General features: G+C 35.3%; 1 protein-coding gene across 3 annotated transcripts; it reads left to right on the top strand.

Moving 5' to 3' along the window:
* The first annotated feature begins 41763 nt into the window (after positions 1-41763).
* LOC121431040 (transient receptor potential cation channel subfamily A member 1-like) lies at positions 41764-89245 on the top strand. 3 transcript variants are annotated; one of them, XM_041628503.1, is made up of 26 exons: positions 41764-41887; positions 44917-45092; positions 45779-45889; positions 46342-46450; positions 47183-47328; positions 48131-48267; positions 49378-49426; positions 53268-53468; positions 55451-55623; positions 58925-59089; positions 59768-59882; positions 60423-60589; positions 62305-62389; positions 63440-63499; positions 65845-65940; positions 66458-66528; positions 67015-67192; positions 68169-68273; positions 69906-70075; positions 70905-71034; positions 72062-72262; positions 72623-72802; positions 73672-73731; positions 77207-77334; positions 81811-81939; positions 86218-89245. In XM_041628503.1, the coding sequence occupies exons 1-26, from the start codon at positions 41860-41862 to the stop codon at positions 86435-86437; spliced, it is 3390 nt and encodes a 1129-aa protein (XP_041484437.1). In that variant the 5' UTR covers positions 41764-41859; the 3' UTR covers positions 86438-89245. The 3 variants fall into 3 exon arrangements, with proteins under 3 accessions (XP_041484437.1, XP_041484438.1, XP_041484440.1); XM_041628504.1 differs by having other exon boundaries at positions 81790-81978; positions 86218-86306; XM_041628506.1 differs by lacking the exons at positions 81811-81939; positions 86218-89245 and adding an exon at positions 80323-80594.
* The last annotated feature ends 24867 nt before the right edge of the window (positions 89246-114112 follow it).

Raw genomic sequence — 114112 nt, 5'->3', positions numbered from 1 at the left:
CTCGAAAGTAGTGACTACCCATATACGTCATATACAAAAGAACATCTTGTTGTCTTGGCAAGGATGACATAAGAAAGCATAGAATGAAATTATCAATTGATCCATTTAAAATTCTCCTTATCCAAGAAATCTTTAATGATTGACAGTGTGAATATATGTCTATCATTTTAACCCCGCCGCTTATGTATGTTTGGGACATTTGAATCCTACAAACTTTGTCCGGTTTTTCCTCCCATATGAATTGGTAAAATAATGAATTTAAATCTTTTAAAACTTCGTCACTTGGATTCGGAAGAGACATAATGAGGTAATTAAGCTTAGAAACCAACAAGGATTTGACCACAGTTACTCTTCCTAAAACAGTTAGATATCTTTTTAACCATGAAGTCATTTGACTCTTTATTTCTATAATTTTTTCGTTGTAATTATACTGTACCATCTTCTGCAAATCCGTACAAAAATCAACACCTAGATATTTAAAGAATTCATCAAATACCCATGTTAAATTACGATCAATAAGTATCTTATCTCTTGTGTTTTTGTTTAGCCCTATCCAAATTGCTCGTGTCTTATGAATATTTATTTTTAATCCAGATATCGCAGCGTATTCATCTAAAATATTTAATGCGATATTCAATTCCGAAGCAGTACCGTTTAACGTGAGTAAAGTATCATCCGCATACTGAATCAATTTCAAATTTTGTCCAGATATCCTTATTCCATTAATACACCTTGTATTTCTAAATAAAATTCCAAGAATCTCTGCACACAAGAGGAAAATATAGGGAGATAATGGGTCCCCCTGGCGACAACCTCTTTCGATTCTAAATCTCTGAGTGAGGTGACCATTTACCACAATACAAGACTGAATATTTTCATAGAAGACATTAAACCAATGTATAATCGATGGGCCAAAATTAAAGTATTTTAAAACTTTTATAATGAAGCTGTGAGAAATGGAATCGAAAGCCTTTTCGAAATCGATTAAAAGCAATAAACCTGGGATATCGTTCACATCTGTATATAAAAGCAAATCATAAAGCAGTCGAATATTTTCACCAATAAAACGGCCTTCCATGAAACCTTTTTGGTTCTCATGTATTAAAAGAGGAAGCACCTTTTTGAGTCTATTTGCGATACATGCCGAAGCTATTTTGTATGTAACATTCAATAAAGATATTGGTCTCCAATTTCGAAGATAAAGTCTTTCTTTTTTATTTTTGGGAATAAGAGATATCACACCAAGTTTCTGACTTTGTGACATGCTTCCTGACTTAAAGGCAAAATTTAAGTATCTAAGCAAGAAAAAATTTATATCTATCCAGAAATGTTTAAAAAACTCGACTGTATACCCATCTAGTCCGGGAGATTTACAATTCTTCATATTTGACAATGATTGATATATCTCCTCTATAGTAAGCTCGCCTTCCAAAGATTGAGATAAACAGTCTGTTAACTTGGGTATATCAGCATAATCTAAAGAGGTGTTCAAATCAATATCAATGACCTCGTTCTTTCGATACAATTCTGAATAAAAACGTAAAATCTCGGATTGAAGATTTTCCTGAAGACAAATAGTTTTATTTTCGTTATCAATCAGTCTATTTATTTGTTTGTTCACTGCATTCTTTTTTTCTAAATTTAAGAAGTATTTTGAAGGTTTTTCACCGAATTCCATCCATTTAACTTTTGATCTCATCTTTAGACCCTCTATCTTTTCTTTTCTTATCAAATATAACTGAACTTTCTTGTTTTCCAACATCTCAATATATTTATTTGTATCATGTCCATTCAATATACCAATTTCTAAGGCTACAATTTCCTTTTCTAAATCATTTTCTAAATTATGCATTCTTTTCTTTTTATTCACAGAATATGAAATCGTCTCACCCCTTATTAAAGTCAATAAGGTGTCAAAAAATAATTGGTCATTAATCATAAATTTACAATTCTCGTAATTATCATGCGGGAAGTTTATATCACCGTCAGGTTTTACAATATAAGTTTCAACTGTTTCTGCAATTAGCTGTCTTATTCTATATGTATAATCATCGTCTTTCAATAAGGAGTTATTAAATTTCCAATAACCGGGACCGATTTTGTCACGATTCAAACATAATGATAGGTTTACCCATGAATGATCTGATCTGTAACCAGGTACTACCTCGGTATTGTCAACTACTGACATTAATTCTTTTGATACTAAAAAGAAATCTAATCTGGCAGCCTTGTAAGGTGTAGGCTGACGCCATGTAAATACTCTATCACTGCCATGCAATTCCCTCCATGGGTCAATCAATTCTAAGTTAATCAACATTACAAGTTGCATCTTTTCACAATTTCTTAATTTCGTGATGAATAAACAAAGGCATACATGAATAATGGGAAAATACTTATTCAAAGGGACAGTTAATTAGTAAGGAACAGTTAACACATGAAATACATTTAAAGTGTAATTGTCTCATTCGTAGTACAGATATCTATGTGTAACACAAACAAACCATAACGATGACGATGCCGCTAACGTGCACAGCGTGAGGTGATGAAGGTTTGATTGTGAGATACTAAAGTGCACTTCTAATTAAAATATGGTATTAATTTATCAAATGTAACTTTCAACTACAATGTCGACCATCTTCTGTTTTCGTGTGTACACTGCCACTGTTTACCTAGAGCAATAATAACCAATAGTTTTGGGGAATTTAAGATCGATGACGGCATATCGTGATAAAGAACAATTATAACCCAGCAGTCCTACTTAGCATGGGTCTTTAAGAAGATGACATCTTAAACAATCGCCCAATCAATTAAACATACCGTGAAGGATGCACGGTGACACAACGTTCTCTGAATAACTCCCATACTTCCTGCTCAGCTCTGTGGAGTATGAACAAGATGTAATATTTCTGTGTAGATGAGAATATCTATCTCTAAACTTAAATGTTTAATCAATTCCCTTCTTACCAACCCAGTTGGAATAATCAAACAGAGTTTTATCTTGCCATTGTTTGTATATACGATAATTTCTTTTGAATGATAATGTGTTTATGATGTTGAAATGATCGTTATATTAGCAATGGATTGAAAGCATGACACTAAACTTTATGAAATAAATATATCTAGTTTTGTAGTGCACTTTGGAATAGTTAAGTGAGTAATGTAAAATATATTTCAATATGCATTAATTGGATACACCATTATTTTATTATGCCATTTAACTGGCATGACTGGCGTATATTATGACTAACTTTTAAATAAAAGATGTAAAAGCAAGAATGGGGTATTTAATATTCTCCACCTAAAATATCAAAGTACAAAATAGGAAAATCTGCCCACCAGAGCTATTCACTCTGTTAATCACGAGCAACAATGACGTTCAATCCTTGATATATATTTTATGAATATGTTACATCCCAGGGGTAAAACTAATTTAAGGAAATAGAAGTGGTTATTTTACTAGATTATTATTGGCTATTCGACAACTTTTGAAGACCGGTTCGTTTACAATGCACGTGACACTATGATAAAAATATAAAAACTATACAAGGTAATAATACAGTGTCCATTGTCCGATTATCCTTCTAGTTTACATTTTACCTAGAAGGCTTCCGATCGCACGACTGTAGTGGAGCTGGCAATGGACATCGTTAGATCTACATGGTAGATAACCGACCAGCAGGGATTGACGTAACAGCAGCAAACTAAAAGGGTGCTGATACGCATTTCGAGGAGAAATAGAAGTTCGGTTCGCTACATTTTACATCCTCAGTGGTGCAAAGTACACATCAATGAAGGTGAAAATTCGCAACATCTTCAACGTAAAAATGTTCTACATCCTCAAAGGTGCAAAGTGACACCTTAAATTGTGAAAAATATCGTTTCCTAGCGTAATCAGGAAATAGGGAGAATTTTGAATAAGGGTATTATAGCTGCTGCTGCAGCTACTTAGAGATTCCACGTTCATCTGTGCTTTCAAATATAGTGTGAAGAATCTAGAAACTGGTCATTTCATGAATATTTAGAATTGTAAAAAAAAACAAAAACCATTGCTCCATTTGATTTCGGGGGAGTGTGCATTATGAGGCCTAAATGACTCGCCTATGATAGACCCTTACAAGCAGGGTAGATCCAGGATTTTCTAAATGCCAAGGCCTATAGGTGATCAAGATAAAATGTTCCATTTAAGAATTTTGGCTGGGCGCGAGCTGGGGGAAACGACAGGCGGAAAATGATGCCATAGTCGTTAATATCCCAAATTCTAACAAGCAAAGTAAATTAATAGGACAGAAAAAAGACATCGCTGACCCTAGAGGTGGATGGGGACTGGGAGGGAGGGGCTTATTCCGTTTTCCTGTATATATCAAATGCATTTTGTAAATCATGATTATTTTAGACTCTCTGGAATCTGTCGTTGGTCAGCAGCATCTCATGAAACCACTTGACTGAACATCAAATCGCAGTGTCAAACCAACTCTCTCTCAAATAGTTGACCTGAGCGAAGCAAACCATAAAATTGGGGTGAATTATTGACCAAATAATTCACGGTAAATCAACTAAAGAAACACAAAATTTGTGTCAAGGTAAAGCACAGAGGTGTATACTTCAGACACAGATTGCAGGCGAAAGAAATGCATTATTGAATAAGTACGCTCAAGTCTATAAAATGAACGTGATAATTATATTGGAATACAGATGGCCGAGAGTTGCATTTTAAAAATAAAAGCTCATTGTTTGTAAAATCTCCTTGTTAATCAAATGTATGGATATTGGAACATATCTTAAATTTCGATTCTGATCTTTTTTCATTAAAACTTCAAAAACCTGAATCATCATAGTCCTAACAATGGGTTACAACGGCCTACTGGGGCCCGTTGTAGAAAGAGTTGCAATCGATAGCAACTCTAAAAATCATGCACAACTTGATTTTCAACCAATCAACAGCGCGCATTTGGGACTTGCGTTTGATTTTTTGAGTTGCGTTTAAACGCAACTCTTTCTGCAACAGGCCCCTGGCCAGTTATCTACCAAAGATGTTATGCCATCTTCAGTTTCATTTCAAATCCTGTCAAATTAATGTCATTAAATGAGACTCGTAAGTCCTAAAATAATGTTTGTCAACTGGGTAGAAACATTATGCTTACATTATATCTTTAAAAGACGGTTTTCCTTTTCTAATTTTAAATGCATTCTTGCTTTTGACGAATAAAATCAATCAATCAAAAATGGGAAAACAAAGTCTGTTAACGACGCAGACGCATTAATATGTCGTATTGGTATATCATTATAAGGAAGTTGGTTGATGGATATAGGCATACTTACAAGGCTTACATACACCCACACACACACGCACACACCCTCACCCACCCAAACACACACACACGTGTACCCTTTCACCCATACACACAAACCCACATGCCCAAACGCAAACGCCGTCCCACATCCCACTAACGCGCTCACTGTTTATTTATTGAAAAAAAAAACGCCCAAGAGTAAGGGTGGGTGTGAGTGCCTTCGTGCGTGAGTGCGGGTACTTTTACGTCTGGAAAACAGGAAGAGATTCAGAAAGAGAGATAGAGAGAGGGAAAAGGGGAAAAAAGAAAACAAAAAAGGGGAGAGTGAGAGAGGGAGTTATGTATTTAATATCTAAGACAGTGTAAGAGCGGTATGCGAGATAAATGGGATAAGAAAGTACTTTAAATGGGACTGTAGATTAATCTAGAATTAATTCACACCCCACTGACAACACGGCCGCCCTCCTTATCAAATTGCTGCGTCATTCATGCTGTCGATCCGATGTTCATCCCGTGAACGAGATGGACGATGAATTCAGGCATGGCGTGAATCTGATGAATACAGAACGGCCACGAAGTCGATGGCGAGGGGAAAGGTTAAGTCAACGAGGTCAGTTAATAATGATCTGGAATAATTATGTAGGCCTGAACTATTTCCCTCTTTCTCGCCCTTAATTCTTCGGCAGATTTTATTTTGGACAGACTGAGAAAAAATACTTGAAATTCCTCGGAATAGGATTATAATTATTACTGCAAAAAGATTATTTAAAAAAACCGAATTTGTTTAACTCAATGAATATGATAAAGCCAAATCCTGCATTTTGAATGAAATCAGTGGCGTGAAATAATTTTTTTCGTATTTTTAAATGATGAAAATTAATATTAAATTGTTCTTTCATTTTTTCTCTCTAAAATATTAACTTGAATTTACCTCATGAGTAGGCAAATGAGGCACCTGGTAAGAAAAAGGATCAAGTGTTCTTCTGTATTCCAAAGTTGGTATATGGTTATAGAAATATTCATTCTTTTAAATCTCGATGAATGATGAAGGATGCAGGATGATCGTTCTTTAAATGAAACTCCAGATAATACGACAACTCTGTAATATTTTAAGAGGCGTTATTGGGTAGGCATTTGTTACATTTATTGCAAAAATGCTGTTCTTATAATGATACCATGACATAGGGAAACATTTTGGAAACAACCATTGGTAACATAAGTATGTTTTAAGTGTTCATAATCATCACATGAAATACCAACAAAAATGACAAGATATTGGAATTATTACATTATTGTTTAAGGTTTGTATCGCTTTAGTGCTGCCGATCAATAATTTATGCCGTATGGTTGGGTTTGGGCGTAGCCTTGTGGCGATTGGTTGGTTTATTTGTGACGTCACTATTCATCAGCGGGCCGATGTACCCATTTGGGTACGGGTGTCTATTATTCTGGCATACGATAATATCTCCCTCGCATATTCAGCTCTCCCTTACTTTCGCCACGCACAAATCTAGGAGAGAAAGTAAAAAGAGGGGAAAGGAAAAAGAACTCGACCGCGTCATGAAAAAAACTAGGATGACTTCATTTTATCTTTCGTACCAAATCTGTAATTACTTACCCGTTTTTGCTTGACTGAAATTGAAATTGATCTGCCATGATTATTTGACGAATAATTCATTATCTCGTGTTATCAGCGGGACTGATTTTTATTCTGGATTAAAGTGTCAAGTGTAATGAGTGAGCGATACAAGTAATATTTGCTGAACGGTAAACTGCTCGGAAAACCGCCTCGTCAATTATCCATCCTTCGGGAAGGAGGAGGAGAGGAGGACTCATCCACCGCATCATCTACTCATTGATTTATCATCGATCCGATAAAACACAACCACTAGTGAAAAAGTACTTGAGATTAACTGGATATTACCCCTCGTATTCTGCATTATAACATTTCAAGGATCAACCAATTTCTAGATGTAAAAGACAGTTTTATCAGCATATTAATTAGACCATCGAGAATGACACTAGATGAGGTTAGTTTTGAAGAATTTTGAGAATTGTAAATTATTTCGAACATTAGATTTCGCTATCGTTTCAGATGTCACAAGTATAAGTCGACGTGGTATAAACCGTCGTATTGTGTCATTGTATTTAAACCGATCAAAATCACGGTAGTACTAGTCGATAAGGAAACCTGTCAACCAAGGTTTATTCTTTGTCTTGGAGCATTATATATTCTATGAATTTTTATCATTTATAATTGGAGGAACCATATCTCAAAAATAGTATTGATATTCTTATCAGAGGTAGATATGAACATATTATGTTATACGATGGTATGACTGAAAGGATGAATATAGCCAATGCTATTGCCCTCTGATTTTATACCTTAACGTAGTCGTATATACGAGATTGATTTCACTGTCTGGTTTTTGGAGCCTCGTTTATTGCAAAGGATTTCAAACGGACTTACTGAGTGGGAGAGCATTTGAAGCCCTTTTAGCACGGTGCAACTAGGAACCCATTTGAGCCAATAAAGTGATGAACGCATTTTTAAAGTCCGCAGTTGGTGGTCGATTTGGTTTGACTTAGAGGAGGGAGTGAGGGGTTGAAACAGTCGACATACGTCGAGGATATATCGTGGGATAGCAGGTTACTAAGGATCGCAATTTGGAAGAAAAGTGAATCAGCCTCCATGATGAAAATGGAGGAAATAGCGGAGGAAAAACTGACCAAGCCCACAGGGAGCATGTCTCCCGTCAAGGCGGCGGGTCTCTGGAAATGGCGGCACAAAACCAAGAAAGGGTTGAAGGGAAACAATGATCTCGACGGCGAAGTCGTGTGCGATGGCGAGGAGGCGCTGTTAAAGAAGAAACCTCCCGAATATGACGGGGAGGTCTGCAGCATCTTCGAGAGCCCTTTCAGGATTTTCAAGGTAAGCTCCAAGTGTGCTTTTGGGTTTCTCTCCTTGATCAATGGTTATTGTATATGCTTCAAATAAAAAATAAAGGAGAATGAAGTGTTTGAGTGTTTAAAGATTACCCTTTTCAGTATATGTTACTTTTGCAAACTCAGCCTTCGGACAGGAAAGAGGAAAACATGGAGGGGAAGAGAGATAAAGGATTGGGACAGAGGAAGAAAAAGAGGGGAGAGCGATAAAGAAGGAGGTAGTTGCATGTACAGAAAGAAAGTGAGAGGAGAGAGAGGGAGAGCAAAAGAAAGAAAGAGAAGAAGGGGAGGGAAAAGGCAATAAGGGGGGGGGTAAGAGACTGAAGGAACTCCAAGTGCGCAGAAGACAAGAGGAAGATGACAGTAAATGAGGAATAGTAACACTCGCCAAACAATATTATTTTGAGAAGAGTTGATCTAATATTTGATGAGCAGTCATTGCGATTCAGAGAGATGAGACATTTCTACTCCCTCCTGCATAGTTTTGCAGGCTAACGTCTATAATTTCCTTCCTATATAAACGGCAGATTTTTTTTAAACCAAAACATAGATAAGAAATTATGTTAAATCGTTATTTATCCGGCGGTTAGGGATTCCTGTGTATTATTGATTAGGTAAACATCAGCTAGGTACTTTCTCCTTTTCAGGTTTCTTAACAATTAAAATAGGCTATTCTGGAATTACGCGATGGCACAAGGATGGTTAATATTGGTCAGTAAGAGTATTGTAACTCATACACGGTTGTGGTTATAAAGCTATGCTTAACGTAAAATTCTTGAGATTTTTTTTTTTGCTTGAGATAATTGCCAATTTTGTCATTTACCGCAGACTCGGTTTCCTTATTCAGTCAACCAATCAGTCGTCCAATCTACCAAATAAATCAAACAAAATCAATAAATAACGAACTGGGTATTCAAGTAATGAATACAAAAAACAAGCAATAATCATCAATCAGCAAGTAAGTCATAATCAACTATGCAATTAATTAATAAAGCAATTGATAATGAATAAATAAAAGATAGATAAGTAGATGGAAAAATAATAAATGAATAAACAAATTAAGAAATCAACAAAAAAACTAACCAGCCAATAAATAAATAAATAAATAAATAAATAAATAAATAAATAAATAAATAAATGAATAAATAAATAAATAAATAAATAAATAAATAAATAAATAAATAAATGAATAAATAAATAAATCAATCAATCAATCAATCAATCAAGCTGTCAAATCAATTATTGATCAATCAGTTAACATCTAATCAATAATGTACTTTCAAACGTATCTTGCTTCATTGCAATGATAACATAATCTGGATACATGTCTGCAATCTCACCGGAAACTGTAAATGTATTTTTTTATCTTTGTGTAGTTGTAATTTTTAAGCCCGATGAGAAACGAATTTCCTTATCACGCAATAAATATATAGGTTCAATTAAAATTAATCGATCGATCATTAACCGGAGATCAACCTCCAAATGTAAAGGAAATTAGAGATAAATTAATTGAAAATAGAAAAGAAGAGAAACGGCTTGCAACGGAAAGGGGAACCTTGGCATTTCATTTAAGAAAATGGGAGCACTTTGACGAATCAGCCTCACAGTCTTCCACCACTTAGTAAGTTTTTTTTTTTATTTTTTTTATTTTTTTTTTTATTTTTTTTATTTCATTACCATTATTATTATTCTTTATTTGTAGTTTATGGGGGTAGGGGGGTTAAGTGTAGCTAAGGGTCTGACTTTAAGTTGTGTGTATGTTTTTTATTAATATAACTTCCTCATTAATCAGTTTGATTGAAGAGTATGGAGAATTTTGAGTTTTATATACAGATTATAAGTTTATTTCCGTAATTTAGATTTTTGCTGTTGTACCCGGATTCTGTTCTGTATTTATCCCTTCGTGATTATAAGTTGTTAAAGAAATGTGAGCAGATTAATTTTAAGTTTACATTTGAAATTCATATATATTCCTTTTCTCACCATGTTAAAATGTTAATGTGTTAACTTGAAACAATTAAGTTTTAATGATGTCATGTTATATATATATATATTTTTTTTTTTACATGTGATATGAGGAAGAAATAAATATGATTTAAAACAAAAAAAACCCCATTCTGGCCTTGGTGCCGTGGCCGAGTAGTCTAAGGCGCCTGGCTATACATAAGAAAGTCCGGGGTTCGATCGCCGGCCGCGGCAGCTATGCGAGTGAGCAAGATATTTAATCTGACAATGCTCTATTACCTTGCTTTCAAATAAATAGAAATGCTATATGCATTATTTGTAACTAGGTTTGAACTTGTTTAAAAAACAAAACAAAAAATATCCACTCGTCGTTTCCTATTATTTCGATAATCCTCAAGGTGCTCATATAGTAGGTTTAGCATCGTTTTGATGTGTGTAGGCAATATACCCATACCAAGAAAGCGATCTTCGTTCCATCCTTGTTGGTTATTGACCCGGTACAAATGGGGCATGACAATGGATGGAGATGAGGCACAGTGGAATTCTTGGAGGAGGTTAAGATGGAGAAAGAAAACGTCCATTGGAGGACGGGATAATAATGGGAAAAGGAATTCTTAACTGTTGAACGGGTAATTTATTTCAATTCATATTCAATTCAAATTGCTCCCGGAAAATAGACACCTTATCGAGAGGGGTAATGAGAGTGAAACGAAGGGAAACGACAGGGAGATAGTAAAGACGGTAAATACTTCTGACATTAACAGCCGGCCTTGGCAGGTCAATTGGAAAGCAGGATTATTGTTAATTCTCCGAGATAGCTCGAAATACAACATATAACTGACGCGATTAAACATTATTGTATTCAATTCAAGCTCACTTTTTAGAAGGTCAAAATTAAATTTATCGCGGAAAAATGAAAAAAAAAACACTTAAAGGTAAAATGAATGAATACCTTATTAAGAACCGTGATAGAGGAGAGGATTTGGAAAGGAGACATAGACACATTTAAAAAACACTGCAGACAAAATGTGAGAAAGAGAGAGAGATAAAAAGGAGAGAGGGGATGAAAGGGGAGGGGGAGACGAGGTCGAGTGAGAGAATGGGAGAGAGATAGACATCGAAAATGAGTGAACAGGTCCTGGACATTCTTAGTGTTACCAGACTCAAGTTGAATCTTCGAGGTGGTTCTAGATAATGTGTTTAAATGGTGGAATAAAATCAGAGTAATACATCCAGGAAATTCACTACATCAAACTCGGAAAAGAAATAAGATGTTTAAACAGGATAAGATTAACATAAATATGCCACTAGAACTGATAGTAAATGCGATTATGGACATATCCTGCGATATAATATGCTCATGTCGTGTATATAGGAACGAATATCTCATCCTATTAATGCCCAGTCAGTCTACTGGTTGCGGATAATTCTGACGTCATTCGTCAGCTGATTAGTCTTAACCAATCGCATTTATGCACCAAACCAGTATCCAAGTTATAGTTTCCAAAGATGCTTGAGCAGATTGAGCTCGGTAAATGCAAAAGTAATACAGAAGTCACCTATCACATACCGGTCAGTGAAAATCTGCTTCAAGGTAATAAGTGTGTGAATAGGGAATTTTCGCGACAACAACCGATTCGGGAACATCGGAAATGTATTGTAAAGAACCCTCCATGACAATGTGGTCTTTGTCGAAATTTAGTGAATCGAAAAAGTAGTTTTGCCCTAGTTTCTGGACAAACGACGTATCCGCAATTTTTTGTCAATTCTGAAACTGAGTGCATGCGAAAATGCTGTTTTGGTTCCAAATGTTCGACAAAGTCCTCCAAGGTATTCACTGTCATTTTGAGGCGTAATTTCAATACATTTACTCTGTTCCTGAATCCTCCGTACTTCGCTGAGCAAAAAAAAAAATAACTCACTGTAACACCGGTGCCGATTCAACACCATCCCGGTATCTATATCGGTCCGAACCAGAAAACGCCAGTTAAGAATCAAACCAATATTGGTTTAACATTGATTGGTGTTGCTGAAACACCAACTTGGTGTATTTGTCTAGAACCAAACCAGTAAAAATAAAAAACTACATTCGGTACAGAAAAAATAAAGAAAAGTATTACACTATATTTGTTTTCAAATTTCTGGAAATTCGCTTACCTCCTTTAATAATTTGTTTTGGAAAGCGGCGTGAGCGTCCCCCTGACTATTTAATTTGAAACATAGGATTCGTCACTTAAGAATTGATACTCAATAAAATTCCATCTTATAATTTCAATCTGTGTCCAATAACTCTTGATGCTCATAATATTTTCTAAAGATAATTGTCGACCATTCCTGGTATCAGTGACCTCCATTTCCCCCATCAGACATTAGGGAAAGATATTATCGACCCAGGCTACCTCCATAGTCGACATTTTTTTCGACAAAATTTGAAATTTTAACAAAAACTATACTTGTGTAGGCTTGCAGTGTATACGCCCAGTTGGCTAGAACATTGGTCAGGTTGTCTGTTGCTTTTATAACGATGGATAAATTATTTTCCACGTAACGCAGGCCATGTAGGTTATCGATCGGTATCGTTCGCTAATTCGGTTATAAGATGAAGAACTGAGTTACCGGTACAGTCACATTATACCGATACCGATTGCAAACCGATCAATTCAATGTTATTGGTAATAGCGTATTACCTTCTGTCGGTCTTTGATCGGATTCACTGTTGTGACTGTAGTCTAACTTAGAAGAGGAGATATAGGTTATGTAGTTATAGTCTCAAGGATAGTCGATAGATACTTGGAAAATGGTTACCAGGGTAACAGGGGGTGGATCCAAAATGTTGTTTCAAAAATAATAATATAAGTCCAAAGTCTTTTTCGAGACCCGGTTGTTTAAAAAATTATAATATAAATCCAAAGTCTTTATTCCATACCCGGTTGTTTAAAAAATAATGATATAAGTCCAAAGTCTTTTTTCCAGACCCGGTTGTTTCAAAAATTATAATATAAATCCAAAGTCTATCAGGTTGTTTCAAAAATAATAATATAAGTCCGAAGTCTTTTCTCGAGACCCGGTTGTTTAAAAAATTATAATACCAGTCCAAAGTCTTTTTCCAGACCCGGTTGTTTAAAAAAATATAATATATGTCCAAAGTCTTTTTTCCAGACTCGGTTGTTTCAAAAATTATAATATAAATCCAAAGTCTTTATTCCAGACTCGGTTGTTTAAAAAATGATAATATGAGCCCAAAGTCTTTATTCCAGTCCCGGTTGTTTCAAAAATAATATAAGTCCAAAGTCTTTTTTCCAGACCCGGTTGTTTCAAAAATTATAATATAACTCCAAAGTCTTTATTCCAGACCCGATTGTTTAAAATATTATATAAGTCCAAAGTCTTTTTTCCAGACCCGGTTGTTCAAAAAATTATAATACAAATCCAAAGTCTTTATTCCAGACCCGGTTGTTTCAAAAATGATAATATGAGTCCAAAGTTTTTTTCCAGACCCCGTTATTTCAAATAATATGATATAAGTCCAAACTAAGATACGATAATGATGTTCCAGTGGAATAAAAAAAAAAACATAAGACCCTACCATATTCTTTTGGAAAAACACGAGTTTTAAAACGTACTCTTTCCTCCAGACCAGGTTATCTTTAAAATGAATTAAAAAAGAAAATAAAATCTAAAACCAATTTTCAAAGGTTACATCCAAGTAAAAAAGATGTCTTTACCCCACACCCATATTTTTTTATATAATAATACTAAGACCCTACAAAACATTGTAATTATGCATGGATAAAGCAAACGTCCTTTCTCCAGACTTGGTTATTATTTAAAAAAAATAGTTTTTACCCATATTCTAAAACGGATACCCAATAACCTAACTACTGTGGAATAACGTGGAGATCGATTGTAGACTTTCCTCCAGACACAATTATTTCAAGAATAAAAAAACAATAAAACCCAACCCCAAACAACGAATCTAAGAACCAACAATCTTCCAAATTAAGACCTAGTAGAAAAGCACATGTTTAGAGCGTTGTCTCTATTCCAGACCCAGTCATTTAGAAATTAATTTAAACATTCTTAAAAACAAAAGACCTTGTCATATTCTTATTCCTGTTGAATAACATGGGTATTATGCTTAGACCTTCGTCTAGACCCAGTTATTTATAAGATAAACAAATATTGAAAAAAAAACAAAGCTAAGACCAATCTTTAAAATTAAACCCAGTTAAAATGCTTGGGTTTTGAGAGTTGTCTTCACCCTACACCCAGTTCTCTTAAAATACAAATTAAGCAAAAGATTAATCTTAAAACTTAGACACCAACATCTCCCAAACTATAAAAACCCTGTGATAACGCATACCACAAAAACGACAAATTAATAAAAGGCGTACATATTCAGATCTGAATGGTACGCGCCTTAAGGCCCAAAATGACAACAACGTTATTCTACATTAATGATATTGTGGCGTCTTTGTTAATATTGTTTGTCTGTTTTTATCGTTTCTAATAATTTCCTATTTTGAAATAACTGGGTCTAGAGCAAAGACTGCACCGTATTTAAAGACGCAAATATTCACTACTGAATTATTACTTTATTACATTTGTGGGCGATTATTACATTTGTGGGTGTAACAAAGGGGGGCGATGGTAAGCCAAAAATATTCTGCCAAGCAGAAATAATTCCCGACCATGTGAGGGAAAGAGAGAACGACAGGTAAACTACTACTAGTACTAGCACTATATACTACTACTACTACTACTACTACTACTACTACTACTACTACTACTACTACTACTACTACTACTACTACTACTACTACCACTACTACTACCACTACTACTAGTATACTATATACTACTACTACTACTACTACTACTACTACTACTGCTTCTACTACTACTGCTACTTCTACTACTACGCCAACTACTACTTTATCAACTGCCACCATCGCCCTACTTTTAATGGAAATAATAAATAAGTTTAAAGCAGCTAGCGTTCGTATACTGTAGTGACAGTCGTAGCTGTAATCAGCAAACATCATACCTCTACACCAAAGTGTTTTTATTTTTATTTGAAATTGACAAACGACGTAATTAATCATACTTGCTCAATTATTCAGTGTCTGAGATTACTTTATCCATATGGCCTTGGTATCTAGTCATCACATGACAACCAAAATAAAGGCAAATGATATCGTGAAACGTTGAAAATGCGCAAGTATGTAGCATTTTGATTTTTCATGACGTCAATGAAATCCACTGAAAACCAGTGTTGTGGTGCCTCGATGCTTGGCTTTAATACCTACCTTTTCAAAGCTTTGGCCTTGAACATTCAGGCTTTGGCCTTGAGAGGGCCTCAGCCATAACCTTGAGGATTTGAGTCTTAAAATTTCAAGGCAATTTTAAGGCATTTTTTAAAATTATTTCTACTTATAATATTCAATTCTGTAATAATTTATAACTTTTAAGTGTTGTGTATGTTAAAATGACAACGAGGGCCAATATTACCTTAATACTAGTACCGATATAGTGCCACCTGCTTTGTTATTATTATCGCTATTGTCACCATTATGAATGATAATTATGCTTATAATAATGGAAGGTCAATTGATAACACTAAATAATGATCATAATAACAATGATAATATTAATAAGATCAATAATAATAATGATTTTAAACATGAAAATGAAAGTTATAATGATAACTTATCATTATTTTGACAACCTACCGATGATAATTATGTCTCTAAATAACGACTTTATTCGGGCTGGAGTCGGTATGGTTGGCGAGAGTGAAGGCATTTAGCGAATTCAAGCGCTATATGCCTTTAAAACCTTTCCCTTTCTGTCTACAAGTAATATTTTTCGTGCAGTTAGTGCCCGACAACCTCAAAAACCTAAATCTGTAGGTAGTAGCATAATGCAATACATGTAGATGCTTATTCAAAGAGCCAGGCTTTTGGAGCTGAGAGCTTGCTGAAAAAGAAAAGTATAACAAATATAAAAAAAAAACGAACAAAGAGAAGACAATGAGGGAAACGGATAAAGATGAAAAGAAACTAAAGATGAGAAACTGTACCAAATCTAAAAATCTTTAGAGTAAGATAAAATATAGCTTCAACGCAAATGCTTTGAAAGAATGTAAGTATGTTGGTTTTCACAGTTTTTCATCCTACCAGGCGTAATAATAATATTCCGTCATGACAGGCATGATACCTCTTCACGCCCTTCAACTGTATAACGGATTACGTTATTACGCCCGTGGACGTTCCAATATTATTTGAAGCAGGAAGATGAATAAACGTGACTCAAAAGGTCGACTTTACAAAGAAGAAAGTAATGATACAATCTCTTTTTTTTTAGATAAACATGAAAGATACCAAAATGATAAAGTTCGATCACAGCAACGTTTCAATATCTATGAGTTTCCTACACTTTTAAAATCCCGCGTTGTTTCGAGGTTCGGTTTTCAAATAGTGGGAACCGAGAAGAAATCTGAGTATTGTGTGATTGCATGTGTGTGTGGGGGAGGGGTGGAGATGGTTGAGTAGAGGGGGTGTTCGTGTAAATGTCTGAAGAATAGAATCATGAAATGAAATAAATGACAATTTTTCAAGGTGCCAACTGATTATGACTGAAGAGATTGCAAAACATGAAACATAAATGTTAAGTGATGCTAATGCTGGCGCAGATCGGATCTGGCGCAATTATGTGAGATGAATAATTATACAAAAACAAAACAAACATTTAATCTTAAGGTACGGATCAATAACAGTAAGCGTAACACAATAACATTATTTTTACACTGTATTTGAGACAGAATTACTAAAAACGAAAGTTCAATTTGCAGTTGGGCACGTTGTTTAGTGGACGACCCTGTTGGTTTTCATCATGATGATCATGATAATTCGATAGTATTCGAAGAAGAGGGGTATACTCTTTTTATAATATAAACCAAGCACCAAAAGGCAAAAGTTTGGATGAATGTGATCAAATTGCAAATAAAAATCCAAAGTTGCTCGGTTCCAATTTGAGTATGTAAAAAGCTGATTTGAGAGTAAAAGATATAATCCTCGTAGATCGCGCGTGAAGGTACATACGGCGAGATCGTGAATATTACTGGTATAGCAACATTTCAATCAACCAATGATGAAACTCAATATGGCAAAAAAGCTGCATAAAATAAAATATCACTCTTGTCCGCGTAATGTGCACTTTCGATGTTTGACTTATGCTTTCGCAAATACATTACACCCTCGTTCTCATGTTTACCAAGATTTAATGGGGAATGGATACATGAAAAGATGTGACTAACAGATACTGAAAGAGAAAGAGGAAGCAGATTTTGTAAAAATGAAAGAAAGTGAATGAGAAATGAAGTAACGAATATCAGTATATTTACATGCATCTATTATTTGAAAAAAAGTACATTTACTTTTATGAAAATATATTCGTATGAATGATTTTCTGAAATAAATTAAATACAAAATTAACAAAGGAATTTAAAACTAAAATTCTTAGGATAAACGAATTCAAGCAAAGCATTGACGAAATAAAAAAGGTTAAAGGCTATGAAATATGAAGCCCATGTGTTTTTTTCATAATGTAATTTTTCATTGTGTGGTCTTTCTTTTCTTGAATATATTCATATCATGTTACGTCAACTTCGTGCTAGCTCAAGTTAAACAATTCAGTATGTTGTCATTAAATAATGATTCTAGGGTATTTTAAAGTGATTGGTTACATTGGTTTGACTTTTAAAAAATCTGAGCTAGAAGGTCACACTTGTCACCTGTGTCTGTGATATGTTACAAAAATGAAGCCCTGAAAATATTGCGTTCGAAAATGATTATTCAGAGCTTCAAAAATCGAAACATAAAGTGACCGGAAACACCTCCTTAATTTCATCCCACACACTTATGTGTACTATTTAGGCGTCTATAAGACGCCTATTTACAAAATCGGGGTTTGCCTTGTAGTTTTAGCTTTATTTCTCAATAATGGTTGTTTTCAGGGTTTATTAGTTCTAATACATGCACTTGTACACATGTTTCATCTAGGTTTGAGAATTTTTTAAATCGGCTGCTCAAAAAGTTAAACAATACCTTTAATGGGCGATCTACGGCATTGTTACATTATACGCTTATCTCATATCAATCCTTAATTAAAGACTTCCTCTCTCCCTTCCCCTATCCCTTCCTACTCTTGTGCATTATCATACTCTCGACCCTCAACCTCCTTTATTCCTTTCTTTAATTCAAACTTGACATTTTGATTAAATTAATATAAACCGGCATCCATGTCAGGCAACCCCCGGTGAACAATAGCGCTGTCAGGGCACGTTAGGGCACCCAAACAAAAAAAGAAATAAAACTAATATCCCTTCTCTCTATATATACTTCCCCCTACACACAAGGGCACCCCTGGGCTATTCACTGCCCTGTCAGGTTTTTTCGTAAACCTTAATTGAAAAAAATCTCTTGCCGCTCCGCTTGCTTTTAATTGAAACTCTTCTATTGTGAAGCCTTTCTCGATTTTGCAGTACTAACCTTTCGGTGCATTGTTGGGGCATCTCGTTTGATAACATGAGAAAAGCTTACATGCGATATAGGTGCTTATTAATTTTTTTAATCTGAAATACTTGGCACTTCTTAAGCACGCTGAATGGCCTTATCATATGTATAACCTGCTTCTAAGAAATTTGATCAAACAAGGTACTGGTTGAAGAAATCCTAAACGTTGAGTGTGTTGCATTGAATATTGGTAAGATGAATAAGAAAGTACCAATGAATGATAAATTGAATGAAATTCGTCATGTTCGTCGAGAGATGTTCTAGATTATTTTCTTTAGTCATCTAATATTTCTGCTGGGGACAAGAATTGTAACGACGTTGTATAGGGAATACAATTTTGACGATGTGTGTGGTCTTTTGTATATTTTCAAGTTCATGAAGCACTGATTTAAAAATAGTTTTGAATGAAATTACTTTTCGGGACTTATTTTCTACAATATCATATCAACAAATGGACTTATCAACAAAACGCACAAACAAATATTTACATTGAAACTTGTTCTACCGTTTGCTTCTCATATAGAAATAATGTACATGTGTAATAATTTCTAGATACCAAGTACATAATAATAAGTGAATCGACCTGATTGAAAGACTAATGGCGCTCCTGCAGTCTCTACTTCTATGTTTTTATTGTATTCTTTGCATAATTAATATTTCCGTTAAGCTATGACTCTGGAATCAAATCGCAAATGAAAAAAAAATTAAAACAAAGTGTACATCACTTATTGTGCTGCATCCGCGTAAGATATCATGTTAATTAATATAATCTATTTTGATGGGTACTTGTATAAATTTGATGAGCAAAAATGAGCAGTTCTACCAATCAAATGGATGATGACGAAACTGAGATTTTGCATGCACAATTACATTTTAATTAACTTATTACTCGATTAAAGGGTTTATAACCCATTCGTTGGTCAACAGTGACAAACTTTGTCAAAATTTAGTAGATTCATATAGAATCTGTCAGAACTTTGATTGATATTGATTCGTCTTGATTGAAATACTAATGATTTAATTAATTAATGAATATGGTAATTTTATTCATTAAACATGGTCATTTTATTCATTTAAGAATATGGTCAGACGCAAATTAATTTTTCAAAATACTTTGAACAGTCCTTTTTTTTCAAAATAGGGTATCAATCAATAAAGAGTGGACCAAGTTTTGATAATCAAAAAATTGAAAATGTGCGCAAAATTTGATATTGCGGTAAGATGTAAATGTATCGTAGCACTTTTAAAAATCTTTGACACAACGAACGTCATCGCTAAAACGACCAATTGTCGTATTCCAAATCCTTCAGCTATTCCCGGTCCATTATTGCTGAGAGCTTTGCACTTTTCACCAGCCTATTGGCCTACAATGCGCACTACTTTTCGTATATTTAAACATAAATGAATAAAATCACAATTACCTTTTTGTTGGTCATTCTAATTAGGCCAGATAAACGGGAATCGAGTTAAAAGCCGATAAGGTCAAATGTACTGCAGTGGTGACAAAATTAATGATAGATGCTCTGGGGACTTGAAACTAATTGCCCCTCTTAATCCGATCACGGTCAACTCTGCCACTGAGCAAACAATGTGCATTTGTCATTTTTATATATTTTTTTTCCAAAGGCTGTAATTGGTAGGAAGAGTGACGTCATGAAGACTGCGACGGTTTGGGTGTGGTTAAAATGGTTTCCGATAATATGCCAGATGCATGAGGGAGGACGGAACTTTGATAAAAATTTGATAACAAACATTTATAAAATTGATTGATTTCTTCGAATTTCCATTTAGCAGATTATTTATAAGTGTAATTGATAAAGAATCTCTCAATGCGAGGTCTCGATGAATAAACGGGGCGGCAATGGAATATCAGTCCGTATTATTGTAATATTTAAATGTAAAAAGGTCATAAGTACAGTTACGATAATGAGTCATATTAATATCTGCAAATCTATTTTTATACATTTTTTTTTTACTAAGGTGCATTATCACTCCCCGAAACAATTTTGTATAAATTAAGGGTGCAAAATCTTGAGAGCGTTTCATGAAAGGACTTGTCGGACGTTTTATCCCACAAGACCTACTTTATTTGACAATTACCATAGTAACAACGGTTCTTAGCCAATGAAAACCAAGATAAATTGTCAGATCTGAAAACTTGTCGGACAAAAATATTTACGGAATGCTTTACTGGACATTTCTTTTTTTTTTAAAGAAGATGAAGAGATGACAGTCACTCTCGGCCCTCCCAGAGGAAGCAATTACGCGTTAAAAGATACAATCCGGTGAAGCGTGTCAAAATGTAGTCGTTTATAGCATAGACAGGCAATCTGGATTCCCTGCGATTACACACGCTACTATGCGGTCATCACATAACTGACATACCGCAATGTTGACTAGATCTGTCTATGATCTTGCCCTCTGTTTATTTCGAAATCAAAAATGATTTTAATACGTCATGGGGATCAGTCTTGTATTAGCGTCAGGAAAGTCAAAATTATTTTTATTTTTGTTTCCGCAAATTGAATTATCTTCGAAGTTGATCTCTTGTTGTCACATGCCGAATCTCTTTAATACAGGCTTCAGTTACAGTGGAAGTTCTTTGATATAGAGACGCATTAAAGAACAACTCACCGAATACATCCTCTCTCTTAGAAAATCGCAAATAACCCTCATTTTGTAGGATGTATGGCTCGAAAATCATATGTGAAAAGAATCAATAAACTCCCAAAATAAATAACTGACAAAGTAAGTAGGTGAGTAAGTACGTAGGTAAGCAGAGTAGATACGCAAGCAAGAACAAGAAAGTGAATAAAATATAGAAGTAAGAAAATAAGAAAACAAATAAGTAAGTGAGTAAGAAAGCAACTGAAGTAAGTAAATAAATAAAATAACTATGTAATAAGTAAATAACTAATAAGTATTTAAGTAAGTAACTAACTAAGTAAGCAAACAATGAATTAACTGTAGTAAGTAAGTAAGTAAGTAAGTAATAAAATAAAATAAGTAAAGAAGGAATGGAGGAACGAGAAGGGAAGGAAGGATTTAAGGAAAGAATGATGAATGGAAGGAAGGAAGGAATAAAGGAAGGGAGAGGGGAGGAGAGGAAATACGTAAAAAAGTAAGTAGCTAATTACATATATGCCAATAGGTAACTCATCATGGAAATGATGAGCAGTCAATAAGTAAATGAATATAGAGTAACAAAATAATGCATTACTCTATCTTATAAACTGATCTGAGAAAAAAATAGGTTGTCAAGGAACATTTAAATTAAACTTCGAACAAGCCAAAGAGTGGGCGAACATTTATACTGACAATTGAAAACAATTGGTAGGTTACTCAAAAGTATTTTGTACTTTTAAGTAGGCAGTATCCTACCTTCCGCAGCTACCTTTCCAACTGGCAGCGGAGGCAACACATGGCTACTGGGATTATTTATAGTTACTTGAATGTAATAAGAACATGCAGATAATGAACGTCCGTGAATGAAGTTACTGTGTAATAATATGCTGCGTTGAGCATAGGGGTGCAAGGCAAGGTTGACATGGTTGAGGGAGGGGGGGGGGGAGGGGCAATCTTTTACACCCATACTTCTCAATTTTACTCCTCCTTGTGAAATTTTGTCAATACTTATTAACTTGATTAAAAGAGAGAGAAAAAAAATAATATCCCCTTATTACATTATAAAGATATGGTGATGACATATTTTACTTCTTCTTGTTTTGAAATTGATTAAACTAATTTATAAGAAAATGTATCTCCCATTTTCCCTTAACGTTATGACATGTTATGTCAACATTCCAACCTACAGCCCCAACAAAGAGACCAATTCCAAACCGAACAATGGTATGTTATATGTGATGACGTAATAGCTTTGTGTCATGAGTCGGTTACATCGATGTGATTGTCTCATCAGAGTATTTAGATTCCATGTTCAAAATTAACTATCGTTAGAAATATTCAAATCACTTTTGAACGCTTACCTATTTAATGAATAGTGTGACGGAGTAGCATATCTTCAATATTTCGCCTTTAATTTGCAGTCATTTTCTGATTAAATGTGAACAGATTTGCTGTTGCTAGTAATCGGTTAGTCAAGACTTGCGCAATGTGAAACATCATTATAAACCACAAGCGTTTATTTTTATTGCTTTTATTTTTTTTTCAATTTTATATTCTACTATGTACATGTTGTATGAGCCTATATTTACATTTTTTTATATTTTCGTTTGGATAACTGCAAACGCCAATGCCCAACTCCCAATATCCTGTAAGACAATTAAAAAACAATCCAAAAATGATACACGATTAGGTTAAAAAAGGGGGGGGGGGGTGCGCCCTCATGCAACGGCTACTTTATTTATTTATTATTTATTTATTTCGTTTTGTTTACCCAGGGTAACCCCATCAGTGGACTAAGCACTGTTTTTCTTGGGGGCCCTGCATACAAGTATCAAATACATACATATATTAACAAGTACAAGTAGCCGTTACAAATGCACTTATCAAATAATTGTTTGTACAATATACTATTCTCTAAAGAGTTATGGAAAACATGCATGTCTTTAAAAAATAGTGTTTGTCATGTGTGGATACTGTTTAGACAATATAAGCTCCATGACAACCAAATACAGAACCGCCAATGCCAACATTATTAGCCATGTCTGGAAGGAGAAGACGTCTATTAAGCTCGTCCCAAATAAGTTATCTATGTTCAATTGGTTTTTTAGTCACTGACGTAGATTCATGTGCTGTTTCTGCCCGTGAAATGAGAGGCATCGCTCATGTTCTTCCCGCCAAAATTGAATTATGATTGTTGTCAGCGTAGCACACCGGGGACTCGTTAGTGACCCAACATCACTACCATTGCACGGTAAGCGATGACCCTACCAATGCACGGTAAGCGATGTGTTGATATCTACTCAGGATATGGCATACTTGTAACTAAGTTATGCTTGCAGTCAACTATCAACACAATTTACATCACAATTACAACGAAATAACATCTATTAATAAACCTGTTTTAACATGGTATTATGCCGGAAGCCTTCACATATTTTATTTATTTCCATTTAGCTTGTCGTTGGATAGTAACAGCTACCACACGATTAGCGATGTTTTGATATCCACTACTGATATAACATGCTGCTCGTTCCTGACGATTTCGTAGATCGCGTATACCATTATATGACTATTATTGTAAGCATAAGTAATTGTAATATTTGCCTTACTGACAAAAGTAACGGTTATTCAGTTGTAACTTAATAGTTTCAATACCACGGTCATTGTTTAGACGTTTTAGCTAGCTATATATCTCATTCTCTTTTTAATCCCCTTTCCTTTTTCTTCTTGTGTCCCCAACATAGACGTTTTAATATCGCCATTACCAAAGTGAAGGAAAATAATCGATATTATTATATTCAAATATGTTGATTAATGTTGAATGAGTGCACTTTTGTTTTGACATCTATTCCTATTTTGAAATAAGCTATTGTCTTACTAAGACACGATTCTTTTTTTAAAACGCATTTGTAATTATTTCTAGCCCCTAACGGTAAAAGGGAATCTTCACATAATATGGATTAGAATGAGAAATTGTTAATTTCCCCCCTTTTTTTTTACAAACAATCACGTCGATGTTGTTCTTTTCTTACAATAACTTTGATATTCTACCGTCATTAGGGTCTGTCACTCGCAGTGATCGTTTGTCATAGAAACTTCTTCTCTGATCGAGAAATAATCGTCGAATTTAGTTAGAAAATACCGTTACAGGCAAGAACTACATTTAGCCTTTTCTAAATATCTAATCGGCAGCTAGGAAAACATATCACCTTCATCATGAAGTCCATGCTCTCTCTCTCCCTCCCCCTCTCTCTACCTCTCATTTGGATGTTCTACCATCGTGAGCTGATGTAGACATGGGCCATCCTTCTGTTCTACACCCCTCTAAATTCAATTATAACCCTCCCCTCGTCCTAACGTGCGATCTTCGTCGAACCTTCTTTGCTTTGAACCGCGGGGGATAGGGTAATCCGATTTTTTTTTATTTATCTTCCCTAAGACCAGCGGGAGAGCACGCATCTAGATCACTGGGGTCGTTTAAGGCATGCCTACCAGCAATACCCTCTCAGTGCATTATGCAAGACGCTCTGTAACTGGTGACAGGTCTTGTTCTCCAAATTTATCCGACAATTTAAAGAAACTCGTCAGAGAGCAGTAAATTACCGGGTGAATTTTCAAATTTGAGTTCTAAAGAAATTAAAATAAAGTTCGTGTGTCCTATCCAATGCCCTATAATTCAAATAATGATAATGATGATGATGCTGATGATGGTGATGATGATGATGATTATAGTAATAATAGCAATAAAATAATAATAATGATAATAACAATAATTATAATGATAATGACAATAATGATAATTATAATACTAATGTCGATCAAAATGCTTTTAGACTTCTTTAAACTTATTAGACGATACTGTTTACCATATCTTATTTTTTTACATAATTTTTTTTAACAACTTGTGTAAAATTGATATAGTAAACAGCGTTGTATAACATTAAAAAAAGTTTTTACAATGTTTACACTATGTAATTAGAAATGGAAGAAAATACATTGACTGGAGTCAGAATGTTTACACCATTACATATTTACTGTGGAAAAGTAGATTACTAGTAAAAGCGTATACCATAGCAAAAACTTGAGTCTCGTAGTAATGGTGTGAATGTGATGAGAGTAAGAATAACGAAAAGAAAGGCAAGAAACCCATAGTGGCAGTTTTCTTAATGGTTGGATATACTCTAGATCAAGCAGTAAAGAAATGCAAGATAAAATTATAACTAAACTTCGATTAAATAATCATGTTTTATTATACAGATTGGTAAAAAGGAAAAATAGTAGGCCTAATAACAGTTCAAACACACCCGCGATTTCTTTAATAGATACCCACGTCACTAAAAACGAACTTGACGTCATCTTGAAAATTTCCAATTCATAAGGGGAATTAGAAATAGATTTTCCTTCAAGTTTTGTCGCAATTTCCACAAAACGGACAAATACACCTTCAAAACGTCCATGACATTGGAATAAATCATTGAAAGTGCTTTACATTCAACCTCTAACGTTTCCTAAATGTTCATATTACATGTAATTTACAGGTCCAATGTCATTTATTAGCTTTGCCATTGGCTTCCATAAATGTTTGCCTCGGCATGGAATATTAATGGGATAATTACATCCTCTAAAGCGATTTTCGTTGGAGGATTTTGAATATTGATGGCCAAGGACAGTGTGTCGGATCTCATGGGTGCGGCAGTCATATCAGTGAAACTGACCCGGTATCGACGAAGGGCGTATGGTTGAAAAAATAACATGCTATTGATCTCCCTGGACCCGGTTTCATTTGTGTGACTGTATATATGCGAATTTGTTATCCACCCCCTCCCTTCGAGATTCCATTAATCGTTTAGTGTACTCTTCGTCGTGGTGTTGAAGGTTTGGCGCCCAAGGCACAGTCACATAACCCCACGGGGTAATAAAGAGAATATCAAATGTTACTTTCTGAATTAAAAAGACATAGGAATGTTGATCTATCTTTGAAGGAGGGGGAGGGGGTCGTGGATATCTAAAAAAAATAGATGGGAAACAAGAAGAAAAAGGAAAGGGGACTAAAAAGAGAATGAGATATATAGCTAGATAGATAGAAATAGATAGATAGATAATAGATAGACAGATATAGATGTAGGCAGCCAGAGGGTGGGGTGGAGATAAATAAAGTTTGATTTTTTAAATAGATCAAGTTCTAATAGATAAAAAAAAGGAATGGTGGAGGGGGGGGGGAAGGAAATAGGCACCATGGGGATAGAAAATAAAAACAATTGGACTCTATCTAATTTTACTACTGTACAATTCAACTCATTGTCTCTCATGTTTTTCTTATATGTACATGTTCTCTCGGAAAATACAAAGAAAAATTTAAGAAATCACCGAAAAGGGAACAAAATCGTACTCCAAGCGAGACGATGCCTTTCGCTTGTGCAAATTCAAATGCCAAACGAAGCATTTACATCTGTTCACTGCCTTAAGAAGCACTTACGATGTCATAGTTCTCAAGGGTTTAATCAATACATAACACTTGACATTAACATTCTCATAGTTTATGACCCCCGCAAGCGAATGATTCATGAAGCGAATATGCTTTGAGTCAATACGATTCACATATTTCAGTAATTCAGTAACCAATAAGAAAAAGTCAGTGAAAATCGCTTACTTTTTCTTCTTCCTGAAAATACTCCCATGAACCTTTTTTGGGCCTTATTTGCCATTCTGTATCCTTAGCTTACACACACTGTCAGAATATTTTAACCAACCTACCAGGGGACCGTTTCAAGGATCATCAGTCGTTCTTAAAGTCGCCCTTAACTTACGAACAGCTTTACAGGTCGGTTAACATTTGAAAATTCCAACTGTTGTTCAAGACAAAATATCCATTCGTTTGGTATGTACTTTCTTTAAACAACAATTCGTAGGTTCCCTAAACTTATTTCCTGAGAGTGCATCAGCCAAGCAAATAAAATTAAATCGTTATCATTATCTATTATTATTATTGTTCTTGTTGTTATTATTATTGCATGTTCCCTTTCCTCTCCTTTTACTTCTTTGCCTATGTTTCCCCTCTGATTAATGATTTTTTTTCTACAATACTTTTTTATTTTTACCAAAAAATATGCTCCCTCCCACATTTCGCCTCTTGATGAAATAGAGTATTGTTGCCATATTGACAATCCTTGCTTATAATGACAATCCTTCTCCTGCAAACTGTAAATGTTAAATTATATTTGTTGGTAGTTGATCATATTTGTTTAGAATGAATTTTTTATTTTTTATTTTTTTTCTTTCTGATTAATACCAAAATAAATTACTGATATATTTATGTTTTTTATGTAATGGAAATTGTATTGTATATCACTGTTATGAATGTAGAAGAAAAAAAATATATCAAATTAAATCAAATATTAACCTTGTTCATGTTGTGAAACGGGTATTGGTTAAGACGTGTCAAATTCTATCATATATAAAAAAATTCTTACTATACCGCGTCCCTTGGAGATTCAAGTATTGAGGACTCGTCATTGGATGGGGCTGCTAAAATATTCATTTTCTAATTTCATTGTCCGTGAATGATAAGCCAACGAACAAAACTTGGAAACTATTTCGCTTTAAACCAAAGTTCAATAATTTTATTTTGTTGGTATTTTATGGGTGAGTGCAGGTACTTGGTTTCTAATGTAGGGTGGAGTTGGGGTTGCAGCTGCCCGTTCTCCCGTTACACAATGTTGCTCTTATATTTATAATTTGTAAATGAATTTATTTTTTTATATGAATTTTGTCCTTTTTTGTTTAATATGACTGGACCCCTCGGCGGAACAGTTGTGCTGTAATAGCTCAGATGAGTAGGGCGATCCATCCGATGTTATTTTATTAGTTATCATATTATGTTGTAATTTTAAATGAATTTGTTTTTAATATTGATGAATGAAACAAAACAAATGAAATGCAAGAGCATAACCAACAGAGAGTGATACCGCAGGAAGGCTACAAGAAACAGGCAGAGATAATGGGAATCAAGGATGCGACTGAAAGTATTAATTTACATAATTTTCTCGTTTATTGCCTCTTAAAATTATATCACGCTTATCAATTTAAATCGGCTCCTTTTTGAGTGACTTCCGAGTCGATTCCATTTTCTTCGAATGCTCATGAATTTGTATAGTACAGTCTCACGGGACCACGTTTTTGCCTTCCAATCAGTTTGGGCGTCACCTTTGACTTAATATTTCATCGGAGAGTAATAGCATAGTAAACAGCATTCATGATATTACTTGGACGGATCGAACTTGATCACCGTTGAGGTTTCCTATTGCCGTATTGTGAGTAAGATACATTTGGTAATATTTTTTTTTTAATATTTGGTGCACTTCACCGTCTGGTGTAGCTACCTTTACAAACACAAAATGAAAATCATTTCAAGTTCAATTTAAATTCAATTCAAATTAATTGTATCCAATGCATACCTAATCCTTATACGATATAGAGTAGAAAATTATATCAACAATTAAACAGTTATGATACTGGAAAGAAAACAAAACAAAATACAATGGTAATTGGACGGGAAGATCAGAAATATAGCTGGGGGCTTGGCCACTTGTATAGGATTAACAAAATCTTGAAAGATATTCGCTGGCGAACCGGATGCAGTGCCATTTTTTTAAGACAGAGATGATACTTGGAAATCTAGGTTGAGTATACAAATCAGCCTTGCACACGCGTTTGGACTCACTGAAGACGCCCGATTTGAGACGAGTGGAGTCTATACAGCATACTGTTACAATAATTTAGCTTACTGATAATACATGCATAAACAATTGTTTTCATGCTTTTATCGTCAAAGTATTTTCTTATACGTCTGAGGTTGTATGGACGATTTACTCACATTGCTAATATGTGCTTCCATATTCAATTTGCGAGTAAAAACATTCCAAGATTTCTTATATTAGAATTTGGTTCTATGACTGAAATGCCAACTGATATCCCGTCAAAATCTAATTCATCCAGTTGTTTAGATGTACCGATAACTAGCAAGTATGTTTTACTTTCATTTAGCATAAGTTTGTTATGCAGCATCCATTCACGTATGTAACCAACACAATCTTCTAGAAGAGAGATTCTCTGCTGCTGAGCAAGTAAGTCTGGTGTCAAAGACAGATAGACCTGTGTGTCATCTGCGTAGCAGTGACAAGATACTTTAGGAAATCTACTATGCATAATTTCAATGAGATGACTTGTGTATAAAGTGAACAGTATAGGGGCCGAGACGGGACCCTTGTGGGACCCCGAAAGATACCGAAAAAAAAATCAGAAACAGTTTCATCAATCTGGATTCGTTGACATATGTCAGTTAAATATACAACAACTACACAAAAGTACACATTAAAAAAAAGCAAATCGAAACATTAACTTTACAAGGGCACTGCACAAATTCCACTCGGTCAAAATAAACAACATTTTTTACACAGGCTATCTTCAATAACCTTTACTAAGGATTATCTGTGTGCGGCTGAGTGAGGTACGCGCAGACACACACCGTGTTCAAATTCTACCCGGGACATCACCAAGGGGGGGGGGAGGCTGTGTGTTTGTTCCAGTCATTCAAAATGTTGATGTTAATTTCTTGTAGCTTCTTTATGATTGACCCAATCACTAATACTTGTCTGAAAAGGACATATTAATGTAATAAACTGAGGCAGTTTGTTTAATCTCATATCATTTTCATTGGTCTTTCTTTTGCCATTTTGTGACTTAATATTCTGTACCAAATTGATGTGAGGGGCTATATAACCTCTCTGTGATTGAGCCGATCTCTTAATTATATACATGCGTTTAGTACACTGTTAAAAAAACCCTGATTTTACAGAAAAATAAAAGAAGATTTTGCAGAAAGCAATACCAGAATCATTCTTTAAATTCATGAAACAGGAATTTTTCTGCAATTTAACAGAACAGGTCTGTTAGAAAAAGGGGAAAAGAGTGTTTTATTTAAGGAAATTTGTAAGATTACACACACCAAATGCCAATTTCCTGTAAGATTACGCAATCTGGTAAGATTACAGGTGTTCTCGAGACTCTGCTGCAGGAACTTCTTTTAGTTTAAGGATAAATTTTCTAACAGTGTAACAATTACTAAAGCTAGCCTGTGTAAAAATCATTGTTCAATTTGACCGAGTGGAATTTGGGCAGTGCCCTTGTAAATTTTGATTAGCTTTTTTTAGTAAAGAACAATTCCCGAACAAGATTAATTAAAAATTTGGAATCGACAAATGACAAGGAATTACTAGTTAGACTACGATAGAAAAGATTTCATCTATATCTTTATCTACAAAGCCTTTAAAAGGATGAAATACGATTGACTTGTCCCAATACAAATAAAAGTGCAATGACACCTAAAATCTGGTCTCTGTGGGGTTGTCTCGCTGTGGTGTTAGAAGTTTTTAAAAGCCAAGGATGAAACAGCAAGAGATTTAGGTCACGCATTTCTAACCTAGCACCTCCTTACTTATCTCGGTGAGATTTTGTAACTCTCTATTTTTTTTATATTTTTATATACTTATTACCTTTTGTCTACGTCTATCTCTCGTACACCATTCCTTCTCCTTTTCTGCTTCGCATGCATGTATATACATAGCTCCTACCTCCACAAGAAACCTACAATGGAAACACGTTACAGATGGACAATAACATTGAAGAAAAGACTTACAGACTGAAAATACGCAAAAATGAAATACTCGTATTTCGTTTTTTCTCCATGCATTTGCTAAGGCACTCTATCCGCGACGTTTAAGCATCGCAAAATATACATTTTATAATATCACAGTTTATCGCTGTAACTATGTGATTTTATTGTTGCTATGACGATAAAGGTAAAATATAATTCTCTCTGTGATCTCTTTTCATATATGAAAATAGATTGTTGGTGGTTTTTGTAACTCACGGATGGGAAGCAAAATAATCACTGGCAGTGAACTGAAAGTGATCGATGATACTATACCGTTGTTCCATTCTGTACATCTTTGAGTGATAATGAATCAGTATACGCCCGACTGATTTTTAGCGAGAAATGGTGTTTCATTTCATTGATAAATGTTAGACTGTGAATTGCCTATAGTATCCGCATACAAATTTACGTGTACGCATGTTTGGCGTGACTGAAGAATGATGTATTCATTTTAGAATTAAACCGACAACATTTGTTATAATTTATGAGTTTTGTTGTCGTTTATGCAAAAGACATATTCATTCCTTCTGTCAAGTTATACGTCGAAATGCAAAGTCTGTCTGGTAGACATATTCTAAATACAGAATCCAATTTTAATTGATATCAACGGATATTTGGGCGGTTTTGGGGATGTCAGATATTTTCAGATGTCATATTACCATGTATGACCAAATACGGATTACTCATGGTACATGTCAAGCTTGTAAAATCTCAAGCTATAGTTTCTAGTTGTTCTGTGAAATAGGCCTACATGTATGAGTCACTACTTTAGTGAAATACACAAGCAACACCAACATCAATAAGATGATTTTTAATAATAAATTCTGAGACATTGTACAATATCTCAAAATAGCCTCATGTTGCGTGTACTCTCAAAGTATGCTTTTGAAAAAAATATAGGACAAGGAACATTCTTACATACGGGCCTCGTTCATTGAGTTAATTTTCTAGGCTTCAAACAGTTGAAGAATGGCACGTTTGCCTTTTTCTATCCTTTGCTACCATATCGCATCGGAGAAACCATTTCTTCGCTGAATGCTTGACGAATTCCTCGATACCAAGGTATATTGATTGACGACCCGCTTGCAAAACATATTCGTTAAATAGAACAAGGTTTACACGATGTCTGTAATGCCATACGCAGTCACACCACCGACACTATTACCAAGACCGATTGAGACTTCATCGTTTCTTTCCATGATGTACCGTCGGTCGGTTCAGGGTTGGTTTTCTTTAGTGTGACTGGATCGTTAGGAGTGAAGCTTCGGATTTATTTCTGCAGCAGGGGTTTATCTTATAAAGGAAAGGTCAGAGTTTAGCGTAAAGCAATGGAATATAGACACACGTCAGAGTATAAGGTCACGAATTGGCCACGAAAAGGAAAAATGTGATTTTGTTTACTTCTATGCTTGTATTCGTTTCTGCCATTAAGGTTTTAAGATGAATTTGGCCAACCATGCATTACATTGTGCAAAATTAAATAAAATGTCATGACGAAAACTCAAGAAGAAACAATTCTTGGTACACTTTAACTCATATCTAGGGCGAATAAGCAATTCATATATTAAAAAAGAGATATAATCAGGTTATGGCTATTTCTTATGATCCTACATTCTTGATACGTAAACATGTATACCAATGACGTTATACAATGCATCCGATGCAGCTCAGACCATACCCCCATCACTTGATATACATGGAAATAACAAAAAATAAAGCAACCCGACCCCACTCCCCCCCAAAAAAATAGCATGAATGGGAGACAGTTATATCAATTTCATTGATAGTACACAGAGGTCTAACCATCTTTACTTTCTAAACCTAATATGTTACCGACAGAACCACACTCATCTCGAGATATGAGCCAAGATAATTTTGGCTATCTTGCCCATTTTTCAGGTTTTGCCAGTAAGGCTTATTCTTTCGGGAAATCTTCAGTTGACGAAGTAACATATCTCATATCTCCATCACAGTAGCCTAAAGTGGGCTCCCAGATATTTATTTTCTTTGGGCAGTGCTGTCCAGATTAACATGTCCGATCTACTAGATTGGTACTCAAGGGAGGAATGGACTTGGGGGAAGGCAAAGCACTTTAAGGGGGATTTTTTGTAAAAAGATTTGTTTTGGGTTGAGAATTATACAAAGACAGTCTCCACAGTCTCATTTGTGAAAACCGTCTCCAGACCGATCAAATCAATTATGTAATATTTCAAATGACGTACCGGAAGTCCGCTTGGAGTCGGTTTACACTGTAACACATATTGGGAAAAAAATTAACCAGTACGAGGGTAATTATATGTTTAACTAATTTTGGGCAGTATTTTACCCAGTGCGGGAAGCATATTGTCCAGTAAGTTTGAAAAACATTACGCAACAACTAATTTGTTTGTAAATCGCTCTGGATATCATGGTATAAGGTTCAACGAAGGAATATTTTTAAAGAAAAAATCAAACTAAGTCAACCTGACGTCAGCATGACTTTCCCTTTAAACCGTCTTTCAGGCTTTCATCGTTAATAAAAGAAACAACAAAGAATAAGATATTTTTATCTTCTTCTTATTACAACTTGTAACGGAGATTGATCTGGGTAAAGTCCCTTTTAAGTCCCTTTCAGGGTTTCATCGTTGAAGAAACACCACAACGAATGGAAGAGAAAGTAACTTGAAACGTTAGCTGTTTCTGATTTTAAACAATCGTCTTAAATCCCGAGTAATGATAAATTATATCAGTATAAAATTCATGTCAGTGACGTACTTCTATCAAGATGTACCATTCAGACTGATGTTCTGTGATTTTCTGCTTCATGTAGCATACACCTATTTGCGTATCAGGATCTAAGGCATAACAGTGCATTCACATAAAATTTATTTTGTAGTGAGAATGATTTTGGCATTCGCATTCATACTTGAGATAAACACAATTTACAATTACAATTCAATTTTATTCACCTAACGCTTCCCTCTCTATCTCTGTCGATATTCATATATTCCCTATGATCTCAATCCAATCGCTTTATTCAGCAATGACGATGTCTATCATCACTATCAAAATAATAGATATAATCAATCATTTTCATATTCAAAGAAATCAGCAGAAAATGCATTTGAATTTGTATTAATAGATTGAATTTTATTTTTCCCATCATTATAGAGAGGAGAAAATTATCATTGAAATATTGCTCACTACTACCCTTTTTGCCTATAATATAGCTCATTATCGTTTACTAATGCAAGGAAATAAGCAACGACATTTGTACATGGCCCTGGGAAGGGGAGAGGGGGGGGGGTGCTCCCCCCTTTCGGGATGATGTGTGTATATCATTATCCATAGGCAGCACCCCAAGGTATTCTAAATGTTGTGTAAAAATAGAGAAAAATAAACAAAATGACCATTATTTTGTAGTGAAACGTGCACTTTTTTCTTGTTTTTCAAATTTCTCGGGACCAAATTGATCTCCATTTTGTAGTAAGACCCTTTTTCCTTTTTTTGGCTTTTTCAAATTTACATCACAACCCTCACTAAAAGTCGTTCCCTGGGCCCTGGATTTTAACTAACGAAGACATGAAGGAAAATGGATACCATAGGTCACGTGATTTAAGTACGTCATCAATGCAGTATAAGGGTGAATTAATTAGTTTCATGCACATTTACATCAGCGAAACCGACTCCAAACCGACCGATATATATGGTATGTCATTGGAAAAAACGTCATCGATGATCAGTTTGCAATCGGATTTGCCGGTGTGACCGTCGCATCAGCAAAAAAAATGGAGATTATGATAACCAAAGAATACCAAAGAAAACCGATGAGAAAATGAACACCAAGATTAGAATATAGGTCGCATGATTAAACGACATCATCCATGCATTATAAGGGTGAACGGGTCTATATCCATAGAGTCTCGTAATACTACCACACCCCGAGTGTCCACTGCCCAATAGATTATCGACCGAATTAAGAAGGCAAGACAGTTGTCGGTTCGAGAGACATGCCCTTTTCCCCATCGGTCTGAATCATGCCGCGGACCAATTTAACAGGCATTTGACTTGCTTGCAGGCATCTGACCACACTTAAAGTACTCACTTATGTTAGATGGGAGGTCGGGTTATGACAACGATGATGTATTGGTTTTAATGAATATGGGGGTGATGAAATATAAAGTACATCTAACTCCATCTTTATTGTCATTATCATTATCATTTACTTTATTATTATTTTCACTATTTCTATTATCATTATTATCATTTTTATTATCAGTATTATTATAATTATTATTATTATCATTATCATTATTATTATAATTATTATTATCTGTATCATAATCATCGTTATTATTATCAGTATCATCATCATCGTCATCATCAACATTATCATCATCGTATTCATCATTATCACCTTTATTATCAATATCATTATCAACATTTGTGTAGAGTGTCGCAAATTCATACCATTTGTGCTCGTTTGCTTCATATGATTCCCGTATGATTAGCACTGCACGCAATTCATGCACCTATGCACAGATCCCCACAGACCACACCCCACATTTTATGCGATTTATAATTACTGAAGCATCTAGCCAGAGAATGGAGTTATTTTTCCACAACATTGTGTGTTATACGCATTTACCTTTAAGGACAGCATCGATCTTAAGAAGTGTGTCCGAAGACACGCTTTTTACGCGTATAATCACATAATGATCCCATTCGTAGTTCAAACTGCTGGTCAACCGATGACCTATTTAAAACAGTCTAGGGTGTAGTAAGGTGGTGTGAACATCTTCTTCAAAATATGAAATTAAGTTTGACAGAAATGGGTTTATGGAATGACGTCATACCTGACTTCGTATCATCAGTAGATGGGGTCTTTGTCCTTTCTTATACATGATGGAGATTTTTATTGATATCAATGGCAAGTGAATAGCAGATCATTCTTTCTGAGCCTTCTATTTAACATATACTATGATAATAGGACCTAACTTTGCTTTCAAATGGTAATACCATGTTAACATTGGCCAACCACTCATCAAGCGTCAGGATTGATTAGAAGTCATTATTTCATGGTAATTATATATTAACTGATATGGAACGCAGTCTAACGGACCGCGTTACATACATGTATCAGTTACGAAGAATAACATTGATAAAAAAAACATTCGAAGGTATATGGAGTTACAATAGTGAGATAAATGGAGATGGAAGGGCAAGAGGAACTATACTTCTCAGTGGATATATCATATTTTATTTGTTTATATTGAAATTTGATAGCGTAAACTGAACGATTTGGTTTCAACATGTTTTGTGTTCAGTTTTCAAATGCTATGAAACGCATGGCTTGTGACAAGCTATCCAAATTGTACGATCCTAAGAATGACTGACTTATTTGTTTCCCAAGCAGTGCATAGCCCATCGTTCTTCCGTTTCTACCACAGCTGGGACTGTCCTTTGTTTTATGGATTTGATTTCTTAATCGAGACAGTTTATCCTTGTATGACTATGATGATATGATGCTCAGTCTAATACCTTGGTCACATTTGTTCTACGGCGGCCGTACGGCGAGTCGAAAACAGTCGTTTTATTCATTTTTATTCAAACCACCTCTATGTAGCTGGTACAAAAAAAACGTTAAAACGGCTGTTACCGACTCGCCGTACGACCGCCTTAGAACGAACGTGACCTAGATACAGCCCTCACGATTTGAAAGACGGTGCGAGATGTATATTGGTCAGAAAAATGATGAGGCATCACCATGCTTACTTAATGTCCTAGAACTCTACTTACTCCTGAATAGGCACTGTAAGGGTATGCTTGTGGGACATAATTGGCATCCATTTTGCAGACGCCTTTGGAACAATGCGAATCAGATTCGATTGTAGATTGGTGGAGAGGGACAACACAATGTCATCTTGCGATTCGGACCGGAATTGCAATTATGTCGGTTTTCGAGAGTCTAGGGGAGCGTTTCATCAATATTTTCACCTGACAAGTTGTCAGATCTGACATCTTTCCATGAATTTGATTGGCTGAGAGGCACTGTTCCTATAGCAACTGTCGGATAAAATGGGACTTGTCAGATAAAACGTCCGACAAGTCCTTTCATGAAACGCCCCCAGGACGATAATGGTGTTTTGATTCACCGATTTTGAAAAAAAGGCCGCTTTCTTATAGATGGCTTTTAACAAAAGATTGTCAGCGTTATCGGAAGCTTCTGCTAATTGATTGCTAAATGCCCTACCATTGTACGAAAATGCCTGATTGACGTACTTGTAAGCTCTGCACAGCCCCTGTGTGATGTTCGGTTACATGGAATAAAGCCAGTTGGTATTTATTAAAATATGGTCTAAATAGTATTGGTTCAACCACACTAAACTGTCCAAGATGTCAGTCGAAACGGGTATTGCCTTACTGGTAAATAGATACGTCAAATGGTAACTAGACCACATAGTGTTTAGGCGAAGTGTCTGCAAATGGACTAAACTTTTAGAGTCGGGTTAGGAAATTAGATAAGTTGTGCGTAGACCCAGATGCAAGTATCTATATATCTCTTTAAGAATCTCACAACGTTCTTTGTAGTAGAAGGTCTCCATCATTTACCACCACAAACTCTAAAAGTTAATGATTTTAATGGCCTTCTCTTTATAGACATTATACATGCATTTGTTATAATGTTCTTTTAAAGAATACTTAATTAACCACAAAAAACATTAACCATAAGAAAAATGAGCCCCTCAAAAATATATTAAAAAAAAGATAGATAATGTGGAAATAAAGTAAAGGAAAAAATAAAGAAATTATAAGTATTCTCAAACTACAGTATTTCCCAAAATTCAAACCAACTACAATATATGATAATCATGACAGTATTTATGCGCACACATTTGAGGAATGCTGCAGATGCACTATAGATGAAGTACATGACAGTGGATGTTATTATTCATGATATACCCGGTGATGTTTTCAGTCCAAACACCCAACCTCCTTAATTCAACAGCCTTTCTGGAGCAGGTCTCAGTTTTCAGTAAAAATAGAGTGAATGAATATGTACGGTATAGGAGTTGACTAGACATATGTGTGAGGCTCGCCGAGTAAACTCAACTCATTTAAATGAACTACCGTGGGAATAATGATCTCTTCTAATTGCTACATTTAATGACTCAAACTCGAAAAATATGAATCAGTCACCTCTGTACAACGAAACTTACATTGGCTTCCTGTTCATTCTCGTATTTTCTTCAATTGATTAGTTTTTACATATGAATGATTCCATGAGATAGCTCCATCATATTTAACCGAACTATTAACTTTACATCAGACTCCTCGTACTCTAAGATCAAGCACAAAGCGACTGTTTGCTATTCCTCCCATTGTTGCCAAAACGTATTGGTCAGCGCTTATTTCCACTTGCCTCTTCCGTCTTATGGAATTCACTTTCTCAGTAGGTGAGAAATATACATGATTTAGATAAGTTTAAGACTTCCCTCCCAAAAAAATATCTGTTTAAGTTGTAATGAATTCAGTGCCCAACACTCTTTATTTACTTTCTAATTTCTTTCCTTAATTTCATTAAAATGCATAGGGACATGCGTTGCTATGTGTTATGCGCTGTAAACGAACTGAATATTGTAATTATTATTACACACCATAGTGGTATTTGAGATTATTAGATTATCAACCGAGCATTTTTGCTGGAAAATGCATAGATTAGTAAGGCATATTAAGAAACTGCATTGTGAGAATCCCGCCTAGCATCGACTACCTGACTACAGGGAATAAAATGCTCAACACCACACAATTAAAAAAAAGATAAAATTGTAAATTGTTGTATTAGCATCTTTTTGAATGATTAATACCTTCTCTGCAATCCCCTATCAATGAGTTTGCAGTGGCGAAGCCTTTAAGTGCAACCACATTAATGAATATCCGCGGCGCTTCTCTGACTATGTAACAAGTCGCACCAATAAAGAAGATAATAATCTTGCATAGTGATTTGGCTAGACAGGGAATAAGTAAGTCTTACATGTACATACACCCATTAATATTTTGGTATTGGTATATTAATTTTGTTGGTAGCCATATATCCAAAGCACGTTAGGCCTACGAAATGAAATAACACATACAGCGGATATTCTCATGTATTGTACTCTCCATATTGATAAAACATATCTAAATAAGATATTAAACAATTCATTATAATAGAATATGCACTGAATGACATCCACGGATGTACCTTTGCTGACTACATGTACACCAAATACTAGGACAAGTAAAATTAATGCAATGTTGACTTTTTTTAATTTAAAAAAAAAGTTTTTGAATTTGCAAAAGGAGCCCAGGATTGGTTTTGGTATATGTGACTACGGACTGTAACCCGTATTTACCATGGTAATATAGTCGTGCGTAATAGTGCAGATGAGACAAAAGGTACTTTGGTAATAGTTTTAGTGATTATGAATTGTGGTTGTTTAGTGTTGCTGTTAATTAAAGTGGTTGATACTGTTTTAAGATGTGAGAATTCAGCATTTGCGTTTGAACGAAAGATGATATAAAAGTTAGTCACAATCTTCCAAGCTATTTAACTGTCAGTGAACTGTAAACACACTAAAGTTACATTTTGAATTGAGCCACAAGCTTTATTACAAAGTAATATACACGGTGTATTTCATACATGTATATATATATATTTATACATATATATACATGTATATACACACATATACATGTATACCGACATACATACATACAAACATACTAAAGTGAGCCACAAGTTTTGCTCAAAAGTACAGTTTACATGTTTTTTTTTTCACATATGTATTTTATATATATATATAAATATATATATATATATATAATACATATATGAAATACACAATGTTTATTACTGCATAACACAAAACCAAAGACGTTGAGAAATGTGAAGACAGCGACGAGGATTTTAATAACGAGCGAATGCGTTTAAGACAACAATATGCGTGAATTCATTTTTACAATCATATCATTTCATCTCTATTTTTAACACACTTTCTTATCTGTAGCCCATAGTGTATTAAATCTATCAGTGCTAAGCCCTTCTTTCAAGAAACATCCTTCAGGAGAGAAAGAGAGGGGGGGGGGCATGAACGATAAAAATAGAAAGGAAGAAATTACAAAATATAGATTTAAGAGAGAGAGCGAGAGAGAGAGGGGGTGGTAATGGTGACGAAGAGCAAGAATGATGATAACAACAACATTAATTACAATAAGAGTAATAATAACGCTGTCAATCTGTCATCATAAAAGCAACAGCAAAATGATTTGGATGAAAAGAAGATAAAGAACAATAATAAGAAGAAAACTAAACCATAAAAACTAAGACAGGCAGGGAGAGAGAAGGAAGAAGAAAAAAAAATGGGTATGGAATGCTCCAGAGAACTTCTTCAATAAAAGAGAGCGTTATCGAAGTATAATTCTTCTAATGACAATGAACGATAAAAGCTCTTATAGTAAATAAATATTTGCCCTTTGTATTGGGCGCGAATTTGCCATTTTATAAACCTCAATCGGCTGTTTGCGAAAATCTCCCAATAATGGAGTCCGTTATTGAGGGTAAGTTTGCTGTTAACATAACCATAGAATGAAGCAATATGACTGTATGATGGATAAAAGTAATTATGTGATCTGCATGCGCTGAGCTGGACAGAGCTTAATATTGACCTTTGATCAATTAAGGCGCGTAAAAAGAAAACGTACACTCTTAAAAATTTTGGGTAAAAATGCTCCATGATGGTAATTATGTATCCAACCAACATTGGGCATTTCTTTTGGGCATTATCATTTATCCAGTATGATGAAAATTTTGCTCATTCTTAAGTAATTTCTGCTTATTTTTTAACCTTACTTGACAATATGCTTCCCGCATTGGGTAAAATACCGCCAAAAATTGGTTGGATACATAACTACCCTCGTGCTGGTTAAAATTTTGCCCAATATTTTTTACAGTGTACTGATCTTATGATGAAATGTACTTTTCAAGACTAGAATTTGGTATAAGGTCCCACGTTTAATGATATATTTACCAAGCAATTCATTGTCCTTTCTAATATCCCTTGCTCACAAAAAGAAGATAATTTGGACGTGATCCCCTTCTGATGTTCCGTTACAGCAAGCGACTCTCTTACATGGCTGGTTTGTGTGCCGTCCTTGACAAACTAGACGCATCGACTTTAATTAAGACTTATCAATCTTGAAGCCCTGTGAGTTCTCGCAGCGATATTGTTTTCTACATTTGGGATGAATAAAAAGAGATAGAGAGTGAGGAGAAGGAGTAAGTAAGTGAAGTACGCGGGAGAACATGATGAACATGACAAAGGAAAAGAGGGGGGAATATGAAAGAGGTCTATCGAATGCAAAGAGAAAGTGTAAGTCTACGTTTTAATTGAAAAATTCTTGCAGAATTTCACGTGTATTGTGCACCAAATCTAAACAAGAGTGGCAAGATTAACAGCCTTGCAACCTCTTCTTATAATGTTTTCGATCAGTTTTATTCTCGATATCCTAAACCCTCATAAAAAGAATCCCGTCTGGCAACAGTATTCAATTCTTCTCTCTATCATATATATGTTTTTTAAATTTTCTGTTACAGGTTGCTGTGAGAGGTAGCTTAAAGGATTTTGAGCGGGTTTATAAAAAGGACCCGTCACGGCTACACCTACGCGATTCCAGCAATTCAGTACCCTTCCATCATGCATGTGGCGCAGGAAAGCTTGAAATTATGGAGTTTATACTCGAGAAAGGAGGAGGTAAGTGATTCGAAGGCCTCGTAAATATATGCCTACAAGTTTGCAAGTTTATACTCGAGAAAGGTTATTGAATGATAAACTCCTCAAGAAAAGTTTGGAAATCTGATTTTGATCGATAATCCCTCCTCGGTTTTAGAAAATATTAAATGTGTGATTGATACCAATGAAAAGATCAATCAATTCTTTTTAAAATGATGCCCTACGTGATATGATTATGGTTCAAATTGGGGTGCAGTGCCTTCAAATGTGGGGGCAAGATAAAAGTTCAAAAGTTGGAAAATTTCATATTGAAAGCCTCTGTTCTTTTTTTCCGTGGTGATGAGTGCGTTTCTCAGCGGTTTCTTTTTGTGCACCTTAACATCAACATTAACATGTAGATCTGTGAGATAACGTAGTTTTAAGTCGTGGTTTGAAATACCCATGCATGTTTGTTTGTTTGTTTGTTATTTGTTTGCTTGTGGAGAGATGTGTTTCATTCCATGTTAAAGTTGATATGGTGCATGGAAGCAATTAAAAGAAACGGGTGAAAAGCTCACTAAACACCCGCGGAAAAAAACGAACAGTGACTTCCGATATTGTGTCATTTATGCAACTTTTGAATTTTGACCTTGGCCCACATTTCAAGGCACTGCACCTCCATGAGAACCATAATCATATCATGTAGGGTATCATTTTAAAGGTAATTAGATGATGTTTTGAATGATATCAAATATGCATTGTGTAAAATTTGGAGTTGAGAGAAAACAATGGCCAAACCCAGATTTCCAAACTTTCTTTAGGAGCTTAGTAAATACATGTATTTTAATAAAGACTAAGAGCATTAAAAGAGCGTGTATTTAATTTTCCATTATTTTCAGTAAATGGGCACATTTTTTCACATCTTTCAGTCATCAAACAAAACACAAAAGTTATTGAAAGTATGGTTGTGTGTCTGTGTGGGTGTTTGTATGGTGTTAGAGAGGGAGATAGGGAGGGCGTTGTTGAGTGTTTTTATGAATGTTTGTCGAAAGAGACTATACCTTTCCATTGCTAAATAAATCGGGCTGTCCTAAATTTGTTAAGAAGTAATTGTTCAGGCGTCTGCGACTCACAATCGGAAATTCATGAGTAAACGGGATTCGTCACCGAGTAAAGTTGCATCAACGAATGTATGTTTGAAATGTCACAAAGTGCAGGCCATATGGACAATCACAGGAAAAACACATCAAAACATCGCATTCAATCACTCTAGCTCTGACACAACTACGCATTGCAGGTGCGTTTTGCAGATAGATATTTTGGGAACAGCCTTTCAGAACATATGCAGATGAAATGGGTCTCAATTCGAGATTGGTACTGGCCATCAAAGCTTTGGTGGTGGTATTAGAGAGAGAGAAAAAAAACGAGATAACCCTTGCGATTGAGGTTTCAGAATTACGTGTCATCAAACAGGCACAGACGGAGGATGATTGAAGAGTATGAAGACTTATATTGAAGTTATTTTATACACGTATTGAGATGATCGAAATATCTTTACGTTGCCATCTCATGTAATGTAAGATAATTGTTACGATACTGCAACAAATAACAATGAAAATTTTAGTTCTAACTTTGACATCCATTTCTTTTATTACAGGAAATATATAGATCACTAAACAAAATATAAATAAATATTCATCTTATATTTATTTATTTATTTATTTATTTTATTTTGTTTTATTTATTTTATACTGCAGGGTAGGCCTGTTCAGTTCTTAAAACTGCTTTAGAAAGGCGCCCTGCAGTTTAAAATACATGTCAAGATAAATATAAAATATATCATCAAAAAACATTCAACGTCAAAAATACAAAATACAAACTATTTAACATCAGAAACAATTAACATAAAACAATTTAGAGTGGGAAGTGACAATCTAAACATACAAGTACATAGCATTGTAAATCAATGGAAGTGCTGATTATAATGCAAAGTGAAATCTGATGAATAACAAGAGTCACTGTATTAAACGAGTTGTAATGTCTGTGGATACGATGTTGATGATGATTAACAATCAATTTCAACAATCAATGAGTTGAAAGGCGTTCATTAAAACAACTTGATGATATCGATGAGAACTGAAAATTCCTCTCTCAAAGTAACTGCAAACAGTTCATTGATGGCGTACAAATCATTCCACAGAAGATAAATGTTGTATTCCAGTTGGAAATACACTATGCCCTGACATAGAGTCTGGTGTGAAACTCTGAGTTCTGATCTGATATGATGATGTCCATGAAGAAACTGCCAGCTTATATACAAATTATTCACTATTGAAGCTTTTAGTATTGTCTACAAAAAGAACATTCTGTCAATTTCTAGAGCAGTCTAATTTTAGAAGATTCTTGAATGACCTCAGTGACATTAACAATGTAAACAACAACACTAGTCCTATTGTTCGTTTCACTGCCACTACGTGTCTATTGTAAACCAATCTCTATTCAGAAATAACAGAATTTATCAGCCTTTAAATAGGTGTAGGCGTGCCTTACAAAGCTTTACAGAGACACTCTGGAATATTTATTATCATTCTACGCTATGAATATCCTTAAAGAGAAAATAACCAAATGTAAATGTCAAATGTAATTGCTCTTACAATTCTTATATATAACATAATTCAGATCGAGAATGAAAATTAAAGTACTATCCCTCTTTCAAACAATAATTATGATGATGATAACAACAACAACAAAATGATAGTTATATTAATTATGGTCCTATAGTAATGACATAAATATTACGTTGTCACTTAGTCTCATTCGCAGTAGATATACAGCACACGAATTACGGCGGAGAAAATCATGTACTCTAAACAAATTTTCATGGTAATGGTGCTATTAAAGCCTTGTTGTGCTTCAAAAACACAAGTTGGTCCTTATAATGACATTAATTGGAATTGTAATCGCACTCCAATGATTGAGTTAGTCCTTCATTCTAAACACCGCCTAGTTGAATTTCCAATTTCCTAGGGTGTATGCGTATTCACCCATGACGAATACTATGATCCTTACAGAATTGGAAGCCTTTGATGGTCAAGGAAACACTGCCTTGCACTGGGCAGCAGAGAAGGGCCAGGCAGCAGCTATTGATTTCCTCATACTCAAAGGCATCAGTCCGAACCCCATGAACCATCAGTGTATGACACCTCTGCATACAGCATGTGATCTAGATGTTGCAGACTCAGTCGATGTAAGTTTTGAGCTGAGTTTTTGGTCGAGTTTCATTCGAATATGAGTTGAGTTTGTATTAGGTTTAAGTCAGGTTTATAGATTTCTTAGACTCAGTTGATGTATATTGAGTTTAAGTCAACTTCAGATTGAGTTTCAGTTGAGCTTTGGTTTGCGTTTCAGTCGAAATTGAATTGAGATTAAGTTGGGTTTAAGTCGAGTTTGAGCTGAATTGAAATTGAGTGGATAGTCGTGCTCAACGTGAGTTTGATTTAAGTTTGAACAGACTTCAAGTCGCCTTTTGACTTAAGTTTTGATTGTCAAACGAAAAACAGTAATAATTTATGTATAGTCCTGATTGATTGAACAAAACAAAAGGAAAAGAATAATTGTTTAAACAAAATAGTCTGATATTAGTTGTTGCTGTGAGCGATTTGAATTAGATGAGTTATTTCATATGGTTTCTGTAATCAAAGTTTGCCACAGATGCAAAAATTTTAGCTACTAGATCTAGGTTTTAATTAAAACAGTGAGACTTACAATGAGATGACTTAAGTTAAGGTTGAGTTTTCGTGATGATGTGATTTCGATTGATGTATCTGCACGCATTTCTTTTAGACGAACAAGATCATTCAGAATTTTGTAAATCATATAATTTAGAATGGATATACAGACAAACCAATATTGTACATTTTATGTTATTTGTAGGCATTATGCAAACATCGACCACTGGTAGATATAGACTGTTCGGGAGAGTTGGGTCAGACACCTCTTCATTACTGCGCAGTTAGAGATAGTGTGAACGCCGCAAGAAAACTGGTAAGTAACATGGAAAAATTATAATAGCCACAACATGTGTTCCATAATCCAAATGCAAAATAAATCGTAAGAAAAAGGATACACATCAGTAAGGCTTATGTAGATGAAGTATTTTTTAAATGAACTTGAACTTAATCTCACAAGTACCAGCATCGGTCAGGTTTGTCTTATTTATGACCCTGAAATATCGAACAAACTCTATACTTTTATTCTAAAACCTATCGTGTTGTTTGAGTTATAAATCAGTCAGATTCGAGACAACTTTATGGATTCATTCTTATGAAGTTCAGAATATGTGAGGCATATTCCCCTCAGTAAAAAAAAGAATATGATAGTCTTAAAAAGGAGGCACGAGTGCCATTGCTTTTTTACCATTTTCTACATAATTAGGTTTATACTCAGGCTTACAAAATACATTTCTGATATATGCTTATTCTTGCTTATTTCGTCAGCTTGAATTTACCCCAGCTCTTTCTCGACCCGACCAAAATGGCGTTTACCCGATCCATGCTGCTGCTACCCATGCCTCTGCCAGGGTGATGGAACTTCTCTTCGTGGAATGTAAGGGCAGTTTTCTTTCTTCCAATTCTATAAAAATGGTACTCACGTGCTGATCATGAAAAAAATAGGGAAATATTATTATCATTTTGTAGCCTTTATACAATTCTGTACCAGAAAATTCTTTTCACTAGTGGTGTTCTCTCTAATTTTTGTAAATGCCTTTTTAAAGAGTCTATTTCAAATAAATCTTGGATCAGCTCTTTGAATATACTGCACAGGGGCGTGATGGTCCAAATGTTTTGCGGGGCCGAATATGGCGTATCGGGCAATAATGACAAAAGTCCAATATTATTTTGTGACATATTTTGACTTAGTATTCAGAAAGTAATATTAATATATCACCCTCTTTTTCCTCTTCTTTGATCTTTTTATTGGTCGTAAACATTTTTTGGGGGGGTCAATGCCCCGAGCACCCCTCCTTCGTCTGTAGGCTTACGCCAGTGATACTGAATGATATTCAGTAACACTTTCCAAATTAAATTGACATGAATGAGGCGGGCGCTTTGATGAATTTTGACCGCAGGGTGGGGGAAAGGGAGGGTGACATCAACTTAATTATTCTCATTGCAATATAGCAGTATCTGAGTCCTATATTTATAGGACACAGCGCGCTCTATTACATCTCAAAAGTCAAATATCATGAATACGGCGTACTTAAAAAGTTGCTCCGTAACAATACATTCCATTAGCAAAGTTAAGATGGCTTCTTTTATTCCCCGTTCATCTCTTCAGCGGAGAGGCCAGGCAGTGATCGGTCATCGCTCCTCACGGTGACAGATAAGGAGGGCAACTCGGCCCTCCATTCGGCCGTCAACAGCGGGGACTTCGCTGCAGTTAAACTCTGCCTTAAATACGGAGCGAGAATTGATATACAACAGGTACTTATCAGTGCAGATATAGCCTCTTCAAAAGTCATGTAAGATGTGCTGTTAAGTGTGACCTTGGATGAAGAGTGAGTGTATACGCTGAAAATGTAGAACACTAGGTCCCTTGGTCCTCCAGTGTAAGGGACTCCAGGGGGCGTTTGATGAAAACTTTTGTAAGCTATTTTCACTGACTGATGCAATAAGCTCCTTCAAATGCTAGCATGTGATTTGCTGAAGGCAGAATAGTCTTTGAATAACCTTACAAAACAAGACCTTGATGACACCACTGATATCGAAGCACTAATGATTTTTATTTTTTTTCTCTATTTGATGTTAATGCTGATGTGCCGCTATGCTGGAGTGTGTTTGGGAATATGAAGAACTGAAACCAATGGTCCCGGTGTGTTGACGATGAAGACGACGATGAAAGTGATAATGACGCTAGTATTGTGAGGGCGAAATCAATTATGATGAGAACAGAGTAGATGGAAGGAAGAGAACACGTCAAATTTCTTTGATATGGTGTTTTTGTTGTGGTATTAATGATGTTGTTGATGACGATACTGCAGTGATGATGGTGTTGTTTTTGTTGCTGCTGCTGTTGCTGGTAAATCTTGTTTGATCTTAGTGATTTTAAACATCGCTAGACCCACATCATAGAGTCAGATGGGACAACAGACGACTCCAAGTTAAAAAAAAAAACAATGTCGTCTCGGTCTAGAACTAAGTTTTAAAAGCCTCTCTAAGAAATCAACACAATATTAGCATTGTCATCCTAATGGAATAAAATTATCATTATCCTATTTACTACTAGGCTGATAAGTCAACGCCAGTGCACTTAGCATCATCTCAAGGCGCTCTTGATATGGTCCAGCTCATGTTCAACTCTCAAGATGAAAACAGAAAATCACTTCGACTCAAGGATGTACAAAACCAAACACCTTTACACAAGTAAGTGTTTTGGAACACCTTATGACAAGTTAAAAAAAAGTTAAGATTAAACCTGCATACACTGTTTAAACTCTTATACTAGTAGAAATTAGAAATCGTAAATATCCCCTAGTCCTCTCACAAATTTAATGTTCTATTCAAAATTGTTTGTACTGTTAAGATACTGCAACTTTCTTTTTTATGGGATAATTATCCATGATACAGCAAATAATCATATTCCTCAAGCTCTAAGTTTTTTCAGTGATGCCATTTCTTAGAAATTTGCGCAAAATTAAGTCTGAGACTTAAATTACATTTGAAAATACATAATATTGAGGTTGCCTTCCATAGGGGTTAAATTATGCTTATAGTAATCGAATGATCAAGTTCCAATTGAATTTTATTTGAATCAGTGGAAAGTAGTAGTATAATGGAGGTGGTTCCAATATACCTGGACAAATTAAGTTGACTTGATCAAATTTTCGAAGTGATTATTGGAAGTGTCGACCAAATTTTCAACAGTTTTTATATTACTCCAGCCTTAATTAAATTGGTTTGTAAAAAGCGGATACATTTGCATGGCGAGCAGATTTATTTGATCTGCATTGTAAATATTGACTGAGTTAATGGCGAAGCGGTCACTCTTTTACCCAACATGACCATTAAGCATGTTAAGAATAAAATATTACATGAGAACTTTAATAGACAATTAGACTTTTGTATAATTTGTTTGTCGATAACCGAACTGTCAATTCGTATTAGATTGATTTCATGTTATGAAATAAGAAAACACAAGAAAAGTTTTAGCATGCTCAAAGTTTGAAGTGAAACTTTTTGAAAAAGGAGTATATGAAAATTGAGGAATGGAGATAAGGAAAAAATAGATGTCAAAAAATAGATAAAGAAAAATAGATAGATAGATACTTTAGATACATAGTGTGCGTGCGTGGTGAGGTATGAGCTATAGCTCATCGGCATTTGCGTAAAAATGTGGTAGACATCGATAAAGACATATAACATTTTATAATAGTCTAAAGAATTGACAGAAATGAAGACACAAATAGACCCACTGATTGTTACAGTAGAAATTATTATTTTCAATAAATATAAAATTTTTGTTTTTGTACTTAGGGCCGCCATGTTTGATCATGCAGAAGTGGTGACGTATCTGATAAATGAGGTAAGAACCATTTTCTGTAACACTTCATAACATTTCCTGTCTTATATAGGTACAGGACTAGCTTTAATAATCTGTGGTTATCGTCATGAATATATTCAGATCAATAATTTAGTTTTGTGGAAAAGAATAATATAGGCATGCTTTGAGAGTGGGGGTTCATTGTGCCGCCATTTTCCAAGCCGTTTCCTCCCGAGGATTTCCAGTGACGTAGATTAATGAGAATATCTAGTAATTGATATTCACAATGATGGAAATCCTAGGTACATGTACATTGTCCAAAACTTAAACGTAAGTATGATTTTATTTTCCGTTAGTTCAGTTACTATGATTAAGTTTAATCATTATCCCTGATACACATAGATTATTTTTATGCCATTCTTTACTTCATTTTATTTTCATTAAAGCAAAATATTGATGAATACATTTTTGGGGTAATAAACCTTATTTTTTTCTTTATGGCTTAAACAGCGCATTGTATTCACCACAAACGACGGGTTTCGAAAAAGTTTGATCAAACTAAAATTGTTTATTATCATTATTGCCATTTTTATCATCAGTATCACTAATATAATTTTTTTTAGTTATCATTACTATTTTTTTCATTCATATTGATGTCATTTATAATGTACATACTGCCACCACTACTAATACCACTACTTGATTAAATTTCTGACATAAATTTACCAAATCGATTTAAAACCTATACATTCACGTTGTAACGAATGTGAGAACAAACAAAACTAGTTGTCACAATGCATAATTCCCTCCTTAAAAAGACGATACATAATTATTCTTTTCATCATCGCGTCCAATTTGTGAACCAAGACACGCTTACAAAGCCGAGAAAGTAAATACATGCCAGAGACTTGTCAACGCACTCTTTAGATCAGCATCTCCGCGAGGCAACTTAACTCATGTTGAAAAGAAACATAGTCCCGGGGCAAAGAAATAACCCCCACACAGCATCTCCGCTTACACGTTATAGGATTACAGCTGTCTGCCATATTTTGAACTGATATTTCTTCTAGCCCCCTGTCTACGTACGATTCAATTGGATTTTCACTGTACCTTTGTACATAATCAGGATTACGGACATATTACCCTCAAGGAGACAGTGTTACGAGATGTTGGTCCCCATCAAGGCGTGCGCGCAATCACATTTTCGAAGAATCTGGTAGTCATATTTAGTATTATACATTCCCATTGAATGAATAAATCCTGGGTGTTTCATTAACCTTTCCGTTGAACTGGCATACTTTGTGTGCTATTTTTTCTCATAGATAATATACAGGCTCACCTTCTATTCCCAATTTATTTCTCTTTTTTCTTCCCTCTCTCTCTCGTCGCTCCCTCTTTCACTGTCTTTTTCTATATCTGTATCTGAGTCGTCTTTGCGCAAGTATATAGCTCACCGACACGAACAGAAAGTCCTACGCCCAAAACCACACTGTACACCGACACTCACCATCTAAACACTAACACGCACACCATTGATACACACCCATGTTGTCAAACCCACACATTCACTCCCATATTATCTCACCACGGCCACACCTATTCCCAACGCCATACCAAACAACGCACTGTACACCAATATTCACACTATCACACAAACACACACTGACGCATGTAAACCCACACATTCACTCCCCGGCATATTATCTCAACCAAGCCCACAACCATTCCCAACGCCATACCAAGAAACACACTGTACACCAATATTCATACACAATCACACACACGCACACACACCCACACACGCATGTACACCCACACATTCACTCCCACATTATCTCACCCACAACCATTCCCAAGTCCATACCACGAAACACACTGTACACCAACACTCACACTATCACACACGACACACACTGACGCCTATACACCCACACATTCACTCCCATATTTTCATACCCACACTCAACATCACTCCAAACAAACACCGAGACACATACTGTAGATAATCACACTATTACGACCATACTACAATACCCGACACACACTGTCAAGCCTACACGTCTACATGTACTTCCACACTATCAAACCCACACCTACTCCCAGACTATTACACCCACTGGTTAAACCCACGTACCCACTGTTTCACCGTCACAACCATAATTACCATACCCACTTGAACGTCGATATTTTCTACTGACAGAAACGTTACGTTGGAAAATCGCAAAAATCGTTTCATATCTACCTCAGATAAAAATTTTATTGATCTACTAAAATATGATATCCGGACAAAATTCCTGTTTATATTTCTCGCATACTTTTTCACAAATCTTAACCTTCATCCCGTATCTATTCTCCGTTGTCACACTCTGCATTTAATAACAATGAAACGTTGCAATACTAGTATCTCAATCCAGCACTAAGGGAAGAAATTTTCAGTATTTATTTTAAATAAAGTTTCTATTTTTTTCCAGTCATTGTGATGATCGCAACATGAAGTACCTAAACCACAAATTTGTGATGCATTATGCAGTAAATGATTAAGATTACCACATAATAGAGAATAGTACATTCCTGAAACACAATAGAAAGGACAATTGTAGACCTACAAGAAAGGAAATGGCAAGTGGTTAGCCACGCATTTCACTGTTCCCCTCAAACAAACCATGTGATAATCAATCTTAGAATGTAAGTCTGTAGTTCCAGCTCATTCTACGTGATCCTAGTATTTGGATGAGCAAGGAAAGTTTACACTGCGTGTCTTAGAGGGGAAATAGCTGTCCGTTGATACCTAACCGTATGTATACTCACCTGGACAGAGAGGGGCAAGCTAATACTCTCCGGGTAAGATCTGTAGGATGGGGGGGGGGGGGGTACGTGTGCAGTCTTGCATGTTTACCACTTGTCATTACCTGAAAAGCGGGGTCAAGTTCTTCCGTCGAATACTTAAAGAATATACCAACCAATAGCGCCATCTCGAGTCCTCAACTTCTCATACCTGCCCAGTTTCCTGACCCATAATGCTTGTACAGTCCAGTAGTAATACAGACCCACTTGAATGATAACACGCAGATTAACTACTCAATACATTTATACCGCAGTAATTATGTTGCCAAGTAGCAAAATTATCATTTTTCCTCTCAAAGCATTTTGGTTTCTCTATACAAATACAATTATAGGTCAATTTATTCTCTGTAGTATTAGAAGATATCTGAAAACGTATGTGTATCTATAACACACAGACCATGAGGAACCGCACACAGTTCATTCCCCTTTAAAGCAGGGGAAAAGGAGTAGGATGAAATTTCAAAAGTTGATGGCGAATAAAAGTGTTTTGAAGGGGAGGGGGGCACTGATATTGTATCAGACCAATGCAGCAGAAAGAAAAGAATTATAGAGAAAAGAGCTAAATGGATATCCAGACTACGGGCCAGAAATGAAGGTAAAAATTGAGAAAAATATTGTCAGATAGCGAAGACATAGACAAATAAAATTGAAAGCAAAAAAAAAACCCAGAAACAAAGTGGTTATTGTAGACAGCTGACGTGTAATGTGCATTTGCAAATTTTGCATTACTTTCGATAGATATGTGACTGAAAGGAAAGAAATAATAGGAAATGCAAATATATATCCTTTTTGGTCCCACATGAATAAAATACTTGATTGTCAGTTTACCCAATTGTATCTACATCTACTTTAAATAATTTTGTTTTCTTTATCATTTCGTTTTATTCTCCGATCCAACAAACTACAAAAAGCAGCATGTTGCTTTGTAAACTCGTATTATCAATTCGCTAAATAATGAAATATCGATTAATTTAACGATACTTTATTACAATATACCATTACCGGTATTTCTCGTTTTATGGATCTTCTTACTTTTTAGGGAAGTGATTACAATGCCAAGGATCGACAATGCCGTACACCTCTGCTTCTCGCTACTGCACGAGGTGCCTGGCGCGCAGTCCGTACGCTGCTCCAACGAGGTGCAGACTTTACACAGACAGATTGTGACAAGCGAAATGTACTACATCTGGCGCTTCTCCACGGGGGCAATCTGGATTTCTTCGGTAGGGAGTTTTTCAAGGTGAGTTTTTTTCAGGAGTTCACAAGCATCGCCATTGGGAAAATTGGTAGACATTCACCTGGGTCCCGCAACACAAAGGTTAGGGATTAATCGTATGCTTGATGTTTTTACATGTACGATTAATTGTACACTGCGATCTATGTAATCAATCGTAAAAGGAAAATGTTCTACGAGATTTGTGTTGCTTACAGGTCCCTATTGTCTTAAAATGCAAAAAGGAAGGCAGTTGGTTTCGTAGCCAGGTATTTTACATATTTTTTGAAGAAACTTTCTACTTCTACACATGTTCAGTAATCATTATATTTTTCTCTAACCACTAATTGTATATTGAAGTTGGATTTAATTTATTAAGCGCAGTCTCCTAAAGAAAGCCCTCATAATATTAATTTCCGCCATTGTATAGCGCTTAGATCGTTTAGACGGAGCGCTTTGGATATATTTCTACCCTATCGGACAAGAATGAGGACTTAATATCTGCAATATGACATTTAATACACTGCAAAAAATCCTGTGTTGATTTTACATCAGCCCGGAATATATATATGTCCACACCAGAGAAGTGTTAAACAACACCGGTTTGGTATAAGTCTAACACCAGATTAACACCAGATAGGTGTTTATACAAAACCAATTAGTATCAAAACAGCATCGTTCTGATTCCAAACTGGTGTTGTTTCAATATACCTCTCTGGTGTGGACATATATAGATTCTTGGCTGGTGTTAAATCAACACCGGACTTTTTGCAGTGTAGAGTGCTTATTCTGACTTGCCGTCTGATGAAAACACATCATATTCATATCGAGTGGTAGTGGTAACGGGGGAGAGGATGATAGGTATCGTAAGTGGAAACGTACCCCCCTTACACCCCCCAACTTCACCACTGATCCTAATCTTAACAAGCAGGCCGAATCAAATCTTGCATCTCCAGTGCAATCCTGTCTCCAAAACCCTCTCACACGTCACAAGACGTTTAGAATGTGGAACAAACCTTTTAAGACCTTAATAGGATAATACCCCTCCTCGCTCTCCTTGACCTTGTTGAGACGATGTTGGGAAAGGGAGAAAGGGTTTATGAAACACACGACATAACATTGAAAGCGTCGGATTATTCGAGCCTTTATCTGGTTTATTTTATGCGTGTGTTCTCTGGTTATTTATTAGTTTTTAGCACGAATAAAAAGATGTCAGCTGTGAAGATGACTTTGTCTAGCATTCGAATGTGAATAACTTCATGTTTGAACTGTCCTTTTTCTTTTACCAAGAGTAAACGAAACTCGTACTACCATGACTATCTTGCAGCGCTAGTCACATCGCACTGATGATGTGTATCAGCTCATGAGCCATTACCTCACATTCATGTTCAGATAGTTCCTTGTTTCTAGTTTTCACCTTGGGTATACGTCTACATGTTATACTTTTGTATCCACTATCTTACTTTTTATCATTTCATCTCTCGTGTGGACACTATATAGGCTCAATGCTTTCGCTCGGTCAATTTCGATTATTACGTCATAGGAACATAATATATGAACGGTAGATTACACGTATTAGATCAACCTCAGTGCTAACACGTCTTATAACATGGCTGATTAGATAGTAACTATTCTCCTGGCGTTTTCATGTCGAGATTCTTGAGTTTGTTCATGGGCAGTCGCGTCAACGTAAAGTACAGGTACATGTGTAAGAATTTCAGATCTAAACTGAAGTGAACTGGGATTAGGCCATACTAGCAAGGGGGGGGGGGAGGGGTGCAGACGGAGAGGGACAATAAAGGAGGGAGTGGTCTTCTTGCTTATTAAAATTCTTGTGAAGAGAACAAATTTTAAAGTAGTGGCTCTCCTCGGTTGAGACGTATGCAATGAATTTAATTTTGAAAAAAAAATCATCACGTACCTTCAGTTCCGGCAGGTCCACGTTTTGTAATCGTCTATATATTCCTATGAATTTCCCGATTCCTTCTCGCTTCACATCATTTTCTAAGCAGAAAGAAGGAGCATTGGAACTGCTTAACCAGCGGGACTGTTCGGGCTGTACACCGATGCACTACGCCACCCAACAGGGCAATATCAAGTCTGTCCAAGGCCTTATCGACCTCGGTGCTACCGTCAACCTGAAGAACAAAGAAAAACAATCACCTCTTCATTTCGCAGCCAGGTATTGCATGACGTAAGGCACACCTATCCTTTCCATACTTCCGAAATCTAACAGCCCCCCCCCATCCCCACCCTCCCGCACTGTTCTGGTAGGGAGTTGTTTTATCGTAGGATGGAAAGTGATGATTTGAGTTTAATATATGAACAGGAATGAAAAGAGTCGCCAAAACTTCGTCACTTGAAGCGACGACTAAGCTGAATTAGAATTTCATTACTGACATCAAATTGGCCTCAAAACATTTACCAAACCAAATATATTTCCTAATACATAATATACGAGATTGGTGAAACTGGTGTCTTTATCAAACATACAAAATACCCAATTCGCCTATCAAACGGAATATGCTACTTGCCATCATACGATGAAAATTAATTCTCATCCAGTCATGCCATTCGAGTGCACGAACTTAGTGACACCTTAACGAAGACGTGATAAGAACTGTCAATGTAATAAGTAAAAAACGAAGTTCCCTTTTTTTGATGAATTTGCTTGACACTCTCAAAACAATATAAGTTTTATTTGGAAATTAAAAAAAAAGAAACGATGTCACCTCTCATCTTTTCACATAATGAGATTGATCCGTTTGACTAATCATGTCTCCGTTACGGATTAAGCCCCCCTCCCCTCCTCCTCCCACCTGCCTGCACTCCGCATAGTTAAGAAGTGGTCAACCCGCAATGCAAATAAAAGTGCTCCATCGTAATAACACGTGGTCCATTCATTGGCTGTCACCTGACACGACTGGATGCATGTGACAGGAAGCCCGGCTTGCTATTGGCTGATTATTGTGTTGAGGTCATTCAGGTAGATCAAGGAAAGGTTTGTTTCTTCTTTTATTTCATTACGTAATGACTATAGACCTACTAGAAATATATTACAAAATAGGCAATAAGACAGAAAAAAATAATCGCGTTACTGCTTTCTTCGTACATTACAAAAAAGTAAAATTATCCAAAAATGCTTTACGACTCACGTTACAGATGAATCAATATAAATCCTATTGAATGGGGATTGAAAAGAAGCATTCACGGTGTTTCACAATGCTTAAAGGACAAGTACACCCCAGAAAAAGTTGATATAAAGAGAAAAATTCCAACAAGAATAACACTAAAAATTTCATCAAAATCGGATGTAAAATAAGAAGGTTATGACATTTAAACATTAAGTTTTTCTTAATTTCACAGAATAGCTATATGCACATCCCTGTCAGTATGCAAATGAGGGAATTGATGACACCACTCATTCACTATTCCTTTTGTATTTTATCATATGAAATGTAAAATAATCTAATTTTCTCCTCATTGCCCTGTGAACAAAGTTTGATTTCTCCCTGAACATGTGGAATCACCATTGTTTAACATTTGTATGGTTTAGTCAAGGAGTTACCAGCTGGTAACTCCTTGGTTTAGTCAAGCTGGTCCTTATTTTCATATCTGTAAAGATTGAAATATTGTATAATTCAAACAATAAAAAAAACAAAAGAAATAGTGAGTGAGGGCATCACTGATTCTCACATTTGCATGTGATTAACTTGTGCATATAACTATTTTGTGAAAAATAAGCGAAACTTCAAAATGCCATAACTTTCTTATTTTACATCCGATTTTGATGAAATTTTCAGCATTGTGCTTGTCTGATCTTTCTCTATTAATTCACATTAACCTTTTTAGGTGGACTTGAACTTTAATCACGCAAGTGCAACTTTTGCTAAATTTAAAGGATAGTTGATAATTTGCCTGTCAATAAATCACGATAATAATAATAACCAGTAACCACTATGTCATATGGCATGTTGAATTCTTCCTTTTGTAAAGAGAATATTTTAAACGTGCTATGGCACAGACAGTGTGCGACGCCATGCATTCAATCTATCACTTGCGTGTGTGTCATGTAACACACAATTGTGTATAATATAGGACTCATATGGGTTTTTAAATATGACATGTAACTCGTGTGGCATTTTACTCGATCAAAAGTGTCGCTGGTAATATATAGGATTTCCCATTCTAATCGATCATGGCATTTTATTTCAATTCATATTTTATTTTTTGTTTCGTTAAATAATCTGGTTTTCCTTAGCTCTTTCGCTATCCCAGTATGAAATCAACCTCGGTTTATCATTTCTTGTAGTCCTAATGAATGAACCCCGTAAATTTGAAAAACAATTCCCTATTTTTTTTAAGGGAAGATTAGATGAAGTGTGCAGTGTATTCTTTTTAATACGTAAGTGAAAACTTCATGCATGAAATAAAATTGTTTGCAATACCTCCCAAAAGTTGCATTAAAACCCCATTTTCCATCGCACCTTGCACAAATTACAAAAAGTATATTAAAATGTCAAGTTTTCATATTTGGAGACACAGCATACAAACAATATTATGAGCACGTATTTCACGACTATGGGTAGTTGATGGAAAAGAAAATATCACTTTTGGGTTTCCCTTGAAGGCTGTTCAATAAAGGGTGACATTTTTTTTTGAAATTCAACTCCACCATTATTATATTTAGCATTCATTATCGAAAATTCATCGGTAAACATAGTGCATGGAACAGTGCATGTACAGCCTATTAAGGTAATGTTTATAGCTTAATAGCTGTAATATAGCTTTTTGAATAATCTGTTTACGTTAATTTATAGAGCTAGAGCGCCAGAGAATCGTGGATGAAGTAATCACTGCAAATTGAGAACAATTTCTGACGATATTTCAAATTATCAGCTTAACTTAATTGGATAAACTGATAATATTGTGACCACACATACTAGAAATACACCTCAGTTCTTTCATATGTTTGATTGACTTTCATATTACTACGACTTTGCCGATATTAAAAACAACACTCTTAATTCAAAGGATTTGAAATAAACCCAGATCGGCTGTGAATAGTGATCATCCGAATTTTGAATTTATTTCAAATCTTAAGGATTAACTTTAATATAAATCTCAAAGATTTAAATTCAAATCTTTTGGATTAATATTCAAATCAACAAGGTTTAAATCTAAATCTAATATTCGGCTGGTCACAGCCGATCTGGATTTATCTTAAATCATTGGACTTTAGAGTGAAGTTGCCCTTGAGCAGACCTCGACCCCCTTAAGGGATTTCCCTTTTATTACAAAGTAATAACCTATAATGCTAAACACTGATTTTTTTTTTAAGTCTGTGAAGTTCGTTTGTACAACGTGATTTTTATCACATCTCTGTTCATGACCCATGCTTCACTCTTTAGGTATGGTCGTCTGTATCCGTGTTAACGTGTAAACCTCCCAGTTCATGACCCCTGCATGCTTTAACTTTGTAGGTATGGTCGTCTGAATTCGTGTAAACGACTACTCGATAGTGCGATAGGACCTCATATCTTGAACGAGAGCGACGGTGCGGGTCGGACAGCACTCCACATCGCATCGTGGAGCGGTCATGTTAAACTTGTACAACTCTTACTCAGTAAAGGAGCATTATTGCATAGGTAATATTTCCTTCTTTCATTTGTTCATCACTTCCCCTTTATTATAAATAGTTTTAACTGAGCACAAATACACCGTATTGATTGATCCACTCGAAGAGATGTGATATTGTGTTTGAACTAGTAGACCAGATAATAAAATTTACTCTGTAATTTGGCCGGAATCGAGGTCAGTTTTTCTCTCATCAGGTCTCGCCCTCTGTAATGCCGATTTAAGCATTTGCATTTGTTAAAAAATAACAGACAGGAAAGATAATAATACGTACTTAAGCGATATATCAAGGGCTTATAAGTCTATAATGTAGGTCTACTCTTAAGAAGGGTAGGTCAAAATGACCAATCTGTTGGTTAATATTTTTCCGACCGAGAAAAATTGTAAAAATCAACCAAATTGTTGAATGAAATCTTTCAGGAATTTGGATGATTTTGAGAAATTTTATCCGTCGAACACATATTAACCAAGAGAATTATCATTTAGAGTGTAATTACTGCACATGTTCTGCAAATAATGTTGATTTTAAAAAATGACTATAATCATGAATGATATATAAATATAGTTTTATTCGCTTGCAATTAAATTTGTGTTTCATTACACAATTATCATGAACATGCTTTGTAAAAACTAGAAAATAGTTATAGTAATAGAATATAACATCAAGTTAATGTATTTATTCTTCACAGGGATCATGAAGGAAGGACACCTCTTCACTTGGCTGCCGTAGAGGGCTACATCAATACAATGAAAGGTTTATTAGCTACACATCCTCATCTTATGAATCAAACAGACGATGAAGGGGTAATTAGTTTACTCTGCAATCACCTTTTTTAAATATAAAATCTCGCCTGATTACCTATATAAGAAATCTACTTAACATAATTAATTGAAGTTAACTTTTGATATTAATCATCGTAGTCATCATAATCATCATCACCGTTACTCCATCACCATCACTGATCACTCCACCATTACCATTAATAGGCCTTGTCAGCATGATCATGATGATTATGATCATGATCATCATCACTATCATAACATGTATGCCTTCAATCACTGTTATCATTGTCAATTGCTCTTCTTCACAAAGAAAACCAGAAAATTCCTTGTCAAAGTTGGTGAATCAAATCAGCAGCTTCGTTCTTGACTCTGAACAAACAACATTCTGCCATTTTTCGGCAGCTGCGAACTCATGACAAAACTGCAGTTCCGGGTCACCAATTTCGACTAAGTCTTGCCATTTGTTCTTTGTCACCTGATGGGAATTTTCAATCCATTCATTCGATGTCGAGCGAAAACTACCGAAATAAATACAACATTCAATGCGACTATTCTTTACAGAACACTGCCTTACACTTGGCGGCTCGAGCTGGCCAGGCTGCCGTCGTCACATTCCTACTCGACAGTCAAGCCGCATTGTTACGTAATAATTCGGACCAGAGCTGCATGGAAGTGGCTATCGAGTGCAGAAACAAAGATGTCGCCATGGCCTTTGTCATGAACGAAAGGTAAATCAGTTCTTCGAAAACATTTCGTTTTAGAATTTAATCGAGTTAGAAGCTTCGCCATGTAAACATACTAATCTCGTACTAGTGTGAGTGCGCCATGTACTACTTTGACGTCACCCTGTCGAAATTCAAATAACAGGCATACGATTGGGAAACTGGTATGATAATCAGAATAAAACTCACCAACAAATCTGTCTATATTGGAGACGCGGGCACGGCCAATGGCCAAAGTCACACAAGGAAACCTGGGGCCGATTGCACGAAAGGGTCTTTCCAAGGACCGTCTTTCGTGTCGCCCATCTTTTATGATACGCTATAGGCGGGTTATTTCTGAAATTTATGATAAAGAATAAGATTCGGTGGTTTGCTTTTAAATCAAATTTTATACAATTTCATGATATATCACATCATTTTATAAACAAATATGTTGTTTAATATAACGGACGACTGAAATATTTTTGCAGATGATTTATTTAAAATGCGTTTCACATGGCGCATCATCAAAGATGGGCGACACAAAAGACGGTCCTTGCAAAGACCCTTTCGTGCAATTGGCCCCCGATTTCGAACCGACAAAATTACGTAATAGTTTTGATCTGTCTGAATCGGTTTCATTGTTGTGACCTTAGAATAAAGTGTCACGGAACCATGGAGGAAGTATACTGTAACCTAGGCGGAGGCTGCAGTTATTGCCTTTGCTGTTATGCAGAAGGCAAGAGATACGTCTGATCTGGCGAAGACTACGCATTTGTGGCTGAGAAGCGCGAAGCGCGTACCAGTGGGAGCGTGCGCCAAACTCGCCCCTTTTTTCAATAGATCTGTACCAAGACCCATGATTTGATGATTTGGTACTGATTTTTTAATTCTCATAGGGTCACCCTTTTCACTTACGGCTCAGACCTGTACTTTCAAAGCCATTAATAAAATACTCCTGTCAATAACACCTTGGTCACATTTGCTCTTTGGCGGCCGTACGGCGAGTCGAAAACAGCCGTTTTATCCATTTTTATTCAAACCCCCTATATATTCAGCTGGTACGAAAATGTTAAAACGGCTGTTTTCGACTCGCCGTACGGCCACCGTAGAACAAATGTGACCATGGTATTAGTGCCACGCACTTACATTTCGGCATTTTCATTTGACTTGTGCTCTTGCCTAGGCTCTCAAAACGAGACCTCGTGTTAAAAAAGTGTAAATTTTCCCGTTAAAGGTGCTGCCAACCGCCCAGTAAGGATTGAGATGTTATGACTAATAGTCGTTATGTTTATGCATAATTCACCTATCCTACCCATCTCTTCATATCTCACTCACAAAGGATCCTATAAAATTGGTAGTATACACTCGATGGCGGTTGGGCATTAAGAATAATATGCAGTGTACGGAGTCAGGAAAAAAAATCCATCCTTCCGGTGTTGCTTCTGCGTCTTTATATTTTTGTATTAGCAGGGAAGGCGTTTGGATATTTTGATGAGGGGAGAGGGAGGCGGGCTGGGGTGACCTATTCAGTGACGTCATGCGAAAAGTTGCCCTAATGAGACCTCTTCTTTATTACGCTCTGTCCTTATTCGTTTCCTTAAGTTTTCTCTTCTAGAAAAATCACACAATCACTCACTTCCCCCTCTTCCGTGGCGCTGGTCCTGTAAATGGGTTCATACTTCCATTGATTTATTCTGAATTCATTGGTTTCAATTGTTTTTTCCCCTCTCCACATATAGGTGGCATGAAGCGATGGACGATTGTGGGGAGAGGAAGGCACCTCATATGCTCGGCCTTATCGAACAGTTACCAGAAGTGGCTTATGTGAGTTTGTATTTGATCTATCATGATCCCTCAACATTCAGTCCGAAGAATACAGATTCTAAATAGCCGCACCATAGAAGTTGAACATGTCTAGAACAATTCCATTTTCAGTTTTAACTTTGTCTAATTTCCAAAAAAAAAAAAAAAACGGAAGTACAAAAGGAAATATTGTACCCATTCAGAAAAACACACACTTATTTTCCAATAATAAATTTGAAACTGAGATTAATAATTTCGTATTGTAATTCAAAATCACGGCAGATAGATAAATAATAATAATAATTTAGTTGCCCAGTCGCGATAGCTTAAAATGCCCAAATAGGTACCGTAGACCTTAAGGAGAAAGGAACTATAACCTAAGCATTATGCAGTCCTTCCGTATTCAAATTAGTCCATTAATTGTTAACAATGGATGTTTAGATGCATTTCTTTTAAATTTTAAATTTCCATGGTTGTCACTGAGAAATAATTTTTATTCAGTAAACTTTATTCACTTACGATCCGAAATGCAAAAAAATAAAATCAAATAGGCAACACACTGGTTTATTTGAATTCATTTATTTTCATTTCCAACAATCATTTACAATATGTTTCGCTTTATACATCTTGATAGATAATCAATAAAATAATTAAACATTATATATATAATATTCAAGATAACCATACAAAGAGGCGTGGAATGGAGGAGGCTGCTAGAAGCAAAGCTTGGAGAGTGCAGCCTCCTATTTTAATATTCGTATAAACAGTGTAAACATAAACACATGTACAAAATGGTGAAATTTGAGCGTAGATACAGTTGAAAGAAAGCGAAAATGAAAAAAAAAGGATTCCTGCCCTGGCACGCACAGCAGATCTCGGAAGGAGAACGAAAAGCGCTCAAAAGTGTTCGTAATGCTGTATAAAATAAATTGAAAAAGTTGAATTAACTAACGAGAATCTTGAAGAAACTATTTAAACTGAAATTTCAAATAGTTTAGGCTTGGGGATCTTTGATAGTATTTTAAGACTGTAATAAAGTCTAACCATTTGATTGCTGTTTCATATTACCAGACTGTTTTAGAAAGGTGTCAAACAGAGAAGAAAGCTGACGAAGAAGACCCAAGAAGTCGGGTAAGAATATTTTTTAAATCATTTATTTTTTAAGCGGGCAAAATCCTTCCCAATATATGTTTCCATGTGTATGCTATAATCTCTAAATAATAAATGATTGTCCAATGTGATGTCTGAAATTCATAATGAGTGTTAATCTTTGAAATGATAAAGCTTATCCCTTTTCCGAATTTATTTAAACATACATTTATTCATTTTGGTATAAATTTTATTTCACAATATACGATCTCTAAACAACTCCCTGTTTATGGCTAGATACGATGCTTTGCAATTTGAAGATTTGTCTAAATAACCATAGAACCCATGGTTGTAAAAAAAAACCCACCCTCAATAGTAACAATTTTGACCCATTTTAGTATCAATAAGAGTACGGCACAACTCTTTCTTTTATTCTTTTTTTAAGGAATAAATATTGTTTACAATAACTTATTTTGTCAAACACGACATGTTTCCTAAGCATGTTCAAAGTTGCCCATTAATTCTGGAGGTAATGATTGAGATGGAAATTAATAAATCAATCATTTTATCTAATAGATGTTTACATTTTTATATCATTTCCCGTTTTGCGCTCCGTTGGGATAAATACACACCTCAAAGCCGGTATGCCTACTAGTATTTGAATGATGAATACACATCTTTATATTTATCGTTGTTGCCAATGTATACTTGCATATTATTGTCTGCAGTTGTTTGACCCTCTCTTGGTTTGCTACTACATTAAAGAATAATTCTTATTTTGTGTTTCTATTCCCTTATGAAAATATAAACTCTACTGTAGATCGAACCGAAGAAAGAATTGAGATTTGCTTTATAGTTATTACTTTACATTTTTTGCAGTATCTTATTGACTTTCTGGATTTTCCAGCTTGCATTATTTGCATCATTATTGTCTATTGTAGAATAAATACCAACAGAATTTATATATTCTTTCTTGTCTGCGTTATCTTCCATTAATTACATCTTAAGCGGTACTTGATATTTTCTATTTACATTGAGACTTTTTCGTTTGAAGTGGGACTTTATTTACATTTTTTACGCTTATTTAAAAGACGCATCACTGCTGCCGAGTAGATTTGTAAGTGCTAAGCCTTCACACTCTTCTAGCTGAAATGTCTTCCTTCTTATAATATTCTTTTCTACAACTCAAATAATATTATTATTTTATTATGCCATTTTTATGAAACCTAGCTCTGGGACCCTTGATTTCCAAATAGTTGCTCTCGAATTACATTCGCAATTCGAACAAAATTGTAAACTTATAACCACATCACATAAAATCCTTAATAATAATTGTTTCCTGAAGTTATTTCTTAGCCATGTCACTGCCACACCTGTGAAACCGGCCCTAGATCGACCAATAGCTATTCTAACGACGTTAAATCGGTTGGTTTGGGGATCGATTTCATTGATGTGATTGTAGCATCAGATTTTGATTTTGCGACGCACACCTGTGACCATGATGACGCGATTATCTTGAAAAAAAAACGTTATTCTTTATCATAGTAAAAACGATGTTATATATTTTTTAAATATACATTGCTGTTTACTATATGAACCCTATATGTGATGCATCACACCGAAATGAGAGACAAGTCAGAATTTTTCAAATCCAATTTTATTATTGATTATTGTTCCTCGTTTCATTACCTTTGATATGCTATATAACTCAAACCGTAAGAATGAATGTAAGTGGATATATTAGCCTTTCAGCGCGAGAAGAATTGGGCTTTGGAAATCAAAATCAAAAGAAAAACGCATTCTACTTTATCACCGCTATTCTAACCGAAATGCCCTAGTATAGCAACCGCTGCTTAAACAGTTAAAACCAAACGTTTAACAACATTTAAGTCTAATATGTATTTCTCAATGGATTAAGCATGGTTGATCAAACTGTAAAACAACTACTGTAAGTTTCATATAGTAGACAGCTTTGTATAAATTTTAAACATACAGCGTTTTTGCTGTGATCGCATTCGTGAGGCAAGGAGTAACCGGTATCGTAGGTATGCGCGATGACGAATAATCACGCACACACAAAAAAAGTCACAGAACATGCTGAGCAAATGTAAAGCTGGCCAAGGAGCTTGTCTTTATTCCATGATCATTATGAATACAGGTTGATGTTTTTCAGAGGTTTACCAGCTTTCTTGCTTTCTACTCACTGCCAATTTAATGAATTCAGAAAACGACATTGATAGCTAATCACGTTTTCTTCTCGGCGATAGGCTCTTTCTTGCAGTTATTAATTTGCTGTTTGCATCAATATTTATTTCATTGCTCTTCTGATCGTGCATCGTGAAAAATGTTTACCAAATGTAATTCACTGTTGAACATTCTTTTCTCAGCGGAATTACGACTTTACCTATCTCCGATGTACAAAGGATAAGCAATCTAAGTTTCTCAATAGTGAAGAAGGATTTGTTCCCCTTCTGGTGTTAAATGTAAGTATGAAATGAGAGCGACTAACAGGGAGAAATATAGATAGATATAGAAGAAGGGGAAGAGAAAAAGAAGGAGAGAGTTAGGAGATTATAAGCCACATGAATGTACGTCAGAAAGCGCCCTCCCCTAGAGGATATAGGAATGTGTGTAAACGGCCGCAAGGGTCTTAGCCTCTATGGCACTGAAGTCAATGCATTTTTATAGGCTCTGTAACATAAACAGATGTGGTGGTATCACATTTTGAAACACGATCCAGTGACTTAAAAATGCGTCTAAAAAGTATATAACAGCACATGAATAAATGCAAAAGAACAAGGGTATTCCCAAATCCAAGCTATCAAAAACGTGCTCTGAAATTGTAGATATTAGCTATCAAAGGAATGTAATATTTGCACCCCCCAAAAAAAAACATACGCAGTGTCTTATTTTAGCGTTATTCTTTTAATTTCTCACTTGATATATAAATAATTATGTGATGTGACCTCAATGTTTCTGTTATAAATGTTTATGTTATAGACAATGGTGAAATTCAACAGAATCAACTTGTTATCCCACCCAGTGTGTGTTAATTATCTTGCAATGAAATGGTGAGTACATTTTCTTTTATTAATTTTTTTTTATTGATCTGTTTTCGGAAGGGAATATTCTAATCTGCGGAACGATGCTGATCATAAGACTAAGTTGCACTACTTTATAATGAATTAACCCGACAAAGGCACGTGATATTGATTACACGATACACGCTAGCAGGATGTTGTTTTCTTATTTTTTATTTTGCTTATGAAAAAAATCCAGAGGCTGATTTCCACCCATTCTGCTTTCACGGTCGACTGTCTTGTCAAAGAAAATCTATTTGGGGGCACATTGAACCTCCTTATAAAAGATAGGGATATGTATGATGTAACAACCCTATCTTGTTGTTACTATATTTACTTTATACATGTAGTTAAGCAATATAATTGATAAGAATACTTGTGCATAATTATAATCAAGTTATGTATTCCCTTGTTTTTCAATTAGTTACAATGAAGTAAATAGATTATTAGATTAAATTTTTCATTTCATTTTGTTAGGAATGCCTATGGACGAGCCTGTCACGTGACTAACATCACGATCTACCTAGTCTTTGTTTTCTTCCTAACCTACTTTGTGTGTATTACCGACGTACCTGATAGCTTCCGGGTCGCCAACCGTACATCGTTTGAAGATAGCCAGTCAGTTGAAGAATACCTTCGGTTACCGTACGCAGATGTGAGTATTATCAGGCCCTCTGCTACCATTACTCGGGTAGTAACAAAACTCTGGTAGTATCGCACCGGGTAGTACCAAAACTAAGGTAGTATCGTACATCTGGTAGTATCAAAACTCAGAGACACGTATTCTGAGCTCAGATTTAACATAAACCCTGGTTTTAAGTTATGGTTTAACTATGGAGAGCTAATTGGGACACAAATCCATAATATTACAAATACACTTTATTAAGTAATTGACTCGAAGATTGTTCATGATTGTCTGGATATAATAACTGAAGATTTTTCTTCATTACGAAAGCAAAAGAAAACAAAGTAGTAAACATAGAAAATATACAATTTAAACTGAATTTTTGGCTCCCCATATTTTTAGCACAGAGTTAGACCGTGATCTTAGTTGAACCTGACTTCAGAATACGGGCAAGAGAGTATTGAAGCCCGAATAGGCCTCGGGTAGTGTATCATCAATCGGATATGTTTGACGAAACTTAAAAGATAAATCGGAAATATGACTTCGCTTGATGATATAATTTATGATGAAATGACCTAATTGCGTGCACGTCCTTTAAAACTGAAACCAATATCAAAGTCATGAAAGTGGCCTTATCATTTTGGATGGATTGCTATCAAAAACTACATTAATATTGGAAAGAAAATACACACACACATACAAGTGCACCCTAGCGCTCTCACAAATCTTATTAGCACTTTGAATTTATTAAATTTCTAGAGGGACAATGAGATGATAAAAAGACAATTTTAAAGATATCAATACCATCAGATACCTATAAATACCCGAACAACTATATTGCACTGACTATTTTTTTCATCAGATGTCAATGCAACAATAATATTTTGACAAAGGATCATCTTTAGAAGTTGAGAAGCGAACGTTTATTAGACGAATATCTACCGCTTTAGAAAAATTTAAGATAAGATAAAAACACAGTTTCATTGTTGATTCTTTTTTTTTATAGTTTACCATGTCAACTATTGTTGCTGTATGGGTGATCTGTGGGTTTGCTTCTATGAATATACTGAAGGAAATCGTCCAGCTCTTGCAACAGGCAAGTATAACCGGTGTAAGTTTCATTATATGTAAACTAAATGAAAGTCAGGCTGCCTTTTAGACGGCGCTACTATGGCATGATTAGACTTTAGCCCATTGCACCCCGCACGAGTGGTTAGCTGTACATAGCATGTGGTGCCTTGTGCCCGTGAGCGTTTGAAGGTTAATTTCTAGTGCATGGTAAGTATAGTAGTTCCAATCGTAAGATTGTTATAGGACTTCCTTGCAAAAAAATAATAATTAACAAACCCTGTTAATTACCTTAAAATGCTGTTTTGTGAGTCTTGAGTGTTCTCTTCTAAAATCAGGTCAGTATTAGTATCATAAGCTTACATGCTCTTTGTACAAACTTGCGAATTCAAAGTTTACCCTTGGATCTATATATATTCGTCATGTTACATTATTCTAATTAACCAAGCATAACCAAACATAATATATAGGCCTTTCATAATTTGTTCAACCCCCAAAATTATTCCTCTGTAATACTCTAAAAGGAAACATACAATTTATATTTCGTAATCATAATTTTGACCCAGGAATGACCCATTTTCTTGCCGTTATTATTATCATTATCCTTTTTTTTGGGGGGGGGGGTGCGATGACCAAACTCATGTGCGTGAGTTGTTTTCTTCTTCCTAACTATGAAATTATATTCGACTCTTACGGAATGCCTTCATATCCAGGTTTGTCATTATGGTCATAACTAAGTATGTATTTATTATGGGTAGAGTCACAACAGTTTTGTCAGTGGTAGTTGTAGCTATTTCTAGCATAAAATTGATATAGGAGGGGGGTGGAGGGGTGGCACCACGAGTAGCCCACTGCACATAGGAAATGTGTGACGATTAATTAATGCTTGCAATTAAGGAACTTATTTTCATTAAACAAAAAGATTTTTTAAAGTTCCTTCAAATGATTTCTATATTACAGATAGAATTTGAAACTTGATAATTGGTGTTACCCGGTGACACAGAGCTTTCATTAAACTTATTCGATTCAGGCTAGACCTTGTGCCTCTAATTTCATGGTATAATAATTTATGAGAGTCTTTAAAAATTCAAGATGGGAAGATTGAGTTTTGAATCAGGCTCTGTCACTTTCATCGCTACGTTAAGTTTGATTTTGTGTGTTTCCACTCTACAATATACATGGAGCTTGCAAAACTAATACTGTATTCCCGTATTCTGAACTCATTACTTGCTTGATGATTAGAGAAGTGTATTAAATCCGTGTATCATCCAAAACATCAGAACTGGGGTTCAATCCCCGGCCGTGGCAACTATGCCCGTGAGCAAGGCATTTGATGTGCAATGCTTTTTTATCCTACTGTCAAATCAAATGGAAATGCTATATGCATTATCGGTTTCTTGGTGTGCACTTGAAAAAAGAACAAGTGGCTATTGACATTGAGTCTCTTAAGTCTAGGAAATATATCCCAGTATAAAATAAATCGAACTGAATCCTTTAAGGTGACCAAGATTGGAGGCATTCGTAATGCATTCAGTATATAAAGTTTGCCTGAAGCATGCACAATATGCTTAAGATTAATGATATAGGCATGTTGAATATAGAATATTTGAAAAATTTTCATCAATAACTACCCTCTGATCTTTTTGTCTCTTGTCATATTTTTTTCCTCTCCCAGAAAGGGAGATACTTCTATGAATTCACCAATCTGCTAGAATGGACGCTCTATGCCACATCATTAGCCTTCGTTGCCCCGTACCTCGCCGGGGAGAACAAAGATTTCCAGTGGCAGTGTGGTGCAATCGCAGTTTTCCTAGCCTGGTTTAACTTTTTACTTTATTTACAAAGGTATGTAATGACGACCCGTTGCAGAAAGAGTTGCGTTTAAACGCGAGTAAAAAAAATTCAATTTCAAGTCCCAAATGCGCGCTGTTGATTGGTTGAAAATCAAGTTGCGCATGATTTTTAGAGTTGCGATTGATTGCAACTCTTTCTGCGCCTGGTCTGGGTTTTACATATTGTGTATAAATATTTCATGAAATTGGGTAATCCACTGTCTGTACTGATCGTTTTTCATGTAGTTTATTTGCATATTGGCTTGGGAAACACGAGAAATGAGATATCACACAAACAGGCCCACTACTTGATTAATTATTTACCAATGAATTATTATAGGAAAAGGTGATAAATAAAATGACAGACAGAATGAAATCCAGATACAGAAGAATTAAATAAAATATACACAAAAATGCTCGAAAGTAATCTTGAGTGCACTTAATTTTCAAGTCAATATTTTGACATGAAAACATTTTTTTGATAAGTTCCCTGAAAAGCACTATTGGCATTTTGATTTTTACTACTACCTTGTATCTTTCATAGGCTATGGTATGATGATAATGATAATTGTTTCAATTTACATTTAATAGATCCTTATTTGTTCTTTAACTTTTCAACGGGGTGTTAAAAAAAAGAGTTAAGTGCGACTTTAATAGAGTCGCGCTTAACTTCCCAATTTCGTGCACTATATAACGCATCACCGCATTGGTCAGATCATGCGCACGAGACGCGCACTAAAGCTAATCAATCAAACAATCAGATTACGTGTTAGGTAACGTGGACACGTCAGCATTTAAGTATTGCTCCAAGTCATTCTTCATTCTTATTGAAACACTTGCAGATTCGATATATTTGGTATCTACGTGGTGATGTTCCTAGAAATTCTTCGTACACTAGTCCAGGTTCTATTAGTCTTCTCAATCCTCATAGTTGCATTCGGTCTCACCTTCCATATCTTATTACCAAGAGAGGTAAGTCCGTCGAGGTACCTTGCCAAAAGTCTTACCTCGTCTATTGGACGGAATCCCGCCATAAAGGTACTATGCGTCTTTCAAAGCGGCTTCCCAACATTCCCCCATTGTTTTGTCTAAGTTTTTTTTAAGTGTGAGAATAGGTAATGAAAGACCGCTTTCCGGAGGCGCAAAAGACGCGACCCTGACTCTTGACAAGGTACCTCATACGTGTTTGGCATAGTTTACTTCTTCACCTAAATGAATTGATACACAAATGTTCCATATTTTCTGTCAGATCTTGATAATTTAATGCATGGAATATTGTTCCCGGCCATATTTTCTTTTTGATATATATCAATGGCAGCATTTCTCCAATCATTGTCAATACATTTAACATGAAACCATGATTTCGTTTTAAGAAAATAACAGCCTTTCTCGCAGAGATATAGAATCAATATTTCATTATTTTACCCCCTAATATTACAGACTGTATCGTGCTTTATTCTCTGGGCAAAATTTGCTTTTGAGCAATTCTGTAAAGTACGGTATACTAGTACACGCTCAACACCGTATACGTTTAACATTGAGTTCTCACATTTGTAACGGGGACGGATTCTACAACATAGAACATCTATTGAAAATACCTGTCAAATCACTAATGAACAGCTGAAAGGCCTTTGTCAAAAATTGGCGAACCGAGACAACTTACCGTCGTAGATTTCTGAGCTGAGGAAAAGTTGAATATGTCGTTCCTCCAAAGTCCAGGACGAAACTAATTCAACAATAGCTTTTTATGTTGGATCCTTCCCCGTTGCAATTGCGAAGTCTTTGCTGTTCAATGTTGGACCTTACTAAGGTGACTTTTCTAGGTTTTCTAGTTAACATGACAAGTTGAAATGCTCCCAAATGACTCAGCCATTCCGAGCGATCCATGAAAGGAGAGAAATCGACCAATATATAGAATTAAATGAAAATGGGGGTCAAACATAAACAAGGTTGTTCTTTCGAAATAACCTCTTGAATAATCAATGGTATTTTTTTACAGGACAACCACGCGCATAACACCCCAGCGATGTCACTGCTACGCGTTTCCACCGCGCTACTCCTCGGCGAACTCGACTTCATCAATTCGTTCGTCGATCCGCTCAACGATGGTGACAACGTCACAATGCCTTACCCAGAACTCACATATTTCTTTCTTATTGGCCTCGTATTACTGATGCCAATCCTACTTATGAATCTATTGGTAGGTACAAACACTTCTAAGTATAATATCCATTTCCTTACAAGGCAATTATTAGCATTCACCCATCTGTAAAGCCTGTCATGAAAGCATAGTGCTTCAAAAGGAATTAAATTCACAAAGAGAGAAAGATCTAGAAGATTCGTATTAATCAATACTCATGACTGCGTTATATACAACTTTCTAGAGCTAGGGTATGCCTACAAAGCAATTCAAAAGTTTTTACCCTAACTTTAGCTCGAGCTGTCGCTGTATTAGCTGCGCTCAATACTCTATTATGTTATCGGAGGGTGGGTTTGCTTGGATTCAAAGTAGCATTATAATAATTATTTCAATTGGCCTTGTTCGATCTCCATTTCCTAGATTGGTTTGGCTGTTGGTGATATCGCCTCCATGCAACATAATGCCCATCTCAAGCGGCTGGCTATGCAGGTTGAACTTCATACAGATCTGGAGCAGAAGCTTCCTGCTCGCATCCTCAAGGCTGGCGAGAGAGACCAATACACAGTGTATACACATACCGCCAAGTACTTTATACTCAGGGTAAGGCAAATGTACTGTTATCTTCATTTTTCAAAATTTTTGAAAGGGGAGGGGATGAAAATACCCCATGCCGCCCCCTGATACACATTTACGGACAGCGTCTGTCTTCCTTGCCAAAGACCGTAGTGACACATCTCAACGCGGCCGCCATAATACAATGAGCGACTAATACAAGAGAAATGTATATGATTGCGTTTCAGAGTTTTTGGCTTGATTATTTATGATTACGGTAATATATAGCTTAAAACTAAGCGATAAATACTCAATATTCTTTAGTTAGTAGGTGGAGTATTCAGTCATAAATTCATATTTGCGTTCATTTCCGGATATGTTTACTTATTTGTACATATTTCTGTTAATAATTCACGCAATGCTTAATACAGGAAAATATAATGCTATTTCAGAATTGTTTTCTTTCAGCTTTTTTAATTTATTAATTATCGTATCTCCTTTGATTTACACGTATATTTATAGGATCTGGCATATTTTGCTTAAAACCATTTCTCCTGTCTTTTCAGAATTTCCCAATAAAACTGGTTAAACTTCTTAAATCAACACAGGTAGAAAATCGATTTGCATGTCTAAACATTATTACCCTTATTATAATAAATCATCACTCTTATCAGACCAATTAATTGATTCATCCATTATTCCTTCATCATTCATCTATTTAGATGACGATTATATTCTGGGACATTAGTTTCTTTATTCATGTCTATTACTATACCCTTCTTGTCTGCTATTCTTTATATTATCAATTTATATCAACAGCATGCTTTTCTTCATATCCCCATTTTATTTTGATATTTTGATACGTGACCCGGAAATACAAAATCTGACCCGGATATACAACCTTTCCATCTGATCAGGCCCGTGAGAGAGGGAAATACTTCTTCTATATTAAGATGCTTCAGTACTTCATATATAGGGTGAGAATGTGTTTTGCAGTGGGATGTGATAGATTAGTATTTTAATGTGTGATTGGTTTTTCATCGGTAAGACCCAAGAATGCATAGGTCGTAATGTGTGGTGACGCCCTCTACGTTTTTTTTTTGTTAAGGCTTTAATATTAGCAGATCCAAAGGAGGCACTTTTCGAATTCTAATCAAATTATTCGAAAAGAGCATATGCGATGTGCGACAACAAACCGTGTCATATGCAAATTCGACCTAATCAATAATTTGTAAGCCTCTTACAAAATCTTCTTGATTAATCTTTCTTTGCTTTTCTTTTTGCTTTAAGTTTATCATAATTATTAACTCAACAAATACTTTCATCAATTCCGGTACTTTGTTCTAAAGCACGTGCAGTTTTTTATCACATCAAGTGCAGTGAATCAGCAAAAAAGGTTGAGCCACAATGCGAACTCCTAATTATTTATTTTCAGAGTTTGTTGTTACACTGCTCTTCTCTTAATACTAGTAGAATAAGAGAGGCAGAAATGCTCTTAATTCATTTCATTTGCATTTGTGTAGCTTTGTAACCATGGCTTTAGTACTCCAGATTTGGAATTATCTATTTCCTTGCCATCCATGGCACTCTGTGATCATCCAACTTCTGAAATCTAGCTGATGGATGGCAAAATCATTGCCAAACGCAGTTCAGCTGAAAAAGGTCTTTGGCGGCTTGCAGCTGCAGAACCCAGCGATATCAAAAAGCTTGATAGCTATTGCGTTCTTTCAATGCCAATAAAAGAAGTCAAGTGCGGACAAAGTTCAACACTTATTTTTTCTCTTGCGTGTGCGTGTGTGTCGTCTTTTACGCTTTGGTATGTTCCCATATACTGTTTATTGTCATGGAGTACTAAATATTGAACCTTCAAGGTCTTGCGTGTGCCAGCATACAGTGAATTCCTTCCATTTTTTTTATATTGATGGCAGAACCTGGTTACGAACAATTTTCTATTTCTATTAGGCTGCTATCCAACTTTCATCAGATCTCTGTTTTCGATCTGATATTTGGCATTATTACCTGCTGGTTAATATCGGAGATGCAATAAATAGTAACCTTTTGCAACAGAAGGGAAAGAAACATTAAAGAATCCGGGCTTCGGATTGTTTAAAAGGAATTACCTGGTTCGATTCTGAAATGGAATTGTAAATTCTTGCCCTTTTGAGACAGTCTTTCGTACTAAAATCCAATCTTATTCTCCTCTGCCAATCTCATTCAAGGACTCATCTTGTCTAATTTACACGCCGATCATTTTCTCAGTTTATTTGGGGTTGTCAATCAACTACCAACAATTAGATACCAATCTCAGGAGAGAAATGTAACTGTTAATCTTGGTTGATGGAGGAATTAGGCGAAGATGCAGGAAAATGTTAATATCGTTTGCTCTCCAGTAAAAAAGGCTTATACTATAGTAGGACATATTCACATTTGATTTGCATTATCTGCATGCATCATAACATTGCTTGCCATAATCATTAGCATGGAGGTATAAAGTGCAAATACACTAGAGGCATGATAATGGAGGGAAGAGTCATTTGAACCTGTATATATTAAGCTGCACTTTAGCTGTTTATACGATTTTCTGTATACGAAATGATTGACGAGTGGAATGGGTATTGCAGTAGACATACTTGATGATATTCGGACTAAATGAATGTAATGGACACAAAATATATTTGAATATTAATACTATTTGTCTGTCTAAACAAAACTACAGGAATAATTTAGGAACTTTTTGAATTGGTATTTGGTTAAGAATACACCCATACAGCATACAGAAACCTTGATCTTAAATGCAATTTCGTTCTGTTTTAGATTATGAACACCTTATTATATTTACATGCAACTGGATACCATACTGTCACTTACGTTATAAAGATTGAAGATTTGTATCTAATATTTTTACACTCCCGGGCCCCGTAACACAAAGGTTAGCGATTAATCGTTAAACGAAATGGCCTATCAAGATCATCGTTGCATGCATATTTCACTTGATAGATTGACTATGAGCCAATCAGAACCGTTCTTTCATATTAGCGATTAATTGCTAATCTTTGGTGCTAAGGTTGGTGGCATGTTTATGTACTTCACTAATGGCGGTTAAGACCCTGTCGAAAAAGTTACTAACTGACTAATGCAAATAATTTGGCTTCCATTGACAACTTCCATTTGATCCTTCGTTTTGTTTAATCGCTGAGCTATATTACCTTGCATTGCAGTTACTAATTATACATTATACTTTCAATATTTTGTTTTCATCGAGGCTCTCTATGAACTACACCATATATAAGTGATTCACTCTTAAAATGTTGGGCAACATTGTTCACACAACAATTGGTTGAAAATTATACAAATCTGGGTAGTTTTCAACTAATAATGTGTATTTTTCACCAAAAGCATATATTATTGGTTTAAAACTACCCAGACTTTGATAAATTTTAAACCAATTATTGTGTGGACAATAAATAATACAACCTTTCTTGTTTTGCCAATACTGATAACTAATTGGTGAAACATTTACTTCGCCAGCAGTATCCGTGCTGGAATAAACAGTGTGTAAAACAGTGTTGTTCACATATTGAAGCATGTGGAAAAATATTATACGCTTTTTAAAATGGTCAGATTTAATGGTGAAGAAGGAAATTCACACTGTAGCTACACTCTTAAAACAAATCAGTCAAATTGACTAGACCAGTAGTCAGCTGGGTGCAACTGATTTGGCAGTCACATTTCTGACATATATTCTAGTCAGAAATAACTCTGTTCTAGTAAAATACAAATAGAAAATAGTCAAATGTGACTAGAATAACAGTTGCACCCTGCTGACCCTATTAACTAGTTATTTTACTGATTTGTTTTTAGAGTGTACCTCTTTGGTGTTAATGTTCACAGTGTGTTGGCATGATAGGGTGTGAGTATGTGATTCACACTGTTGAAATGCTCAAATGTGAAAATAGAATTTCACATTGGGTTCCACACTGTGAACACACTGCGGTACACACCATGGAACACACTGCTGAACGCATTGTGGAACAGTGTTCTTTCCACTAGGGATACTAAAACTCATACTGGATTGACTAATTTTGAAGTCCTGTTCAAAGGGCTTTCACACCCGGACGTTTTTATTCAGTGTGTGTCGATGCGTGTAGGCTATGTTAGACCGCTTTATTCGTCTCATTTCTTATCGTTTTCTTTTGGTAGCGAAACAAATGAGTATTTTAATGAGAATCTGAATCTTACAAAGTTTGTGCAGAAAAAAACACGAGATTTTTGAAAACGGAATGGTTGATAACGAGAATATAAATGGAATCAAAGGAAAATAGTCCAGGTGTGAGAACCTCTTTACGTTTGAATTTCAACCATTTTTTTTAAATAGAATTTCTGAATATTCTGAATAATGCTATTTCCATTCATTGTTGTTACTACTTGAGCTTGTCTCGCCCCTAAATACAGATTTGGAATAAAATCCGAGAAACGGCTGGTATGGAAGGCAACGCGATTGGGTCCAAAATGGGAGGAGATGCGGCGAACGACCCTCAGCTTGTTATTCTACAAAACGAGATGATTAGCCAGAAAAGAAGGTACGTCAGTGTGCACTACACACTCTCACAGTCACCCTCACACCCACACCGCAACACAGACTCATCACATGCGCATTTTCTCACACTCAAACACACACTCATACGTCTCTTCTGTTAATGTATGTAATCATGTTGTTCATCTTCTTTTGTTTGTATTTTAGTGTACTAATTAGTGTTTGTACTCATTGGCGGCGGAAGCCAAAAATTTTAGGAGGGGACAACCAAAAAAAATTGACAAGCAAAAAAAAAAAAAAAAAAAGGTCATCAACAACAAATTTAGGGGGGGACCATCCCCCCTCCTTAAATCAAGGGGGGGGGACACGTCCCCCGCTTCCGCCGCCTATGTTTGTACTAAGTGAAAACAGCATATCTTTTCGACTTAACAGGGCTACACCATCCACATTTTTTATTGATTGTACGTGAAGAAATAATACTAGTAATACTCAGATTCACCGCTCATACGTCTCTTCTGTTAATTTATGTTATCATGTTGTTCATCTTCTTTTGTTTGTATTTCAGTTTACTAATTAGTGTACTAAGTGGAAACAGTAGATTTTTCGACTTAACAGGACTACCCTCCGCATTTTTTATTACTTGTACGTGAAGAATAATACTAGTAATACGCAGATTCACCACTCATAATTTCTCACCCACATACACAATCACACACAACACGCACAATATGACACACCTACACACACTCACTAAAAATTAGACTCACCGCTACAAATTAAATTTACCACGCAAACTCATCCTCATATCCGCGATTCTACGCAAACTCATGATTTACACGCCCTTATACACATGCACACTCTAACAATACAAATTAGACTCACCCCAGACACTCGGTCTCATCGCGCACACGTCAGTGTTTTCACCACATGCACATTCGTACTTAAAATCACCGCGCATGATCTATATCCTCACTTTAACGTGATCAACATCCTGCGCAGTCACATCCCAATATTTACATTAAACCTCGCACTCTCACTACAATGTTTATCATAAATACTCACATTTCACCTCACCCTCAACAACCCATTCATGCTGACTTCATACCCCCCCCCCCCCCACACACACACACCCACCCCATCATACTGATACATTTCTTGCTTCCAAGCATTCCCGTTTCTAACATAAAATATAACCCTATTTTAAGTACCGCATCATTTAAACGGATATTGCTCAGTCCAGACTGACTGAAGAATAGCATTTGGATTACAGACCCCGGTGGGGTCACTCACCCGCAGACGGGGACACGTATGACCGTTAAAATGCAAGTGACCCCCTACTGCAGTCAATTTCAAGGACATTTTGTGAAATTTACCCCCCCCCCCTATTTTCACACAAAACAAGGACAAAATTGTGGTAAAATGGTGAGTGACAAATTTTGAAACACCCCTAATTATAAGATTGTAAGGACACTTTTGCCCATTTCACAAACTTACCCCTATTTACCATATTTCAAGGACAGTGCATTTATACCCTTTCCTCAGAGGAAATTGGAACAAAGTCGTCAGAGTGCTCAGTCCTTAAAGATGACCAAGAGCCATGTCATACTGATACAATAATCCAAAATAATTTTATTTTTCTTGAAAAATAAGACAAGTAGAATTCTTTGTAAAAATAAATGTAGAGTTGTTCACATAAAGATACAGAGCATGATGCGCGCGCCCTCTGCGGCTGGTGACTTGGCGACGGATTTTACTTCCCGTGATCGTTCTCCCCTTTTTCCTGACCCCTATTTCCATCAGATCGAGGACGGTGAGCACCCCTATTTTCACTACTTCGAGGAGTGTTCTGTCCGTGGACGTTCCGTGAAATTGACCCCTTTTCCCGCGATTTTGGTAACGGTCATGCGGTCCCCAAGTCATATTGAGTGACAACACCGGGTTACAGACATACCCCCAAGAAAGATACTGATGATGATATTAGCACATTCAGCCATTTCTAAGGACAAAATGTCAACAGAATATTCCCCAAAAATCAAGACCTGCTTGACTCTTTCGAATAAGGTGAATTCAAGCAAAGTGTGATGTAAATGTCATCCAACGATTTCATTTGATTTGTACGCCTTTATCGTTCATTTCAGAGTGCAGTCTTGATAGCAGTGTTAATTCTAAGTATGTTTTTGTATATGTTGGTTTTGTTTTGTATTCTTTTAGAACTACCATCTCATTTGTTAATGTCCAGCTTTAATGATGTGTTTTTGTATAAAGCAGAATTTGATAACAATTATGTTAGCTTTTCGCCGTTGAAGACCGCAAAAGAGTTCTAACTCTTAGAAATCTTAGAAAAAATTAAAATGTACATACTAAGTCTGCCTTTCTCGTAAATTACATGTTTCTAGAAATTATGACCTTTGTTTATTGTAACAGTCAGAATAAAAGTTGTTTTTCTTATATTAGAGAAAATTACATTTCGTCTCACTTTGCATAACCCTGACTATCGCGGCACTTTTAGCTTCAAGTATTGCTTGGGTTAGCTACAATTTTCATGAGGTATTTATAGTGTCACTTCAAAACCTCCTGAGTTTGAGCTGATGAATAAGTATGGGCATTATCATTATGGGTATTATCATATTGTATTATTCACCTCAATAAATTATTTATTTCGACTGGTAGGTCTCAATTTTGGTTCATGATGATGAGGGAAAATGAATACCTGAATTTGATGTTCTTCATGTCTTGTATCTTTTTAGAAGATTAAATGCACTTCGAACAAATAAGTCGTTTTGAAAATATTTCGTTCTGAGAAATTCTTCTTCTTTCATTATTTGATCACGTAGGGTTCTATGTGTCCAAATCCGTTGAATATTTATTCAACCATTTCGTGTAACCTTTTCATTTAGCTGATGAAGTACTGTTGTTTTTTTTTGTCATATCATATTCTTCATGATGACAGTGATGAGTTAAAGCAGAATGTATATTTCTGAAATGATCTTTGTTGCCTTTTCTCTTTTTATATCTGTGCTGCCATCTGCGACAGACTAATAACTAATTCGGCATCTTCTTTAACTGACGGGTGAGGTATTCAACAAGCAGTAGAGAAATTAGAGAAAAAAGCTTGAGTCCCTATATTTGCTTTTCATTCCCCCAAATCACCGTTTGCAGCCGTAAATTATTCCGTTTTATTTCATTTGCAAATAGCCACGCATTTTTGTCTTTATTTTTTTATTTATTCGCAACAATCAAAGCTTAAAAGAGAAATCAACTTTCAGGGAGAATATTAGATAGTTGAACCCTTTTGAAAATTATCCCCAAAGAGTGAAAATTGCAACAATAAAAACATTCTCCAAAACATTCGTGAAATAATAATAATAAGCTATTGGCCCAATAGTTTGGGGGAAATAAAAATGAAAGATATTCTTCATGTTCTTATTTAGCATAAAATAAAACCAAAATGATATTCCTATTTTCACTTCGTATTAGACCCTTTCTGTTTATTATTCCAATGCAAAATAATTTCCCTATTTTCTGCAATGCATGTTGTTACCTCACTCTTCAGTTCGCTTAGAATTTGCAAAAAAAAAGAAACCAAAACCCAAAGCCCGAATGATAGAGTTGTCGCAAAGGGTGATCCCATTGCCCAATACATGTATGTGTGTTGAATCCTGTTTTGCAAATCATGCATGCGTTTACACCTATTGTCTTGAATACATCATGCATAGAATAGTAAAATATCAGCTAGCTCTTCGTTTGTAGATTTCCACCATTTGCGCATGTCTTATTTTATTTCACTTTCAAGCAACACGTTTATTTTTCAATCCTTATTACGCACCACACTGTTACATTTTTTAATCTTAATTTCAATATGTATTTTGATAGAATATGTATGCAATCCAAGTGAGATTAATGATTTGAATTATAGTGTTGCCAATGAAAATAAATCTCTACAGGTCTTTAGTTTGCATGTTCCGTGAAATTAAACCTTATGAATTATTCATTAACGAGCCTGGTTACCAGAGAGACTATGAATATTCATATCTTTGGCGTTGTCGCATTTTCTCAGGTCTTTTCTCAGAAAAAACTTCCATCTATGACTTTCATATTTTTACATTGGATCGATCAATCGACACCACAGATACTGTATACTAAGTTTAGATAGATATGCGGTTCACTTAATGTGTGATAAAATATATAAGCCAAAATAGTAGTATTTTGTAGTTTTTCTTGGCTTTTTCGTTCTGTTTTTCGCCATTATTGTTATTGCATTATGCAGGTTATGCAAATTGTTATGATAAAGCACTTTCCACATCTTCTTTGATTAATTAACATAATTCTTACATGATTAGTGTTCTGGAAAAAAAAGGGCACCCTAGACGCTTTTGCAAAAATATATATTTCGCTAGCGATAAACGGTTACATAATACCGTTTTGATAGGCATAGGTGGTTCTCTCCTTTCCTTCTTTCTTTTGTATTCGTCCGGAAGTGACGTCATTAGTTCATTTTCAGGTTGACCTTAATCTCCCGCAGACTGAAAGAGGTCAAAGAGCAGCTGGACCGCCAATACGACTTGCTACGTCTTATCGTGCAGAAGATGGAGATCCGAAGCGAGGCTGAGGACAGAGACGAAGGCGAGGGTCCCGGCGGAGAGAACGGCAGGTCAGGACAACTTGAATTAGACTGGCTAGCTGAGTACTAGTAAGCACTATCCCATCCATTCATTTCATCCATTTTCACGCTTCTATTTTGTGTTCATCCACTGTGATATCCTGATATTCACAGACGTACTACTATTGGATATTTTAAAGAAAATGCCAATTTGGCAAATGATTCACGCTTATTTCAGCATTAGCATTTATACACAATACAAAAAAGAGAGAGAGAGCAGAAAGGTGAAGAGGGGAGAATTTTCATTCATGATATTGAATATTCCATTAATCTAATATCATTCATATTAGATTAATGGAATATCTTGCATAATTTGAAATGGTTATGCGTAAATGCGTAAAACAGATATATAGATAGTACTGTTAAAGACTTGCAGTCATGTGAAAAAACAGCCAGTTGTAGGCAAACATGGTCTGGTAGAATCTGAGACCAAGCAAAAACCCCTTGGCTGCGTCAGAGCTCCATATCCTGTGAAAATCAAGGATGCTACAAATGAAGTCCGACCTCATTCATTTTGTTCTTTTGGTGTTAGTCAAAGACAAACAGGGTACATGAAATACAATATTATGGCTTTTGTTCAGTCTATATCAAATAAATATTCCTTCCATGATATTCGGATGTGAATAAGAAATAAATAAATAAATGATAAAGAACACAAATAAAGAAATTGGTATTTGTGTAATATTTATTTCTTAAGAATAAAAATGTAAAAAAAGGTTATATAACGGTATATACAGACTGAATATTTGATTCAATTTTTTTCACTCAGTCAGGGTGGATGAAATAAATTGTACGTCTGTGTATGATCAAGATATCACACAGTCAGGGTGGATGAAATAAATTGTACGTCTGTGTATGATCAAGATATCACAATGACCCGATATCACACCATTATCACCGTTCAGAAAATCATGAATGTCCATAATTTGCCTTACTTTTCTTAGATTATTACGCACATCAGTTAAATCATGCAATCAAATCTGAAATTGATGTGTTTCGATTTTAAATATGACTTATGCGTAAAGAAACGAAATACTTTTAATATTCTACTGAGCTATTTATTAAAACCGTGAACCCCTAAAATGACATCGACTATGCCATCACGATCATGACCATATTTAGCATAAAATACACCCAAGATCTTTAGACTTTCACTGCTTCATGGTTTTCTGTATAAATTCTTAGAATTGTTTGGAACACAAAATATCAAGAACAAAGAAACCAATATCTTTTGACGCTAACTGCTGAATAGTCTTCTGTATATCTTCTTAGAATAGGTTGTACAGGAGAAAAAAACTTTCGAGGGACACGGAAAGGAATCAAATAGTTGTTCTATACTAAAGAATAATATTTTCATTATTGTAATCAAGCACGAAGTGAAACTGTTTTCCATTCCGGCGAATGGATATGCTTTCCTGAAATAGATAGTTATTTTAAGTAACTCATACTATTACTCCATGGCAAACGTTTATATCGATAGACAGATATGAACAGATTGCTGTCAACATGGTTAAGCGAACGTGACAACAGTTATTAAAAAAAGTTTCCTGATTATGCTAATCAGAGGCTCAAATTGTTAATCAAAGAGGTAATAAACTTTTGAAAAACGTTTTGCCCCCAAGTAATCAGTGCAACAAAATAATACTCGATATAGCTTCGGGTGATCATGATTTTCTCAATTTAGAATATATTTACTATCCTTCACATTCATTTTATAGGGTGTAGACGCATGTTATGATGTTGCATGAGCCAGCATGTTGTATAATTTCGTTGTTTTTCGTTGTCTTTGCATGCCTTTTCGTGATTGAATTGTGCTAATGATTACTATTGCTTGTATCAAATCTTCATTTCGGAATATCTGATAGGCTACGACTACATACAGTGTATATCATTATGTAATCCCTGTAATGACATGTTGATCATTTTATTTGATGACTTTCATATCAACGCCATTGTTTTCAAACATTTATATCAAAAACTAAAAACCCAATGTGACCAGTGGTTTTTCCTATGTACGTGTGGGAACCCTGCAATATATCACTCATAGAATTGGTGGAAATTGGCTATTTCAAACGTGGTATAATTTAATATGCACGTTGTATAGCTTGCAGTGACACAATCATTCACCATTGATCATCATCATCACGTCTTTCAATTCATTCAGCACCTCGACCAGTCACTTTTACATACTTGCCATAACTTCACGGGTAAAATGTATTATAATAATGTATCATCATGATTAGTATGCCTATATCCATGGTATCTACTACATGTATGAGTGCATAATGACAATATTTAAATCGGCTTTGATTACACCAGAGAACTAGAAGTTCCCTCTTCCCTGATCACGCCATAAATAAACCAGGCTGCCGAAAATTACGACAGACCTGGGTTCCGTTTCATAAAACTTGTAATAATAAAAAATTTGAAATAACAGTTAAAAGCTACTGAAATCCTTCAGTCTGATTGGTTGATAGTACATTTTGTCATAGAAACTGTGTATTTGTTATTACAACAAGTCACTATGAAACAGAACCCTTCCTCTACTTTCCTCTACACTGTTAGAAAAATTATCCTTAAAGTAAAAGAGGTTCCTGCAGCAGAGTCTCGAGAATACCTGTAATCTTACATTATATCATGTAAAATTAGAGGAAATTGGTATTTGGTTTATGGAACCTTACACATTTCCTTAAAAATAAAACACAATTTTCCCTTTTTTGAATAGACCTGTTCTGTTAAAATGTAGAAAAAATCCTGTTTTATGAATTTACAGAATGATTCCGTTATTGCTTTCTGCAAAATCTTGTTTTCCCCTTGTAAAATCAGGGTTTTTTAACAGTGTAGGAACTGAGTGTTTACATGTGATGCTGTGCATGCGGTAGTTTTGGTAGTATATAAGGTATATTTGTATTAGCAGGAAACAAAGTGAAGGTGAGAGTTTCAAATGAGTAAGTAATTTGATTTGTATATATTTATCATTCTGTCGGCCTAACCTTTTACAAGCGGATTACACACTACATGGACTGAAAGTTGATCGTTTCCTAATGGCGATTATAAGAGAGATGTCAAAGAACGCTTGTGGAAACCCTGAAAATCTGCAAATTGGAATATTAATTAAACAAAATTAAATTCTCTTTGTTTTATGAAAAACAAGGGTTCACCATTTCCTTCCATGTTAAAATTGGTCGGCAGCTCTCGCCTTTTTTGAGCGGTTTTTTGTTTGTTTAAAACAAAAATTTACTTAATCTGATCTATTAAAATTCCCATGTTTCTCATATTACCATTCACAAAATACTTTTTCCTGGAGTAAGTATCCGTGAATCATATAGTATTCTAGTTTCTGTTTTCATGTTGCCCTTAAAGATACTATTTATGCGTTATTTATCTCTGTTCTGCTGCCTGTTATTTACTATCCCAAACGCTGCAATAGTCAAAATTCTGTATAAAGTGTGTATCCTTTTTTAGTTGGCATCCTCGCATGTGCCCTCCTGCCAACCCAACGAGCTGTACCCAGTATGATATATAACTTGTCAAACTTGATCAACAATGACCAACTTAAGTATTCACAGAATTCAGAAGAAATTCAGCGAGAGCTTGAAAAAATAAGGAGAAAACAAGGTTTGAAGTATGGGTGTAAATTAAGCATGAGATGCACATACTTTGCAATCTCATTAAAACTTCCAAAATGTCCAAGCAGTCTGACAAAATGATGTCACGCTATTAGATCTTGTCTCTTCAACTTAAAGAACGTTTGACATTATGAAGAAGAAGAAGAAAAGGAAGAAGAAGTATATAACTCTTCCAGAAGAACTTATTTCCTAATTTTTGCATTTGAAACAAAAATATCAATTTTGGCAATTTTTTATAAAACGTTCCCTGGTGCATTATTTGTTGGTATTGGAGAGGCTGGTCACATGTAATTTGACTTCGTTATTATCCATCACGTCTCGGTACCTCAGTCTTTCTACTGCATGTAATTAAAATGCCCGCTACTAACACTATCTTGTTTATTTTGTCGACACTTCCCGCACCCCATCACAAAATCCCTAAAACCGCTGTCATCCCATCAACAACGCCGCGATTTCACCAACACCCGCTCCGAAATGCACCTACATGTTTGACCTAACTCTACTTCCTAATCCCTGTCATTAAAAAAAAAACAAATTAAGCTTTACGACAAGACTCCCACCTCTTGTTGCCACAACTGCCATCATTATTTTATTGCGATCTCAATCTCCTTGTTTATGTTATTCATTGCTCTAAATGTAGATGGTTCCCTTCCTCCAACTATTGCACCGACTTCTCGCAGTTCATGTCGGCACGAAGCTCCAGGAGATCTAGTCTTGCTAGTGTTGGGGTTGGTACGGTCGTCAGGCAGGACAGCGCCCCCACCGTTCCAACCAGATCATCACCATCATCTGTGCGTGCTTCCTCGACTTGGAGCCTTCCTCGGACGCGGTTACTATCATCATCAGAATCAATGATATGAAGTCCCCTACACACACAATGATTTGTGATGTGACATTTACTTTAAGTTAATTCTTTATTTTATGTGATGGGAATTACGATATGCAAAATTTAAATAAACACTAGCATTTTTTCATGTCAAAATTCTAAGAATTATCGATATCTTTGTGTAAGGACGAAATGCTCCCTTCCAAGTTGTCTGAATTCATGAATGAATGCCCAATCTTATAACTGAAAATGTACAAGCATATAAGACATATAGCTTGGAAATTACTATCTGATAGTTCCCAACGGTAATATCTGCGGAAAGAAATTTTAGATTGTAAGTCGCATTCGATGTACTTCCTGCCTGCTGTTTTGATTTCCTTGTTAGAACTGACAAAGGGATGTTTCTATGAATGCTGTACAAATGTGATTTTAGTTTTATAAGATTGGTCTTGACTCGTAATATCCAGGGAAATCTCATTAAAAAATGAAAAAGGAGAGCCCATGTCTTAATACGATACAATACTAATCCTTCGATCCTTCCATTTTGAACGGTGTCTCCCTTTTTGCAATCCGCTTACCAAGAACATGTATCAAGTTTGCGACTTTATGAACCTCCATATTCACAACCCAACGCGAAATTTCCATGGCGCCGCACTTTTGGAAACCATCATACATGTAATTCATTATAACTAATCTCTTGGAGACGTTTATCAACAAAAAATGGAAAGATATCAATACATTTGTATCGACCATTATTAGGCCTACCTTATCGGAGAGGGGGATACTGAATAAACCCCTTTTGGCTACAGTCACACACACACCATAACGGTTCTAGACCGATCAAGCCTAGAGTCATACCGATTAAGCAATTAAACGGTATTACATCGGTGGGTTAGGAATCAGTATCATTGTCGTTGTGAGTGTAGCATGGGTTTAATGGTACAGTCTAACCAAAGAAACCGGCACAAAGCGATCAAGCCATTACGTTATTTGGAATGACAATGCATCGGTCGGTTAGAGGGCGGTTTCGTTGGTGTAACTGAGTACAATTGGGAGTGCCGTTGTAGAAAAAAGAACAGTGCAATGGAATTGAGTTAAGTCATTCAGTCTCAAACATTTCAAATGTTTATTTTTTGACGAATGTAGATATCAAATCTCGTTTCTCATTGGAGGAGGACTTACTATAGTCAGCATAAAAACAATCCAAATGATTTTTTTACATGACGTAATGGCCCAATTGATGCCTATGCTTAGTAATGGTAATATTTAGCTGGGGTCTTCTTGTACATGCATGCCTAACATACTACACCATCGGCGACTCCTCAACCAATTCTCCTTTTCAAGATTCACTACAGACTGGTCAACATGCCAAAGTCAGCTATAGTCACTCCGGCAACATATGTTGCAAGGAAGGACCATACACTGAAATTTGCTGTGCCAAAATCGTTGATTCCTACAAATACTTCTTCCCAAGGAAAATCCGAATATGGAACCACCTGCCTGGCGAAGTTGTATCCAAAACAGGTCTACCAGCATTCAAAGAGGCTACACTTTCCATTATTAGAAATCTGCAGCCTCCAACCGGATCTCTTGTTCTTTAAGATGTATCCAGGTTTTTACCTATATGGTTTTTACTTCCGCAACACACTCTCCTTTATCGTAAAATAGATATCTTCACTGTGGCACCAATCGTAAAAGTTGTAAAAGTTGATTCCAATTTAGCTTTTTGGAGCTGCGAGAGGAATTATCTCATCAAGTATCAAGTAACAAAATATCATTCACCCACTGACATAGCAACAGACCTCGCTCATTACTTTACCCATTATCATTGTCTTTAGGCGCATCATGTACATGTACAATACATTGATGATGGTAATTATGACAGTTTACCTGGGGTAGCTACTTCAGTTCAATTATTGCTCTACCTACGAGCCTTGCATGAAATAAAATTTCTATTATCCTTTCAAGCCTAAATGGTTGACTTTGAGCTAGGAGGCACACGTCTTAGGCATGACTCGGTCTAGGATTAAACCCAGTACGACATCCTGTTTATTACCATGATTGTGTATAGCCCTTTATGGGTATTCATGAATTTTGCAAAGCAAAAGTATACATCGTACACAAGTTGCTCTAGTTATCGTTATAATTCATCATTTGAGTGACAGTCACTTAATGGAAATTAGTTCTCTTTCATGTAGACTTATACAAATCACACTGTAATACGATGAGCATGGTGAGAAATGCAGTGTAAGTGTAGACTTTTTAACGAAAATCAAAGAAGTTTTAAATACATATTTATATTTCAGTTGCATTTTTTTGTAAATATCTTTACAGTGCTCAATCTGAAACATAATTATCATTTCTCGTCACAATACCACGGTCCTTGGGTGTAACATGATAAGGAGATGCGCGAGATATTTTATTTCATTCTATTAATTTTTCAATTCTGGTTAAAAAATGTAACATACATTTAATGGTATACACGAATAATAAAGAATGAATATAAAAATACGGGGAAAGAGAATAGGTAATCAATCTTCCGCAGACTTATAAATTATCAAAAGTGGTGTAAAAAAAGGGGGGGTATATGCAATATCTCAGAGTAAAATGTATACAGTCTTATAATGAATATTCCTCACATTTATTATTTTTTTTCGTTTACTTTAAATTGATTGCATTTGGTTCACAATAGACTTACAATAACGATTGTTCGTAAAATTGAGCGTAGTGTTGTGCTACATTTTCCTAGTCATGTTGCCATGATATTTTCCCTTTTATCATTTTTTGTCATTTAAGATATTAAAGGTTAAGTCCACCTCAAAAGAGTGTTGATTTGAATTGATAGAGAAAAATTCAGACAAGCATAATGCTGAAAATTTTACCAAAATCGGATGTAAAATAAGAATGTTATGACGTTTTAAAGTTCGCTTATTTTTCACAGAATAGTTATATAATTTAGTCACATGCAAATGAGAGAATCGATGATTTCCCTCACTCACTATTTCTCTTGTATTTTATTGCTTGAATTGTACAATATTTCCTTTTTTCAGATTTGACAATACTAAAAAAATACACAGTGCTAATTCCCACATGTTCATTTCGAAATAAAATTTCACAATACAATGAGACGAAAATTACAATATTTCATATAATGAAATACTTGAAGTTGTGAGTGAATGATGTCATCAGTTGTCTCATTTGCATACCGACCAGGATGTGAATATAATTATTTTGGGATATTAAGCGAAACTTAAAAATGGCATAACTTTCTTATTTTACAGCCGATTTTGATAACATTTTCTGTGTTGTGCTTGTTGGATTTCTCTGTTTTTATTTAAATCCACTTGTTGTTGAGGTAGACTTTAATACATTCATACGCATTTTTTAAATGCAGTTTTCATAATTCATACCCTACATCGTCAACGTATGTAAATTATGTACGAAATATTTTCAATGATTTTTTGTTGTATCGACATACTTTTGGCCTTAGAGTGCAAAGGAAGTGGAAATGAAACAATGCTTGACCACCCCCCCCCGAAAAACACACTACTGAATACTATAAATACGTCACCATAGATGATAGCTGATTAGATTATATATGAAAGTGGTAAAAGAGGCAGTAATAATTTATATTTCTTATTATGATTATATTTTGCCGTTTTTCTTATCACACTCATTGCACCATTGCGGTGTATATAATGATATCACCCTTATGAATTTACAGTTAAAGTGCAGTTAACTGAAAACAAAATATTTACTTACCCTGTACAAATTGACTTGTTAAAATATCATATGTATGCTGAATATTATTACTATTGATTCAGGGATGTATGTCAATGTTGTACATCACATTTTCATTGTGCTGGAGTAAATGCTATCATTATCACAGTATATCATTTTGAATGGAAATTGTTCTGTTCTTGAGTCCTACTCTTAATGCGTGTTGTGTGTCATGATGTACAGTTGCAATTGCTGCAATCACGGCAAAAGCGAGTTTCCGCACCGCTATGCAGAACGAAATGTAGAGCACAGTAAATGTATTGAAAATGCTCGTCCAATCACAACTGAACATCTAAGAAGTCTTCGTCAAAAATTTGTGAACCAGCTCTTAATTCTCGGAGCTGACGAAAATTTGCGAATGGTTTCGTTTCCCCATGCAAAGACCAGGACGAAACTGCCATTTTTATTCACCGATAATTTTGGACAAAGACCTCATTGTCATGAACGGCATTTCTCGTGCGTCATGGGAACGAAAACTCCCTAATCATACTAATGAAACCGACTCCTCGTGGTCAATCTTTGGACTAGCTTCTGTCGGTCTGGAATTGGTTTCACGTATGTTTAATGGGTGATATTTGGACTATCTTAGGGCTCCGTGTTTTTTTTCCTACCACCCATTATGTACAGCAAAAGACAACATTTTAGGTCATAGGCCAAACATGTCTGTGTACGAGAAAAAAAAGCAGTACAAAACGAAATATGTCTCAGTTATCCATCAATCAGTTCTTGCTTAAAATAATGGCAACGGGGTATTGGATGTTGACTTCTGACATCAACCAACCCCCAAATAATGAGGATCGACCATGTACAGGTATCGAAAGTATGGTTCGATACGTTGACATTTGCATTTCCATTGATAGCAATATTTCACCATGTTGATGATAATCATGATAAAGGTGAACAATTCCTTGTGATGCATCTGTTTAGAAAAGAAAGATGCCTAATCAATGTCGAATTATTAAAGGTTCCATTGATTGTAAGACATGTAAGACATTGTATAAGACGTGGTTTCAAGTCTGCATGACATAAAATCCCTGTGCCATTTGTAATGGTTATACCTCGGTCACATTTGCTGTACGACGGCCATACGGCGAGTCGAAAACAGCCGTTTTTGCATTTTTGTACCAACTACATATAGGTGGTTTGTATAAACCGGCTGTTTTCAACTCGCCGTACGGCCGCCGTAGATCAAATGTGACCGAGGTAATACACAACCAATGTTATATTCCAAAAGCCTTCAATTTTTTTTTGTTTCCAGCTCTACACATAGGCAGATAGTAGGCCTAGAAATCACCCTTTATCATGTTCTTTGATAGCTTTTTAAAGAATACGCTCATGCCTACAAATATATACATTTAACTTCAGGTATGTGTGGGTTATTGATTTCAATTATCATGATAAAAAATATAAGCTAGTATAGGACCTGTTTACGTGATTCTGCATACCAGGGGCGGGGCACATCCGGCCTTTCCCCCCTTGAGAATCATAGGGGGGGGGGGTTGCAAGAAAATATTTGAAATCAATTGCAAATATTCTGTTTCAAATTTACAACTGATAGATCAACGTTAGCTGTAGCAAATCAGAATAAAATTGTTGTTTCAAGAAGCACAGTACCAATCAATCACTAATTTGCAATTAACCTCAAGATATGTTGATTCAGGGACCAATAATTGACTTGCAATTGATCGCAAGTTTCTTGCAACACCCCCATTAGAAAATGATTTTAATGTAAATATATCGTCACACACAAGTGTGCCCTATCCAACTCACCCCCTTTGGAGTGACAGAAAATATTTTAATGATAATATGTCCTCCATACACAAGTGAGTTTTTATTTATTTTTTTTTTTGGGGGGGGGGGGGCTGTCTAATTTTTGCGGGCGACAAAGTAAACCTAATATTTAGTGAGAGCCTTTATATAAAAACAAGTGGAATGCCTCTGGCTGTCTCACCTGCATCACGCGATTCAACTTAGCAGCAGTGCTGACTTTGAAAACTACTATAACTCGCACAAGAAGTTCAGTGATACTCGGTTACTCGTATTTCCACGTTTTATGAATTAGACCAATACACTTACAGAGATAGGGTGGCAATTCAACAAACACCCCCAATGCGGCCAAATTTCATTGATCTAACATGACCTTTGACCTTGATCATGTGACCTGAAACTTGCACGGGATATTCAGTGATACTTGATTACTCTTATGTCCAAGTTTCAAAAGTCAGATCAATAAACTTGCAAAGTTATGATGGTGATTCAACAGATACCCCCATTATGGCCAAAGTTCATTGTCCTTTGACCTTGGTCATGTGACCTAAAATGCGCACAGGATGTTCAGTGATACTTGATTACTCTTATGTCCAAGTTTTATGAACTAGACCAACATACTTTCAAAGTTATGATGGTATTGCAACAAATACCCACAATTCGGCCAAAGTTTATTGACCCTAAATGACCTTTGACCTTAATCGTGTGACCTGGAACTTGCACAGGATGTTGAGGGATACTGAATTAATATTATGTCCAAGTTTCATGAATCAGATCCAAAAACTTTTAAAGTTTTGATTGTAATTCAATAAATTCCACCAAATCGGCCAAAGTTCATTGACCCCAAGTGACCTTTGACCTTGATCATGTGACGTGAAACTCATGCAGGATGTTTGGTGATACTTGATTATTTAATTTAAACTTTATGTCCAAGTTTAATGATCTAGGCCCATATATCTCTTAAGTTATGATGACATTTCAAAAACTTAACCTCAGGTTAAGATTTTGATGTTGATTCCCCCAACATGGTCTAAGTTCATTGACCCTAAATGACCTTTGACCTCGGTCATGTGACATGAAACTCTAATAGGATGTTCAGTACTACTTGATTAACCTTATGGCTAAGTTTCATGAACTAGGTCCATATACTTTCGAAGTTATGATGTCATTTCAAAAACTTAACCTCAGGTTAAGATTTGACGTTAACGCCGTCGCCGTCGGAAAAGCGGCGCCTATAGTCTCACTCTGCTATGCAGGTGAGACAAAAATTGTTTGCTTGTCAAAATTTTTTCAGAAAAAATGTGCTCGCTTTTTTTTAAATCCTGGATCTACCCCTGCCGCATCTACTAAAACAATCATGCGGACAGCCATAGTTATACCTCTTTAGTCACATCAACGAAATCGACTTCATACTGTCCGATTGTATGGCATTAATTGGAAATAACATCATAGCTTGGGCTTACATGGGGTCAGCTACAGCGAACGCTTATTAATGTGGGTATGTAGTTGTGAGAGAGAGAGTGTGGGTGTGTGTGTGTGACGTAAATTTAGTCTAATATTCATGGACATTATGTATTGATGCTCTGATTTAATGAAATAATTAATCACAGAAGGAGGACATTAAACTGTAATGGAATTGATTGAGATAATGCAGAAGTATGTCATGCCATTTTGGCCGAGGAGAGCTCATTGAGGGCATGGTGTATGGTGTCGGTTTGTTCCATGGAGCAACAAATCAACAGTCACACCACGTGGAATTAAAATCTTTCCAATATTTTTAAATTTCATTTGTAAATTTTGCCCCCCCCCCCCAATAATGATTAAATTTTAAGGATTTTAACATCAATTTTCGAACTTTTTTTCAAGGATCACTTCAAATTTCACATATTTTGAAAGGTTTGCATCTCACCACCTTTGGACTATCTAAATATGTAAATGAGCCTACAGTCAACCATGTGAACTTGTATTATTACTAAAAATAGAAACTTTCATGCTTATATTCCAACATAACTTATTTGATGTCCAAAATTTTTTTACTGTCTACTGTCGTGGGTATCAAATCAACAAATATGTTGGAATATGCATGAAATTTTATGTATGTACATGTATATATAAATAAATATATTCATATATATATAAGTGTGTGTGTGTGTGTGGGTAGGTGGGTGTGTGCGAGGGTGTGTGTGTGTGTGTGTTTGTGAAGTTATACATGCACGACAGCTTTGGCAACTCTTTTTTATATTAATATTTTGTGAAAGGAATGGATGAAGAGAACAATAGAAGGCGTAGCTTAGAAGGTTCCCCAGAGCTATCTACCCTTTTGAAAAATTGGTGATGCTTAAAAAAACGCCTCTGCCGGGAATCGAACCCGGGCCCCAAGCTTTGAACGCCGGTGCATTAACCACTAGACCACAGAGACGGATAAGTGGCTAGGGCAACCCCTATCCGATTGACCGGCAGATAGACAGATTTTCGACACTATACCATTTATAATTTCCGTTGTCAGGTGAAGGTGGGTTTTGAACAATGACAAGCCGCCATGCCTCAGCTGGATCAAAGCTATTGCTTCGATACAGTACACGTATCGGAGAAAGTATACAAATGTGTGAAGTTATCAAAGCAATAGCTTTGATCCATCTGAGGCATGGCGGCTTGTCATTGTTCAAAACCAACCTTCATTAGTATTGGTAAAAGACTGCACGACTAAGATTGTCAAGAAGAAAATCACATTTGAAATCACCATGCAACTAAAATGATTTCTCCTTCATTATCACTACTCTTATCGTCATACCTACATCATCATAATCGTCGACATCATCATCATCATAATCACCATTATTATTATCATCATCATCATCAACAACCTCAGTTAATCAAAGGGAAAACATGTATAATAACTACTGGATCCCCTAGTCAAAATCGTTTGATCATTGTTAATAATCATCATCATCATCTAAGACATCAAACTTGTGCTTTGGCCGAGTGATCTACGACGGTTATCGGTTTGATCCCCTGGTAAGGCACTTATCTAACCAGGCGCGGATCCAGAGTCGGACTTTTACGGGGTGCGAGTTTGTCCGAAAAAAAATTGAGAAGCAAAACAAAAATGGTTACAGTCTAAAATGAAGGATATTTCGTCCCTCCCACGTCTTGACAAGCAGAAGAAAATCTCCATTTTACGGGATGTACAATTGGGTGTGTAATTAAGGAATTCTATGCCATGGGTAAACGAGCCATTAATACATTACCGGTTGCAAGGTAGGGGTGCACCACCGTACCGCGTACCCCCTTCAATCCGCGCGTGGATAAAGTGAATGCAAATGAGCTACGTAATATCAATGTGTACAACAAGTGTAAGAATTACTTTCACACAGAGCCTCATCTCCATCAACATTATCCTCACGTGTTTTTTTTTATTCGACAATATGATGAGAACATGTTAAATGAATATATTTTATCTTTTCTTAATATCTGGGGAGAACACAGAGTACTCTTTCCGATACCCCACAAAGCCAACCCCTCGATGGCTTGAACATTTTGTTGCCTTAAGTTTGTAAATATGTCATTTACATCAATCAATTCATCATCACAAAAATCATGATCATGATCCATCAACCATCTAAAAATAAGACTCAGAATTTCAATCAACTGATAACAATTAATCATCTAAAATTTATTGCTTCATTTTTTGGCTTTTACAAAACACAACAGCGGCTGAACAGCAGAATACAAACGAGATTATTAAATATATACTTATAGGAATACCAATATCTATCATGAATATAGAAATATCAACAAGTGACAATAATCATCTTCTAAAATTTATTACCCTACACTTTCTCTTTTTACAAAATATAATAATAGCAGAATACGACCATGAATAGTTAACAACAACAATTTATGATTACACAATGTTAGCAACATAATGACATTCACTCTTAAAAGTAATCTAGCAGCAATCTTAAAAGCCAAAAGGTAGATTCAATTGTCTAAAACATTCATCACAAATTGTGTTTTTAGATATCATGATTATAATAGCGTTGTGGATTTTTGCTCAAGGGAGTAGCATGTTTATCACAATAAATGCTTAAACTTTTTACCAAGGGATGGTAGTGCGTTCAGCTACATACACACATCCGCACTCACCCTCACACCCCCCACACACACACATATATATATATATATATATATGTAAGTATGTATGTATTTATTTATGTGAGTGTGTATGTATGTATATACAGCATTTAAACCCGACAAAGGGAAAATAATAGAATGTCTTTCAATATCTTTATTTAGTAAATGTAATAGTAAATATTTGTACAATCTGTACTTTTTATGCCTGCAGGAGATCCTTTCTGTACTGACATGATTATGAATTAATCTCGTCCGTACTGCTTTGTTGTCACAACGAAATTAAATATCAAATGAAAATATCATGATATCTCTTTTTAAATACCACTGTGCTTCTTTGTGGCACTTTTCAAGATTAAAAATTCAAGAATTTTATTTCATTTCCATCATCAAGAAACATCAAATATAAATACAAATCAATACTTGACCATTTGCTTATGGTATGTCATAATATGTAAATAGACACATACATCCATATGCATAAGTATATTCAGCTAATAAAATATTGTATAATGCCTCGACACACTGATATTTTTAAAGCAGCACTTCCTAAAGAATAGGCAGAGATAATTCGATAGAATCATATTGCATTCTTACCCTATGGTAGTATAATTTACACGTTGGTTAATAAGATTACTCTTTTTTTCTCATAGAGAAAATAATTAATCAGCAAGGTACTTTTTCATGTTTTGCTACATTGTAGCTGACTTAATAATGCATGCATTATACCACACGGTTTCTGAATTAAAGAAGCGCAAGCTTCATGTTCCCCTGACCATAGAGCTGAATAGCTCTTCTATGTTCGGACAAAGTATACCCGAAAACATACCCACACACTCTCTCACACACACACACACACCGTGTCACCCTCCCATCCCACGTACAATTCCCTAAAGCCCCTTTTACACCTTCACGGATGCAACACGGATCATCACGGATCTCAGTCCGTGATGATCCGGGGTGCCAAATTTGTATTTTCCTAGCATTTCCGGAGTGAGTACGGAGTTAACTGGTTATTAACACGGATATGTACGGAAAAGTACGGAGTCTACAAGGATAGGCAAGGTAGCAATAGGGATCATGTTTGATATGCTCCCGGAGCCAACACGGAATACCCGGATGATCACGGATGTTACTGGGTCTTTACACGGACCTTCACGGTTGCTCACATTCTGTACTGGGATATATCAAGTGCATTAGGCAAGTATTCTGACGATAAAATACATAGAAAAATTAACCTAAATATTATATTTAAGGGCCAAACAATTATCATAATGATACAAATGCTATTTGTAACCAAAATGATAAACTTTTTAGGTAAAATTATCAAATTATACATACTATTGCAAAATATGCATAAATTTGCATAATTAATAAGCCGCAAACAGAAATAACAAATTTTCCCGAATGGTACATGTTATGTATGCAGGATTTTGCAGTATCCATGTCGATGAAAGCGAGTATTATAAAAGAATATTGTAGAAATAAGATTTTAAATGGTCAATTTGGCAGCCATTTTGTTTATGCAAATTAGGTGGTCAAGACATTAAAAAGTGGCTTGGGAACCGGTCTTATCAGATTCAGCACCTTCAAATTAGGTGAAATAGACCGGTTTCCAACTTTTACTCCAAAATGCTCCTTGAATTCAAATTCTCCAAATATTGGTCGTGTCTAGTTATGAATACGGACTATTGTTCATGCACGCAAACAATACAAACATTTGACCCCGGATAAAGCCGGTATCAACAAGGATCACCCGGTTCTTACAAGGAGCCTCCCGGATGCATTCGGTAGCTACACGGATGTACAAGGAGGCTACAAGGATGAACACGGATGATTATCAGTCCGTGTACTCCGGGATGAAAAATTGAACATGTTCAATTTTTCTCCCGGACATGCCGGTACATCAAGGATGGCGCCGGATGAGTAGCCGGAGTGTACACGGTAGTCCCGGACTGTACACGGATGACCCCGGATTGACAATCCGGGATGATCCGTGTTGCTTCCGTGAAGGTGTAAAAGGGGCTATAGGGACTACAATATTTAAAGACACACAAATACACACCCTCGCACACGCTTGCAGTGACTCTCGGAAAATACTTATGCTAACACATTGGTCGAGCTTATCATAATGGGTTGGGTCGAGGAATTCATGGGGAAACAGACGTAAAGGATTTGAACCGAGTTTACTGCTAAGCCAACAGGACGTATTTGCAATCGACACCCACGGTGAACTTTTTCATTCTTTTAACTATAATAGGTGTATTATCTTCATTCACGTCTGGTCTATTTTTCATGGTTTCTGCGGCTTTATACACCGGAAAGTATCGAGTCGCTGTAACAACCCTGCATTCTCCTCTAGGGCGTGTTGTAACATTCCCATTATCAGATCCATTAAGGTCGCTGAAATTATATGTACAGTCGGTGACGCTAGCAACCTCTCTCGGAAGCCTAAAAGAAAAATAGAAAGACAGACAGAGACATGTGTTGAGCGACAGACACGCAATAAATTACGAAATAAATGCAAATATTATGCTTAGAATGATAGACAACCATTATCTTTAAAGAGTTATCATAAAAATCATCACCGATAAGGAGCATGCTTTCCTTTAGAAGTTAAGAAAGACTATTTTTCCCCCTCAGTTGTCAATCCGATATTGTCAGCCTTTGGTGGATATAATTTGTATAAACATAATTTCATATGATAAGATACAAAAGAACTACTAGTAATTGGAATATGGTATAATCAATTTGCTCATTAAATATTCATGAAGACATGTATGCAACTATTTTCTTCGAAATAATGCAAATCTTTGAAATGTCACAACCTTGTTATTCCTTGTCCGATTTTAATCAAATTTTCAGCGATTTGTTTGTCTGATTTTTTTCGTCTGTTCAAAGCATTCAATTTTTAGCCTGGAGTTTCCCTTTAATATCTAAGATAAGTCAACTTAACTAGCTATACACATGTATGTAACGATCCTTAGTGTCCACCTAGTTTTGGGCTGACCTACAAAAAGAGTTGTACAAATTGGGGCATATATAGGACGTGGGGGTGCCTTGATGTCCATGTCTTTTCCCACAAAAACTTTATTGACCATTAAAAGGAGAAAACAAGAAAAAGAAAAGGAAAGAGCAAAATACATAATTACTTCCTGAATATCTAAAAACAAATCTTAAAAAAAATATTTGTATCAAAAGGTCATTCTTTTTTCGCATCTCTTTTGAACTTTTGCTCCATCTCGCATTTGTGGTGCTTCATTTTTTTTTTTGGGGGGGAGGTTATTTATTATGCCATTGCTTCTACATGTTCTGTGTCAGTCGATGCTATTAACACAACCTAGCTTTAAATCTAGATTCATGTGTCTACCTAACTTCTAATCCTGTGTGTCTACTTTATTTGCACATGCACTGTAAAAACTAACACCAATTGGTGTTAATAGAGGACCACACCCTGAGGTGTTAAGATTACACCCTAAAGATTGAAAATAACACCAAAGAGTGTAAATGTAACAACCAAAGGTGTTGTAATAACACCAATAGGTGTAAAACTAACACCACTAGTTTAACACCGGTGTCAAATAACTGGTGTGGTCCTCTATGTGCACCGGTTAACACCACAGTTTTTGCTATGTGGACCCATATTCTTAAGTCGGGTTTAATTCAAACTCTGGTTTAATATTATGATCTAAGTATGGATAGCCAATAGTACCACGAACCTTTAACCGTATGATTTCAACGTATCAGCTCATTTTCTCTCAAATAATTCTTAACTGTTTCGGAAGGATGGATAAGATAACCTTCTTCACCAGCATTTACGAGTTAGCAAAGAAACATGCAATGTAAGAGATTTCGGGCTTCCATAATTTTAGCACAGAGTTAGACCATAGTCTAAGTTAAACCTGACTTCACAATAAGGACATGTGAGTCGAACTAGCTATTATTCTAAATATCTTCTTGATGTTCTTTGCAGACCTAGTTAGTAATCCAGCTATCATTAACTTCTATCGCTACTGCTAATATGAATCTATTGTCAAGACTTCCGCCATTGCTGAGTCTGAATCGTTACTTACCTCGCATGGTCTATAGTATTTGTAGAAATTACATTGCAAACGCCAACCTCTCTTGAGCGTGTACTGCCGTTCGCCAAAACCAAAACAAAGGTCACCAAAATGACAATTTGCTTCTGCATCTTCAATAATGAATATTTCTGAAATAATGAAAATAATATACAGGATAGAAGCATAAAGCACACATTTGAACACAGGCTTCTAGCATTTATGTCATATACATTTTAAAGAACACCTTATACGTGATAGTAGTAATGATGATTCTTATGATGACCTTGATGATCAGCATTGTTTCAATTCATTTCAATTACGAAACAAATCATCATAACTGCAATGGTTCATTTGGTTAAATCTTCAATGAGGAACTAAGGAAGACGCATTATAACCCTTGAAAAGTTGGGAATTCGTGAACAGGAATTATTCGGATTGAATTCAGCAACCATTCTTATTAACCAAATCGATTAAAAAAAAACTCTTGAGAAGTGCGACTCAGATAAAACGTCTTGCAGAGAAGATTGAACGAAAGTATTAATTTTGCTAGGAAATACTGCCTCCTGTATAGTTATTTAGTTGATACTTTTTATCAATGTTTATTGAATGGCTGGAACGTCAGATCGATATTTCTGTATACATGGTATACACTCATGGTGGAGGTTTTGATTGACATGCGTAAGACTACGAAGGAAATCGTGAATATATGCATAGAGCAATTCATATGACTAGGAATATACACTGAGCCAGAGTCCTCTTTCAACATGTTCGAATAGCATTATAGGTGCAATCGTTCATGACATCCCAGACAGAAATATCTGACAGCGTTCACCATAGCCAAACGAATGAGATCGAATTAGGGATAATAAAATCAATTACATTATTCCCTATGGCGGCTTGAATATGGTTTCGTTAATGTGATATACCATAATCTATAAATACAAATTTGTCTTTTCATAACAACTGAAAGAACTAACTTCGGAGAACTATACCAACATTTATGGGTATAAGAATTTCATTTTTTTTTAATAACTGTTGACAGATTTGCAGAAAGTATTGTATTCTATTCCCGAGTACTGACTATTACCTATCTTAGCCTTTGATATGGTTTGTGTATGATCAAGTAAAGAAAACACCCAAGTAATCATGCCAAATTAACTACATTATTTCAGCAATACTAGAGACGTCGATCCTATGGGGGCACGGGGGGGGGGGGGTTCGCCCCATCAATGAAAATATGGGGGGCAAACATATCGTTTTGCCCCCCCCCCCCATAATTCCGTACATTATGTTACACAGAAATCAGCAGGTGAGATTGAGATACACAACTCGTTCTTTATTTAAAATCATGGTCAAAATGTCCGCATTTCAGAAAGGAATATAATAATTTTCCGCTCGCTCTTCACGTTTGCATCATTTCTGTAGCAAAAACCCATACGTGTGTGTGTATGTGGGTGAGAGTTTGTTTGTTTTGTGTGATCGAGCGCTTTTGATTCATGATTTTGCCCCCCCCCCCATCTAAAAAATGGATCAACGCCCTTGAACAATACCATTAACAAAAAGAGCTGTTTTAAATGTCACATATAAATAGTCTTTTACAATGTAAAAAATGAAGCGCTAATTTAGCACTTCCAGTGCTTGTATAGTGGCTGCACTACCAGTGCTGACTTTCTAGTTCAAATTTGAACTAGCAAATAAGCACTTGAAGTGCAGTCACTATTAATACAAGCACTTCATTTTTTTTACAGCGCTATACATGACCGATTAAACCAATGGGATACTCTCATTATTTTAAGAAAGTTTAAACTGAAATTGAAATATTCATAGGAAAAATATTATGCAATTATTGATCGAATTGAATTTAAATATCCATGAATGATGTTGCTTCATATCTATAGGAATACATGAAATATATAAGTACAAATACAACGTCACATCGTTTTAGATTATAATTTCCAATGCCAGTGTATGTTTTAAATTATGGTATGTGAAGCTTGATATACAGCGCTCATGATTTCGTTAGTAAAATCATGTGGAGTTGAAATAGAATATACAAGATACATTCGAATTGCTTACCTTTATAAAACGTATGTTAAACGATGAAAAATGATGATAATATCTGTAAGGGTGATGAAGAAACTTATAAAACTCCTTGCTATACTTAAGTATACGAAAACCTTCATCCACTTTTAGTCACATATGAGTGATGTACAAATGTGATGCATCCCAAAGCTGATCGTGAATTTATATACTGAAGACATTCTAAATTTTGCAATTAGGGATTTTCGACAAAAACAAGATATGCATTATTTAGCGACATATAGCAAATTTACACACCCTTCCTTAAAGTCGTCGCGCCAATATGCTTAAAAAAACCCTGTCCTTTTACGGCCCGGCCCACTCATCGAGAGCGCTTACGTCTCCGCCAATAAATATAGTTAAAACAGCAGCTACCTCAACCATGTCAGTAGGATTTGTACTTATTTAGCAATATCCAAACATGCCAAACGTGAGGGGAAATTAAAATGAGTGGGAGAGCGAGTGGTCCATTTAGTTCTAGTAGTACGTGCAAGGACATGCGTGAATGAAGGTGTGTGTGGGTGAGAGGGTGTGTGTGCGTGTGTGTGTGGGTCTGTATGTGTGTATGCGTGTGTGAGTGAGAGAGAGAGGGAAGTGGGTGATGGGGTGTAGGTGAGAGTGTGTGTTATTATTTGTACCCTCATACTATTGTGGTCATCAACTTTTTCATGCTTTTGCTAAAACTTTAATATCTTGCTGTCAATTTGGAATTATGGGGAACGGGAATTTTTACCTTACTTTAAATGTAAAACAGCTCCCCGAAAGAAGGTTATCACTTAAGTAAGGATATATCTTGGGGAGGAGGGGGGGGGGGGTAATCATTGATAGCAATACAAATTATAATACGTAGAGCAAAGGAAGGGGGACAGGGTGTACTTGTAAACTTTGAGAACTGCAGTGGACGAGGTCAGGTTCCCCTAATATATGCGTTCCATTGTGTTATAAGAAGGACTCGAAAAAGAAAATAAAATAGCCCCAAATGTTCATTGATCGTTACTACACAATGGAAAATAATAATTAAATTAAATAGAATTAACAAAGTCTCATAATAATGAAATAAAAAAGAAGCGGTGCTGACATCATCAGCGTGCTAATAATATTCATTGAACTATTTCACCAAAAACAACACAAATTGCCACGAAATTGTTATTCCGTGTCCGATTTTAATTTATTCATTTATTATTTATTTATGTTTTCTTTATAAAAAGCAGGGTAGTCCCATTCAAGCCAGAGGCCTGCTTTACAAGGGAGCCCTGCTATCAATCACAATTTGAACATTTTACAATAACAATTATAACACACAAGATTAAAATATACAATACAAAAATGATATATATACATAATAAACAAATAGCAATAAGGGGGGGGGGTAAGGCCTCATCATTCTTCTTTGCCTGATCATACTTTTTCTGTTTCAATCTTATCATTTTCAGCATTATGAACACTCTCAAAGGGATGCTCTAGGCTAAAGACATTCGTAGCGTTGGTGTAATGGGGTATTGATAGATAGAGTAAATTAAAGTCAAAGGGCAAAACGCTGGATTTGAATTTTGTAGAGTTGCATCATTCAGGTGAAACAGTTCTGGGCATGTAATCATGAATATTCAGTAGGTGGGCTGCTGATGTCATATTCCCACTTGTTGTTTTGTAGTTAATTATATGAAATAAGCTTCATCAAAAAACGTTCTCCCAAGAATAAAAACAATTGGACAGACAACTGATTAAGTGCATTAGTTATTTTTACTGCATTATGGAGACACATCATTTACATATTTATGAAAGAACAAAACATGCCTACACTGTTAGAAAACTTATCCTTAAAATAAAAGAAGTTCCTGAAGCAGAGTCTCGAGAACATCTGTAATCTTACCAGATTGCGTAAAATTACAGGACATCGGTATTTGGTGTATGTAACCTTACATATTTCCTTTAATAAAACACCCCCTTTTCCCTTTTTAAACAGACCTTCTCTGCTGAATTGCTGAAAACTTCCTGTTTTATGAATTTACAGAATAATTATGTTATTGCTTTCTACAAATCCTTTTTTCCCCTGTAAAATCATGTTTATTTTTTGTAACAGTGTAGAACTGTTTCACCGGAATAATGCAAATCTTTAAAATTCAATAACTTCGTTATTTGTTATCCGATTTCGATCAATTCTTCAGCATTTCGCTTTTTGAATATTACTATTTATATTTAGATATGGATATCTTCAGCCCGGAGTATGCCTGTAAGAATAACATGAATAAAATATAACAAATTGATTTGTTATGGGTATGGAGGTGGGAAGAAACATTGGCTAATTATAGATGGATGTGTCCCCGGCAGAAAAATTGGATTGCCGTGTGTGCTGGTTGATTTATATAGGGACAATTGCTTCGGATGAATGGGGTGGGGGCGGAAGGGATGAAACGATGTATATGATGGTAAAAGTTTTCTCGGCCTAAATCATTTATCAATAGGCCAATGGCTTTATCTATCCCCTACAATATACATCCTTTGAGACAAAATTCGTGAAATTCAGTATGCATTTCGAAGTTATGTAATATTCTGTACGCAAGCGACGGATGAACAAAAAATGATGAAAAATATAATCCACGTACATATCCCATATAACATGCATTTTCAGAAGAAAAAAGATGTCAGAAGTAATCTAAAACATGATTTCCAAAAAATTATGAATATGTCAGTTTTCTATAAAAAAAATGTAAAAATGTAAGAATCTGGCAAATTGTATGATTAGAGAAAATATGCACATTATGTAATATTGACTTATTCTATCAATGCTCAAGTCTGAATAGGAGTTAGTAGATGATATCTGGTTGACGGGAGTTTTTAGGTGCGATCACCTGGCCGGCTGTCTAAATATAGAGATCAATAATAAATAATAATACCAATAAGAATGATAAAACTTATAAAGAATATTAAGCCGATAATGGCGATGACGATGATGATGATGATGAGGAGGAGGAGGAGGATAATGAAGGCGATGATAATGATGAAGATGAAGGTGATGATAATGATGGTGGCGGTGGTGGTGGTGATGATAATGATGATGATATTGATGGTGGTAGTAATGATGATGATGATGGTGATAAGTATAATGATAATAATTATTATTATTGTAATAATAATAGCAACGAAAATAATAATAATATTTGATTTGATTTGATTTGATTTATTGTTTTCTTCTGCATCCATAACATTTGTATAATACATTTTTCATAACATAATAAACATAATATGTTAGCATTTTTGGCATAAATTGTAAATAAAGATTACTAAAAAGATAATTCCAGACAAAAATGATTGACTATATGATGTTAACAATTTGCAGGAGAAGGATTGTCATCATAAGCAGATTGCTTGAAAAAAAATGACAATCCCAAACTTATACTAATTGAATTAATACATTTATAACATTGATAAAGCAGAATGGGCATATTCTTTCAAATAGCTGAGGGTGATGGTGATATGATGATGATGTTGATGATGATGATGATGATGAAGGCCATGGAGATGATGATGGTCAAGATGAAGATATTAGTAATGACTAAAACGAAGGAGGAATAAATTGACGATAAAAAGGATACGACACAGAAATTTTACTTCAAGTATTCTGATAATAACATAGATTTAACGTTTGCCTTAAATGAGTGAAGAGACGAACATTGTTTGACAGGCTCTGGTAGAGAGTTCCACAAATCTGGACCATGGTGTCTTATGGATCTCTGCGCAATAAGCAATTTGGGGTTAATTAAATGGAAATTTGAAGAGTTACGGGTAGGGTATGAATGAATAGATGTATTCAGAGTATAAAAATTGTGGAATGACGGTGGGAGCATGTTATTTACGTACTTAAACATAAGTAGTAAGCTTTGAAGAGTATTTATGTCAAATACTGTTAGAGTCTTTAGTTTATGAAATAATGGATTTGTGTGTGATAAATATTGAGAATCAGTACAGATTCGAATTGCTTTTTTCTGTAATAAGTATATTGTATTAATTTTAGTTTTTGCACATGTTGCCCAAACTATGTTGCAATACGATATATAAGGCAATATTAATGAATTGTATAGTATGACAAGAGTTGTATGTGGAATTATATTCTTCATTTTGTAAAGTATACCAACGTTTCTAGAAATACTAGTAGTTATACAACGTACATGTTCATTCCAATTTAAATTTTCATCTATTGTGACACCTAAAAACTTTGTTTCTCTTTTCCTTTTGAGAGGAATATTGTCTATGTTTATATTATAAGGAAATTCGTTACCATGTAAGTTTGTATGCTTGAAATATATAAAGTTTGTTTTGTCTATATTGAGTGAAAGCTTATTACACTTAAACCACAAAGATAGTTTTGGTAACTCACGGTTAATTATATCTACTAAAGTTTTTAAGCTATTATGTGAACAAAAAATGTTGGTGTCATCTGCAAATAATACAAATGATAATAAAGGTGTTACAGAAGTCAAATCATTAATATATATTAAAAAGAGCAAGGGGCCTAGGATTGATCCTTGTGGAACTCCGCATTGTATTAACTGAAAATCAGAAGAAATATTATTGTGAATTACATATTGTTTTCTATTGGACAAATAACTCTTAAACCAAGATAGTGTAATTCCGCGAATTCCATAATTTTCAAGTTTTGTAAGTAATATCTGGTGGTCAAGAGTGTCAAAGGCTTTGCTTAAGTCCATGAATACGCCTATTATATGTTCTTTATTTGCCATTGCATTTGTAATTTTATCATATATTTGTATTAACGCCTGATCAGTCGAATGTCCTTTCCTGAATCCATATTGGTTAGAATTTAGAAAATGAAAAGTATCTAGAAACTTATAAAGTCTATTGTAAATAATCTTCTCTAATATTTTGGAAATGCTGGGAAGAATAGAAATAGGCCTGTAATTTGTTATTTCATGCGGATTGTCTTTTTTAAAAACAGGATTTATCTTTGCAATTTTTAGGGAATCAGGACATATTCCAGTGCTAATTGAGAGATTGAAAATATGACACAAAGGAGAGGCAATATAGTGTATGATCTGCTTAAGAAGGGAAGTACTAATTCTATCAATCCCCTGTGATTTGCTTGATTTTAGATTTTTTGTTATTTCAATTAATTCCTGAACATTTGTTGGGTTAAAGAATAAAGAAGAGTTAATGGGTGTGGGAAGAAATTTTCCAAAATTTTCATCAGTTCTGTCAAGTTTGTTTGCCAAGGAGGGTCCTAAGTTAACAAAAAAAGAATTAAAGGTATCAGCTACATCTTCTGAATTTATTGCAAGATTATGAGCTGTGAAATTATCTTTGGGTAATGTTTTGGGTTTCTTACCAATCAAATCATTTATAATCTCCCATGTTGCTTTCATGTTTGATTTGACTTTGTAAAGCTTCTCGGAATAATATAATTTGCGAGAAGCTCGAATTGTATTGGTTAGTCTATTTCTATAAGTTTTGTATTTATTTTTGTTTTGAATAGAAGGGTTCTTTAAAAATGCCTTGTAAAGTTTATTTCGGGTACGTATGGATCTTAAAATTCCTTGAGAAATCCATGGCATTTTTGCCTTGTTTCTTTTGACCTGTGATGTCAGGGGAAAATTTTTCTCGTAAAATGTCTGCAATTTATTGTTAAAATTTGTGTAAGCAATGTTTGGATTAGACTCATGAAATACATCCAACCATTCTTCAATTGCAAGATCCCTTTTAAACGATTCAATGTTATTTTGAGATTCATTTCTATACATTGTCGATTTGAGTATTTTTTCTTTTGGAATATCGTTATCGCAAAATGAAAAAACCGGCAAATGATCCGATATATCAGATATTAACAATCCGCTGGTAATATCTCTGTTTAACATATTTGAAAAAATGTTGTCGATAAGTGTTGATGAATGGTTATCAATTCTGGTCGGTTTATCTATATGGGGATAATAGCCAAATGAATGCATTGTGTGTAGGAATAAATCGTGTTCATTATTTTGGGATAACAGGTTGATGTTAAAATCTCCCATTAAATATATTTGTTTCTCTTCTTTTCTAATAGTATGAAGGCATGTTTCAAGGTCTTCACAAAATAAATTTACTTTATCATGAGGGGGTCTATAAATCAATCCAATAATTATATTTTTGCTTTTTGGCTTCGTGATTTCTATGAATAAAGTTTCACTCTGTTTTAATGATAATTCTTTCCTTACTTTGAATTGTAAATGTTCACTGATGTAAAATGCTACACCTCCTCCTCTTTGTTCTTCCCGGTCACGCCTAATGAGATTATAGTTTTGCAAACTGAATATGTTAGGTGAAGTATTGTGAAGCCATGTTTCCGTGACACCAATAATGGAAAATTTGAAATTGTTTAAAGTGAAAAGTAATGATTCCAATGACTCAAAATTTTTGTTCAAACTTCGAGCATTAATATGAAGCAAACTGAATTTATGTTCCATGTCTCTAAATCTAGAAGTAAAATCTTCAGTTGAGTAATAGTTATTATCAGATGATATATTGTTTGTATTGAAAATAGAAAAAATGTCCATGTCATTACTCAGGAGGAATATTTAATATTACCAAAAACTTAAGATTATTGGTATGACATGTGATTTGTGTGTAAATTTTCTGTGTCGTGACAGCAAGATGGTGATGAGATGAAGAGAGGATGAAGTTTAAAAAAACTAGAAATGGATGAATGTGAAATAGAATTTGCTGTTGGTGATTATGATGATGATGGTGATGATGATGAAAATGATGACAATGATGACAATGATGATGGAGTTGATGATTGGAGAATTCAAATCCTACAACCGGAATCTGATGAATATTCATAATCGAAATGTAATGAACACTCTTATTTCTGAGTGTCTAAGCCATGATTTGTATATGAAGGAACCTTTTAAACACGAAATGTCAGTGGCACTGTAATAATATAAGGATACAAAATAAAGGTTTCGATCCTATCGAAAAAATATACATTTATATATATTGATATAATTGGGCCTCGGCATCACGAAGTGTCTCAGAGGTCTGAGTCAATCCAGAATCAAAGAAAAATTTTAATTTGTTAATTTCTAATGAGATGCAAATTGTTAAATATCTCGTTAAATTTCAGAGTCTTTTATTTTTCATGATCGATCACTTGTGTTGGTATTCAAAATAAAAAAAGTAAATTCTAAAAGCTAGAAATTAAACACAAGTTTCTCAAAATTTCAAAATTGATTCATGACCTCTGAAAGAAGAATAGTTCGTGAAAATGATGATAAATTAGCACATAATGTCATGTACAACCAAAGGGTGGTGCCACAATGGATATGCGTGGTATAATCACATAATGCATGGTTGCATAGGGCCTATACACATAATGGCTGCATACAGGTTGATTCAGCAAAAGCTGGTGGATGCAAGGAAGGGAAAATTTCACTTGTCAATAAATGTCTGGACGATCAAATGATTATAAAAACTGCCCTGACCTGGCAACGGGTAATGCATGGACAACGTGATGAGTTTATTCACCGATTAATAACAATGGAACACCCCGTCACGTCACATGGCCACCGAGATAGCAAGAAAGGTATAAAGGTACGGTCCAGTAAACCGCCATAGGCACAGTTGATATTTCTCGGAAACAAAGCAATGAGGTGTCCCTAAACTCACTCATATAGTGAATTGCAGCAATCAGGAAGTTGATTACATAAAACATTTGTTTTCCCTTCCCTATGTTTATCGATTTAGTCTAATTTTTCACTTGAGGCGCCAAAAACAAGATATAATAAAATGACAAATCGAGCCTTCCAATTGATATCAGCTCACGGTGAATAAACTACATTCGCGTGTGCACCTTCACATTCTAGCTACACAGCAATAAAAAAAAAAAAAAATTAGATCCACAAAATACATCCACATATTAGAGTCTCACAATATGTGATGAAATATGTGAAGTATACTAATGGTAGTCACATCTTTAACAATATCTGCAGACATTTCGCATCTCCAGTATATAAAAAAAGAAAGATTCACATAGAGCTAGATTTAGTGTACACTTTCACAACTAGCTATTAAAATGAATCTCATGATATATTGAAATTTAATTGTGGTGTTTACAAAGACAATATAATATATTCAATATTTTCCTTCTAGATAATCTAGAAATTAACGCATTTAACTGAAGCTCTATAAAGACTTACAAGCAGTTGTTATCCCTCGAACAAAAACACAACCACATATTTTCAGTTTGTTGATTGACTCTCTAATAATGTATATTGAAATATACTTTGTATATTGATGATAATCTTATGTTAATAAAAATATCTGCAGAAAATGACAAATTTCAAATATTAAATCCACATAGAATTATATATGTTTGGATAAAATATTACCTCATATCTCACGTTTGGCAAATGCATCTCACTGTATATATGGTTTGTATACTAATGATAGTCCAATGTTTAACAACTTTTGCAGTCCGATCTCATATAAGTAAAAGATTTAACTAGAGCTAGATATATTTGATACAAAAAAGACACATTTATTTTTTAGTTATGATTGAAAAAAAAAGTGTCTACAGAGTCGTTACATTCCAAGTAAAAGATTGCTAATGAATCGAATGTATTTTAATAAAATACAACCGCGTGTAAACATTCACATCTATGAGTCTCACGATATATTGTCAAATTATTCAGATTTGGTTGTTTACAAAATAATTTATTTAATAATTTCCTCGAACAAAACACAACCAAATATTTTCAACTTTTGACTGAATGGATCTGATAACATATAGTGAGATATGATTAGTATATGCTTTGATGACAATATCTGCAATAGTTGTCACATTTGAAACAGAAGTTCCACATTGAATTAAATGTATTTTATGATTATATATATTTCACATTTCGTGAAACATTTGTATACTTATAATAGTCTTGAGTTTAACATCTGCATAAATCGTCACTATTCAAGTTAAAGATAGATCCCTACTCGGATGTATTTGAGCAAGCTATATACAACCGCGTGCAAATTCATATGTAGTTAGATGAAATACACACTGTATCTCCAATTCATTCAAATTGATTTGTTAATACAAAATGTTTTATTCTTTCATTATACAATCTATATGAATTGTGACATTAATATTTTTCCTTTCCCCAAACAACAAAACCACATAATATCTGCACATTTGGCTGAATTTGGCTGATATCATAATAAGTGCATAGTAAGGTGTGAAGATATTATATTTAGCAATCTCTGTAGAAATTGACAGATTTCAAATAAAAGATTCACATAGTACAAGTCCTCACATTTTGGCGAATGCATCTCACAATATATATTTTTTATTTACTTATCATTGTAGAGATTTTTTTTTATTTGCTTTAGGTGAAGGACTTATGAAGATTTGGATGTTGTTGTTTCGCTTATAAATTTCAACCTTAACATTATAGCTGTATGAATATTAAAATGTGTTTCGTTTACTAAACGATTTGGAAACAATGTTTATGTCAAAATATGGATTATAATACTTGTCTGATTATCAGGCCTATAAGAATTCGATATTACAGATTTTTGGTAGAGACACTAACACAAGGTTAGTTTCTTGTAAGCAATTCAAACAGCATACACCTGTGTTTAAAGTCTGTAGGCCTATGACCGTGTTGGTGAGCTTTGATCCAACTAAGGCGTTTGATTTTACATAGGATATGAGTTATTAGAATTTGAAGAACATTCCGGAAAAATTGTTTGTGCTTATCATTATATTATTATTTTTATTTTGAGACAACTTTGCTCTAGTATTAGGGCAACAAGAATAATCTTGGGTTCTTACTCCTTTATTCTTGGTAACGCTTCCATTCTGTTGATTCTTTTGATTTGGTGTACAGGATAACTTTTGTGCCGGCAACAACTATTTTGGTTGAAAGGTTGTTTTCTTTCCTGAATTTGTACGCTTTTGCAGCCAGAATTCCTCTCTCAGCTTTCAACACTGGGGGTAAGTCGGTGCGAACACTGATTCTTGCTTGGGGTTGATCATTTCCTGGACGTTGTGGCCTCCTTTCAAATGCAGATAGCAACCGATTCCTTTGGGCCATGTAAACAAACTTGGCGATGATAAGCTCTGGTGCGTTGGTGTTGGTTGCTCTACGAGTTGATGGGAGACGGTGAGCATTGATCAAGGATACGGACTGTGCTTCCTCGTCACTCAAACCAAGCGAAATAAATGCATCACGAAGAACATTCATAACATTTTCATTTTCTTTTCTTTCCAACCCATAAAACAAGAGATTTGATTTCCTTTGATATATTTCGGAAAGTAGTAGCTTTTCCTTTAGAGAGTCGATCTCATCTTGTAACTTTTTTTCCAACTGAGGCAGTTTTTCTTTCTCCAGATTCAGCATTCGTACCGAATTATCCTCAGCAGCCGCTTCTAAATCCGATACTTTTTTCTTTATTGAAGACAGGTCTGTATGAATGATATCAAGTTTAGCACATACCCGACTAGAGAACTCGGAGAATGATTTTTGAAGATCCGCGATCGATGCCTCCATAGCTGGCACCTTGTCGGCATTCATGTGCTTACGTGGCGCCGTTTGGTCTACCTGAAGTGGGCGTTGGTTCGATGCACTAGCACGCGCACTGGTATTGGTATTGCGTTGATGTTGACCGGGTCTGGATTTACTTCTCAGATCGTATCCTTTCTTCATGAGGAGAAAATCCTCCAAAATACGTCAGATGATACACCGAATGTTATATTGATATAATAAACCGATCTTTACCTCAAATAATGGTTCCTGGCGATAAAAGTCATATTATAAAAATTTCATGACTAGAACTCAAAAATGGCGCTCCTACTCCATTCCGCTGCGCATGCGTCTAATAATAAACGATAATAATAATGGTAATAATACTATTGAAGTAAGGTTAAGGACCATAATGAATTGTTCAAAGCATTTAGAAACATTGACATCACTATTTTAGGCAATATGAATTACGGTTATTCTATCATGTCCACATTCTACTTTTTAGTCTTTTTGAAACTCTTTTAGGTTGATATGAAGCAGCTTGGGGATTGAGACATTTCCCTGATATTTTTTTCTGAAAAAAAGGCTCCCAACATTGTTGTGACGACCAAGTGAATTTTTTTTTCATTGAATAAAACCTTTCATTCCGTAATTCTGGACTCCTGGATCCGTCCCTACTATATATGTATATATATATATATATATATATATATGCTGTTGTACATGTAAAGCTTTACACACACACACACACACACATATATATATATATATACACAACAAAAAAAGTAAGTCCCCCTTGAACAAACATCAATAATTTCCGAACCAATGCGAGTTTGTGATATATTTTTACATGAGCGTGTAGGTAATTTTATAAGCTACCCTCTGAGTAAATGTTATGGACGTATTTTACGTCATGCTTCAGTGAGCACCGTCGGAAGGCAAAAACGTCACTTTTCAAAAGTCACAAGCCAAATATCATGACTTTGATTCCATTTTATAGGAACTGATTCCACATTCTCATCATGAAAAATAGTCAGAAGGCTTGTAAAAGGTACTTTCTAAAAGACGATACAACTTTTTGGGGTAAATTTCACGGTTGAATAAACACAAGTCCTAATTTGCTATAATTGAATTTTTAACACATTTTTATCAATAAAAATGATCGAATATGATGACAATTATTTTTGGGAAGAGTATCTTCAACAATATTCATCGTTTCACGGTTCAATGAACATTTATTGAAAACAAAAAATACGATTTTCAAATATCATAGGCAAGTATTGTGTCATTTTTGTAACTGAAACCGATCTCTTATCATTTTTTCGTTATGTTCATGAGCAATTAACATGCTTCAATGATTCAAAGACGTTTAATTAAACATTCACG

This window comes from Lytechinus variegatus, chromosome 17, assembly GCF_018143015.1.
Source record: "Lytechinus variegatus isolate NC3 chromosome 17, Lvar_3.0, whole genome shotgun sequence".
Lineage (NCBI taxonomy): Eukaryota > Metazoa > Echinodermata > Echinoidea > Temnopleuroida > Toxopneustidae > Lytechinus > Lytechinus variegatus.
The sequence above is the reverse complement of the archived record's forward strand: the minus strand, read 5'-3'. Positions and strand labels throughout refer to the sequence as shown.

Coding starts and splice junctions, on each gene's coding strand:
- LOC121431040 (XM_041628503.1), top strand. CDS start 41,860: ATGGAGTTTATACTCGAGAAAGGAGGAG. Junction 59,090..59,767: donor AAAGGAGCATTATTGCATAG/GTAATATTTCCT, acceptor TATTCTTCACAG/GGATCATGAAGGAAGGACAC. Junction 65,941..66,457: donor TTCCCCTTCTGGTGTTAAAT/GTAAGTATGAAA, acceptor TTTATGTTATAG/ACAATGGTGAAATTCAACAG.